General features: G+C 35.0%; 5 protein-coding genes across 8 annotated transcripts; 1 reads left to right on the forward strand and 4 right to left on the reverse strand.

The window, feature by feature from the left end:
* Positions 1–24,999: 24,999 nt before the first annotated feature.
* On the forward strand, positions 25,000–26,760 carry LOC131804411 (venom allergen 5-like). Of its 2 annotated transcripts, XM_059127255.1 has the most exons (5): positions 25,000–25,118; positions 25,196–25,244; positions 25,315–25,847; positions 26,362–26,519; positions 26,581–26,760. In XM_059127255.1, exons 2-5 carry the CDS (start codon positions 25,212–25,214, stop codon positions 26,676–26,678), a joined length of 822 nt encoding a protein of 273 aa, XP_058983238.1. In that variant the 5' UTR covers positions 25,000–25,118; positions 25,196–25,211; the 3' UTR covers positions 26,679–26,760. The 2 variants fall into 2 exon arrangements, with proteins under 2 accessions (XP_058983238.1, XP_058983237.1); XM_059127254.1 differs by having other exon boundaries at positions 25,000–25,244.
* A 26-nt stretch (positions 26,761–26,786) lies between these two features.
* Positions 26,787–40,841, reverse strand: LOC131804412 (uncharacterized). The gene is made up of 4 exons (XM_059127256.1): positions 40,708–40,841; positions 32,822–33,171; positions 27,002–27,112; positions 26,787–26,947 (listed from the first exon to the last, which is right to left on the reverse strand). The coding sequence occupies exons 1-4, from the start codon at positions 40,798–40,800 to the stop codon at positions 26,791–26,793; spliced, it is 711 nt and encodes a 236-aa protein (XP_058983239.1). The 5' UTR covers positions 40,801–40,841; the 3' UTR covers positions 26,787–26,790.
* Positions 40,842–48,185: 7,344 nt separating this feature from the next.
* LOC101894388 (uncharacterized) lies at positions 48,186–64,023 on the reverse strand. Of its 2 annotated transcripts, none has more exons than XM_005184930.4 (6): positions 63,722–64,018; positions 63,028–63,640; positions 54,215–54,647; positions 53,970–54,148; positions 48,607–48,761; positions 48,186–48,518 (listed from the first exon to the last, which is right to left on the reverse strand). In XM_005184930.4, the coding sequence occupies exons 1-6, from the start codon at positions 63,897–63,899 to the stop codon at positions 48,334–48,336; spliced, it is 1,743 nt and encodes a 580-aa protein (XP_005184987.2). In that variant the 5' UTR covers positions 63,900–64,018; the 3' UTR covers positions 48,186–48,333. The 2 variants fall into 2 exon arrangements, with proteins under 2 accessions (XP_005184987.2, XP_011293116.2); XM_011294814.3 differs by having other exon boundaries at positions 48,382–48,518; positions 48,577–48,761; positions 63,722–64,023.
* Positions 64,024–71,710: 7,687 nt separating this feature from the next.
* On the reverse strand, positions 71,711–105,907 carry LOC101897605 (coiled-coil domain-containing protein lobo). Of its 2 annotated transcripts, XM_059127246.1 has the most exons (8): positions 105,237–105,906; positions 105,047–105,172; positions 92,583–92,936; positions 87,107–87,785; positions 84,557–84,738; positions 72,198–72,410; positions 71,919–72,140; positions 71,711–71,864 (listed from the first exon to the last, which is right to left on the reverse strand). In XM_059127246.1, exons 1-8 carry the CDS (start codon positions 105,633–105,635, stop codon positions 71,808–71,810), a joined length of 2,232 nt encoding a protein of 743 aa, XP_058983229.1. In that variant the 5' UTR covers positions 105,636–105,906; the 3' UTR covers positions 71,711–71,807. The 2 variants fall into 2 exon arrangements, with proteins under 2 accessions (XP_058983229.1, XP_058983230.1); XM_059127247.1 differs by lacking the exon at positions 92,583–92,936 and having other exon boundaries at positions 105,237–105,907.
* A 3,471-nt stretch (positions 105,908–109,378) lies between these two features.
* On the reverse strand, positions 109,379–112,241 carry LOC101897435 (segment polarity protein dishevelled). Its single transcript, XM_005175488.4, has one exon. It carries the CDS (start codon positions 111,744–111,746, stop codon positions 109,989–109,991), a length of 1,758 nt encoding a protein of 585 aa, XP_005175545.1. The 5' UTR covers positions 111,747–112,241; the 3' UTR covers positions 109,379–109,988.
* Between the last annotated feature and the right edge of the window lie 6,806 nt (positions 112,242–119,047).

Genomic DNA, 119,047 nt, shown 5'->3' on the forward strand with positions numbered 1-119,047 from the left:
AAAAGTTTAGATTTTATATGCACATATCTATTGATTGGTTGAAGATACAGTCTCCAAATTTGGAATACGTAACGGAATTTGGAACAAAAATAGGTTTGCCAAATTATATTGTAATCGGTTCAGATTTGGATATAGCTCCCATATATATTTTCGACCGATTTCGTTCACTTGATGGCTCAAACACAATATGAATATTCGATTTCAATGAAATTTAGAATGTGTGAAGGAATTTGATCCGAAAATAAATTTGTCAAATTATATTGAAATCGGTTCAAATTTGGATATAGCTCCCATATATATTTTCGGCCGATTTCAAGCATTTGATGCACCAAACACGCTATGTATCCCCAATTTCAATGAAATTTGAAACGTGTGCTAGATTTTATCTAAAAAATTGATTTCCCAAATTATATTGAAATCGGTTCAGATTTGGATATAGCTCCCATATACATTTTCGGCCGATTTCATGTATTTGGTGGACCAAACACGACATGTAATGACATTTAAAATAAGTAACGGAATTGGGAGCCAAAATGAATTTGTCAAATTTAATTGAAATCGGTTCAGATTTGGATGTAGCTCCCATATATTTTTTCGACCGATTTCATGTATTTGATGCACCAAACATACTAAGTACCTCTAATTTCAATGAAATTTGGAATGTGTAGCGGAAATTAAAACAAATATACATTTGTCAAATTAAATTAAAATCGGTTCAGATTTGGATATAGCTCTCATATATATTTTCGGCCGATTTCATGTATTTTATGCACCATACACGACATATATGTTCGATTTCAAAAAAATTTGGAATATGTAACGGGATTTTGATTAGAAAATAAATTAGTCAAATTTTATTTAAATCGGTTCAGATTTGGATATAGTTCCCATATATATTTTCCGCCGATTTCACATATTTGATGCACAAAACACAATACGTATTTCCGATTCCACCGAAATTCGGCATGAGTGGCTAAATTTGGTACAAAAATAAATTTGACAAATTATATTCAAATACGCTCAGATGTGATTATATATATACTCAGCCGATTTCACATATTTGATGCACCCAAAGCGAGAGAGACAAAATCTGGCACCAGAAAAAATTGCCAAATTATATTGAAATCAGTTGAGGTTTGGATATAGCAAACATATATATTTCGGCCGATTTCATACATATTATGCACCAAACACGATATATATGACCGATTCCAATGAAATTCAGAATGTGTGGCGGAATTTGGTTATAATAATAAATGTGATAAATTAATTGGAAATTAGTGAAGATTTGGATATAGCTCCCATATCTCAGCCGATTTCACATATTTGACGCACCAATTTCAATGAAATATGAAAGGTGTGGCGGAGTTTGGTGTAAAAGTAATTTTTTTAAAATTATATTTAAATCGGATCAGATTGGGATATGATTTTAATAAGAACCATTAACCCACAACGCCTTAGGTTAACACTAAAAAACAATACAACAATTTATTTGAAATATGCTTATTACGGCGAAGTATGTTGCTATTTCGAATTCACTAATTGCAATAGAAATGCCACTCTACTTAAAAAAACTGCAGTTTCCTGCACGCTTGGTATTTGCTATGAAATAAATAAATCCAAAGGACAAACCCTTCGTGTATGCATGTCATGTTACTGCTTTTGTAATGATTTTGTTTATTAACGCATTAAATTAGTGCAATATATTTTTTTTAATTTTTAAATTTGTTTTTCTTTATCCAACATATATTCGTAAATAAAATTTTGAATGCATATAAAATCAAAAGGGGTAGCGAAGCGCACCGGGTTCAGCTAGTTTTAATATAAATATCGATCCGACTAAATAGAAATAAATACCTATGGAAGGAGAGAAAAATAATTTCTGAATAGTCAAAGTTTATTAGGCTTTTACACCCATTACCATAGCACCTCAAATTGCGCATTAGAGTCCCCAAAAAGTCTATGTTCTTGTTCATAGTAAAATTCATTGACGATTAAACAATGCCCGTGTTGTTGTCCGCCAATCGGTAAAAACACTATAGATCGGCGGCCCTGGGGACTATATGGTACGAAAATATTTACCTATGTTGACATTTTTCTGTAAGATGGTTCTCTATCCACAAAGTAGCCTAAATACAGAAAAAACGATTGAAAAATGTGGTCAAGACCCTCGAAATAGAAAAACCAAGATGCCAAATAAAGGCCAAATCAGTTGAAAACGTGGCCAAGACCACGGTCTTAGCTGAAATCAGGGATACATTCATATGAGGGTTATACCAAAACGTAGCCCAACCAATATTCTCTTGGGGGTTACACATTCAATAAAATACAAAATGTTCTTTACTGACCACACATTAGATGTGAAAGTGGACTTGGGGATACTCCAATGTGGAGACTTTACTTAAATAAATTCGTATGTGGCAATTATCTGTATAATGGTTCCCTACCCCAGGGTAGCAGGCCCCAAAATGGGCCCTACTCTGAAAATTTCAAATTTTATGCGAAGAGGTTCTCTACCCCCTTAGAAACAAAGATGCCAAATAAGGGCCAAAATAAGAAAAAAGTGACCAAAGCCCCATAAATAGCTTAAATCATACGATGGTTATATAAATATGAAATCGGTTTGTACCCTTATCCGTGAGTTATGATCGATACCATGACCTGCAAAACCGTTTTAAGATATCTTGAATGTTTGGGAAGAATTTCTGGAAGGATAGAAAAACCTTTTCTTACTAAAAGTCCCATTCGATCTACTATTTGCAGTCTTTAAATTTGTTATTTTACTGATTGTACTCCCAAAGAATTTTGCATTTTGAGCTCTCATTGGACGGATTATTGTCACATGAAAGAAGGAGGTCCACGCTTTAAAATGAGCCCCATTAGGCTTCTTCATTTTTGTTTGTATAAATGGCCCTGGAGCTGAAAGGTAGATGTCAGTTAACATCCTATTTCGCACTTATTTCATTTTTTTGCTGAAAAATTATTCTTTATTTTGTGCACAAAAAATTCACTGAATTCAATATGATATATCAAATTGAAAAAATTGGCAAAAGAAGAATAACAAATTGAAAAAATCGTCAACTTGTTCGCTGATTTTTTACAACAACCGTTTAAAGATCCTTACAAAGTTTGTCAATAGAATGTACTATTATTTTAAAATTCGATTCCATTGAAAATTTTTTTCGATTTTTTCCCGATTTGAGAATTTTTGCAATGAGATCTCTTTTTCGTGATTTTTTAGCGATTTTGAAAAAGTAATTATCTTTTATCTTTGGTGTTACCGCGTTAAATTACTTCGATATCATATATTCCGTTTCGCCACCACATAATTCGGTACTACACTTCCATGTAATCCGCCCTCAATTTCAGTTCTCAAGAAATCAAGTCAATTAAATAAATTGGTATTAATATTCGAATTCAAAAATAAAATATAAAAAAACACTACAAATGTACATTAGAAAAAAGTAAGTCAAAATGGAAAAAAAATCATGCAAAATAATACATTACTATTGTACATTTCAAAAGTCGAAATGAAAATGTTAATATATCACATTTTTACGCGATTTTTTTGTATATTACCCTTTTCCGACAGAAGACAATTATGAGTCTTTAAAATCAGTCCATCGGTTCTTAAGTTATAAGCGTAGTAACTAACACAACTTTATTTTATATATATATAGATTGTTAATTAAATGCAATGCCGAAAAAAGTAACCAAATCGGATGCAACTCATATAGGAGCTATTTCTACAGGGTGAGATGTAACAAGTAAAAAAAACATTAAGTTCGGCCGGGCCGAACTTTTAATACACTCCACCTTAGGGTAATGGATACATTAGAACCAATTGTGACCCACAAATACCAACTTTTAGACATATTCGTAGGAAAATGTGGCAAAAATCATCAAAATACCGAATATCGGGATGTACCGCTATATAGGGCTATACAAAAACGGGGACCTGTACATACAATGTTTCGCCAACGGAGCTAGAACCTATTATGACCAACTAATTCCAATTTTTAGACAAATCCGTGACAAAATATGGCAAAAACCATAAAAATACCGAATATCGGGAGATACATACAATGTTTCTCCACACGATCTAGGACCCATTGTGGCCTACAAATACCAATTCTCAGACAAATCCGTGAAAAAGTGTGGCAAAAATCATTAAAATACCGAACATCGGGAGGTACCGCTATATGGGGGCTATACCAAAACGTGGGCCAATATATCTCATTTTCAATACCAACCATCCTAGACACAATACAAATTATTCTGCTAAATTTTGACGCTCTACGTCAAATAATGTGGCCTGTATCGTGATTTCAACAGACAGACAGACGGACATCGTTAAATCGACTTAGAATTTTATGCTGATTATGAATATATATACATTATGGGGTCTACGACGAATATTTAGACATGTTGCAAATGGAATGACAAAGTTAATATACCCTCGTTTCCAAGGTGAAGGGTATAAAAACTGCAACCAACTTCAGACTGCTGTCATTTAGAAGCCACTCGTCCGACAGCTGTTAATATTATTCCAATACTATGACAGCTCATCATATTGTTTACAAGCGTACAAAAGCATTTTGGTGAGATTTTCAAGAAAAATAGTTATTCCTGATGGAATTCAAGCGTGATGGTGTGATTTCTTTATATTTGGCTGGAAAACCACAAGTGGCTATCGTTAGAGCACTTCAGCATTTGAATATGAATAAATCTTTCTACCGTGATACTGGTAGCGTAACCCGTCAAGGAAGAAAACAGCAACATCAGGAGAAATGGTTGGAAAAGTAAAGAAGCGACTTGATCGAAACCCGCGTCGCAGTGGCCGAAAATGACTTGTGAGCTGAACATATTGCAACACTCCAATCGGCAAACATTGAAAAATGAGCTCGGGGTAAAGCCATTGAAATGCCAAAAAGTGCAAGAACTTACACCACAACAGAAAAAAATAGACTCAAAAGAGCTAAAGAGTTGCTTCTCTTGGCCGAAAGTGGTGAACTGCCGAATTTGAGTTTCTCCGATGAGAAAACATTCGTTGTCCAGCAGTTTGTAAACAAACAAAATGATCGTGTTTACTTGCCAAAGAGATCAGCTGAAAGTGTGCACCTTCGGTTGGCCACCAGAACTCAAGCGCGGGCCATGGTAATGGTGTGGGCAATCATAACAGCCGATGGTTGCTCTCCGCTCGTATTAATCGACCGTGGCACAGAATAAATGCCGAATATTATCGCGAAAATATTCTGGAGCCTTGGGCACGCAAACATTTTGTCCGCAGCAGGACTCAGCACCATCGCACTCAGCACGCGCCACCCAAGAATGGTTTCAATCCCTTGGACTATTGTGTCTGGAGTATTTTGGAAAGCAAGGTTGGCACTAAAAAGTCCCAGAGTGTCGATCACCTCAACCAAGCGTTTCGCCGGGAATGGACCAAAATACCGCAGAGCAACATTCGAGCAGGGTGTGACGGTTTCATTGGCCGTTTGAAGGCTATAATTCGTACCAAAGGTGACCAATTCGAACAAATCTAAACTTATTCTAAAATTTGATGGTATTTCCGACATTTTTTGCTTTCATTAAATAAAATTTAAAAAAAAAATGTAGAAATGATGGCGATGGAATAGGCATTGCCCAAGAGTTTTTTATTACTTTTTTTCATGAATATCATTTTTATTAACGGCTATTAAATGCTGCACCACAGTTAAATAATTTTTTGCCGAATGTATCCATATATGTACATGTATAATAACTTCCTTGGTACAGACGCGTCGGGTATCAACTCCTCGTTTGCCATGCAAAAAAAAGCATGTTTACAAAAAAGTAACAATTAAGATTAAAAAGGCAAGATTATGATACTTCGCACATCCTGTACCAACTTACCGCAGTATTATGGCCTCTAGGGATCCGCTTGCAATGCTTTTGCATTCCTTTCGTTTTGCTTGTGTTTTCGTAAGGAGCTGTTTTGTGATGCAAATACAATATTTTTGAAAACATATTTATCATAACTTATTTTTTACACTATATATCATATTTGGAATAGCACAGCAATTACACTATATACAATCAAGACTAGTTTTGGGAAAGACAACATTTTCTATATTTTAATCCAAGGGGTTAACCTACAAATGCATCCCAACGTGTTACCATCGAACCCATGTTTTTAACAAAATTCAAAAAAAACATCATTCGAATGTTAAAATTATAAACATCACAAATATGTACCAAAAACTTCTAAGGTTTATAGCCAGATGTCGGTGATATAGAAAACTTATAAAGGAATCTATATTTTAAAACATTGTCTTGAATTCCAATTAGTACTACCGATAGCGAAAATATAGCGCAATTGCATGACTATATTGCATTATTTTATGTGTAAAATGATTAGAGAGGAGAAAATTCTATTTAAATTCGTTTGCAGGTCTGAATTGCGCTGAAATGTGGAAAAAGATACGTGCTGGCGGTTGTTTGGGCGAGGATTCAGATTCTATTGAGAATACGTTTGATGTTAATCTTCTCAACGAATTTTTTGTCCAGCCTCCCTCCTCCTTGGGACCGAGACCCGTGGATCTCACTGGGTATCTTGGCCAAGACCATTCTTTTTCATTTAACTGTGTGTTTGATAGTGACGTTATTCGTGCCTTAGGTGCTATTAAGTCCGAAGCTGTTGGATCAGATGGCATACCTGTAAAGTTTCTAAAGCTTGTCTATCCATATTTATCTGCCTATTTTGTGCGATTTTTTAATACTATTTTAATGACGTCTAAATTTCCTTCTTGTTGGAAAAGTGCACGTGTGGTCCCTATTCCCAAGAACAAAGGATGTAATAGTATGGAAAGTTTACGTCCTATAAGTATTCTCCCTGCAATTTCTAAAGTATTAGGGCATCTTATGAAGTTTCAAATTTTGGATCAGAGATGGGCATAATGCACTGTATTTTTAGTGCACTAATAATTTCACTATCACTGTTCATTTAGTGGTAGTGCAATTTTTAATTCCACTACCACTAAAGGGTTAGTGGTAGTGAAAAATAAATTGCACTACCACTAACCCTTTAGTGATATTTAAAAAAAAACCGCACTACCACTAAATTTTAGTGGTAGTGAAATTTCAATAGCACTACCACTAAATTTAGTGGTATTTAAAAAAACTTGCACTAAATTAGTGGTATTTCATAAAAAATAGCACTAAATTAGTGCTATTTAGAAAAGTAATCAAATTTTATGAATATGTACTATATATTCTGGATTGTTGTTCCCTACTCACTTCAATAAAATTCATTATAGCTGGTATAATATTTATATACATAGTGCTTTTTTTGGCTTCGCCAAATTTTAGTGGTAGTGCAAATTTTTTTTTTTTGATAAATCACTAAATTTAGTGGTAGTGCTATTAAAATTTCACTACCACTAAAATTTAGTGGTAGTGCAATTTTTTTTAAATATCACTAAAGGGTTAGTGGTAGTGCAATTTATTTTTCACTACCACTAACCCTTTAGTGGTAGTGGAGTTAAAAATTGCACTACCACTAATTATTTGATTCTTAGTGCACTAAAAATTTAGTGCAATATGCCCAACCCTGTTTTGGATTACATTGAAGATAAAAAGTTACTGAGCGATTTTCAGTTCGGTTTCAGGCGTGGTTATAGCACTGTCACTCACTTGCTTCACCTCACGAATACGATAAGGGAGGCTATTGATTCAGGCAATTTTGGTGTACTTATAGCTCTTGATTTATCGAAAGCTTTTGACAGGGTCGATAATGTATTGCTGATACAAAAGTTGAAGAATAACTTTCAGTTTAGTAGCACTGCTTGTAAATTAATATATTCGTATCTGCATGACCGATCACAGTTTGGAACATCATCCAGGGAACTAGTTATTAATAGTGGTGTCCCACAGGGATCTGTTTTGGGGCCACTTCTTTTTATATTGTATATAAATGATATCGCAGACGAGATCAGTAGTCACCCTTGTGCACCGTTCATTTATGCTGACGACATGCATTTGTTTTTTAAGAATAGTTTGATTTCTAATTTGGAAGTAGATATTAACTCCACTTTAGAGTCAATTAATCATTGGCTTATAGTTAACAACTTCTCTGTTAATGTGGAAAAATCTAAATATATGTTTTTTAAATCAACGAGATGTATATTAAGTCCTAGGCTTCAAATTAATATGAATGGTTCTAGCATAGTATGTGTTGATGAGATGACATGTTTGGGCTGTATTCTTGATAATAAACTCAATTTTGATAGCCATATTCAGTCTCTGTTTGCAGTTGTTATGTCTACATTACGTCAATTGTATTGTAATAATATGTATTTGCCTCAATTTGTTCGAAAGCAGTTAGGTTATGCTTTACTTATGTCCAGAATTAGTTATTGCATTGAGGTTGTTTCTGGAACTTGCCAAGAGAACATTAAAAAGATTGAGAAACTCTATAATATGGTATTACGTTTCGTTTATCGGCTAAAACGTTATGATCACGTCTCAAATTATTCAATACTATTTTTAGGTTCGACTTTCAATACATATGTTAAGCAACGTTTATTAATGATATTCTATAAAATTATTCAGTCTAGCTCTCCTGTAGTATTGCGTACCAGTTTTGTTTTTTCTCACTCAACCCGTCATACACAGATTGTTATTCCACGTTTTTCCTCCTTAGTGTTTGAACGATCATTTATTGTTAGGGTTGCTCGGACATGGAATGTACTTCCTGTCCAGCTTCGTACTTTTGTCTATCCATCCAGTGTATTTAAAAATAAATACATATCATTCACTGCAACTTGAATTAGACTGTAACCTCTTCTTATGTAGCAGTTCTTTAAAAATAATGATCATTATTGAATTAAATTAAATTATATTATTTATTTTTGGGGAACCAATTGTTTTACTGATATATGTTTAGATATTCACACTTTTTGATACAGTAATTTTATATCACAAAATTGAAATGAATTTTTGTATGCTGCCATATTGTATGTATTTGTAATGTATATTTTCGGCTAAATACAGCTTCTTGCATTACTTGTATGAAATAAACTAAACTAAACTAAAAGCCATAAGAACACTGATTTCTGCAAAGTATTGCTGAAACCAATAAGGATTATTCGATCGAAGGAACTTAATAGTTACAAGAATTGACCTTCAAATTAAGAATTATTAAATAATTTCTAACCACTAACAATCAAAAATAAGCAAAAGATTCTTGATATTTGGAATGATTTAATAAGTGGTGTAAATGGTGCACTAAAACTTTGCAGTAAATATAGTGGTGTAGGGTTTCACATGGTCGGCGCCGCCCATTTGTAACATTTGATTACTTGTTTTCATTAAGTTTCCTAAAAAATGCTTCTTTACTTTCTTACGTCGTGTTGCTCTTGAATTTATTAGCTAACAAAACTTCTTATTCTGCCCCAATGAAAATGATAAACTCTTCACTATTGGAAAATTCGTTTGTGTTTTCTTCGGTTGTTTACCGCCGATCAAATGAATAGAAAAGCTGGAGATGTGTAATAAAACCAAAAACATGGGTATATCATCAAAAATTCAAGGCTTAAACTGTAAAATGTATGGGAACGATGGAACATTTCGGAGACAACGATGAGACAAATTTCGCATAAAGTCTCTGTAAAGTCCAACTGGTTTGGGAGTTGAAGCCTACTAATGCGTTTTTGCTTTGCTTAGTGGACCTCATACCCACTTAAAAAGATGCCGATTTCGCAAAAAATAGTATTTTTTCAAGAAGCAAAATTGTCGTATTTGAGGCATAGAAAACCCCCACGCACATATTGTAATTCCGATATACCTAAATGAGTCACTTTTTGTTGCGGATTTTGGTTCAGAGAGGCCGCCATTAAACTTTTTTTACTGAAATTTTTTAACCTTAACTGCTAGACAAGTACAATCCATAATATGTCGCCTTTAATCTCGCAGTTTACTAGGTGTCCAATATCCCCTTTTTGACCTGATTCTCTAGGGTCTTTAAGTGATCTTTATGCAGTTTGTCGGACCAACAACTGGCGCCGATTGCATTATAGCACAACTTGTCCCTATTGAACTTCGTTGCAACTATAGAAAACGATGGTAGCACCTTTTCATGATCCGCGGCCCTCTTACTATTCTGCGTTGACTGAGTCTCTTTTGTTAGGACTTTAGATTTCGCGTCCGAGCCTGCGGCCACCCTCGGCCTTTTATTGACACGGCTTTCTTAGACATTTCCTGTCATTGGTTCCTTATCACCACCATTTCTGGGTTCCTAATCAGGTTTGCCCGCAGCACTGTTTATACCCTACACCACAAGGTGGTCAGGGTATTATGACTTTGTGCATTTGTTTGTAACAGGCAGAAGGAAACGAGATAGACCCATAGTTCCTTTTTATGATCTGCATAGAATCACATTCTCAGTCGATTAAGGCATGTCCGTCCGTCCGTCTGTCCGTCCGTCTGTCCGTCTGTCCATGTATTTTTGTAAACAAAGTACAGGTCGCATTTATTGCACGATCCAGATGAAATTTTGCAAAGATCTTTTGTTTGGCCCAAGTATTGAAATTGGAGATAATCGGACAACATTTAGATATAGCTCCCATATATATCTTCGTCCGATTTGCCTTTTATTGGGCACCAAACGTGTAATATCAGCCCGAATAGTATGGAATTTTGCACATACATTAGGCCTGAAAATAAGTATGCCAAATTTGATCGAAATCGGTTCAGATATAGCTATAGCTCCCATATATATTGTTCATCCGATTTGTTATTTTTGTCCACCGCAGCCGTAATATGCATGATGCAACAACAATATTTGGGGAAATATATCAAATACAGCTCAGAAATACATTTGCTAAATTTTATCGAGATCGGTTTAGATTTGGATATAGCTCCCATATATAACTTCGTCCGATTTACCTTTTATTGTGCACCGAACGTCAATATTTGTCCAAATGGGATGGAATTTGCCACTTACGACCGAATTGAGTCTAGAAGCTAGTATGTCAAATTTGGTGAAGATCGGTTCAGATACAGCTTCAGGTCCCATATATATTATTCATCCGATTTGTTATATTTGTTACCCACAACCGTAATATGCACCCCGTAACAACGATATTCAGGGAAATATATCAAATACAGCTCAGAAATATCTTTGCCAAATTTTATCCAGATCGGTTCAGATAGCTCCCATATATATATTTATCTGACTTCAAATTAATTGTGCACCAAATGGGCAATACAATTCCGAATTTAAAAGATACAAATGCTTCGGCATGTTTAGTCCTTTGAACTTTAAATTATAATTATAATCATAGCGTGTATGATTGAATTCTCCCATAAAAACTTTTAATTGTTATGTGGAGCTCTACTTAATTAGCAAAGTGGTGTAGGGTCGGCCCCGCCCGACTTTAAGACTTTCTTTACTGGTTTTTGAGCTGTTTTTATACCCTACAACACTTTGTGTTGGGGGTATTATAAGTTTGATTGGGCCAAAAATTATGTAACACCTCGAAATATTGGTTTCCCACATAGGAAAGTATATATGGATCATCCTATCTCGCCGAGCTGAGTCGATCTAGCTATGTATGTCCGTCCGTCCGTCTGTCCATGTTAATTTGTAATCACTCTACAGGTCGCAATTATGGTCCGATCTTCACGAAATTTAGAATGGAGGTGGGGATAAGGTCAGAATAGAACCCTATTTCTTTTGGAGATTAAATTTTGGATTATGGACCAATCGCCGCGGAAATTAGCATGGGGCTAAAGCTTCGGGCTGGGCAGAAGCCTTCCATTTTGATGGTCATCGGTTAATATTTAGTGGGTGAAAAAGACTATAACATTTGTGTTAAATAAAAGTCAAATTTCCATTATACCGCGAATATTTGTAGTCCCGGCGAAATCATAAATAGACTAACAGGTCAATTCTGACCGTTACGTAGATGCCGATAGTAAATATATCGAATATATATAGCGAAATATATACAATGTGTATATACAATAATTTAATTTTAATATTTTAAAACAAAAAGATCAGTGCTTTACAAAAAGGCGGGATTGGGTCTATGTAGCCAATGAGATGTCAAATTGACAATACATAAGCAAAACCAGTAAAGAAAATATTAAAGTCGGGTGAGCCGACTTTATTATACCGTACACCACCTTGCTTATTTAGTAGAGCTCCACATAACAATTAAAAGTTTTTGTGGAGAATTCAATCATACACGCTATGATTATAATCATAATTTAAAGTTTAAAAGACTAAATATGCCGAAGCATTTGTATCTTTTAAATTCGAACTTGTACTGCCCATTTGATATATATGGGAGCTATATCCAAATCGGAACCGATCTTGATAAAATTTGGCAAAGGTATTTCTGAGTTGTATTTCATATATTTCCCTAAATATCGTTGTTACGGAGTGCATATTACGGCTCAGGGTAGCAAATATAACAAATCGGATGAAAAATATATATGGGACCTATAGCTATATCTGAACCGATCTTCACCAAATTTGACATACTAGCTTCTAGACTCAATTCGGTCGTAAGTGCCAAATTACATCCCATTTGGGCAAATATTAGACGTTTGGTGCACAATAAAAGGTAAATCGGACGAAGTTATATATGGGAGCTATATCCAAATCTAAACCGATCTCGATAAAATTTAGCAAATGTATTTCTGAGCTGTATTTGATATATTTCCCCAATTATTGTTGTTACAGAGTGCATATAACGGCTGCGGAGGACTAAAATAACAAATCGGATGAACAATATATATTGGAGCTATAGCTATATCTGAACCGATTTCGATCAAATTTGGCATACTTATTTTCAGGCCTAATTTGGTTGTATGCGCAAAATTCCATACTATTCGGGCTGATATTACACATTTGGTGCACAATGGCACATTACACATTTGGTGCACAATGGTATCTAAATTTTGACCGATTATCTCCAATAGGGTTCGTCCTTGGGCCAAACAAATGATTTTTGCAAAATTTCATTTGGATCGGGTAATAAATACGAACTGTACTTTGTTCACAAAATTACATGGACAGACGGACGGTCGGACGGACATGCATAAATCGACTCAGAATGTGATTCTATGCAGATCATCAAAAGGAACTATGGGTCTATCTCGTTTCCTTTTGCCTGTTACAAACAAATGCACAAAGACATAATGCCCTGACCACCTTGTGGTGTAGGGTACAAAAAAACATTAAGGTCGGACGGGCAGAACTTTTAATACCCTCCACCATTGGGTAAGAAAATTATTTATATAAAAGTATCAATAAGACTGTTTGGATAATCCTGTTAAACTTTTCAAAAAACTGTAAGGTGGGTGAAGCTGTTATTTGGAGCACATACCAAAACAGGAATCGATATAGACAATTTTATACTACAAAGATTGTTATCTATTGGGAGTCTTAAATCTATATATATAACCAGTAAAGAAAGTCCTAAAGTCGGGCGGGGCCGATTTTATGATACCCTACACCACTTTGCTAATTTAGTTGAGCTCCACATAACAAGTAAAAGTTTTTATGGGAGAATTCAATCATACACCCTATGATTATAATTATAATTTAAAATTTAAAGGACTAAATACGTCGAAGCATTTGTATCTTTTAAATTCGGACTTGTATTGCCCATTTGGTGCAAAATTAATTCTAAATCAGATAAAGATATATATGGGAGCTAAATCCAAATCTGAACCGATCTCGATAAAATTTAGCATAGGTATTTCTGAGCTGTATTTGATATATTTCCCTGAATATCGTTGTTACGGAGTGCACATTACGGCTGCCGAGGACAAAAATAACAAATCGGATGAACAATATATATAGGAGCTATAGCTATATCTGAACCGATCTTCACCAAATTTTGCATACTACCTTCTAAACTCAATTTGGTCGTATGTGCCAAATTCCATCCCAATTGGGCAAATATTAGACGTTTGGTGCACAATAAAAGGTAAATCGGACGAAGTTATATATCCAAATCTGAACCGATCTCGATCAAATTTAGCAAAGGTATTTCTGAGCTGCATTTAATATATTTCCCCAAATATTGTTGTTACAGAGTGCATATTACGGCTGCGGAGGACAAAAATAACAAATCGGATGAACAATATATATAGGAGCTATAGCTATATCTGAACCGATTTCCATCAAATTTTATACTACTTATTTTTAGGCCTAATTTGGTTGCATGTGCAAAATTCCATACTATTCGGGCTGATATTACACGTTTGGTGCACAATAAAAGGCAAATCGGACGAAGATATATATATGAGCTATATCTAAATTTCTACCGATAATCTCCAATTTCAAGAGGGTTCGTCCTCGGACCAAACAAATGTTGTTTGGAAAATTTAATTTCAATCGGATAATAAATGCGACCTGCATTTTGTTCAAAAAATACATGGACAGACGGACGGACGGACGGACGGACAGACGGACTGACATGCATAAATCAACTCAGAAAGTGATTCTATGCAGATCATCAGAAGGAACTATGGATCTATCTCGTTTCCTTTTGCCTGTTACAAACAAATGCACAAAGACATAATACCCTGACCACCTTGTGGTGTAGGGTATAAAAATCAATTGTTGTTCGTTGGTAATGGAATCAGTTGAGAACGGCTGGATCGATTTGCATAATTTTTTGTACAAACGTTCGTCATACCCCCAATTAGGTTTTTTTTTAAGAAAAAGGTATTGACGACGCCTAATTTTACTCCCACTATTTCGATTTATTTAAGATCCTTATATTTGATATCGGTTTAAAAATGATTATTCGAGATACTGTTGACTTTCCATCCAACCCTAAGTACTTATTCGGCGACTGAGGAACTAACCACGCCTACTTTTTAATGATTTTTAATGATTGATTTTAACGATTCATACAAATTCAGAATTGTCTCTTGACCAAAAAGGATAAAATCTAAAAATCGCATCAAAATTTGAAATTTGAACATTTTCATTTTGACTTTTAAAATGTACAATCGTAATGTTTTATTTAGCATGATTTGTTTCCATTTTGACTTACTTTTTTCGAATGTACATTTGTAGTGTTTTTATACCCTACAACACTATGTGTTGGGGGTATTAAAAGTTTGATTGGGTCAAAAATTATGTTACACCTCGAAATATTGGTTTCCCACATAGGAAAGTGTATATGGATCTTACTATCTCGCTGAGCTGAGTCGATCTAGCTATGTATGTCCGTCCGTCCATCTGTCTGTCTGTCCATGTTAATTTGTAATCACTCTACAGGTCGCAATTATGGTCCGATCTTAACGAAATTGAAAATGGAGATGGGGTTATGGTCAGAATAGAACCCTATTGCTTTTGGAGATGATCGCATAATATGTAGAGGTAGAAATGGACCATAAACTGAAAAATATTCTAATTTTGCAGTTGCTCTACAGGTCGCAATTATGGACCAATCGAGTTAGCATGGGGCTAGAGCTTAGGACTGGGCAGAAGTCCTCCAATTTTGATGGTCATCGGATAATATTTAGTGGGTGAAATGGACCATAACATTTGTGTTAAATAAAAGTCAAATTTTCCATTAAACCGCGAATATTTTTAATCCCGGAGAAATCGCAAATAGACGAACAGGTCAATTCTGACCATTACGTCGATGCCAATAGTAAATATATAGGATGTGTTTAGGTTGGCCTTCAACTTCCCGAGTCCAGTCAATCACGGATGCTGATTGACACAACGGGCATCTCCTCGGTATACTTCCCTCGGCGGAGACCGTAGAGCTCAGATGCCACCGGGCGGTGGTTGTTGTTGGTTAGCTCACTTTGATACATACGAGACTCTGCTCTCATTGGAAATAATTGTAGATGTAGTAGTAGTAATCGACAATTGTCCTCGGCGATCACTGCGATCCTCTGCGATTGCAAGAACCTCAGCGTTCACTTGTCGTTTAGTTGTTGAAGTGTACACTTCTCGCGCGCTAACCCATTCGTAACTCGGTTATACTGACGTCACCCCAAATTACTAAGGTAATTTTGTTGTATTAGAAAAGAGAAATACATCAATAAAGAATGAAATCTTTATAGAATTATTACTAATAATCTCTTGTGTTTCATTTCTTTGCAATTTCATCTTTTCACCATCACCACACGCGCGAATCACCCGCACCTCTCAAATTTAAATTATTGCACTACTTTAATGCGTAAATAACCAAAACCATTAGAAAAGCAGTAACATGACATACATACACGAAGGGTTTGTCCTTCGGATTTCTTTATTTCATAGCAAATACCAAGCGTGCAGTAAACTGTAATCTTTTGAAGTTGAGTGGCATTTCTATTGCAATTAGTAAATTCGAGATAGCAACATACTTCGCCGTAATAAGCGTATTTCAAATTAATTGTTGTGTTGTTTTTTAGTGTTAGCCTAAGCCGGTGTGGGTCAATGGTTCTTATTAAAATCATATCCCAATCTGATCCGATTTAAATATATATATATATATATATATGGGAGCTATATCCAAATCTTAACTAATTTCCAATTAATTTGTCACATTTATTATTGTAATCAAATTCCGCCACACATTCTGAATTTCATTGGCATCGGTCATATATATCATGTTTGGTGCATAACATATATGAAATCGGCCGAAATATATATGTTAGCTATATCCAAACCTCAACTGATTTCAATATAATTTGGCAATTTTTTCTGGTGCCAGATTTTGTCTCTCTCGCTTTGGGTGCATCAAATATGTGAAATCGGCTGAGTATATATATGGGAGCTATAATCAAATCTGAGCGTATTTGAATATAATTTGTCAAATTTATTGTTGTACCAAATTTAGCCACTCATGCCGAATTTCATTGCAATCGGAAATACGTATCGTGTATGGTGCATAAAATACATGAAATCGGTCGAGAATATATATGAGAGCTATATCCAAATCTGAACCGATTTTAATATAATTTGACAAATGTATATTTGTTTTAATTTCCGCTACACATTCCAAATTTCATTGAAATTAGAGATGCATAGCGTGTTTGGTGTATCAAATACATGAAATCGGTCGAAAATATATATGGGAGCTATATCCAAATCTGAACCGATTTCAATATAATTTGACAAATTTATTTCCGGATTAAATCCCGTCACACATTCCAAATTTCATTGGAATCGAACATTCATATTGTGTTTGAGGCATCAAATGAACGAAATCGGTCGAAAATATATATGGGAGCTATATCCAAATCTGAACCGATTACAATATAATTTGGCAAACTTAGTTTTGTTCCAAATTCCGTTACGTATTCCAAATTTGGAGACTGTATCTTCAACCAATCAATAGATATGTGCATATAAAATCTAAATTTTTGGGAGGTACCTCCGATTCTGATGCTATATCTCCAGTTCCAAGTGGAAATTCAAAAATGTATATATATATGATTATCTATTATAATTTTTGCATTAATATTTATTTTTATTTAGAAACTAGCTGGCCCGGTCCGCGTTGCAGGCCCGTAATTTTAGTCTTTAATGCTTATTATATCATCTACCTTGGAAAGGAGGGTATATTAACTTTTCATTCCATTTGTAACATCCCGAAATGTTCGTCATAGACCCCATAAAATATACATACATATTCATAATCAGCATAAAATTCTAAGTTGAAAATCAATTGAAATATTGAAAATGATCTATCGGTCCACGTTTTGGTATAGTCCCCATATAAGGGTATCTCTCCAAAATCCGGTATTTTGATGATTTTTGCACAATTGTTTCAAATTTGGTATTTTAATAGGTTTGATAGATGACAATCCTTGAAGTATAAAATTGTCCACAGAGGTTCCCGCTTTGGTATGGCCCCATATAACGGCCACATTCACTTTATGTTTTTTGATAAGTTAACTGCACTATCCAAACAGTCTTACTGGTATATGAAGTTTAAAGTGAATCACGCTTGTATTCAGATACTTTTATATAAAAATGTTTCCTTTACCCTAAGGTGGATGATAATAAATAGTTCTGCCCGGCTGAACTTAATATTTTAACTTGTTTTTAAAGTAATATGTAATATTTGTCATTGAAATTGCGCGTTGCAGACCCCATAATTTCCATATCCTTTATCAGAGTATAATTCAAAGACGATTAAACATATGTCCGGTTCTTTAAATCATATGATGGTTATACAAAATGTGATCAGTGTTTGCATGGATGGTTTCTTCCCAAATTACCAACATTTGCCGAAATTAGTATGAAACTATGGTTAAAATGTAAGATATACTTGAAATCGAGTTGTATCCTTATCCGGGGGTTATGGTTCATATCATGAACTGCAAAAGTGATTTAAGGTATCGTGAAAGTTTAGGAAGAATTTCTGAAAGAATATAAATCCTCTTCCCTCTTATTTTTTGCGCCCTTTATATTCGGTATTTCACTGATTGCAGTCCCAATGAATTTTGCATATTGAGTTCTCATTGGACGGATTATTGTCTAGTGAAAGAAGTAGGTAGGTCCACGTTTTGAAATGAGCCCCATAACGTTTTATCGGTTATTTTTATACCCACCACCATACATATATTAAGTTCGTCATTCCGTTTGTAACTCATCGAAATAATCATTTTAGACCCAACAAAGTATATATATATATATATATATATATATATATATATATATATATATATATATATATATATATATATATATATATATATATATATGTATATAGGTAGATCGATCTAGCTATGTATGTCCGTCCGTCCGTCTGTCCATGTTAATTTGTAATCACTCTACAGGTCGCAATTATGGTCCGATCTTCACGAAATTTAGAATGGAGGTGGGGATAAGGTCAGAATTGAACCCTATTTCTTTTTGGAGATGATCGCACAATATTTGGGGGTCGAAATGGACCAAAAACTGAAAAATTTCCTGATTTTGCAGTTGCTCTACAGGTCGCAATTATGGACCAATCGACGCGGAAATTAGCATGGGGCTAAAGCTTCGGGCAGGGCAGAAGCCTTCCAGCCGAAATGGACCAAAAACTGAAAAATTTCCTGATTTTGCAGTTGCTCTACAGGTTGCAATTATGGACCAATCGACGCGGAAATTAGCATGGGGCTAAAGCTTCGGGCTGGGCAGAAGCCTTCCAATTTTGATGGTCATCGGTTAATATTTAGTGGGTGAAAAAGACTATAACATTTGTGTTAAATAAAAGTCAAATTTCCATTATACCGCGAATATTTTTAGTCCCGGCGAAATCATAAATAGACTAACAGGTCAATTCTGACCGTTACGTAGATGCCGATAGTAAATATATCGAATATATATAGCGAAATATATACAATGTGTATATACAAAGGAAAGGAATGTTAGATGGAATGCCTATATCTCAAGAATGGCTGGACCTATTTTGACAAATTTTGTCAATTCAGAATACCCTCTTGACATAGAAGTATGAAATCTAAAAAAATCGCCTAAAAATAAGTCAAAAATGATGCTAATATAGATTTTGTAGTATTTTGTGACATTTTTTTATTTTTTCATATTTTTTATCGCATGCGATTTTTTCAATTTGACTTATAATATTAAGGTGTACATTTTGTAATATTTTTCCACCTTACAACACAGGTTTGGGATATTATATACAGATTTCAATTATCGTCCGATCCTAACGAAAAGGGTGGGGTTAAGCTCAGAAGGGCTAGGCCTATTGTTTTCAAAGATGTTCGCAATATTTTTAGGGGTTGAAATGGACCAACAACTAAAAATGTTCCTGATTTTGCAGCCGTTATAAAGGTCATAAATAGAAACCAAAGGACACGAAATCTCACATGAAGTTAGAGTTTAGGACAGCGGGTAGAATGGACCACTACCTTTGTCTGAAAAATACCAACATTACTTACAGAGGATAGCCGAAATACACAAAATGCGAACTTCTGCCTTTTTTGCTGATTTCGTTGACGAATATAGCCAAATATCGTAGACAAGAAGATAGTATAGAAGAGTCTAAATTTGGAGATACAGAGCGGCCTCTTGCTTTTGGAGATGATCGCAAAATACGACGGAGTGTGCAAATATTGGGCAAATGTCTTGGTCAAAATGCTAAGGGTAATATCTGGACAGTGCTCCGTCGCATAATTTCAAAAGCGAAATCTTCCAAAATGGATTTGGACATAACGGGGCTTGTAACATATTGTAGTGTTGTAGGGTATCAGATGGTCGGCCCCGCACGACAATAGCCTTTGCTTACTTGTTGATTTTTATATATATAGACTATGGAGTTATTTTACTTATAATAAAAATTGTGCCGCTTACATAATTCAGATCTGTGTTCTATTATGCTTTAAAAAATATGCTAGATAGATATGCTAGATAGACTAAAAGTACGGGCCGGCAACGCGGACCGGACCAGCTAGTACTAAATAAATTTGACTAGGATTATTAAAATACCGAATATATATTCAAAGTTCTGCCACTGGAACTAGAACCCATTACATACTACAAACGCCCATTTTTGGACAAGTCCGTAAAAAATCATCGACATACGGAATATTAAGAACCGTTATATGGGGGCTATTCTAAAACGTGGACATATCTAAACAATGTACGGTATGCCAAGTTTTGAAGCTCTACCTAAAATAGTGTGTGCTGTATCGTAATTTCAGCGGACAGACAGACGGGATATATGTACTTTATGGGGTCAACGTATGGGACAACGTATTAATTGGGCTTATTACATTCCTTTTTTCCAAATGTGGTGGTGTAGGGTATCAAATAATCGACTCCGCCTGGATATAGCCTTTTTGCATGTACATATTTAGTATTACTCATGGTAAAAATACCAGGTAGCAACATAGGTGAAAATTACAACAAAGCTACTTTTTTGGAAACTTGATATGTCAAAGTTGTAAACAGGGCGAATTGATTTGAAGTACAATATTTGGGGCAAATCTATATATATAAAAATCAATTGTTGTTCGTTGGTAATGGAATCAGTTGAAAACGGCTGGACCGATTTGCATAATTTTTGGTACAAACGTTCGTCATACCCCCAATTAGGTTTTTAAAGAAAAAAGTATTGACGACGCCTAATTTTACTCCCACTATTTCGATTTATTTAAAATCCTTATATTTGCCAAAATAATGAAGATATCGGTTTAAAAATGATTACACGAGATACTGTTGACTTTCTCACTAACCTTAGGGATTTATTTGGGGGCTAGGGAACTGAGCACGCATACTTCTAATCTATCTATATAAGGAAGTTGTGTTAGTTACTACGCTTATAACTCAAGAACCGCTGATCTGATTTTAACGATTCACACAAATTCGGAATTGTCTCTTGACAGAAAAGGATAAAATCCAAAAAAATCGCGTAAAAATGTGAAATTTTAAAATTTTCATTTTGACTTTTGAAGTGTACAATAGTAATGTTTTATTTTGATTTTTGATTTTTTTTCCATTTTGACTTACTATTTCGGAATGTACATTTGTAGTGTTTTTTTTTTTTTTGTTTTTGAATTCTAATATGATGTGTAATCTTTTTGGGTAGTAAAAAGCGACGAAAATTATAGAGTGGCGGACCTGAATAGATGATGTCAAAATAATTTAACGTGGTCAAACCAAAGTTAAAAGATAATTACTTTTTCAAAATTGCTAAAAAATCAAAAAAGAGCATATTGCATTGCAAAAACTCTAAAATCGGGAAAAATAGAGAATATTTTTTCAAAGGAATCAAATTTCAAAATAATAGTAAGGACCAAACTTCGTAAGGACCTTTAAATATTCGCTGTAAAAAAACCAGCTAACAAGTTGAAGACTTTTTTTATTGGTTTATTAGTTGCTATGCTTATAACTCAAGAACGTTTTGACGGATTTTCACAATTCATACAATTTCTGAATGGAATCTTGGCAAAAAAATTGCGTAAAATATGTCAATAAAAATATAAAAGAAAAAATCCTTTTGGCGTGAAATTTTTTCAATATAAAAACTTTATAGAAGTGTAAAATTTTTATTGTTTTGAATTCTGAATGAATAATATCAAAAAAGAAATAGTACGCAATACGATGTTAAATGGCGATCTTTCATGTCTGAAATTGGCATTTAGCTTTTAACTCCAGGATCTACATCGTGCTTCAGCTGGAAGATGCGAAAGTTCGGCCGGGCCGAACTTTGAATACCCTCCAACATTTGGAACGCATTAGAACATTTAAAAAAAATATAACCCATTAAAAATTCTGTTAAAACATTTAAAATACCTGCAATCTAAAGTTGCCGATATATGGGGGGATATACGATATTATGGACCTATATAGACACATGTATGTCTGGGGGTAAAGTACTCACAAAGAACTCATTGAAAAATTGGGTTAAATCATCAAAATACCGAATATGGGTGGTACCGTTATAGGGGGGCTACATGATATCGTGGACCTATATAGATAATTATCTTTTAAGGGATAAAGTACTCACAAGGAACTCCTTGTGTGGATTTTCAGATAATTCCATTGGAAACTGTGGCTAAAATCATCAATATCATGAATATCGTGGGGTACCGTTATATGGGGGACATGCGAAATTGTGGATCTATATAGACAATTCCCTTTCAGGGGGTAAAGTGCACACAAAGAACTCCTTGTGTTGAATTTCAGACAATTCCGTCGAAAAATGTGGCTAAAATCATCAAAATAACGAATATCGGGGGGTACCGTGAACCAAAATAGACAATTCTCTTGCAAGGGATAAAGTATCCACAAGGATCTCCTTGCGTGGATTTTTAGACAATTACATTGAAAAATGTTGCTAAAATCATCAAAATACCGAATATCGGGGGTACCGTTATATGAGGGCTATACGATATCGTGGACCTATATAGATAATTCGCTTCCAAGGGATAAAGTGCTCACAAAGAACTACTTGTGTGGCAATTCCATTGAAAAATTTGGCTAAATTCATGGGGGCTATACGATATCGTGGACCGATATAGCCCATCTTCGAACTTGACTTGCCTTCAGACAAAAGAGAGATCTGTGCAAAATTTTCCTATCTTTATTCGTTTTGAATTTTACGCTGATCAAGGATATATATACTTTGTTGGCTCTAAAATGATTATTTCGATGAGTTACAAACGGAATGACGAACTTAATATACCCTCCACACTATGTATGGTGAAGGGTATAAAAATAACCGACAAAACGTTATGGGGCTCATTTTAAAACGTGGACTTACTTCTTTCACATGACAATAATCCGTCCAATGAGAACTCAATATGCAAAATTCATTGGGACTGCAATCAGTGAAATACCGAATATAAAGGGCGCAAAAAATAAGAGGGAAAAGGATTTCTATTCTTTCAGAAATTGTTCCTAAACTTTCACGATACCTTAAATCACTTTTGCAGTTCATGATATGAGCCATAACCCCCGGATAAGGATACAACCCGATTTCAAGTATATCTTACATTTTAACCATATTTTCATACTAATTTCTGCAAATGTTGGTAATTTGGGAAGAAACCATCCATGATTTAAAGAACCGGACATTTGTTTAATCGTCTTTGAATTATAATATGATAAAAGATATGGAAGTTATGGGGTCTGCAAAGCGCAATTTCATTGACAAATAATTCATATTACTTTAATTATTTTATTATTATTATCATCCACCTTAGGGTAAAGGAAACATTTTTATATAAAAGTATCTGAATACAAGCGTGATTCACTTTAAACTTCATATACCAGTAAGACTGTTTGGATAGTGCAGTTAACTTATCAAAAAAACATAAAGTGAATGTGGCCGTTATATGGGGCCATACCAAAGCGGGAACCTCTGTGGACAATTTTATACTTCAAGGATTGTCATCTATCGAACCTTCTAAAATACCAAATTTGAAACAATTGTGCGTATATGTGTGGATTATCAACATACCCAATATAGGTAGGTATTGTTATATGTGTTGGACAAATCCGAGGAGAAATGTGCAAAAATCATCAAAATACCGGATTTTGGAGAGATACCGTTATATGGGGACTATACCAAAACGTGAACCGATAGATCATTTTCAATATTTCAATTGATTTTCAACTTAGAATTTTATGCTGATTATGAATGTGTATGTATATTTTATGGGGTCTATGACGAACATTTAGGGATGTTACAAATGGAATGAAAAGTTAATATACCCTCCTTTCCAAGGTAGATGATATAATAAGCATTAAAGACTAAAATTACGGGCCTGCAACGCGGACCGGGCCAGCTAGTTGTTTTATAAATTCAAAAAAAAAAAAATCTTTTAAGAATGAAAACATTCGAAACTTGATTTTTACACGTTTAATACAACATTATTGAAAATCGTAGAGACTGGAAATGGAGTGGTCGCCCACAGTACGTAGTATCAAGCGTGCCAACGAGGGACATTTGCGATAATAGATGTCCAATCGTTGTTATCTCTTCATCATCCTTACACAGTATGCAGTCTTGATAACGTTGATTTCATATTCAACAGCTAAAAAATGTATTACAATAACATATCCGACCAAATTAGTTTTGATGCTTTAAAATTTGGTTTGTGGTGGTTCTGTGGTGTGCCATTTTTTTCTTTTGCTAAATCGTCAGCATTCTCGTTTTTTCAGTAATATAGTGACCTGCTACCTAAAAGGTACTCTATGGTATTTACCGCACAGGACAGGACATTTGGACATTGAGGTCAGTACGGGATGAATGTTTTTTCCCCAAACCAATCCAATGCGCTTTGGATATGCCTACCATATGTTGAATATACACTCTTCCCTCATACTCTATAAAAACGCAACATCTCGATTTTCTATTAATTGAATTGTTAGAGTTTGAATTCATGCAACAATTTTGTGTAAATGAAAGGCGAATTCAAATTACAACAATTTTTGGCATATCAAATTAATACCGCTGGCCTGAAAGGGTTACCTTGTTATTCTACCATGGTATTACTGTTCTATGATATGACTGTCAGTCGATATGACATTTTCAAAATATGTAAACATATGGATGTAATTGTTCCGAAATAAACAGTTAATAGTGAATTTAGAAAATTTTTCTACAACGCTGCTTACCGTGAAACCGAAGACAAATCCAACTTATCATTCGGTATTTTTTGTACGGACAATGTTGAATGCAATAATTTTGATCGATCTTCTTAATCTTTCAATCGGCTCAATATTCAGTGTGAATTACTGCGAAATGGACTGTCGTGGAGAACCCCATACACTCTGCGTATTTATCAAGATCCAAAATGTATTTTATCCATCTACCAATCTGAAGATATCTCTTTTTTACTCTGCAGAGTACAAACCATTCACATGCAAGCTGTTTACCAACGTCACCAGCTGTTTCCGAAGCACAACGCAGAGAAATGAAAAATATGCTGATAATGGGACACAATGGTATACGAAATCGCATTGCGGATCGTATGATGGTTGCTAATATGGTCGAAATGGTTTGGCACGAGGAATTGGCTGCAATGGCACAAATATATTTGGCAATGTGTAAACCATTCACCACAGACCCATGTGCTAATCTCACCCACCATTACGACCACAATGATGACCATGCTCATCATACCCATTTTTCTGGATCCACTAGAACAACCTATCGTGACGTGGCCCAAAGTCGTTATCTGCAGAGAAGTATTCACTATCCCAATTTACTTATTGAAAATGCTCTTCGCGCCTGGTATTTGGAAAGGGATTCAATGATGGCTCCCACTTTTAACTTTAACTCTTTGTTGCAAAGTGAAGTGGGTCATATCGTGGGTGAAAACAACTTCACTCATTTGGCTTCGCCTTTAACCAGTCATTTTGGATGTGCTTTCGACAAGTAAGATACATCATATTATATATTCCCCCAGTATTAGGCTCTTCAGACGAAACCCAGGACACACCGTCTGATACTTCCCTTCCATTCGAGTCGCTCATGACTAAATAGTCGTTATATGGTCTAACACATGTTGGAATTATATATATGATTGGATTTTAGAGTGTTTGGGGTCGTCCTAAGAATGTCATGCAGTTCGTCCCACAATCTGGATGGTACTCACCACTGGCGTACCCAGGTGGTGGTCCGGCCCCCTCCGAAATAATACAACTTTATATATTTTATAGCATTTGGCTTGAACATCTCAGTTCTTGTTGGCTGGGCCGCTAATCCGAAATGGTTTCAAAATGTATTCCTCGCTACGTCGTTGTTACGCAAGATAACTATAGAAGGGGAGGCCTTGATTCATACAAGAATTGTAACAATTTTAACTTGATATAGTTATTGAAATCATTTTGGAAATACCGACTGATTTGTAGGCTGCGGATTTTAACTTGAATATCATGTTTTATTGCAGATTGTTTGAAGGTTATCTATTAATCTGTAACTATCACCCATACCGCCGTCGTGTCAACTCCCGAGTGGATTTCTTTCATGGCAAACCCGGAAGTCTATGCCCAATTTCAAGCCCCCTACGTAACACCCGTGGCAGCCTGACTAGCCTGTGCATAGGAAGTATGTTTGGCGTTAAGGATAACTTTTCAATTGCTAATCACCTCAACTTTTTGACTTACAGTTGAAAGAAATACAGGTTCCACCACACCCTGTGGTCTGTTTGCTGCGATGGTTCGGTTATTCCTATCTTTTCTCCTTGTAATTTTCCAACTTTATTAAAACCTTACATATTTCTGATTAGCAATTTATAATTAATCTGTACAATTTATTTTATCTACATAAATAAATATTAGCATTTAAATTCGTATTTTCAAACAATTCTAGGTCAACTTTAATTTCTTAATATTGCCGATATGAACTCCATTGGAGGCTTGGAGCATTCTCCGTATAAAATCGAGCAATCTTCACCAGATTTTCCCTGGGATTCCGCTTCCGAATATACTTTATTTGCTGAGGAATTTGTAGAATCATCTTCCGAAGTCGAGGGACTATAAAGAAACTATTAACAACGTGTTTGGGGATGCTAACTGTCAATAGCTTACGTTAAAATAATATGCAAAATCTCTCCCAGCAGCCCACTTCGATAATCGAACGGCACGGCAGCATGTTCACAAATGCTGCGCAATAAACAGATTTGGCCAGGCAGGGCGGAACTGAAACAAAAAAGTAATAACGCCATTAAATATTCAAATAATAACTTTGATCGACATAGTAGGTGGACAAACAGAAATGAGTAAAAAATGCAGGAATTTTGGTATGAAAATGTGTCATGTAGGACCACGTTTTGGTATAGCCCCCATATAACGGCACCTCCCGAAATTCGGTATTTTGATGATTTTAGCGACATTATTCACCGGAATTGTTTTAAATTTAGTATTTGAAGTTCGTAGTGGATACTACAGCCTAAGATAGACAATTGTCTGTGCAGGTCCACGTCTTCGTATATCCCCAAAATAACTGTACCTCCCGATTTTCAGTATTTTGATGATTTTAGCGACTTTATTTACCCGAATTGTTTCAAATTTGGTATTTGAAGTTCATAGTGGATACTACAGCCTAAGACAGAAAATTGTATAGCCCCCATATAATGGTACCTCACTATATTCGGTATTTTGATGATTTTAGCTACATCATTCACAGATTTTTTTTTTTCAAGTTTCGCATTTGAATATTGTAATGGCTTATGACAAAAGTTACCTATGCAGGTTACCACGTCGTTGTATATACCCTAATATAACGGCTATATTCGGTATTTTTAAGATTTTAACAGAATTTTAAAGGATTTTATTGTTTTTGAGAGTTGCCAAATTCGTTCCAAATGGTGGAGGACATTCAAAGTTCGGCCCGCCAGTTTACAGCTTTTTACTTGCTGAGTATTTTACTTTAACAACTAAATTATAAGCATTGCTATTTTAAAAGAGTTTTATCAAGAAGATATATATGGGAGCTATACCTAAATCTGAACCAATTCCCACCAATTTCAATAGGGTTCGTCCTCGATCCAAACAAATATTGTTTGGAAAATGCCATCTCAATCGGATAATAAATGCGACCAGCACTTTATTCACAAAATACATGGACAGGCGGGCAGACTGACTGACATGCATTAATAGATTTAGAAAGTGTTTTAAAGAAGATGCTCCAAAACAAAACAATTTCGTTGAATAATGTCACGAAAATAAACGTGATGTTCCATGACTACCTTTATCGAGATTTAAATTGCGGAGCGGAGTGGCACATCCACAGTATTTTACTTTGATCAAGTATATATCTCTATCGAACTTTTGAGGTGTTACAAACTGAATGCAAAAGTAGAAACAAACAAAGCAAAAAAACCCTAAAGTTCGCCCGGACCTAACTTTTATGTGGATAAAATCGCCAAAAGTTTTACTAAATTGCAGAATATATTCAAGAATCCAAAACACAAGTCCTTCGGACACTAAATGACTTTCGTTCAAATGGCAGGCAAAATAAACGGTCCATTTTACCAGTCCTAAATTTACTAGATAATGAAGTAATGGAATGGAATCCCTATGTTGAGCATGTACAAAAATACGAAAACCACCTTTTTCTGAAAGGCCAACATTTCTTTTTAAAATCATGTTCTATATTTTTCTAAACATTTATTTCGCAACAAAAAGTGTAAATTGTATACCCTATACCTCACTGTGGTCAGGGTATTTTGTATTTGGCATTTGTTTGTAACATAGAGAAGGAAGCGAGGTAGAACCACAGTTCCTTTTGATGATCTACATAGAATCACATTTTTAGCCGATTTATGCATGTCCGTCCGTTTACCCGTCTTTCCATCCGTCCGTCTGTACACGACCAAATTGAGCTTAGAAACAAGTATATAAAAGTTGGTGAAAATCGGTGCAGATATTGCTATATCTCCCATATATATTGTTCATCCGATTTGTTATTTTTGCCCTTCACAGTTGCAATATGCACTTCTTAACAACGATAAATCAAATACGACTCAGAAATACCTTTGCTAAATTTTATCAAGATCGGTTTAGATTTGGATATAACTCCCATATAAATATATTTACTCGATATCAAGCTCATTGTACACCAAATGGTTAATATACACCCGAAATGAATGGATTAAGGCACATACAAACGAATTCAGCATAGAAAAAAGTGTATCGAATTTGGTGAAAATCGGTAAAGATATAGCTATATGTCACAGAATGTAACGAAGGAAGAATTTGAATATTTTTTTTAACAATTTTCACATAATTGAAAAGAGCACACACACATAAAACTTCATTTGAAATTCAAGCCAGGCAAATAAAAACAAGTAAAAAAGCAGCAAAAACACAGTAAAAAATCCCGGCCGAACTTTGAATACCCTCCACCATTTGGAACCAATTAGAAAATAAAAAAATATATATATATATATATATATATATATATATATATATATATATATATATATATATATATATACTAGCTGGCCCGGTCCGCGTTGCCGGCCCGTATTTTTGTCTATTATGCATACTTATTCACAGATATGACTGTTATAAGTCTTCACGTACTGGTCGATTAATTTTTAATTTTTAGTCAAATGAGCAGTAATTTGGAATTTACTGTATTTTGTACACCTCATAATTGAGGGCTGAATGATTTAAGAATAGCCAAAGTTAATTACTTTTTTTAAACCCATTAGCACCTCAGATTGTGCATTAAGGTGGACTTGAGGGGGTACTATTACATGGAAAAAATTCTAAAATTTGTAGATATGTTGAAATTTTTGTGTAAGATTTTCACCCCCCAAATACACATTTTTAGCCAAATCCTTTGAAATATGGTAAAATCAGGTGGTACCTTTATATGGGCACTACTCTGAAACATCGACCTACATTGAAAACTTTCTTCTACCCCTTATAATCAAAGATGACAAATAAAGGCCAAATCAAAAATGTAGCAGAACAGCATAGCATGTCAAACTGAAAAAAATTCACGTGATTTAAATAAGTAAAAATAGTTTTATCCTCCTCATAATTGAAGGCAGACTGATTTCAGAATAGTCAAATATAATTACCCATTACCGTAAGATGGGAACTAATTTTATTTGTCATTTAAATTGTAAATTGGAGACTCCATAAAGTCCATATCTTTCGTCATAGTTTAATTCAATGACGATTCAACAAATATTCGGTCATTTTTGTTTGTTTAAATGTGTGCACATCTTCCAGCTGAAGCACGATGTAGACCCTGGAGTTGAAAGGTAGATGTCAGTTAACATCGTATTTCGGACTAATTTAATTTTTTGGTGAAAAATTGTATATAGTGAAAAATTATTCTTTATTTTGTTCACAAAAAATCCACTGAATTCAATATAATAATACAAATTGAAAAAAAAAAATTGACAAAAGAAGAATAACAAATTGAAAAAATCTTCAACTTGGTCGCTGATTTTTTACAACAACCGTTTAAAGATCCTTACAAAGTTTGTCAATAGAATGTACTATTATTTTAAAATTCGATTCCATTGAAACTTTTTTTCGACATTTTCCCGATTTGAGAATTTTTGCAATAAGATCTCTATTTCGTGATTTTTTAGCGATTTTGAAAAAGTAATTATCTTTTATCTTTGGTGTTACCGCGTTAAATTACTTCGATATCATATATTCCGTTTCGCCACCACATAATTCGGTACTACACTTCCATGTAAAAAAAAACACTACAAATGTACATTAGAAAAAAGTAAGTCAAAATGAAAAAAAATCATGCAAAATAAAACATTACTATTGTACATTTCAAAAGTCAAAATGAAAATGTTAATGTATCACATTTTTACGCGATTTTTTTGGATATTATCCTTTTCGGATAGGAGACAATTCCGAATTTGTATGAATCATTAACAACAGATTAGCGGTTCTTAAGTTATAAGCGTAGTAACTAACACAACTTTCTTTTATATATAAAGATATATATATATATATATATATATATATATATATATATATATATATATATATATATATCTATAATCCATTAAAAATTCTGTAAAAACCCTTAAAATAACTGAAATCTGAAGTTGCCGATATATGGGGGGATATACGATATTGTGGTCCTATATAGACACATGTATGTCTGTGGGTAAAGTACTCGCAAAGAAATCATTGTGTAGAATTCCCTTGAAAAATGTGGTTAAAATCATCAAAATACCGAATATGGGGGGTACCGTTATAGGGGGGTTACATGATATCGTGGACCTATATAGATAATTATCTTTCAGGGGGTAAAGTACTCACAAGGGACTCTATGTGTGGCATGGTGGTGGATCTATATATACAATTCCCATTCAGGGGGTAAAGTGCTTACAAGAAACTCCTTGTGTAGGGGGGTACCTTTATATGGGGGATATACGATATCGTGGACCTATATAGACAATTCTCTTTCAGGGGGTAAAGTACTCACAAGGGACTCTATGTGTGACATTTCATTGGGGGAGGGTGGGGGGTAACTCTATATGGGGGGCTATAAGATATCGTGGACCGATATAGCTTATCTTCGAACTTGACCTGCTTGCAGACAAAAGAGAGATCTGTGCAAAATTTTAGCTTCCTATCTTTATTCGTTTTGACTGTAGCATGATTACAACAAACGGACAGACGGAAGGAAAGGGCTAAATCGTCTTAGAATTTTACGCTGATCAAAAATATATACTCTTTGTTGGGTCTAAAATGATTATTTCGATGAGTTACAAACGGAATGACGAACTTAATATACCCTCCATACTATGTATGGTGGAGGGTATAAAAATCGATTGGTAGCATATCCCTACGTTGATTTCACTGTACTAAGGATTCCTGTATTCCTTTTTATACCCTCCACCATAGTATGGAGGGTATATAAAGTTTGTCATTCTGTTTGTAACACCCCGAAATATACATTTTAGGCCTCGCAAAGTATATATATTCTTGATCAGCATAAAATTCTATGTCGATTTAGCGATGACCGCCCGTCTGTCTCTCTGTGGAAATCACTCTAGCTTCCGAACGAATTAAAGTAGATTTATAAAATGTTACTCAAATGTATATTATGTCTGCAGGACTTTTGGTATTGAAAATGGGCCATGTAGGTCCTCGTTTTGGTATAGCCCCATATAACGGTACCTCCCGATATTCCGTATTTTGATGATTTTAGGTACATTAATCACTGTTTTTCCAATATTCTCAACAGTATGGAGGGTATATAAAGTTTGTCATTCTGTTTGTAACACCCCGAAATATACATTTTAGGCCTCGCAAAGTATATATATTCTTGATCAGCATAAAATTCTATGTCGATTTAGCGATGACCGCCCGTCTGTCTCTCTGTGGAAATCACTCTAGCTTCCGAACGAATTAAAGTAGATTTATAAAATGTTACTCAAATGTATATTATGTCTGCAGGACTTTTGGTATTGAAAATGGGCCATGTAGGTCCTCGTTTTGGTATAGCCCCATATAACGGTACCTCCCGATATTCCGAATTTTGATGATTTTAGGTACATTAATCACTGTTTTTTTTTTTTAAGTTTCGCATTTGAATATTGTAATGGCTTATGACAAAAGTTACCTATGCAGGTCCATGTCGTCGTATAGACCCTAATGTAACAGCTACTATCGGTATTTTTAAGATTTTAACAGAATTTTTAACGGATTTTATTGTTTTTGAGAATTGCCAAATTCGTTCCACTTGTTTAAGGTTGGAGAGAAGTGACATTCAACATCAGAAATATTACTATATATTGCAAACTTTTCGACTTTTGGCACCCTTTTTACCGAACGTGTAATAATGTTGTCATGTATAAGAATTAAACAAATTATATTTAGCTGTTTTTCATACATAGTTTAATAGATACTTACTTATTTAATGCAATTTCAATAGCTCTGTAAATAATCCATCGATAAACTCCGGTAGTTTTCATCAAACTTAAGGTTTCTCGAGAACCATTGGAATCGGCACCAATCCTGTTTTTATATTCCTTTCGATTCGTGTGTCCTTGCACAGTTTCGTTTATATATTTCGATCTGTGTTTAGGTGAGTAATTGAACTCTGTGTGAGAATTTTCACGTCTGCGACGATGTATTGTCTGTGGTCTCAATTTCATTGGCCCAAACTCCTCTGGTAAATAATATTGGGCTTTCAAAATGTATCCAGATATATAGGATTCAAATCCAGAATCGTCAAGAGGTATGCCAATGCCTCCAATGAACTGCAAGAATGTAAACAAAGTTTATTAGCGTACAATTTAAAAAAAAAATACACGAAATCTTGTAACTATCCGTCCAATTACCTGCTCCACAAAGCATTATTTTTTTTAATATAATTTAAGTGTAAATGTGGGATTATAGAATTAATGTCAAATGTGAATACGAATACAATTCATAGTGGAAAACATGGTACAATGAAGACAAGTTAGGCTAACTTTGAAAAATTTTCAAGTATTGGCTTGTAATGTCAGAATTACTATCAAAACAATCAAAAAACCATACAACTGTTTCATTGATGTTGAATAAATAATTGAAAACCGCGAATATTCAATGAAAGGTCAACATTTAAATCAGTACTGTCCATTTCATATCGGACCTAAATAAATACGATATAAATATTGCGACGTGCAAGGTTTGGACTATATTGAGAACTTCATCATAAAATCCACATTCATCCCAAGTTACTGGTTGATAGAAATGTCTAGAAATAGCAAATTGTAAAGAATCGCTGACTTGTGTCGTAAGTTATGACAGATAAAAGTATTGAAAATTGTGACCCTTTGTGGATGACCCCAGAAAGGGTTTGCAGCAGTTTGCAGTGTTAACAAAAATGTTTGTATGTGTAAAATTTGAAGATAATTGAATGCTTAGTTGGCTTACTTTGAGCGCTTGGTTTCTCAAAAATCTTGAACCCTTATGTGGGGCAGGTACCAGAAGAAATGGTGCAATCTCTACCATCTTTATAGCAGATTTTGATGGAATTATTGAAATGTGCCAAGTTTGATTGGAATCGGATGTTAATTTCGCATTTTATGAGCTCCATGGCTATTTAAAATTTTAACCCATTGTGGGGAAGGTACCAGAAGGAGAGGACCGATATATCCCATCTTCAAAATAGATCTTTTGTTATTATAAATAATGGAATGTGTGAAATATAAAGGGAACCTGATGCTTATTTCGGATTTTATAAACGTTTTGGTTAGTCAAAACTTTGACCCTTTGTGGGGAACTTACCAGAAGGAATGGTCTGATCTCTACAGCCTTTATAACAGATCCTATGTTAATAAAAAATATTCAGATGTGCGAGGTCTAAATGGAATCGGATATTTATTTGGCGTTTTATGAGCTTAATGAATATTCAAAATTTCGACCTTTTGTTGGGGAGGTACAAGAAGGAGTGGACCGATATATTTATCCTTACACCAGAACATGGGTTAATAAAATTATTAGGATGTTTGAAATTTGAAGAAAATCGGACTCTTAAATCACATTTTATAAGAGTTGTAATTCAAAATTTTGGCCATTTGTGGGAGAGGCACTCGATAGAGTAAGCCGATATTGTCCATTTTCGCACCTGACCTTGCACTGACGCAAATATTTGGATGTGCAAAGTTGGAGCAAAATCGGATTATCTATTCTTTTTCTGTGCAGAAAATATATTTTTTGAAAATTTCGACCTGTTGTGGTGGAGGTACCAGAAAAAGTGAACCGATGAATTTCATCTTAACACAAGACTTTCGGTTTATAAAATTATTGGGATGTGTGAAATTTGAAGACAATCGGACTTTTACATCACATTTTATAAGAGTTGTAATTATTCAAAATTTTGACCCTTTGTGGGGGAGGTACTTGATGAAGTGGACCGATATTGTCCATATCGACCTAGAACTGAAGCAAATATAAGGATTTGCAAAGTTGGAGCAAAATCGGATTATAGTCTCTCTTTCGAACATTTGTGGGGAATGTACCAGAAGGAGTGGACCGATATTGCCCATCTCCGAATTCGATCTAAGTTCAACAAAAATATTACGATGTACCATGTTTGGACCAAATCGGATGCTCCCTTCGAGAGTTATAGTTATAGTGCGCACCAGCCTGACAGACAGACGGTCGGACGCACGGACAGACATCGCTAGATCGACTCCAAATGTCCTGAAACGGATTTGGTCCAAAGAGACTTAGGGTCTAAACCGTTATTTTGACTAGGCACGTTTTGACCATATCAAATTATATATACCCTCTTTAGCCATATGGCTAGACAGACATCGGAATGTCTGTCGAGTACATATGCAAGTACAAGGTGGAGCAAAAGTAAACTTCCGAAGTTTTTCGGCTGTAATTAAGACATTAGGGGCCTTTCGTAAAATGTTTAGCATTTTCTGATAGGAGGATTTGTTTGTAACATGGGAAGGAAACGAGATAGACCCATAGTTCCTTTTGGTGATCAGCATAGAATCACATTTTGAGTCGATTTATGCATGTGCGTCCGTCCGTCCATGTATTTTTGTTAACAAAATTATTCGATTGAGATGAAATTTTCCAAATAACATTTATATGGCTCAAGGACAAACCCTATTGAAATTTGTGAAGTCAGTCCAAATTTAGATAAAGCTCCCATATATATCTACGACCGATTTCATGTTTATTGTGGCCCAAATCATCATTGGTGTTTAAGTCCCTCAAATTCGTAAAATGCACGATGCAAGAATAATATTTGGTACCAGACATCAGATACAGCCAAGAAATAGCCGTTTTCAATTTTATAAAGATCGGTTCAAATTTGGATATAGCTCCCATATATATCATCCGATTTCAAGATTATTGTGCATATAATGGCTAATATCAGACCAAATGGAATGAATTTCGGGATGTACGTTTCCATTTTGCGGAACTCGTCTCCGATATATATTTTGTTAATATAATCTTTCTCGAATTGATATTATGCACTCTATAGCAATGTTATTTGGTATAAAAGATTAAAATGTCTCAGTCAAATTTAGTGAAAATCGGTTCAGAATTGGATATGCCTCCCATATATTAGTTCCCTCTGAAGCCAAACTATACACTCAAACTATAGCTCAAAAGTCGGGCGGGCCCGACTGTAGGATACCCTAAACCACTATGCATATTTAGTAGAGCTCCCATAACAAAAGAATTTATTTGAAGTAGATCATACCACCTATCAACATTTGGCTTTAGAACAGTTATAGTTTGGTTTCAGAGAGAACTAATATATGGGAGGCATATGCAATTCTGAATTGATTTTCGCTAAATTTGTCGGAGAAATTTTAATCTTTTATACCAAATAACATTGCTATCGAGTGCATGATATAACTTCGAGAGGGATTTTATTTAAAAAAAAATATATATCGGAGCCGAGTTCCAAAAAATGGAAACGTACGTCCTGAATTTCACTTAATTTAGGCTGATATTAGCCATTATATGCACTATAAACTTTAAATCGGATTAAGGATATATATGGGAGCTATTTCCAAATCTTAGCCGCTCTCGGTAAAATTTGGCAAATGTATTTTGGAGCTCTACAAGATATCTGGTACCAAATATCGTTGTTGTCGAATGCATATTACGAATGTGAGGGAGTTAAAGACCAAATCGAATGAAACATATGTATGGGATAGCTATATCGGAACCAATTTTCACCAAATTTAATATACTTGCTTCTAAACTGAATTCGGTCGGATGTACCAACAGTTAGGAATTTTTGACAGATATTGGCCATTTGGTGCACACACAAATATTGTTTTGAAAATTTCATCTCAATCGGATAATAAATGTGATCTGCATTTTGTTCACAAGAATACATGGACGGACGGACTGACATGCATAAATCGACTCAAAAAACTCTTGCGTAACTAAACGAGTGAAACCAATGCAGATAATAAGAGTGAATAATGTCAACGAAAAATGTATATAGTCCTTATAATATAGTAAACATAGGCATCACTCTACGCCTGACTGCTTCGCATTTGACTCATTGGAGTGGTGTACACCTACTTTCGGCAATTTGATATCTTAAACTTACAGCTTTTCTTTTTTATTATGAACAAATTTACAAAACCCACAAAACAAATCACATTTTCAGGTATTTTAATATATTGCAGGTAATATCAAAGAACAAATGAAACATGTGGACCAACATTATCCGCTTCTTATCTGAACTGACTCTGATACAAATTCATTATACCCTCAGCCATATGGCCACAGAGGAGATATATAATTTGATACGGCCAGAACGTGCCTCATCGAATCAATGGTTTTAGACCACAGGTCTTTTGGAACCGAATCCGTTTCAGGACATCCGTCCGTCTGTCTGTCTGACTGATTGGCTGTAGTACATCGTATTATTATCAAACTTAGATCCAGTTTGAAGATGGGCAAAATAGGACCACTCCTTGTTGTACCTCTCTCACAAAAGGTCAAAATTCTCTAACAAAATAATGTATCTTATAGAAAGAGAATGGATTCGATTTCCACTCCTTCTAGTACCCGCCCTGAAACGGGTCAAAGTTTGGAGTACCAGTCACACTCATAAAATGCAACATAAACATCGGTTTCTTTTAAATTTTGACACATCCAAACATTTTTACAAACACAATATCTGTTGTGAATATTGGATTTTTCGACCCACTCCTTCTAAAAACTCCAAAAAAAATGTTAATAATTATATGTCCTACATTCAATTTTCGATTTTCTTCAAACTTCGCTTATCTCAATATTTCTACTAATCCAATGAAAATATGTTATCTTTAGCTCAGAGGGGCTCCGCCGATGGGTGTAAAATGCCGAATGCGTCGAGCAGTGGACCGTAGGTTACTTGAAAATGTATTTTGTATGTATTTTGGTAGTTGTTGTAAGGCTGTTTTACCTCCTTATTGTACCATGGAATAAACTGTAAATTCAAGTTTAACAGTTTTTTAGAAATTTACATTAGAAATTTGTATATTACAAATGAATATTATGTGTTTTACTGCTTATTAAAAGATGACAATACATAAAACGCGTTTTCGGCTGGCTTCTTCGTAGAGGAACAAAGGAGTTTCAGATTGACTTAATTCGATTTTGGCCTAAGCCTCCTTTGTTCTTCAGTCAAAAAAAAACGTTTTATGTATTCTCAACTTAAAGGTGGAACTACATAAAAAGCTTTTTGGACTGGTATAAGACGTCGGCTGGCTTCTTCGTAAAAGAACAAAGGAGCCTAGGGCCAAAATCGAACTAAGTCAACCTAAAACTCCTTTGTTTCTCTACGAAGAATCCCACCGATAACTTGTGTCAGTCAAAAATGCCTTAAAATATTTTTCTTTTTTTTTATGAGAAATAATCTAGATTTAATTTTAATTCGAGTTTCCGACCAAAAAAATTGTATATGGCCTAAGAACCCGAAACTCTTTTGGGGGTTTGATCTACAAACCAAATCCACTTGAAATTTTCCACAGCCCAGACTTGATATTGAAACAAACATTTATGTTATTTTTAATGGTACATATTAAGTATACAAATTTGTGATATAGATTATGTCCTCCTTTGACAATTTCCCCAAAGAATTAAAATGTAAAAAAATTCAAGAAATCTGAATGCGGAAATTTCAAAAAATGTTAATGAAGGCAATGGAAAGGGGCAACAATTTAGGTTACACTCCGATATAAACTTTTAAAACTCCGATACACTTGTCTTCTATTTTTATACCCTCCACCTTGGAAAGGAGGGTATATTAACTTTCTCATTCCGTTAGTAACATCCCTAAATATTCATCGTAGACACCATAAAGTATATACGTATGTTCATAATCAGCATAAAATTCTAAGTCGATTTAACGATGTCCGTCTGTCTTTCTGTTGAAATCACGATACAGTCCATATTATTCGGTGGCGAAACATTGTATGTATAGGTCCACGTTTTGGTATTGCCCCCATATAACGGTACCTCCCGGTATTCGGTATTTTGAAGATTTCTGCCACATTTTTCACGGATTTGTCTAAAAATTGCCATTTGCTGGTCATGATGGGTTCTAGCTCCGGTGGCGAAATACTGTATGTATAGGTCCAAGTTTTAGTATATCCCCCATATAACGGTACCTCCCGATATTCGGTTTTTGATGATTTTTGCCGCATTTTTTCACGGATTTATCTGAAAATTGGTTTTTGTAGGGTATAATGGTTTCTAGCTAGTGTGGCGAAACATTGTATATTTAGGTCCACGTTTTGGTAAACCGCCATACGACAGTACCTCCAAATATTCGTTGTTTTGGTGATATTTGCCGCATTTTTTTACGGATTTGTCTACAAATTGGTATTTGTGTTTTATAATGGGTTCTAGCTCATACGGCGAAACATTGTATGTACAGGTCCACGTTTTTGTATAGCCCTCATATAACGGTACCTCCGTATATTCGGTGTTTGATGATTTTTGTCATATTTTTCCAGTGATTTGTCCAACAATTGGTATTTGTAGTTCTTGCTCCGGTGACATAACATTTAATATTTAGTTTCACGTTTTCCTATAGCGCACATATAACGATACCCACCGATATTCAGTATTTTGATAATCCTAGTCAGATTTACCTACATAATAGTTTAAAATTTTTTAAAAGATTTGATAGATGACAATCCTTGAAGTGTAAAATTGTCTATAGAGGTTCCCGTTTTGTTATGGCCCCATATAACGGCCTCACACACTTTATGGGTTTTTGATAAGTTTAACTGCATTATCCAAACGGTCTTACTGGTTTATGAAGTTTAAAGTGAAACAAGCTTGAATCCAGATACTTTTATATTAAAAAATATTATTTACCCTAAGATGGCGGGTATTAAAAATTCGGTCCGGTCGAAATTAATGGTCTTTTACTTGTTAGCTCTACATAATATGCTGAATTTTTCCTGTAACATTGAGATATGCTTGGTGTCATTGTCATGCATAAATATGAATTTTCTATAAAACTCAAGCTATTTAATGCTTAAGACGAAATTAGTTGTTAATACGTCAAGATACATGAGCCCTTCCTTTGGGCGAATATTATTTAGGTGAACGGCAGTTTTTGCTCTTTTCAACAACCGTGTGGTTCCATATCTACCAAAAACGTTGAATTTACATTCGTCTATGAAAATAATAAGATTTCAAAAGCTTCTGCTCGCGGTTTACTTTAGAAATAAGGGGTATTTTTCAGGCTATTTGCGAATACATTCCGACCCTGTTCAAAGCACGACGGATGCGTAGTGGATGGAAATCAACACCATTTACACTTTTTATAAAGTTTGCCAATTTAACGACATTGTCCCTTCTAACTATATGTAGAGCGATCGTTCTTTCCATCCGTTCATCAATTTTGCGAGGTCATTCCATTCCGGCATTACTTTCGTAGAAACCCTTTTGTATAATTTTAGATACATTTAATTAATAAGTTTCTAAAGAAAATTCCTTCTCGCAAAGAAAAAAACGTATATATACTTTCATTGTGAGGTGTACACATTTGGTGAAATTTGCGATTAGCATGATTATTTTTTAATGTCTAACTTTTTAAAGACCCACTTTTGAACATTTGTCATCCTTTTCACTTTTTTAACTTTTGTTGTACACTTGTGTAAAACTTAACCACATTTCCGATGATTAAGCATTCTACACTTTGAAAAACTGTTTTGCATTAAATTTATTCAATTGAGAGAACTTAATTATTGAAATCTAATAGTCACGTCGTGAAAAATATATTCTTTTTTTTGTAAATTTATCTACAGACATTAGCATACATTTATAACTCGATATGTTTCGATTTCATGATGGCAATAAATAAATGCAGCCAACCACAATATTGCCCGAATACCACACATCGATGGGCGCATAGATTTTGAACCGTTTTATTAGTTTCAAAAAAAAAAAAAAAAAAAAAAAAAAACTTTAATGTCGATCCGACGCTTCTGAGACCCGAAAATAACTAAACAATTTTTCATGGTTCATCTTCAACGATGTACAAATGTGTTGTTGTTTGTATTGATATGGAACCATCATTATGAATAAGCAATTCTAGTCAGCCCAGTCTAAAAAGTGTTCTAAAGAGTATTTATCAATTAACAACATTGCGTTAAATGAACTTAATGGGAAATGTCACGTTGGCATACGCATGCGCACGTTACGGTTCATAACCAATATCCATTTACATACATATTTAAAACAAATAGAAAACACAAAAGTGGAATTTAAATTTAAAATATGGGAATATTAATTAAAATGTGGGTCGACTGCTTTTTCAAAATAATTAGTAAAACAATCACGGCTTCTTTCATGCCAAAATATGTAATCCGGAATCATATTGTATTATAATTCCACCACATCTTTGGCATCAATCGTATTTGGCTGGGTTTAATTCGTTACATTCCATTTTAAAATGACATTAATTAATTTGTAATTCGAATAATTCCATTGAAAATTCGAAACAAAAAGTATAGATTTTTTTGCATTGGTTTCGTATCTGCTTTTTTGAATTACAAATTACAAAAGGAATATTAGATATTCGAAATAAAAAAAACTCAAATAATAAATTAAATAATTCTAATTTTAAATAAAATTATACGAAATTACAAGTAAAACAAGTAAAAAAGCAGCTAAGTTCGACCGGGCCGGAATTTTAATTCCCTCTACCATTTCGAAGGACATTGAAAAATTTCAAAAAAAAACGAAAACTACCACTTAAATGAAAACCGTTCATGGGGGCTATACAAAGACTTGGTACTGCATACGAAATTTTTTTGGCATAGGCTCTAGTTCCCATTACGAACTTCTAATACGAAATTTGTTACAATTACGGCGAATAATGTCGGAGGTACCGTCACATAGAGGCTATACGAATACGTGGACCTACATACGATTTTTTTGCCATAAGTTATTGTACCTATTAAGATCTTTCAATACGAAATTTGAAACGATTCCGGTGAATTATGTTGCTGAAATCGTCAAAATACCGACTATCGGGAGGTACCGTTATATGGGGGCTATACGAAGACCTGGACCTTCATATAAAAATTGTTGTCATAGGCTGTAGTACCCGTTACGAAATTCGAAATAATTCCGGTAAATAATGGCGCTAAAATCATGAAAATATCGAATATCGGAAGGTACTGTTATATGAGGGCTTTACGAAGATCTGAACCTGAACCAGTACGAAATTTGGAACGATGCCGGTGAATATGTTGCTGAAATCATCAAAATACCGAAAAAAGGGAGGTACCGTTATATGGGGGCTATACGAAAACGTGTTCCGACATAGCCCATTTACGAACTTAACTTGCCTGTTGGAAAAATTCACACGTGCCTTCTATCTCAATTCGTTCGCAAGGTAGCATGACTACAACAGACAGACGGATGGCTAAAGCGACTTAGAATTTTACCCCGATACAGTGATGGAGGGTATAAAAATAGAATTCTCAAATTACAATTGAAACGTTAAAGCTACAAAGGAATTCTCGAATTACAGATGAAAATGTTTTGAATTGTTATCAAAGTGGCAGCGAGACACCATTTCTAACTGTTGTTTAATATTGCTGTTTTGGAATCGATGAACTTGTTCCATTTGCTGACCATTTTGCTGGCGTCTATTTCTTTTTGCAAAAATTATAAAAGAATCTAAATTTTTGTTTTTGTGGGTTTCCCACTCACAAAGTGGTTGTTGCCATATGTTATTAAAGAATACGATATATTTTTCTAAAAATTAGTGCAACATAAAAACGAAAGCGTAGAAAAAAGGAATTCCTTTTTTGTTGTATTTCGTGAAGACCTGATTAGTTTTCTAAAGACTGGTTCAAATATTTCCGAAAAGATCATACGATTACGACTCCCATAGAACTCATGCAAACAAACTAGTCAAAAATAACACACATTTAATCACTTTAGTTCTTTAGCGATTTCAAAAAACTTTATATTTGAGCATTTAAATGAGTACAACTTCAAAACAATCTGCGGTTTCATAAATGCAGAACTGTCGTCAAGCATATCCAGATGATAGTTTTTTTCTGTTATTTGAGATGTAAGTTTTTATACCCTCCACCATAGTATGGAGGGTATATTAAGTTTGTCATTCCGTTTGTAACACCTCGAAATATACATTTTAGACCCCACAAAGTATATATATATTCTTGATCAGTATAAAATTCTATGTCGATTTATCAATGTCCGTCCGTCTGTGGAAATCACTCTAGCTTCCGAACGAAATGAAGTAGGTTGATAAAATTTTACTCAAATGTGTACTATGTCTGCAGGACTTTTGATATTGAAAATGGGCCATGTAGGTCCACGTCTTCGTATAGCCCACATATAACGGTACCTCCCGATATGCGGTATTTTGATGATTCTAGCGACATTTGTTACTGGAATTCTTTCATAACTAATATTCAAAGTTCATAATAGATACTACGGCTTAAGACAGCTATGTAGGTCTATGTCTTCGTATAGCCCCCATATAACGGTACCTCCCGATATTCGGTATTTTGATGATTTTTGCGACATTATTTACCGGAATTGTTTCAAATTTGGTATTTGATGTTTTTAATAGATACTACATCCTAAGACAAAAAATGAGCCATGTAGGTCCACGTCTTCATATAGCCCCCATATAACGGTACCTCCCGATATTCGGTATTTTGATGATTTTAGCGGCATTATTTACCGGAATGGTTTCACATTTTGCATTTGAAGTTCGTAATGGATACTACATCCTAAGTCAAAAAATTAACCATGTAGGTCCACGTCTTCATATAGCCCCCATATAACGGTACCTCCCGATATTCGGTAATTTTTATGATTTTAGCGACATTATTTACCGGAATCGTTTCAATTTTGGTATTTGAAGTTCGTAATGGATACTACATCCTAAGTCAAAAAATTAACCATGTAGGTCCACGTCTTCATATAGCCCCCATATAACGGTACCTCCCGATATTCGGTATTTTGATGATTTTAGCGGCATTATTTACCGGAATGGTTTCACATTTTGCATTTGAAGTTCATAATGGATGCTACAGCCTATCACAGATAGTTGTCTGTGCAGGTCCACGCCTTCGTATAGCCCCCATATAACTGTACCCCCCGATCTTCGGTATTTTCATGATTTTAGTGACAATGTTTCAAATTTCGCATTTGAAGTTCGTGAAGTTCGATATTATAGCCTATGACAGAAAATTGCCTGTGCATTATAAACAGATTTTTTTTCAAGTTTCGCATTTGAATATTGTAATAGCTTGTGACAAAAGTTGCCTATGCAGGTCCACATCGTCGTATAGACTCTAATATACGTCTACATTAGGTATTTTCAAGATTTTAACAGATTTTTAAAGGGATTTTATTTTTTTTTTTTTTTTTGAAAATTGTTAAATTTGTACCAAATGGTGGAGGGTATTCAACGTTCGGCCCGGCCGAACTTACAGCTTTTTTACTTGTTATATTTCACGACATATTTGGATAGTGATAACGTAAAATAAGTCATTGCACTGTTTTCAAATTATGAATCATAAAAATATTTGAGATTTAGTGTATTGAGAAAATAAAGTGAATTAAATAAAGTGGATATGATATATTTCACACAAACTCCAAATATAAATGTTTAGTTATTACAAGTAGCTCCACTAAATATGCATAGTTGTGTAGGGCCTCGGGCCTCGCCGATTCGATTTTTTTGTTTATCGCTTCATAACTTTTCATTTCCACATAAAAACTATATATTTCCAAATTTTAAATATATTTTTAAGGAGCTAATGTGGTTTTATCCTCCGACCATTAAGACCATTTGAGATTTCCTTCAATAGCCCTAAGAAAAACAAGTAAAAAAGCAGTAAGTTCGGCCGGGCCGAACGTTGAATACCCTCCACCATTTAGAACGAAATAGAAAATTTTCAAAAAAAAAAAATTAAATCCATTAACATTTCTTTAAAAATCTTTAAAATATCTAATATAGGAAGGTGCCGATATGGGAGGACATACGATATTGTGGACCTATAAAGACAAATCTATGTCTGCGTGTAAAGTACTCACAAGGAACTCCTTGTGTGGATTTTCAGATAATTCCATTGGAAAAGGTGGGTAAAATCATCAAAATACCGAATATAGGGGAGTACCGTTTTATGGGGGATATACGATATTGTGGACCTATATAGACAATTCCGTTTCAGGGTAAAGTGCTCACAAAGAACTCCGTGTTTGGATTTTCAGACAACACGTTTGGAAAATGTGGCTAAAATCATCAAAATACCGAATATCGCGGGGTACCGTTATATGGGAGCTATACGTTATCGTTAACCTATATAGAGAATTCTCTGCCGAGGTATAAAGTACCCACAAGAAACTACTTGTGTGGATTTTAAGACAATTCCATTGAAAAGTGTGGCTAACATCATCAAAATACCGAATATCGGGGGTACAGTTATATGGGGGATATACGATATCGTGGACATATATAGACAATTCTTTTTGAGGAGGTAAAATGTCCACAAGAGACTCCTTTTGTGGAATTTCAGACAATTCCATTGAAAAATGTGGCTAAAATCATCAAAATACCGAATACCGTGGGGGTACCGTTATATGGGGGCTATACGATATTGTGGACCTATATAGATAATTCTCTGCCGAGGTATAAAGTACCCACAAGGAACTACTTGTGTGGATTTTCAGACTATTCCATTGAAAAATGTGGCTAAAATCATCAAAATACCGAATATCGGGGGTACCGTTATACGGGGGCTATACGATATCGTGGACCGATATAGCCCATCTTCGAACTTGACCTGCCTACAGACAAAAGAGAGATTTGTGCAAAATTTTAGCTTTCTATCTTAATTCGTTTAGACTGTAGCGTGATTACAACAGACGGACGGACAGGGCTAAGTCGTCTTAGAATTTTACGCTGATCAAGAATATATATACTTTGTTGGGTCTAAAATGATTATTTCGATGAGTTACAAACGGTGGAGGGTATAAAAACGATCTAGAACAATGCGGCAAAATGTATTACATCAATTTAATAATAATGACGGTATAGCCCTATATATATATATATATGTCGTTTATTAAATCAGTGGTGTTATGGATGTACAACATTAAACACCCATCCCCCCACCGGAATCTCTTAAAAATACATTGCCTACACTAAAGTAGCATGCTGGTTTTGTGGGGAACTACCATTACGCGTGCACTAATGTTGGTAAAACATCATCACAATGATCCACATTATGTAGTCTTAAATCTAATGTTTTTCAGTTGCGTATTCAAATCGGTTGAAATATTGTAAATGTCTCTAACTACCATATGTATTTTTCAGATAATAAAATTGGAAAAGGTGCGAGCTCTGTGGTGTAATGACCTGAGATCGATTTATATCATGTGCTCATCGAAATTTGAGCTACTGCACAGACAATTTTCTGTCATAGGCTGTATCATCCATTACGAACTTCAAATACCAAATTTGAAACAATTCCGGTGAATAATTTCGCTTTAATCACCAAAATAGGGAGGTGCCTTTATAATAGAGAGGTATACCAAAACGAGGACTTACATGGCCCATTTTCAATGGCAAAAGTCCTGCAGACTATTATACATTTGAGTAAAATTTTATCAACCTTAAATTCGTTCGGAAACTAGAGTGATTTCCACAGACTGGCGAACATCGGCATAGATTTTTATACTGATCAAGAATATATATACTGATGACAAACTTAATATACCCTATAAAAATGGTGTCCATATGGTTTTCTGAATTGTACATATAGAACACCTTGGTAAAAAATTATTGCGAACGTATTTATGTTATATTTTAGTGCCCAAAAGGAATTTTTTAAATTTAGATTCAACACCACCGCACAAAACTATATTTCACAATTATGGCCCCAAGACTACAATATTTAGTCACTCTTAATGGTGCATTTAAAAAACTCCACTTTATTTAGTGTTTTGCACCCATAGTGCAAAAGTTCATAATTCTGATCCCAAAAGTACAGATCTTTGACCACATTGTTAGTATTTTTAGTATTGTATACTATTTAGCACTATTTAGTAAAAATTAACAAGTAAAAAAACATTAAGTACGGCCGGGCCGAATTTTTAATAACCTCCACCTTAAGGTAATGGAAACACTAGAACCAATTATGACCCACAAATACAAATTTTTATACATATTCGTGAGCAAATGTGGCAAAAATCATCAAAATACCGAATATCAGGAGGTTCCGCTATATATGGCTATACAAAAATGTGGACCATACGTACAATATTTCGCCAACGGAGCTAGAACTTATTATGGCCAACTAATTCCAATTTTTAGACAAATCCGTGATAAAATGTGACAAAAGCCATCAAAATACCGAATATCGGGAGGTACCGTTATATGGGGGCTAAACCAAAGAGTGGATCTATACATACAATGTTTCGCCGCACGAACTAGGACCCATTATGACCAACAAATCCGTGAAAAAGTATGACAAAAATCATCAAAATACCGAATATCGGGATGTAACGTTATATAGGGTCTATACCAAAACGTGGGCCAATATATCTCATTTTCAATACCAACCATCCTAGACATAATACAAATTATTCTGCTAAATTTTGACGCTCTACGTCAAATAATGTGGGATGTATCGTGATTTCAACAGACAGACAGACAGACGGACATCGTTAAATCGACTTAGAATTTTATGCTGATTATGAATATATATATACTTTATGGGGTCTACGACGAATATTTAGGGATGTTACAAACGGAATGACAAAATTAATATACCCTCCTTTCCAAGGTGGAGGAAATAATAACTGACAAGATTTAAGAATTTTTAAAACCGATCCGATCCGATAAAGGGGGAGGGAAAATAATAGAAATAAAACACGATCGTTTTAGTTTCTCATTCAAATAAATATATGAATTCTTTATTGATATTTAAATCAATAGGTAACCAAATTAACCTTAGTAATTACACACGAATGTGTAATGTTGAGCACGAGCACTCAACCAGTTGCAAAGACGGAATTCGTTGAAATCTGACATTGACATATCAATGTTGCAATAAGAAGTAGTGAACAGATTTCAACGAATGTACAATACGATATGTGTTGCACCAATCTGCACCATGATTCCATTTCAAATAAATGGATACAATTCTTACTTAAACATTATCTCGTATCAAAAGTGACCTACATGTGATATTTCAAAGATCGAAGGCATAGTTTTTTATCCCATAAACACAGATATTAGTAACTTTACATATGTATTTCATGGCAAATTTTTAGCCGTAGCCAATTTTTCGGGATGTCTTCTACATTGTATTTTAAACAATTTAATATTTTATAATAACAAGAGATCGTATTGAACACATGGGTATGACTTAAAAAGTGTTCCATATTCAGCTGGTCTCATGCGAAATGGAGGATGGGCCGGCAAGTTCCAATGGATCTGTCGATGCTAGATTATGGCGCGCACTTAAGTTGCGTCGGCGATATATAAACGTTCCTATAACTACACCCACAACAAGTATTAACACAACTGTTAAACCAATAGCTAAGCCGACGGATGTGGCATGGGCAGTATCTGAAAGGCAAAGAGAAATTGTCAGCATTGAAATAATCAGTTCTGGGGAACATTAAACCTTAAAGTTTTCTTTTGAAACGGAGCCTACCCAATTCCTTGAGTTCCATTGTAAATGAAGACTTCAAATTGCCAGACCGAATAATAAACTGGCATTTCCATTGACCGTAATCGTCTCGATTGATATCAGTTATCTTAATGCCGCAATCGCCTTTAGTTATCCCCCGTCCATAATATTGTATTCGTCTGAAAAAAATATTATCATTAAAATATGATATGAAATAATACAAAGTAGGCTTTAGCAACATTTATGGTAGAATAATACATGTAACAGCAAATGTTGTACAACAATCATAACAACAACCACATACACATTTATTTTTGTACGTAAACAAGTGGCAGTAAAAGTCTATTAACTATTTTAATTTAAAAATTTTTCCTTTTTTTTGGAATATGTATTATTGTATTAAATCCAAAAGAATAGTTCTGAAAATATTTGATTTTATTGCATTCATATCATTCCCTTCAATGCATAGTTGTAAGCTCTAGGTCCAAATTTCGCAATGTCTCTCATTCAATCGCTAATAAATCGTGGAAAAAGCAACATCCCTTTAAAATTGGAACTAAACTGCATACAGGGTGAGATAAAACAAGTTAAAAAGCAGTAAGTTCGGCCGGGCCGAGCTTTTAATACCCTCCACCATTTGCAACGAATTTGGAAATTTTCAAAAAATAAAATCCTTAAAAAATTCTGTTAAAATTTTAAAAATACCGAATATAGCCGTTATATTGGGGTCTATACGACGTGGACATACATATGCATTGTTTGTCATAAGCCATTACCATATTCAAATCCGAAACTGGACCCGCACCGACAATTTTCTGTCACAGACTGTAGTTCCCATAACGAACTTCAAATACCAAATTTTAAACAATTCCGGTTAATAATGTCGCTAAAATCACCAAAATACCGAACATAGCGAGGGGGCTATACGAAGACGTGGACCTGCACAGACAATTTTCAGTCTTAGGGTGTAGTATCCATTTGGAACTTCAAATAGCAAATTTGAAACAATTCCGGTGAATAACGTCGCTAAAATCATCAAAATACCGAATATAGGGAGGTACCGTTATATTGGGGCTATACGAAGACGTGGACCTGCAAAGACAATTTTCTGTCTTAGGGTGTAGTATCCATTTGGAACTTCAAATACCAGATTTGAAACAATTCCCGTGAATAATGTCGCTAAAATCATCAAAATACCGAATATCGGGAGGTACCGTTATATGGGGGCTATACGAAGACATAGACTTGCACAGACAATTTTCTATCTTAGGGTGTAGTATCCATTTGGAACTTCAAATACCAAATTTGAAACAATTCCGGTGAATAACGTCGCTAAAATCATCAAAATACCGAATATAGGGGGGTTACCGTTATATGGGAGCTATATGAAAACGTGGACCTACATGGCCCATTTACGAACTTAACCTGCCTACTGGAAAAATAAACATGTGTGCAAAATTTTAGCCATCTATCTTAATTCATTCGAAAGATAGCGTGATTACAACAGACACACAGACAGACGGACAGACAGACAGACAGACAGACGGACATCGCTAAATCGACTTAGAATTTTACGCTTATCAAGAATATATATATACTTTGTTGGGTCTGACATGAGTATTTCGAGGAGTTACAAACGGAATGACAAAGTTAATATACCCTCCATAGCATGGTGGAGGGTATAAAAACTGCAATAAAGTGAAACGCCATATTTTTTACATTTTTTAAATTTTAATTGAATGAAAGCAAAAAATGTCGGAAATAGCATCCAATTTTAGATTAAGTTTACATTTGTTCGAATTGGTCACCTTTGGCACAAATTATGGCCTTCAAACGGCCAATGGAACCGTCACTTCCTGCCCGAATGTTGCTCTGCGGTATTCTGGTCCATTCCCGGCGAAGCGCCTGATCGATCGACACTTTGGTATTTTTTAGTGCCAACCTTGCTTTCCAAAATACTACAGGCACAATAGTCCAAAGGATTGGTATCCGGAGATTTTGGTGGCCATTGCGCGTTGGAAATGAAGCGAGGAACATCATTTTGTAACCATTCTTGGGTGGCGCGTGCTGAGTCCTGTTGGAATGTCCAAGGTCTGTGGCCAAAATGTTTGAGTGCCCAAGGCTTTAATACCCCCTCCAGAATATTTTCGCGAAAATATTCGGCATTTACTCTGATGCCACGGTCGATTAATACGAGCGGAGAACGACCATCGGCTGTTATGGCGACCCACACTATCACCATGGCCGGCGCTTGAGTTCTGGTGACCAACCGAAGGTGTACATTTTAAGCTGACCTCTTTGCAAGTAAACACGATAATTTTGTTTGTTTACAAACTGCTGGACAACAAATGTTTTCTCATCGGAGACATCCAAATTCGGCAGTTCACCACTTTCGGCTAAGCGAAGCAACTCCTTAGTTCTTTTGAGTCTATTTTCTTTCCGTTGCGGTGTAAGTTCTTGCACTTTTTGGAATTTCAATGGCTTTACCCCGAGCTCACTTTTCAATATTTCCCGAATAGAATATTGCAATATGTTCAGCTCACAAGCCATTTTTCGGCCACTGCGACGCGGGTTTCGATCAAGTCGCTTCTTTACTATTCGAACCATTTCTGCTGATGTTGCTGTTTTCTTCCGTCCACTTCCTTGACGTCGGACTACGCTACCAGTATCACGGTAATGAGCGATGGTACGAGGCCCAAAAGATTTATTCACATTTAAATGCTGGAGTGCTCTAACGATAGCCACTTAGGGTTTTCCAGCCAAATATAAAGAAATCACGCTATCACGCTTGAATTCCATCACGAATAATTTTTTTCCAGAAAATTCTCACCAAAATGCTTTTGTACGCTTTTAAACAATATTTTGAGCTGTCACTGCAACAATTTTAACAGCTGTCGGATGAGTGGCTTAGAAATGAAGTTGGTTGCAGTTTTTTCATTTCACCCTGTACACTGAAAATATCCTGAGAGTTGACCACAAATATGAGGTTTTCTTTTGGTGTTTATATAGTCCTTCTATAAATAGAACATTCCCTAAAGACCCCCATATATATCTCTTCGCTGCTAAATATGAACAATGATGCCGATAACAGCTGCATTCTGTGTGAGGATGTTGAACATAAAAATCTGTATATTTTTAAGCAGCATTAAATTCTTATTCTCAATGTCCAACTGTGCTATGACTCTAAATTTTGCTCATAATCATATTTTTATGCAATTGGCCATGTTTACGCAGAGCCCAGATACAACAACACCAACCAGGTTTTTGAGGGAATCCAACCCAACAAAAAATTTGGTATTTAGGATTTTTTGGGCAAGAAACTCGTTTTTGTATAACCCCGATTTGATAAACAAAAAATGGCACAGTAAAAAAGATACGGAATGGTTGTATTACGACTTATTTTCAAATCTTTTTTATATCTAAATATGATTCTCATAACCCTAAATACTTGGATGGAAATGCGATAATTTCAAAAAAATATATTTATCAAAACTTCCAAATTTGGAACGAAAGAATAAGGATATAAGATAAAAATATAATCCCCGAAATATCTACCTTAGATGTATTTTTTTTGTGAACTGATAAAGGGAACCCACTCCAGTTCGGTTATTGCCAATCTTTGCACATTTCTCGATGAGGGTCCTAAAAAATGTACTTTAAGCTTCCCATTTTTCAAATACAAAAACATCAGCATTCTTTCAAGACAGACTTTGTCTCTAAAGCAAACTAATAAATCCCTTCTTTGAGTTGCAAGCATGGATAGATCAACACTTGGAAATGAAAAAATTCGAGATTTAGTACACATTTTTTCTCACTTCTTACATTAATAAAACCACAGAATCGGGGAGAATTGTTCTTTAAGACTAACCATTTTATAAACAAGTAAAAAAGTAGTAAGTTCGGCCGGGCCGAACTTTGAACACCCTCCACCATTTGGAACGAATTAGAAAATTTTCAAAAAAATAAAATCCATTAAAAATTCTTTTAAACGATATTGTGGTCCTATAAAGACAAATCTATTTCTGGGTGTAAAGTACTCACAGGAACTCCTTGTGTGGATTTTCTGATAATTCATTGGAAAAAGTGGCTAAAATCATCAAAATGCCGAATATCGGGGAGTACCGTTATATGGGGGATATACGATATTGTGGACCTATAAAGATAATTCCGTTTCAGAGGGTAGAGTGCTCATAAGGAACTCCTTGTGTGGATTTTCAGACAATTCGATTGGAAAATGTGGCTAAAATCATCAAAATACCGAAAATCGCGGGGTACCGTTATATGGTAGCTATACGTTATCGTTAACCTATATAGAGAAATCTCTGTCGGGGGTAAAGTGCTCACAAAGAACCCCTTGTGTACAAAGAACCCCTTGTAACCATTCCGTTGAAAAATGTGGCTAAAAATATCAAAATACCGAATATGGAGGGTACCGATATATGGTGGCTTTACGACATCGTGGGCCTATATAGATAATTCTCTGCCGAGGTATAAATTATCCATAAGGTACTCCTTGTGTGGATTTTCAGACAATTTCGTTGAAAAATGTGGGTAAAATCATCAAAATACCGAATATCGGGAGTACCGTTATATGGGGGATATACGATATCGTGGACCTGTATAGACAATTCTCTCTCAGGGGGTAAAGTACTCACAAGGAACTACTTGTGTGGATTTTAAGACAATTCCATTGAAAAGTGTGGCTAACATAATCAAAATACCGAATATCGGGGGGTACAGTTATATGGGGGATATACGATGTCGTGGACCTATATAGACAATTCTTTTTGAGTGGGTAAAATGCCCACAAGGGACTCCTTTTGTGGAATTTCAGACAATTCCATTGAAAAATGTGGCTAAAATCATTAAAATACCGAATATCGGGGGTACCGTTATATGGGGGATATACGATATCGTGGACCTATATAGATAATTCTCTGCCGAGGTATAAAGTACCCACAAGGAACTCCTTGTGTGGATTTTCAGACAATTCGGTTGAAAAATGTGGGTAAAATCATCAAAATACCGAATATCGGGGGGTACCGTTATATGGGGCCTATACGATATCGTGGACCGATATAGCCCATCTTCGAACTTGACCTGCCTGCAGACAAAAGAAAGATCTGCGCAAAATTTTAGCTTCCTATCTTAATTCGTTTAGACTGTAGCGTGATTACAACAGACGGACAGACGGATGGACAGGGCTAAATCGTCTTAGAATTTTACGCTGATTAAGAATATATACTTTGTTGAGTCTAAAATGATTGTTTCGATGAGTTACAAACGGAATGACGAACTTAATATACCCTCCATTTTTTTTTTTGGTGGAGGGTATAAAAAAGCATAAAAGTTTGAGGACAAATTAGCACGCAAGCGTTGATACTTACCCTTTGGATTTTATACTATTCACCGTCCCCACTAAAAATACACCACCATTTGGATCGATAAAAGCACAATGGGATATGGGTTCATCAAATGGACTTTTGCACATCAACTCGGCTGCATCGCCACGCTTTACTTTCACGACTTCTGTCAGTGTCTCGCCATATTTCGACTTTGTTATAACCTAAAAGCAATGGAATTGAAAAAAGTATTTGCACACATGTACATACAAGTATATTTTAGAACTCACCTCGATATTTTGTACTACTTCCTTGTCGTAATCGCGACCTCGAGCTCCACATAACCAGATGCCCTGAATGATAGGCATGTTATAAAATGCGCATTTTCCATACAGACGTTGGCTGTCAAAGCGTATACTTTCAGGTATATAAATTGTTTTGTTCGGATCCCTAAGGTAACAGTCGTGGATTTCAAATGGCACATTGCAGGAAAGTTCCTCAATCACATTTTTGGCCCCATCCTCTGGTTTATAGACTTTCACGGTAGTTAGCTGTGGCATATTGGACAATTCCGAGAGTATAATGTCGGATTTGGATTTGCCAACATAAAATAGACAGCCCTTCGGTATGCCAGAGGTGCTGTAACTCATAATTCTCCAAAGGCCACTGTCAGAATCTTTAAGAGGTTTTGGAATTTCCAACTCACACTTGGATTTTGAAGTTCTAGAAAGAAATATGAAATATTTATGATATCTTAAAGGCACGGACTATTCAATGTTTCGATAAAGACCCCATGTGGCAATGCTCCCACAACGTAAAGCGAAACTCACTCATTTAGGGCTATCCAAAATGAAATCGTGTCTTACAAATATGTTAATTCAATTAAAGAAAACAAATCGTTATGACCTGTTTTTCTAAGGCAATCGAAAGAATTATTTTGTTGAGAAATATTCTAGATAATTTTTATATATTTTGGAATTTCATACTCATTAATCGATCAAATACAATCTCAATTTAGTAGAAAATCGTTAAAGAGACCCAATTTAACTCGACTTAGAGTGGCTGTCTTCGTTTAGTTTTCGATCGACTTATTCAATTTCAAAATTCTAGCTCTTTTCAATCACTCAATGATGTTTTTTATGTATTTCCGGTCCTTATTGTATCCTTTAGGACTTTTTATACCTTATATCCCCCCTTTAACCTAAAAAAGATCGCCATTCTAAACTTAGCACTTTTAGCTTTAACGGATGCCGCATCATGTTGCCCCTATTTAGTGTTTTTTGTACCCTTCTAGTTCGATTAGGTGAAAAGCCAGTCTGATCGCACACAAAGAGTAACACTCGTGCAAAATATTAAAATTCTAGTTTAGCCGATACGTCGGGGTGCCTATTATGAGTCATACATTTACAGGGTTGCCCATATTCGACGGACCCATCTGGCAACGCAATAACTTTTGACAGAGATGTCATATCGCTTAATGACATACCGCGTTTGAAGCGTCAGTCCAAGCAGATTTTTACCATGAACCAATACACGCCACGCGAGCGCTCTGAAATAGTTGAAATTTACAAGAAGTCAATTGTGAAAACTCAACGTGCTTTTAAAACATTAAAAAATGTGAGAAGTGCGCCTTCTAAAAACACCATTAAGCGTTTATACGAAAAATGTTCGACTGGTAAGGCTCTTTCTAATCCGAAGAGGCCATATAAAAGTCGAACAAGGCGATCGGCCGAGAATATCGCTGCCGTACGAGCCAGTGTTGAGAGGTCCACAAGAACATCCCTTAAACGCCGTTCTCAGCAGTTGGGCATGGCTCGGTCCACTTTACAATGGATTATTCGCATTGATTTGCATTTGTTCCCGTATATAATTCAATTGACGCAAAGAATGTTGCCTGCGGACAAGCCTCGTCGATTGGAATGGGCCCAAAGGTCCGTCGAATATGGGCAACCCTGTATATTGTTAGAAATGTTAAGATCTACTTCTTCTCTATCTTTCAATACCAATCGTACGGTATTTATTACTTACCTTCTTTTCCAATTTTTGAAAACCCAACAGTTTAGATCTCCAAATCTTTCAGAGCGCTCAATATTAATGGTACTACATTTACGTCTTAGAACTTATAGGTTATTGTATTTCGAATTTCCTAATTATTTTCGTCACAAATTCAAAAGCCTAGATTTCTTTCTCTTCTGGATTACTCATTGGCAATGGTATCATATTAAGTAACTTTCATTACTTTTATAGCTTTTGCCCGACTTTTGAAATTCACATTTTTGTAACCATTTTTTTAATCATTGCTAAGCCACAAATAAAGCTCAAGTTCTGATCGCTTAAGTGCCACATTTTATCACGCACTTTTCGAAGTTTAGATACAAATTTTTACGTGCCACATACAGTGGCGCTACTTTGTTTTACCACCAAGCTTAGGGGTGCACTTTTTCTTCAGGGCGGTTCCAACCCTTACACCGTAGCCTTAGGGGACGAACAATTAACATTAACACTCAGTACACCAATAATAAAGGGGTTTGACTCTCAGATCCTAACGACAAAAAAAATTATAAGGGCCCACTTTCTACGATCACTCACATAAAGACGACGCTACCCTACTTTCTCTCTTGAACAAACTTAGCATTCCATATTTAATAAATATTAAAATATAAAAAATTAAGATTTTTTATGGACATCTCGATACTTAAAACTTAACTCTAACACGGTTATAAAAGACAAAAAAATTAAAACACTGAAACATTAACACCAGAATAGTTATTTAATTTGGTGAGTCAATGTCGCTCACAAAAAAACTACTTAAAAATTTACAGTTAATGACACCACTTAAACGACACAACTTAACCTAGAACATAAACAGAACAATCTATAGCTTAATCTTATTTTAAATTGGTTAAAATTATTCATTTTCTGTTTGTAATCAGCTATTTCTAATTTCTTTTCATTTCTTGGGCTATATTAATTTATTCCGGGTCTTCATTGACGGACATCAAAAACAGAAATTCTGCAGGTTGAAGTTGGCTAGTGTATATTAAGTCGGCTTTCTTGGAGCTTCCACATAACGACAAACTAAGGCCGTTTCAAAGTTGCCTCCACAAAATATGGGCAATATTCACCGCAAAATAAATAAATGCAGACCTCCTCTTTGATAACGGCTGAGGAGATCGGTAACAATCTGATTTTTATATTATTAGACGCACAAATTTGTAAGAACGACAAATTCATGAATAACAAGTAAAAAAGCAGTTAAGTTCGGCCGGACCGAACTTATAATACCCTTCTACCATGTTATGAAAATTTCGTCGAAAAATACTGTTTATATGAAACCCGTTATATCGGGGCTATACGAAGACGAGGACCTACATACGCATTTCTTGTCACAGGTTGTAGTACCAATAACGATCTTCAAATACGAAATTTGAAACAATTCCGGTGAATAATGTCGCTAAAATCATCAAAATATTGAATATAGTGAGGTACCGTTATATGGGGTCCACGGTATTTTGATAATTACCCACGAAACTGTTTCAAATTTAGTATTTCAAAAGATTTGGTAGATAACAATCCTTGAAGTATAAAATTGTCTATATAGCTTCCCGTTTTGGTATAGCCCCATAGAACGGCCTCGCCCACTTTTTGATTTTTTCGAAAAGTTTAACAGCATTATCCAAACGGTCCTTACGGTACTTGTAGTTTAAAATGGAACACTTTTGAATTCAGATACTTTTATACAAAAATGATTTTTTTACCCAATGGTGAAGGCGGCTGCAGTCAGCAGGAGCAAAAATGTTGTCGGGTTTTTTGTTACAAAAGCATTTTCGGTTGCACGCAACAAATTTTCCAAAAACTCTTCAGACTGCTGTCATTTCTAAGCCACTCGTCCGACAGCTGTTAAAATTATTCCAGTGACAGCTCATTATACTGTTAACAAGCGTACTAAAGCATTTAATTGAGAATTTTCAAGAAAAAAAGTTATTCGTGATAGAATAAAAGCGTGATGGTGTGATTTCACCATCGCTCGTTACCGTGATACTGGCAGCGTAGCCCGACGTCAAGGAAGTGGATGGAAGAAAACAGCAACATCAGCAGAAATGGTTCGAAAAGTTAACAAGCGACTTCATCGAAACCCGCGTCGCAGTGGCCGAAAAATGGCTCGTGAGCTGAACATATCACAATATCTCATTCGGCAAATATTGAAAAATGAGCTCGGGGTAAAGCCATTGAAATTCCAAGTGCAAGAACATACACTTCAAAAGAAAGAAAATAGACTCAAAAGAGCTAAAAGTTGCTTCTCTTGGCCGAAAGTGGTGGATTGCCGAATTTAGTTTTCTCCTATGAGAAAACATTCGTAGTAGTTCGTCCAGTAGTTTGTAAACAAGCAAAATGATCGTGATTACCTTCCAAAGACTTCAGCGGAAAATGTGCACCTTCAGTTGGCCTCCAGAACTCAAGTGCCGGCCATGGGGGTGGTGTGGGTCGCCATCGCTCTTCGCTCGTATTAATCGACCGTGGCATCAGAATAAATGCCGAATATTATCGCGAAAATATTCTGGAGGGTGTATTAAAGCCTTGGGCACGCAAACTTTTTGGCCGCAGGCCTTGGACATTCCAACAGGACTCAGCACCATCGCACTCAGCACGCGCCACCCAAGAATGGTTACAAAACAAGATTCCTCGCTTCATTTCCAGCGCACAATGGCCACCAAAATCTCCGGATACCAATCCCTTGGACTATTGTGCAACAATTGGGGCAGCGTGTGAAGGTTTCATTGACCGTTTGAAGGCCATAATTCGTGCCAAAGGTGACCAATTCTAAACTTATTCTAAAATTTGATGCTATTTCCAACATTTTTTTGTTTGCATGGCGTTTGACTTTGTTGCAGTTTTTTTATCTCACCCTGTACATAATTCAAAATAATACAAATATCCTGTCGTCCTATCAGTACATCTTCGAAATCTTCGAAATACATAAAATATGACGATACGTGAATCCATATCGATATCTAAAAGATGTGGTCTTTAGTGCGATTCTCTAATAAATTAACGACAATTATTTGATAATTGTTGTTATTTCATAACTTATTAGAGAATCGCACTACAGACCACATCTTTCAGATGTCGACATGGATTCACGTATCGTCCTACTTTATGTATTTCGAAAATAATAATATATTTTTCAGAGACACGGCCGTAATTTAATGTATGATGTACCGAGCAATTTTTCTATTGCCGGTAAGCTAGGAGCGAAAATAAAATAGTCGCTAATTCCTACCGACAGAAACAATGTTCTTCACTTTTATTTTATTTTTTAACCGAAAATGTTCCGTTTAAAGATACCAAAATTGGTCGGTAACTGGGCTTGTAGCTAGAGAATCTCACTACAGGCTTACATTTGACATTGACAAGTACCTCAAAACTTGGCTTATATCAAAAAGTGCACAGACAGTACGAAATGTTCGAAAGTCTTACATTTTGGGAAGGAAACAGATAGGCAAGCCTTCATTTCTCCCTATTATTGTTGAATGTAAATCAAATTTTGTAGACTCCAACGGAAGCTGTGTTGGTTCGAAGTTCGATATTAAAAAGCTACACAAAGTTATAGGTCTATCTATCATCTATCTGACAAATGCGGAAAATGTATCGTATTCTAATTACCGTATACAATGAATACATTCGCTTTATATTTGTACTTTGTATTTTTCGATTTTAGGTCGTGTCATTTGTTTTGACACTATTATACTAATCGGCAAATTGTCATTTCTTTGTGTAAACATTTATCAAAGAAATTGACAGTTCCCAAAAATAGAACTGATCTCTCGATCTGTTAGGGAGTTGTTGTCACCTTATAATGTGTAATGTTTGCAGTTTGCTGTGAAAATATGAATATTCAACACAAACAATAAGCTTTTACCTTATCGATATTTTGACATGAAGCATATCTTTATTAATGGGTGTAATACAAAAGATACAAGCATTTCATTTTTCAACACATAAAAATTAGAAATTGACCTTTTATTACCGATATATTTTTTCCAATAAAAAATTCTAACTATTACAAGCACAAAATGTCAAATGTGTATGTATTAAACTTCAACACAAGTGCGAAAATTACAGTTACATGGAGAATACCTGAATGTGAACCGGCTAAACCCCCTTCCGATCCCAATTGTACAAGATATAACATCATATATACATAATTTTTACAAAACAACACTAAGATCCGACCAAACCATTTGAAACAAGTAAAAAACCTTAAGTTCTGCCGGGCCGAACTTTGAATACCCTCCACCATTTGGAACGAATTTGGCAATTTTCAAAAAAAAAATCCGTTAAAAATTCTGTTAAAATCTTAAAAATATCAAATGCAGCCGTCATATTAGTGTCTAAACTACAACGTTGACCTGCATAGGCAATTTTTGTCATAAGCCATTAAAATGTTCAAATGCGAATCTTGCTAGCTAAGGTACTATAGCCCCCATATACCAAAATGTGGATCTGCACAGACAATCTCCTGTCATAGGCTGTAATATCCATTAAAACTTCAACTACTAAATTTGAAACAATTCCGGTAAATAATGTCGCTAAAATCATCAAAATACCGAATACCGAGAGGTACCGTTATAAGGGGGCTATATGAAGACGTGGACCTGCAGATCAAAAATATTTATACTTTGTGGGGTCTAAAATGTACATTTCGAGGTGTTACAAACAGAATGACAAACTTAATATACCCTCCATACTATGGTGGAGGGTATAACAAGAAAAGAATACTACGGCATTAAAACAAATAAACACCAACACTCTTCTAATGAAGGCAAAGCAACAGTTTCGCCCCATTATTTCGCACCATAACAGTGGGCAATGTACAAAGTAGTACTTTTTTACGAAAAATATTTAATTGTTCATAAAATACATTTGAAATTTCTCTTTAAGTGTGTTAATCTTTTGGCGATACTGTCCATATACTTATTAGTTTTTTGGTGATGCTCCCATCACCTTACGATCGCCCATTTGGTTAGAAAAGGAGGCTCTTTAAATAACTTTTGAGGAAAATATTCCAAAACAATAAACTAAGGTAACCTCTAGAACTACAAGAACGACCATAAATTATATTTTTAATGTAAAACCGAAATTATTCGTCAACAAATTTCGACGATTTTGTGTCTAACTTTTTACAACATTGATCACATTACAAAATGTTGTTGTTAGTTTAATTCGTTAAACATACGTCAAAAGTGAGAAAAGTAAATATTCTGCAATGTCATTAACACTGAATACTAGTAAAGCCCAAAGAGGCATGTGTACGAGTTTGAAATTGTTGCAATGCAATCTTTTCCAAACATAATTTCAGGGCTGAAACGCAGTGACGACTACATTAACACCTGAAATAAACATATCTGAAAATGAAATAATAATCTCGTCGGCGCCCTTATTGTGTGTTAATTAGGAAACTTTATTAAATCTATGTTGCAGTTTTACCTTAACAATGAAAACGTAAAATGAATTGGGCAATCAATATTACAAACAATAGATCTAAACAACGTAGACAATTCCCAAATAAACTTGAAGTGCAGACTTTACTGAAATGGACTTGGTACACGAATCTCAATAACTCATGTTTGGATCTGTAAACAATTAATAATAAATTATGCGATAAGACAACAAATGAGAATGTTATTAAAGATTAATTAAAAAAAACCCCACCATTTGGAGGGATCTTGAACAATGTCAACAAAAACCAGTAAAGAAAGTCCTAAAGTTGGGCGGGGCCGATTTTATGATACCCTACACCACTTTGCTAATTTAGTTGAGCTCCACTTAATAATTAAAAGTTTTTATGGGAGAATTCAATCATACACGATATGATTATAATTATAATTTAAAATTCAAAGGACTAAATATGCCGAAGCATTTGTATCTTTTAAATTCGGACTTGTATTGCCAATTTGGTGCGAAATTAATTTGAAATCGGATAAAAATATATATGGGAACTATATCCAAATCTGAACCGATCTCGATAAAATTTGGCAAAGATATTTCTGAGCTGTATTTGATATATTTCCCTGAATATCGTTGTTACGGAGTGCATATTACGGCTGTGGGTAACAAATACAATAAATCGGATGAACAATATATATGGGAGCTATAACTATATCTGAACCGATCTTCACCAAATTTGGCATACTACCTTCTAGGCTGAATTCGGTCGTATGTGCCAAATTCAATCCCATTTGGACAAATATTAGACGTTTGGTGCACAATAAATGGTAAATCGGACGAAGTTATATGTGGGAGCTATATCCAAATCTGAACCGATCTCGATAAAATTTAGCATAGGTATTTCTGAGCTGCATTTGATATATTTCCCCAAATATTGTTGTTACAGAGTGCATATTACGGCTGCGGAGGACAAAAATAACAAATCGGATGAACAATATATATGGGAGCTATAGCTATATCTGAACCGATTTCGATAAAATTTGGCATACTTATTTTCAGGCCTAATTTGGTTGTATGTGCAAAATTCCATACAATTCGGGCTGATATTACACGTTTGGTGCACAATAAAAGGCAAATCGGACGAAGATATATATGGGAGCTATATCTAAATTTTTACCGATTATCTCCAATTTCAATAGGGTTCGTCCTTGGGCCAAAGAAATGATCTATGCAAAATTTCATCTCAACCGGATAATAAATGCGACCTGCATTTTGTTCACAAGAATACATGGACAGACGGACGGACAGACGGACTGACATGCATAAATCAACTCAGAAAGTGATTCTATGCAGATCATCAAAAGGAACTATGGGTCTATCTCGTTTCCTTTTGCCTGTTACAAACAAATGCACAAAGACATAATACCCTGACCACCTTGTGGTGTAGGGTATAAAAATACTACATCGCCAACTTATCGTATTTTTGACTCTTTTTTCGTTTGATGACCATGTTGCCCAATTTAAATGGATATTTCACGTAGTCAGTCCAGAAGTAAGTATGCTTATGTATACACCTTGGGTAGGCATTTGATTTTTTACAGGCAGGCTGTTGTGTGAACCAAGTTTTGGAAATTTAATTTCAATATTAACTTACATCGTTTGAGCAGCGGAATAGTAGCCGTTATATACACCATCCATAATCAACAGTTCGGTTTTACGATCTGGCTTTTCAGCCTGACACGAATATACAGTGCTTTGAAAATCACAGCTTATAGTTATGGCTTTGTTGTTCTCGTTTAACGTCGCATTTGTACTCGGAAGTGTCCCATTAAGAGTGTCGACAAAAATGCGTTCGTAACTCTCTTCCATGCGACCCCAATTATAAACATAACACTCGAACGAACTACCCGGATGTATAGTTGTATAGAGTTGACAATCACGGTACGTCTCTCCATAATAAAGATCCACAATTTTGCAGTGCTTAGCTGAGTCAGGTTTGGAACATTTTATCGTCCCCTTGCCGAATTCCATTTGGACCCGAGTATCGAACTTTGTTTTCTGAAACGGTAGTATCTGAATGGTTGCGGAACCTTGTTCATAATCGCCAAAATAGTTTTCCATTTCAAGGGTCCAAATGGCCGCAGAAGCTGCAGTCACGCCCATTACTCGTATACCGCATACATCATTTTCGTACGGTAGTATATGCTCTCCGCGAGAAGTATCAATAGGTTCGGTGGCATTCAAATCGATCCTCTCCTTGTCATTTCCTACATATATATAAACGTCAATGTATTTTTATTTGGTAAAAATCACAAAAATCAATATCGGAATTGGTATCAATTATGTACCTCTGAATTTGAACCAACAGTTCTTGATCGCACCAAAATTCTTTGGAACATCTAAATAAATCACAAAGCCTTCGCCCTCCATCAGATGCAGTGAAGTTGAAGGCCGAATAGTCGCATAACATGTCACTATTATACCCAATCCGATCGCACAAATAAAGACACCGCTTTGCGTCGTCATATCGAAACGATTACCGTCTTTATCGCCCGTGAATACCAAACTGAGCAATTGTTCAGCGCATCAACGCAACACCAACAAAGACATTGGCTAGCCTGTTCTTCAAATCACAGGTGATAATCACCAACAACCGGCGTTACACGAACAACTTCACGAAGCGTTAAATTGTTTGTGTCCAACAATGACATCAAATAGAGCTGTGTGAATAAAATGTCCCACAGTGTTTCAAGCCATTTATAGTAGAAAATTAGAATGCGATTATTTTAGTACTAGAATCCGACATTAGGCGGTATGAAAATGGGATTTTTTTTTAATTTTTTTGTAAGTGTATAACTCTGTATCTGAAGGTATAAGGATGCTTTGTTCGAATAAAAATTCGACAGTTAAAAGAAATTCAAGGTCAATGTTCAACTTTTGATTTTTATACCCTCCACCACAGTATGGGGGGTATATTATGTTTGTCATTTCTATGTCGATTTAGCGATATCTGTTCGTCTGTCCGTCTGTGGAAATCATTCTAACTTCTAAACAAAATGAAGTAGATAAAAATTTACTCAAATGTATATTATGTCTGCAGGACTCTTGGCATTGAAAATAGGTCATGGTATTAAAAATAAGCAACGTGGAACTAGTTTTAGTATAGCCCTATATAACGGCATCTCCCGATATTCGGTATTTTGATGATTTTAGCGACATTATTACCGGAATTATTTCAAATTTGGTATTTGAAGTTCGCAATAGATACTACAGCCACTGACAGAAAATTGTCCGTACAGCTCCATGCTTTCGTTTAGCCCTTATATAACGTCACCTCCCGACGTCTTCGTATAGCCCCCATATAACGGTATCTCCCGATATTCGGTATTTTTATGAATTTTTACCAAAATTCTTTCAAATTTGGTTTGAAGTTCGTAATAGATACTACAGCCTATTATTTGTGTAGGTCCACGTTTTGGTATAGCTCCATATAATAGTACCTCTCTATATTCGGAATTTTAAAGATTTTAGCTACATTGTTCACCTATCTTCTTTTCAAGTTTCGCATTTGAATATTGTAATGGCTTATAATAGCACGTTGTCGTATAGACCCTAATAGAACGGCTACATTCGGTATTTTTCAAGTTTTTAACAGAATTTGTAACGGATTTTATTTTTTGAAAATTGCCAAATTCGTACCAAGTGGTGGAGGGTATTCAAAGTTCAGCCCGGCCGAACTTACAGCTTTTTTACTTGTTGGTCATGAGAGAAAACTTTGCGAGTTTTATTTTTTTCATTTTTTTCAATATTGAAATAAATAGCAATTTCCTGCTACAGAAGTATTTATCTATTGAAAGATGCAAATACCAAATATTAAATATGTTTGCTAAAAAATGTGGCTAAAGTATCATATATTCGGAGGTATCGCTATAAGGGGATAAAAGGAGGTGATAGAAACCATTACAAGCTCTACGTAGCGAACTTTGGAAATGTGGATAAAATCTTCAAAATACAGAACATCAGGAGGTGCAGTTATATGGGGGCTACTTGAAAATGTTTCCTACCTCAGTTAGTCCGAAAGATATAGTGCAGTGATATATCAACTTACGCCGATCAAGAATATATACACATTGTAAGGTCTAAACTAAGTATTTGGAAGAGTTACAGAGTTTCTTTACAATCACTAGTATAGTGAAGGGTATAAGAAAATCCAAACGATTGGAAATTTTTCAATACGATTTTTGTTATTGTAACAAAAATATAATGAAATTATTTTTTTGTGAGACAAATAACGAGTAAAATTGTTAAAAATTTAAAGGATAGGCACACAGATAATAAAAAAAAATGTGGATTACATCTTGGTAAAATTAGGTAAGTAAAGTCATGAAATCATGTGCTTACATCAACACCCAGAACACTTCTCAGTAAACTTTTATATACCTACTGCATTTCGCTCGGAAGCTAGAGTGATTTCCACAGACGAATAGGCAGACAGATCGAAGGACATGACTAAATCAAAATTGAATGTAATGCTGATAAAGAATACAGGTATAAATAAAATGCTTAATTTGAAAAGTTACAAGCAGAATGGCAAACATTATATACCAAATATAGTATGGTAGTGACCTTTTATACTATTTTTTGCTGCCAATTCGAACAAAACTTTTGATAACAAACGACTGTCAAGGCCCGAAATCGCCTACTGAGTGATCTTAATAAGAAGACCTATTGTTGTCTCTTATAACTGAATACTCGATGGGAGCTAAAAAGAAAAATGAGCCAGTAAGGAATGACAAAAGACGGGCTGTGCCGACTTTATGATACCCAACACCACTTTGAATACCTAGTATAGTCAGCTGTAAAAGTCAAACGTTCATATTAAGGCTTTGGAGCTGTTTAAATATGAATTCGGTTGGAACGAGCCTATGAAAGCTATATCTTAATCGATTTCCAATAAACCGATTTCACAAATTTGACATATTTGATTTTAGGCGAAAATTAATCTCATTAATCCCATTTGGCGAACAATATACGGGAAATCGAACGAAGATATATGTGGGAGCTATATCCAAATTATAACAGATTTCACCAAAAATTGTATATATGTCCCCCAAATCCATATTGTACCCTGCGTTAAAAAAGTTTTCCGGCCAAGTTTGTCGAGATTGATTCAGATTTGGATATATTTCCGACTATGGAAGCTGTTGTTTTCTAAATAGTTAGACTTAATCCTATTATTGTTGTTTTTATAAAAACAACGTTTGTTTATTAGTGCAAAAAGATTGTAATGCCCACCAGGGGGTAAGGCAGGGAATACCTTGGTTTCGGAAAGAGCCACTAATCCTCATCAGTTCCCTTGCTGCCTGCCTTATCCCCCGGTAAACGTTACCATCATGGGATTAAGCCTAATTATTTTGCAACAATAACAAAATACTACCCGAGCAAACATGGTTCTATATATGGAAGCTATAGCTATAACATTCATAAATTTATTTCCAGGTTGAAATCGGTCGCATTTGCCGAATTTCATCTTATTTGGGCAATGTTGCACATATAAATCCAAATCTGAACCGATCTGCTTAAAATTCGGTTAGCGTGTTTCTATGCTGATACCGTATAAATCTAGTATCTGATACCGTGTTCTGAATATTATTGTTATGAAGTGAAAATTACGTCTTTAGGGGACTTAAATATCACATCGGATGAAAGATGTATATAGAAGCTATAACTATATCTAAACCGATTTCCACGAAAATTAATATGCATATTTATAGGTTAAATTCGATAGTATTTCCTAAAATTGTCCAAATTTTAGCATACATTACCCATTTGGTGCACATTAAACCCGAAATCGGGCGAATACGTGTATGGAAGCTGCATCTAAATCTTTATCTATTATCACCGATTTCAATAGCATTCGCCCTTGGGCCAAACAAATTATGTGTGCAAAATTTCATCACACTACAACAATAAATACGACAAAGATGCATAAATCGATTCACAATGTTATTCTATGAAGATCATCAAAAATAACTATGGGTCTATATCGTTTCGTTTTGGATGTTACAAACAAATGCACATAGATATAATACCCTGTACCACAGTGTGGTTGTACGATCCTTATATATTTCATTTATTATATACTGAGTTCAGCTACTTTGAATAGTTGACTAGAGCAAGCATTTTAAAAGTGCATCATTTCCCCTATTTTGATTGTTTTCTCTTTATTATGATTCCCAATTTTACTAGATTGGAAAAATAGTAGATTCGTGCAGATTCAAAAATATTCCTGATTAAAAATCTATCACGGGCTATGAATAATACCTCTCATAAAGTTAACAGGAATTTAGTACCAGAGTTGTTCTTCAATATGTTGCTATAATCCACAATTCTTCTGCGCTCGACATATTTTCAAACACTGTGCAAAGAAGATCGGACGTCTATCGAATGACAGTATCGGCTGCAAAGCATTCGAGATTCTTTGTTTGTCAAAACAATTTCAATTGAAGCGCTAATTACTATTGATAACAACATTTCACAGTAGAAATATTGTTATCGTTAATCGGGAAAGACGAAGATTTTTCAAACACTAAAACGAATAATCAACTCGAATCGAATATTCAACTTCTGATCAGTATCCAGTTATAACAATTGTTAATGTAGAACGGTTCACAAAGAGTAAGAAACCTACATAGAGAAGAGCGTTTAATGTCATCTAAGTAAAATTGAATTTGTTTAAAAAGAAGTAAAAGTGCTAAAGTAGGGCGGAGCTGACCATGTCATACCCTACAGCACTACATCAACGTGAGAAAAGACTCCATGGTTTCGCCAGAACATGGGGGGATATAAACACTAGTAAGATACAAATCTATGAAATGAACGAAGTGGAATAACAAAAGTATTCAAGGCCAAAGTATAACATGTCCTTGATTAAACGGTACCTCCCGATATTCGGTATTTAAATGATTTCAGCAACATTTTTCAATGGAATTGTTCCAAAGTTGATACGAAGAATTTGTAACGGATTCTACCTCTTGTGGCAGAACAAGAACCTTTATAGACATGGATTATTATCCATTGCAAGTCTTAAATACCAAATTTGAAACAATTTCGTGAGCAAATGTGTTGTTGAACTCATTGTGAACTCCAAATACTAAATTTTACAAAAATCCGCTAGAAACTATGGTTTAAATCGTCGAAATACTGAATATTCGCTATAGGAAAACGTGGACCTATATTTACAATGTTCTGCCACCGGAGCTAGAACCAATTACGAAGTACAAATGCCGATTATCAAACTACCAATGGTACTTCGAGATTATAGTAAGCCGGTCAATGTTCTGCCACAAAAGGTAGAATCCGTTACAAATTCTTCGTGTTAGCTTTGGAACAATTCCTTTGAAAAATGTTGCAAAAACCATCAAAATACCGAATGTCGGGAGGTACCGTGTTATCAAGGACATTTTATTCATTAGCCTTGAATGCATTTGTTTTCTCACTTCGTTCATTCCATAGATTTGTTTCTTAATAATTTTTGTATGCAATATCCCCCTATGGAGTCTTTTCCAACGATGACACGATGACGATATATATATACTTATATCTAAGCAACCCAAATCCACCAGCTAAACCCGGTGCGCCTCGCTACAAGACAAATTCAGAAATTAAAAAAAACACTAATTATTGTAATTTTTTAAAGTGTACCAAAGTTGCCAAGTTGAGTGCCAAATGCAACATACTTCCCCGTAATAATCGTATCCTTAATTAAATTGTGGTGTTTTTTTTTTACTGTTAGCTTAATACCATTGCAAATGCGTTGTGGGTCAATGCTTCTTAATAAAATCATGTCCCCATCTGAACCGATTGCAATATAATTTGACAAAATGTACTTTTACACCAAATTCCGTCACACCTTCCATATTTCGTGTTTGCTGCATCAAATATGAGAAATCGGCAGAGAATATATATGGGAACTATGTCCAAATCTTAACCAATTTCTAATTAATTTGACAAATATCGTATCGTGCTTGGTGCTTCACATATGTGAAATCGGCCGAAAAATCTAAACCGATTTCAATATAATTTGACAAATTTATTTTCTGATTAAATCCGGTCACACATTCCAAATTTCATTGGAATCGAACATACATATCGTATTTGGTGCACCAAATGAACGAAATCGGTCATAAATATATATGGGAGCTATATCCAAATCTGTACCGATTTCAATATAATTTGGCAAATGTATGTTTGCTTTAAATTCGTCACTCATTTCAAATTACTTGGAATCGAAGAAACATATCGGGTTTGGATAACAACTAAACGAAATCGACCGAAAATATATATGGAAGCTCTATCCAAATCTGAACCGATTTCAATATAATTTGGAAAATGTATGTTCGTCTCAAAATCCGTAATACATTTTAAATTTAATTGGAATCGAATATACATATCGTGTTTGGTGCATCAAATATGGGAATGTGGCCGAAAATATATATGGGAGCTATATTCAAATCTAAACCCATTTCAATATAATTTGGAAAATTTGTTTTTGTTTCAAATTCCGTTACGCATTCCAAATTTGGACACTGTATCTGCAATCGATCAATTGATATGTGCATATGAAATCTAAATTTTTGGGAGGTACCTCCGAGTCTGATGCTATATTTCCAGTTCCAAGTGGAATTTAAACCTTTTCCAAGTTTGGTCGAGATCGGTTCAGATTTGTATATATCTCCCATATATTTTTACCCCTAATTTGATGTAACATTGCACTCCATATCAACGATATTTGGTTCGAGAGGTCACATACAACATGAATTTACCTCTGTCAAGTTTAGTGGAAATCGACTAAGATATAGCATTTGTAGGTTAGTTTTAACCGATTTCAAATGTAAGCAGCTCTAAAGCCTTAACACCAAATTAATGCTAAATTACGTTTATTTGTGGTGGTGTTGGGTATCGTAAAGTCAGCCCCGCCCCTCTTTTGACCCTTGCTTTCAGTTTTTCTTTTTGCTGACCTTAAGTCGCTAACTCGCAAACCTCTGGTTTTGTAGTCGGATTCGCACACACCGTGCCCACATTGATCATTAGTTGTTAAGGAAAAATAAGTTATTTTGCTATGTATTTTTTAAGAAATGATCCATTCCTATCAACCTACTGCTAAGACAGAAGGTATTTTGTTTACATAACATTTTAATCGATTATTGGTCTCATGTGCGAATAAAAGGACAGAATATACAAGAATAAAATGATTTTTACTATTTTTATACCCTCCACCATAATTTTATCATTCCGTTTGTAACTCCTCGAAATACTCATGTCAGCCCCAACAAAGTATATATATTCTTGATCAGCGTAAAATTCTAAGATGATTTAGCCATGTCCGTATGTCTGTGTGTCTGTCTGTCTGTCCGTCTGTCCGTCGGTCTGTTGTAATCACGCTATCTTTCGAACAAATTAAGAGAGAAGGCTAAAATTTTGCACACATGTATAGTTTACCAGTAGGCAGGTTAAGTTCGTAAATGGGCCACGTAGGTCCAAGTTATCATATAGCCCCCATATAACTGTACCTCCCGATATTCAGTATTTTGATGATTTTAGCGACATTATTCACCGGAATTGTTTCAAATTTGGCATTTGAAGTTCGTAATGAATACTACAGCCTAAGACAGAAAATTATCTGTGCAGGTCCACGTCTTCGTGTAGCCCCCATATAACGGTACCCCCCGATATTCGGTATTTTGATGATTTTAGCGACATTATTTACCGGGATTGTTTCAAATTTGACATGTGAAGTTCGTAGTGTATACTTCAGCCCATGCCAGAAAATTGTCTGCGCAGGTCCACTTCTTCGTATAGCCCCCATATAACAGTACCCCCCATATTCGGTATTTTAATGATTTTAGCTACATTATAAACTGATTTTTCTTCAAGTTTCGCATTTAAATATTGTAATAACTTATGACGACAGTTGCATATGCAGGCCCACGTCGTCGTAGAAGAATTCGGTATTCTTAAGATTTTAACAGAATTTTTAACGGATTTTATTTTTTGGAAATTGCCAAATTTGTACCAAATGGTGGAGGGTGTTAAAAGTTCGTCCCGGCCGAACTTACAGCTTTTTTACTTGTTTTTTTTTTTTTTTAATATTGCAAAAAGAATTAACAATATTTGTCAAACTTCTATTGTGCTCTATTAAAAATGGCGGGAAAGCGGACATGTGTAGTGCTTTCTGCAGTATGTTTTCGGTCCGGGTGGAACACATAGTAGCGTAACCACCTCCAGGTGACGGAGGTGCAATGGGTAAACGAAATATATTTATTTATTACAATAAATTTATTAGATATAATATATATTGCAAAAATAAACTGTGTGAAATACACTATGAAGTGCCACATAATACCAGCCAATGTTTTCCCAATTTGATTTTATTCAACAGATGTCATTTTTATGCTGAGAATGATCCTGTTCGTTTCCTTCCTCCAAAACCTAGAGAAATTAAAAAATAATTGTACAGATCGCAGATAAGCCTGACATTTGTACCTCTTTCAAACATTTGGATCTAGCAGCACCGTTTCGCATTGAATCAAATAGTCGAAATTGTAGTATTGGATGTTCCATTTCATTACGACGGTTATCCAAAATTGCGATTATTTCATCCGATAGCTTCTTAAAACTCTTTTTGGCCATGTCTTCACTTTGCAGCTGATCCATAATAAGGCGATACATTTCCAGTTGTAAGGGTTCTGGCACTTCATTATTTGCCTAAAATATAGAAGTTTTAGTTGCATTGAAAAATGGTTATTATTTGATTATGAATGCCTTAAATGTCCTTGTCAATGCCTTGTCATAGATGATTTCTTGGCCATAATCTGGTTTAGGTGGCTTGCTTATTTCACATGTTGACGCTGTCAAAGCACCTGGAGAGTAATGAAATTTCAGATGTATTCGTTGCTGCATCAACTGGAACGTGCGCTCTGCAATATCCTTCCATGACGGTATAGAATAGTTACGTTTGAACCTCTGCGTAATTTTCTACGATACGATTGATATGATAAGAAATTAGTAAAAATGTGAACAGGCATTTTTTTGTCAAAACGCTTTGGCATCACGTTTGCTATGAAGAAGCATGGTACAGTGAAATGAAGGTAGGGCCCAGCCAATAATCAATTATCATTTTTTATACCCTCCACCATACTATGGAGGGTATATTAATTTTGTCATTCCGTTTGTAACTCCTCGAAATACTCATGTCAGACGCAACAAAGAATATATATTCTTGATCAGCGTAAAATTCTAAGACGATTTAGCCATGTCCGTCTGTCTGTCTATGTGTCTGTCTGTCCGTCTGTCTGTTGTAATCACGCTATCTTTCGAACGAATTGAGATAGAAGGCTAAAAACATGTATATTTTGGTCCACCATATAATGGTACCTCCCGATATTCGGTATTTTGGTGACTTTAGCGACATTATTCACCGGAATTGTTTTGAATTTGCTATTTGAAATTCGTAATGGATACTACAGCCTAAGACGGAAAACTGTCTGTGCAGGTCCTCGTCTCAGTATGGCCCCCATATAAAGGTACCTCCCGATATTCGGTATTTTGATGATTTTAGCGACATTATTAGCCGGAATTGTGTCAAATTTGGTATTTAAAGTTCGCAATGAATACTAAATCCTAAGATAGAAAATTGTTTGTGCAGGTTCAGGTCTCCGTATAGCCGGTACCTCCCGATAATCCTTATTTTGATGACTGAAGATACATTATTCACCGATTTTTTTAAGTTTCGCATTTGAATATTGTAATGGCTTATGAAAAAAATTACCTATGCAGGTCCATGTCGTCGTATTGATCCTAATATAACGGCTACATTCGGTATTTCTAAGATTTTAACGGATTTTATCATTTTTGAGAAATGCCAAATTCGTTCCAAATGGTGGAGGGTATTCAGCTTTTTTATATAGCTTAACACGGCAAAGTATAGGTGTAATTTTAAAGAATAAAAGAAAACTGCTTACAAAATACTCAAATTCAGTTGTAAGAAAAATAATAGTTCAGTTGTAACAACTTATGTATGGACCTCATGAATTACTAATCAATTTTTAAGAAATAAATCTTTAAAGAATTTTACAATTTCAAATGAACCAAACCAAACCAAACAACTTGTTGCATTTGTTTTGATATTTTTTACATAAAAGAGTGTTGTTGTAATTGTTTACCCTATAACACTATCTAATTTAGGTTTGATTGCACATAGGATGTTATCAGAACGCAATTATGGTCCCATCCTCACGAAATTTAGACCAATCAACCCGGAATTTAGCATGGGGCTAGAGTTTGGGATTAATCGACAATATTTAGCAGCTGTAGTAGACCGAAACGTTTATGTAATCCAGTAAGGAAAAGTCAAAAGCCGGGCATGGCCGACTATATGATACCCTACACCACTATACGTATCTAGTAGAACTCTTGTAACAAAAAAAACTAATATTGGGTTTATGTGAAGTAGTAGATGAACCTTAGTTGAGTAGTCACAATTAGGGAACTATATCCAACTCAGAATCGATTTTTTTTTTTCGTTCCCACGCCTCTCACTCCCACCCCTGCCGACCGAGGGGGCGACCTCCCCATACGTAGGGAGCGCGTACACACCAAAGACCGGGAATGGTGGGTTAGTTGTGAGTTAGTGGTGCCAGCTACAGTCTAGTACATCAGCCGGCAAAGTAATAGCTAAAAATACACTATAGAGAAAGGAATTAGAGCAAAACATATAACATTTATAACAAACTAGCTGGCCCGGTCCGCGTTGCCGGCCTGTACTTTTAGTCTTTAAAGCATAATAAATCACAGATCTGACTTATGTAGGCGGCACAATTTTGATTATAAGTAATGACTCCATTATAATTACTCCAATTTTGATCATAAGTAATGACTTGATTATGAGTAATGACTCCATGACTAAATATAAATTAATATTCATGGCAAAAATTATAATTACCGTCGGTTTTAGATATTTTGAATAGCTTGATCTTATTTTTCAGATATAGGCTTTAATTTGAGTGTTAAATACATATATGATAAAGAACATCTATAATAGCCCCATGTCAAAATTCAGATCAATTTTTGATATTGTAAAAAGCATTCAAATCAGCTATAATTTGAAATTTGTATTTCCAACGTTTAAAATCCCGTACTGCGTGGTATTCAGTTTTGTCCACCTCATACTTGAACGCAGAATGTTGTCAGAATAGCCAAAAAAATTACTCTTTTGCTCCGATTACCGTAAGATGGGCATTAATTATTTATCATTTAAATTGTGCGGTGGAGATCCAATAAAGTTACTTTATAATTTCGTATTTTTTTCATGTTTCTGCCACAATTTACGTTATATAGACGTACATCCCAAATCTACGTTCCCAACCAATATTCTCTTGGGGGTTACGAATTCAATAGATTACAAAATTTTCTTTTCTGACCACACATTGGTTGGGAAAGTGGACTTGGGGGTATACTAATGTGGGGACTATACTTAAATAAATTCCTATGAGGATAATTATCTGTAAGATGATTTTCTACCCCAGGGTTTTTTACCCCAGGTAGCCTCAAGACTAAGACTACTACTCTTTATAGTCGGTATTTGACTGATTTTGCATTTTGTGTTCTCATTTGACAATTTATTGTCATATGAAAGGGGCAGGTCCACTTTTTTAAATTAACCCCATAACGTATGTATGTATTTATTTATTGGGTATTACGAATAAATACATAAAAACTATAAATAACAGTTTTATCCGATATGGCTTTATACTACCCAAAAAAACCTACACATCATATTAGAATTAAAAAAAAAACAGTAAAGAAAGTCCTAAAGTCGGGCGGGGCCGATTTTATGATACCCTACACCACTTTGCTAATTTAGATGAGCTCGACTTAATAATTAAAAGTTTTTTATGGGAGAATTCAATCATACACGCTATGATTATAATTATAATTTAAAATTCAAAGGACTAAATATGCCGAAGCATTTTATCTTTTAAATTCGGACTTATATTGCCCATTTGGTGCAAAATTAATTTGAAATGAGATAAAGATATATATGGGAACTATATCTAAATCTGAACCGATCTCGATCAAATTTGGCAAAGATATTTCTGAGCTGTATTTGATATATTTCCCTGAATATCGTTGTTACGGAGTGCATATTACGGCTGTAGGTAACAAATACAACAAATCGGATGAACAATATATATGGGAGCTATAGCTATATCTGAACCGATCATCACCAAATTTGGCATACTACCTTCTAGGCTGAATTCGGTCGTATGTGCCAAATTCAATCCCATTTGGACAAATATTAGACGTTTGGTGCACAATAAAAGGTAAATCGGACGAAGTTATATATGGGAGCTATATCCAAATCTGAACCGATCTGGAAAAAATTTAGCAAAGTTATTTCTGAGCTGCATTTGATATATTTCCCGAAATATTGTTGTTACAGAGTGCATATTACGGCGGCAGTGGACAAAAATAGCAAATCGGATGAACAATATATATGGGAGCTATATCTATATCTGAACCGATTTCGATCAAATTTGGCATACATATTTTCAGGCCTAATTTAGGTGTATGTGCAAAATTCCATACTATTCGATATTACACGTTTGGTGCACAATAAAAGGCAAATCGGACGAAGATATATATGGGAGCTATATCTAAATTTTTACCGATTATCTCCAATTTCAATAGGGTTCGTCCTTGGGCCAAAGAAATGATCTATGCAAAATTTCATCTCAACCGGATAATAAATGCGACCTGCATTTTGTTCACAAGAATACATGGACAGACGGACGGACAGACGGACTGACATGCATAAATCAACTCAGAAAGTGATTCTATGCAGATCATCAAAAGGAACTATGGGTCTATCTCGTTTCCTTCTGCCTGTTACAAACAAATGCACAAAGACATAATACCCTGACCACCTTGTGGTGTAGGGTATAAAAACACTACAAATGTACATTCGAAAATAGTAAGTCAAAATGGAAAAAAAATATGCAATATAAAACATTACTATTGTACATTTTAAAAGTCAAAATAAAAATGTTCAAATTTCACATTTTTACGCGATTTTTTTGGATTTTATTCTTTTCTGCCAAGAGGCAATTCCGAATTTGTCTAAATCGTTAAAATCAGACTGGCGGTCTTTATGTTATAAGAGTAGTAACTAACACAACTTTCTTTTACATATAGAGAGATAGATTTAAAAGTAGGCGAGTTCCTCAGCCCCTAAATAAGTACTTAGGGTTGGATGGAAAGCCAACAGCATCTCGTGTAATAATTATCAAACCGATATCTTCACTATTTTGGCAAATATAAAGATTTTACATAAATCGTAATAGTGGGCGTAAAAGGAGGCATGGTTAATATTTTTTTCTTTAAAAACCTAACTCGGGGTATGACGAACGTTTGTACAAAAAATTATGCAAATCGGTCCAGCCGTTTTCAACTGATTCCGTTACCAACAAACAACAATTGATTTTTATATATATAGATATAACAAATATAAACAAATAAGAGTGAAAATAATGTGTTAAGCAAAGACTACTGTTGAAAGGCTGGTGTCTATTGTTTCCGCAGAGGGAATTGAAGACTAGGTGCCGTTAAAATGAACTTAAAGATTTTGACAACTAGTGCTCAAAGGCTGGGTCTACTGGTTCCGCAAAGGGAGATGTAGATCAGGTGCCGCAAAAATGATCTTTTCAAAATAAAAAAAAATAGGTTTGGTGCACAATAAAAGGTAAATCGGACGAAGTTATATATGGGAGCTATATCCAAATCTGAACCGATCTGGAAAAAATTTAGCAAAGTTATTTCTGAGCTGCATTTGATATATTTCCCGAAATATTGTTGTTACAGAGTGCATATTACGGCGGCAGTGGACAAAAATAGCAAATCGGATGAACAATATATATGGGAGCTATATCTATATCTGAACCGATTTCGATCAAATTTGGCATACATATTTTCAGGCCTAATTTAGGTGTATGTGCAAAATTCCATACTATTCGATATTACACGTTTGGTGCACAATAAAAGGCAAATCGGACGAAGATATATATGGGAGCTATATCTAAATTTTTACCGATTATCTCCAATTTCAATAGGGTTCGTCCTTGGGCCAAAGAAATGATCTATGCAAAATTTCATCTCAACCGGATAATAAATGCGACCTGCATTTTGTTCACAAGAATACATGGACAGACGGACGGACAGACGGACTGACATGCATAAATCAACTCAGAAAGTGATTCTATGCAGATCATCAAAAGGAACTATGGGTCTATCTCGTTTCCTTCTGCCTGTTACAAACAAATGCACAAAGACATAATACCCTGACCACCTTGTGGTGTAGGGTATAAAAACACTACAAATGTACATTCGAAAATAGTAAGTCAAAATGGAAAAAAAATATGCAATATAAAACATTACTATTGTACATTTTAAAAGTCAAAATAAAAATGTTCAAATTTCACATTTTTACGCGATTTTTTTGGATTTTATTCTTTTCTGCCAAGAGGCAATTCCGAATTTGTCTAAATCGTTAAAATCAGACTGGCGGTCTTTATGTTATAAGAGTAGTAACTAACACAACTTTCTTTTACATATAGAGAGATAGATTTAAAAGTAGGCGAGTTCCTCAGCCCCTAAATAAGTACTTAGGGTTGGATGGAAAGCCAACAGCATCTCGTGTAATAATTATCAAACCGATATCTTCACTATTTTGGCAAATATAAAGATTTTACATAAATCGTAATAGTGGGCGTAAAAGGAGGCATGGTTAATATTTTTTTCTTTAAAAACCTAACTCGGGGTATGACGAACGTTTGTACAAAAAATTATGCAAATCGGTCCAGCCGTTTTCAACTGATTCCGTTACCAACAAACAACAATTGATTTTTATATATATAGATATAACAAATATAAACAAATAAGAGTGAAAATAATGTGTTAAGCAAAGACTACTGTTGAAAGGCTGGTGTCTATTGTTTCCGCAGAGGGAATTGAAGACTAGGTGCCGTTAAAATGAACTTAAAGATTTTGACAACTAGTGCTCAAAGGCTGGGTCTACTGGTTCCGCAAAGGGAGATGTAGATCAGGTGCCGCAAAAATGATCTTTTCAAAATAAAAAAAAAATAGGTAAGTGAACATATACAATCACATGTGGAGAATAGATCTTTTAATAGAGTTCAACGAATTACTTAAACAAATACTATTACATAGACTATTGTAAATTACACATAAGGATCTCAATGGGTTACTGATTGCGAAATTAGTTCTTGCGAGAGATAACTTTAAAGGTTCGAAATGACGAGTTCTACGAGAAGGAATATTATAAGTAACTTCCCCAGTTAAAAAATGAGAATCAATCAAACCGCGTGTTAATTTGATAATAAATAACGCTCTTAGCATAAACCGCCTCCTTTCAAGTGTTGGGAGATCAATTAACAGTGAACGATTTTCATAAGGTGGAAGTAATTCTGTCGGGTTCCAGTTAAGGCCCCGTAGAGCAAAAATCAGGAATTGAACTTGAACTGATTCGATTTTATCTGAGTAGCATTTATAAAAAGGACTCCACAGAATACATCCGTACTCTAATATTGGGCGAACTAAACTTATAAATAATCTTTTGGTGACATATGGATCATCGAACTCTTTAGACCAGCGTTTTATGAAACCTAGTACAGACTTGGCTTTATTAACACATGAGTCAATATGTAAATGAAAACGTAGTTTAGGATCTAGAATAACACCGAGGTCAGTAAAGGAATCAACATTTTCTAATTTGTATGAACCAATAAAGTAGTTAGAATGTATTGGCTGAGATCGTGACAATTTGACGGAGGCTTTTGTACCTCTAGTACAAAATAACATTAATGTATAGTCCATGATGTGACTTAGATGAGAATTATATTAAAAAATATTTATTGGAGCAATAGTCATACCGGACTGAGTTTAAATAAAAGAAAAATACGGTTAAATATGAAAAAATCTATCCAATTTCGGGCTGATATTATACATATGGTGGACTATAACCGTAAAATCGGATTAGGATGTATATCGAAGGTATATAAAAATCTGAACCGATCTCGATAAAATTTGGCAGTCAAAAGGTCCAAATCGGATGAAGCCGGAGCTATAGCTATAGCTGAACTGATTTTCTCCGAATTTGAAGTCCTTTTTTCTAGGATGAATTCAGTTGGAATTGCCAAGATTCAGTTCATTAGCCGTTTGGTGCACAATAAACCTTAAATCGAATAAAGATATATATGGGAGCTATATTCAAATCTGAACCGATCTTAATAATTTTTTTCAAATCTATCAGAGGTATTTCTGGGCTGTATCTGATATCTGGTACAAAATATCATTCTTGGGGAGTCCATATTACGAGGGTTGGACACCAAATCGAATGAAACGTATATATGTACTTGCTTCGAGACTGAATTCGGTCGGATATGCCATCATTCAGGTCAATAGGACTGGTATTGGTCATTTGGTGCATAATCATCGGTTGAAGACATATATGGGAGCTATATCTAAATTTGAAATGATTCTCACCAATTTCAATAGGGTTCATCCTTAAGCCAAACAATTATTGTTTTGAAAATGTCATCTCAATCGGATAATAAATGCGACCAGCATTTTGTTCACGAAAAGACATGAACAGACGGACTGACTGACATGCATAAATGGACCCAGAAAGGGATTATATGAAGATCCTTAAAAGTAACTTGGGTTCTATCTCGATTCCTTCTCCATGTTACAAACAAATGCACAAAGATAGTCAAGATATCGGATATATATCAAAATAGGTATATGTTGAAAATTTTCAAGTTCCTTCCAAATGGTGGAGTGTATCAAACTTAGTTGCTTTTTATAGCCTCCACCATACATAGTATGGAGGGTATATTAAAAAATCGATAAAATCATTTTTGACCCAACAAAGTATATATATTCTTGATCAGCGTAAAATTCTAAGACGATTTAGCCCTGTCCGTCCGTCTGTCCGTCCGTCCGTCTGTACGTCAGTTTTAATCACGCTACAGTCTAAACGAATTAAGATAAGAAGCTAACATTTTGCACAGATCTCTCTTTTGTCTGCAGGCAGGTCAAGTTCGGAGATGGGCTATATCGGTCCACGATATCGTATAGCCCCCATATAACGGTACCCTCCGATATTCGGTATTTTGAAGATGTTAGCCACATTTTTCAATGGAATTGTCTGAAAATTCACACAAGTAGTTCCTTGTGAATACTTTACCCCCTGAGAGAGAATTGTCTATATAGGTCTACGATATCGTATGTCCCCCATATAACGGTACCCCCGATATTCGGTATTTTGATAACTTTACCCACATTTTTCAACGGAATTGCCTGAAAATCCACAGAAGGAGTTCCTTGTGGGTACTTTTCCCCCCGAGAGAGAATTGTCTATATAGGTCTACGATATCGTATATCCCCCATATAACCGTACCCCCGATATTCGGTATTTTGATAACTTTACCCACATTTTTCAACGGAATTGTCTGAAAATCCACACAAGGAGTTCCTTGTTATACATCGGCAGAGAATTATCTATATAGGTCCAAGATATCGTATAGCCCCCATATAACGGTAACCCCCGGTATTCGGTATTTTGACGAATTAAGCCACATTTTTCAATGGAAGTGACTGAAAATCCACACAAGGAGTTCCTTGTGGGTACTTTATACCTCGGCAGAGAATCATCTATATAGTTCTACGATATCGTATAGCCCCCATATAACGGTACCCTCCATATTCGGTATTTTGATGATTTTAGCCACATTTTTCAACGGAAATTGTACACAAGGGGTTTCTTGTGAGCACTTTACCCCCCGACAGAGAATTCTTATATAGGTTAATGATATTGTATAGCACCCATATAACGATACACCCGATATTTGGTATTTTGATGATTTTAGCCACATGAAAATATTGTCTGAAAATCCACACAAGGAGTTCTTTGTGAGCACTCTACCCCCTGAAAGGGTATTGTCTATATAGGTCCGCAATGTCGTATATCCCCCATATAACGGTACCCCCCGATATTCAGTAGTTTGATGATTTTAGCCACTTTTTCCAATGGAATTATCTGAAAATCCACACAAGGAGTTCCTTGTGAGTACTTTACACCCAGACATAGATTTGTCTTAATAGGTCCACAATATCATATATACCCCCATATATCGGCACCTCTTTATATTAGATATTGTAAAGAAAAAAATCCATAAAATCCATAAAACAAAATTAATGGATTTTATTTTTTTGAAAATTTTCTAATTCGTTCCAAATGGTGGAGGGTATTCAAAGTTCGGCCCGGCCGAACTTACTGCTTTTTTACTTGTTACTTGTTTAGCTTACAATACTTTGTGTTGGGGGAGGGTAAGAATTAAAGCATATTGTTTTTAAAAATGATGATCAAAAAATTAAAAATTTCCTGATTTTGTCGTCGCTCTACAGGTCACAATTAACAATCATTAGAAATGGAATTTTGCCTGAGGTTAGAGTATAGGACAGGGAAGAAGTCGAGTAAAATGGACTAAAACTTTTGTGTGAAATTGTTGTAAATGCCAATCAGCACGACGGAGAGCGTAAATATAGTGCAGGACTGTATGACATTATTTCAAAAACGAAATGTACCAAAATGAATTTGAACCTAAACCGGCTTTTCAATACGTAATAGGATTGTAGACTATCATATGGTCGGGCCCGCACGAGTATCGCCTTTGCCTACTTGTTTTATTATACCGAAGTAATTTTGTTCTTGCATAATCACATTGTTTGTTATTTTTATAAAAACAACATTTATCAATTAGTAAAGAAAGGTGGTAATGCTTTCCATGGGGAACGTTGGCTAATCTGCAGCAACAAAATAACTATGATATCCCAACAAATGACAACACTGTTATTTTTATACACAAGGTACGAATAGAGGTTTTTTTTTTTTTTTGTAAGAGACCTAACAAACTAACGTGGTTATGCTGATTTCATTAACGCATAATAGCGGACAAATATGAAGATGTTTATAAGTGCGGTTGTAAGATTTAGAACAAATTTGGGGTTTCTTCGTATCATTGTTCTCTCTTCTATTTCGGCAGAGATTGTAATTTGTTTATAATAAAAAGGAGAATATTCCCCGGGAGAACCAAAGAAACTGATGAGGTTTGGTGCCTCTATCCAAAACCATGGTATTCCCTATCATTTTTCTCTATTAACAAATAAACGTTGATTTTATAATAACAACAATAATTGGATTAAGCCTAACTATTTAATGTATCCTGACATTTCTTACAATATTTTCAAGCATACCCTATCTTGCTTTAATTGTATAATGTGAAGATGTAACTGCTTCATATATCAGAGTTTTAACGACTGTAAAAAATTAGCATGTAAAAACGACTTGCTGTGTGGCCGGGCTAAAAATGTATATCCTCCACCATAAAAAATGACTTAAAGTACGTTTACATACAAAATCTTATCCGATAGGCCTCATAACTGATCAATTACTTCAAATGTGTCTGTGGAAAATATATTTAAATATTATTGTGATTGTATCAGTCGGTTTTGATGACAAATGTACCCCCTCAGCCAATGTCCATTTATTTAAATATATTTTGACTTCTGTTTGGAGGTACCAGAAGGCGTCCCTTCTCTCATCTGATCTTGCACTGATAAAATATTAGGTCTTTCAAAGTTGGAACAAAATTTTACAATTCTTTTTCTTTTTATGAGCTAAATTATATTTCATTAAAACGTTGACCTTTAGTGTGGGAGGTACCAGAGGGAATGAACCCGTCACCGAACTCGATCTTCGTTTCGCAATCCGAATCATATTTGTTGTTAAATTTATTCACACAATAAATTCAGAGGATAAATGTATGATGTAGAAAAAGATGAGATGAGTTTAAATTTTCGTGTCTGCTGCTTTTTTTACCCATACACCATATGGCCACAGAGGGTATATATCATTTAATACGGCCAAAACGTGTCTCATCGAAATAACGGTTTTAGACCCTAGGTCTCATTGGACCAAATCCGTTTCAGGACATTTGGAGTCGATCTAGTGATGTCCGTCCGTTCGTCTGTCTGGCTGGTGCGCATGATAACTTTCGAAGGGAGTATCCGGTTTGATCCAAACTTGATACATCGTAATATTATTGTCAAACTTAGATCGAGTTCGGAGATGGGCAATATCGGTCCATTCCTTCTGGTAACTCCCCCACAAAATGTCAATATTTTCAAAGAAAATAATTTACTGCACAGAAAGAGAAAGGATACTCCGATTTTTTTCCAACTTTGCATATTCTAATATTTGCATCAATGCTAGGTCAGTTCCGAAAATGGACCATATCGGTCCACTCCATCAACTACCTCCCCCACAAAGGGTCAAAATTTTGAATAATTACAACCCTTATAAAATTTGATGTAATAGTCCGATTGTCTTCAAATTCAATATATTCATGAAGCTCATAAAATGCGAAATTAACATCGGATTCCATTAAGACTTGGCACATTCTAATATTTCCATAAACATAAGATCTGTTATAAATATGGTAGAGATCGGACCATTCCTTCTGGTACCACTCCCACAAAGGTTTAAGATTTTTGAAAAACAAAGCGCTCAAAGAAAGCGAAATAAGCATCCGACTCTCTTCAAATTTTACACATTCAAATATTTTTGCTAACGTTAGAGAGATATCTGCCAACACCTTCTGGTACCTCACCTACAAAGGGTCACAATTTCCAACACTTATATATGTCATAACTTGCGACTCGTTGTAATATTTATATCAATCCTAGATCTGATACTAATTGTTCAATATAGGCCAACTGCTTCAGAACCTCCTCCATAAAGGGCCAACAGTTTAAATAATCATAACTCAAGGCTGGGGATATACATCTGTTGGCAAAATCGACTAATACTATTTTACTTGTTTAGTTACATGCTAGGCTGTGGGCATAGTAGCCGATGTTCGATACAAGATACAGATGTTTCTTTCTTACTGTGAAAAAAAATCATCGTTTTAAGAAAGTACCAATAGTTAAAAGCGGTTTCAGGAAGTTATTGTTTAGTTTTTGCCGCCAATAATAATCCTTACCTTTAGCTCGTCTCCTCCCATCTTAAATTCGAATTCCTGGTAGAAACACATATCCCTTCGATCTTTACTTTTTACAATAATCCGACCCGTTTCAACTCTTAGATATTCCATCGAATCTCGTCGAACATTCGCCGAAAAGTATAATTCCTTTGGTCTATTTGGGTCCATACTCCGCACAATTTCTAAAAAAATCAAAACCAATAGAGGTCGATAAGAGTATCCAAGAGTACGGAGAATTTTACTGTATTTAGTATACCTATATGATAAAGGTATTTCAAATAATTCGCTATAGTAATATTTTCATACGCCCTTCACACAGAGTTGCAAAGTCCTAGTTTCTGTAGTCCAACAAAAAAAAAACATACCAAACAATACCAGTAAAGAAAGACTTTATGATACACCACCCTCTACACATACTTAGTGGAGCTAAGTTGTAACAAATAACAATCAATTTATGTGAAATAGGTAAGATATATATGAAAGCTATGTCACAATCTGAACCGATCTCGATAAAATTTAGAAGAAGTACTTCTGAGTCGGTTCTGGGGGTTTAAATATCAAATCGGATGAAACAATATGTGGGATTTATAGAGTTATATAAGAACCGGTTCTAACCAAATTTTCAATACTTCTAGGCTTAAAAAAGTAGTCGAATGTTCCAACATCAGTTAAAATCACACGAAGATATTTATGGAAGCTACATCTAAATCGCTTCCGATTAACTACAATTTTTGTAGCGTTCATCCTTGGGCCGAACAAATGATCTGTCCAAAATGTCAGCGACGCTGAACATTTGGACGGTTAAGAAGTTGCGCTTTGGCTTCCGAAAGGGTTCGAGTGCTGACGTATATATATATTCTAGATCAGCGTTCAATTCTAAGACGATCTAGCGATGTCCGTCTGTCAGTCTGTTGTAATCACGCTATCTTTCGATCGAATTAAGATAGAGGGCTAAAATTTTGCATTCACGTATAGTTTGCCAGTAGGCAGGTTAAGTTCGTAAATGGGCCATGTCGGTCCACGTTTTCGTATAGCCCCTATACAATGGTACTTCCAGATAGTCGGTATTTTGATGATTTCAGCAACATTATTTACCGGAATCGTTTCAAATTTCGTATTGGAAGATCTTAATGGTAAGTGGGTCATATAGGTCCACGTTTTCATATAGCCCCCCTATGACGGTACCTCCCGATAGTCGGTATTTTCATGATTTTAGCGACATTATTTACCGGAATTGAACCAAATTTCGTATTTAAAGTTCGTAATGGATACTACAGCATATGACAAAAAGGTTGACGTCTTCGTATAGTCCCCCAATTAAGTGGTAATTTTCATATATTTTTTTTTTTCTTTTTGAAAGTTTTCAATTTCCTTAAAAGTTCGAACTTAGCTGCTTTTTTACTTTTTATTCATTTGTTTGACCATCATACAGTGTAAACAAGTAAAAAACAAGTTAAAAAGCAGTAAAATCGGCCGGGACGAACTTTGAATACCCTCCACCATTTGGAACAAATTTGGAAATTTTCAAAAAATAGAATCCGTTAAAAATTCTTTTAAAATCTTAAAAATACCGAATGTAGCCGTTATATTGGGGTCTCTACGACGTGAACCTACATAGACTTTGTTTGTCATAAGCCATTAGCATATTCAAATTCCAAACTTGAAATAAACTGTGAATAATGTAGCTAAAATCATCAAAATAAAACGTGACCAACATGGCCTATTTACGAACATGTGTGCAAAATTGTACCCTTTTATCTCAATTCGTTCGAAAGATAGCGTGATTACAACAGACAGACGGACAGACAGACAGACATCGCTAAATCGACTTAGAATTTTAAGCTGATCAAGAATATATATACTTTGTTGGATCTGACATGAGTATTTCGAGGAGGAGGAGTTACTAGCGGAATGGCAAAGTCAATATACCCTTAATAGTATGGTGGAGGGTATAAACAAAACAATATTAAGAATAACAACTCTTAATGTACCAGTCATCATTTCGCACAGCAAACGTTTCCAAACGTTTCCCGGCGATTCGTTCGCAAATGATACAGCTCGACAACTCACAGCCGAAGTACATTAAGTCAATCTCGTATTGTTTGTGTACTTCTGGCATTGAAATGTTTGTAGTTTTGTTTCGATTGAAAAAATTTTAAAAGTTTGTGTCTTCGTGAGAGGGGTAATCGTTAATCGTTTCGTTTGTTTTCGTTAGCTGTATATGAGGGCTATACCAAATCATAAATCTTTAATCTCATAAATTTTGCAGTCGAAATATGGCTACGAGTAAAATCTTAGTCATTTAAATTGATCCGCTCAACAACACAAAGTGATTTTTCGATAAGATAGAAATGAAATAACAAACTTGATACAATCCCTGCTATATATTGGAAGGTATAACAAGCCTCCCTTATCTTATGTTTATGTTATCTATTGTTTTATTTATACCTCTGAAAAACGCAAAATATAGCAATTTTAAACAGTTCGTTTATTCTATATCCCTATTCAGTTTTGGAGTGAATGTCAAAGGAGCAATGAATTCATACTTACTTAATAAATTATCTTTACGGCTCTTCCCAAAGATTTCCTTTATACTTAACATTTTATAATTCTTTTCAATCCGCAGCAGCATATCCGCACGATTTTCAAAATGAATGCAATCGAAAATCGGAACGGTGTATTCATCATCTGCAAAGAGAGTCAATTGCATCATCTTCCCATCTTTGTTGAAGTATGGCGAGAACCTCAGATGTTTCACCCTTTTGTAGAACACTGTTTTCTGGAGATTTGGAAATCGTTCCTCGTATTCTTTTTCGTTGAGATGTAGCTTGGATACCCACGATGGAATGGTGTTCAAATATTTTTCATTCATAATTTCCGATGCATTGTCGATTGATGTTCCCGCTTCATTTTCTCCCGGAAGAAGGTGCTCCCAATCGTCCGTATTTTGTAAGTTCCAACGTATTTCTCCCACTCGAACGTATACCTGTTTGTTCACATAGTATTGCTTCTGATTCCATGCACTATTAATCAGTGTGTAATCCATGCAACTGCTACTTAGAAAGAAGCCAGTAGAGGGCTCAACAAAGTCCACCTCAATAGTACGGTCCGTACCATCTTCGACATCATTCTGTTCAATCGATTGATCCTTTGCCCCACTCCTAAACAGGGCCACCCATGCATGTGGTTTACGGTAGAGAAATCTGTCTGCGTCACGTTGTTTCAGTTCCTACAAGAATATATACTTTATGTTAAATTTAAGGCAAATTCACGCCGACACCTATTACTAAAATACGTCATTTATTTAATAAGGACTGATCAATTAATTGTTTTAGAGCGTATCCTATAACGATACTTAATGATTTTTATACCCTACACACATAGTGGTAAGGGTATTATGTCTCTGTGCATTTGTTTGTAACATGGAGAAGGAAACGAGATAGACCCAGAGTTCACCAAATGTACCAAATGGCTAATATCAGTCCAAATGGCGTGAATTTTGCTACATCCGACCGAATTCAGCCTACAAGCATGTGCTTCAAGTTTGGAGAAAATCGGTTCAGATATTGGTATAGCTGCCATATATATGGTGTTTAAGTCCCGATTTGGTGTTTAAGTCCCTCATATTCGTAATATGCATTCGTCAACAATGATATTTGGTACAAGATATCTTATCTCATATCTCAGAAACACTTTTGCCAAATTTCATCGAGAACGACTACGATTTGGATATAGCTCTCATATATATCCTTAATCCTATTTCAGGTTTATTGTGCAAATAATGTCTAATATCTGCCAAAATGGGGTGAATTTCGGAACGTACGTTTCCATTTTGTGGAACTCGGCTCCTATATATTTTTTTTACCCTTCACCTTGGAAAGGAGGGTATATTAACTTTGTCATTCCGTTTGTAACATCCTTAAATATTCGTCGTAGACCCCATAGAGTATATATATTCATAATCAGCATAAAATTCTAAGTCGATTTAACGATGTCCGTCTGTCTGTCCGTCTGTTGAAATCACGATACAGCCCACATTATTTGACGTAGAGCGCCAAAATTTAGCAGAGCAATTTGTGTTTGTCTAGGATGGTTGGTATTGAAAATGAGATATATAGCCCCCATATAACGGTACCTTCCGATATTCGGTATTTTAATTTTTTCCCACAATTTTTCACGGATTTGTCTAAAAATTGGTATTTTTTGTCATAATGGGTTCCAGCTTCGGTGGCGAAACATTGTATGTATGGGTTCATGATTTGGTATAGCCCGATTACTCCCGATATTCGGTATTTTGATGGTTTTTGCCACATTTTTTCACTGATTTGTCTAAAAATTGGTATTTGTGGGTCATAATGGGTCCTAGTCAGTGTGGCGAAACATTGTATGTATAGGCCCACGTTTTGATATAGTCCCCATATAACGGTACCTCCCAATATTCGGTATTTTGATGATTTTTGACACATTTGTTCAAGAATTTCTCTGAAAATTGGTAGTTGTAGATCATAATGGGTCCCAGTTCGTGTGGCGAGTCATTGTAATTATAGGTCCACGTTTTGGTATAGCCCCCATATAACGGTACCTCCCGATATTCGGTAATTTGATGATTTTTGCCACATTTCTTCACGGATTTGCCTGAAAATTGGTATTTGTAGGTCATAATGGGTTCTAGCTCCTTTGGCCAAACATTGCATGTGTAGGTCTACGATTTGGTATAGCCCCCATATAACGGTACCTCCCGATATTCGGCATTTTAATGGTTTTTGCCACATTTCTTCTAATGTTTCCTTTACCCTAAGGTGGAGGGTATTAAAAGTTTGGCCCGGTATTTTGATTATTTTAACTACATTATTCACCGATTTTTTAAGTTTCGCATTTGAATGTTGTAATGACTTATCATCGTTTAGTCCCTAATACAACAGCTGCATTCGGTATTTTTAAGAATTTAGAAGAATTTTTAACGGATTTTGTTGTTTTTGAGAATTGCCAAATTCGTTCCATATGGTGGAGGGTATTCAAAGTTCGGCCCGACCAAACTTATAGCTTTTTTGCTTGTTATGTTTTGGGGCAATTGTTGGTTTCTCTTCATATGGAGTTTGACCCCAAAATACTATTCAGAAATGCTTAAAAGAGTGAAAATTATCTATACTTGGCGTTTTTTTGTAGTCCATACATTTGTTTTGGGTTGATTCAGCATATTAGTTTTAGAGAGATTTTGTTTTGGTGTCACAAGTCGCATAGCCATAGTGGTCCAATTTTGATATTTTTCTTTTCATGAAGACATTATACGGTACCTCATAATTTTCAGAAAATATGCCACTCGTCTTTAGCAAACAGCTATGGAATAATTATTACTATGTTATTACTATGGATGGCAAACTTACTTCCGACAATTTTTCTCGTTCTCTTTTTATACCCTACACCACATAAGGGTAAGGGTATTATGTCTTTGTGCATTTGTTTGTAACATGGAGAAGGAAGCGAGATAGACCCATGGTTACTTTAGAGAATCTTTATAGAATCACTTTCTGAGTCAATTTATTCATGTCAGTCCGTCCGTCCGTCGGTCCATATATGCTTGTGAACAAAATGCAGATCGCATTTATTATCCGGCCAAACTTATAGCTTTTTTGCTTGTTATGTTTTGGGGCAATTGTTGGTTTCTCTTCATATGGAGTTTGACCCCAAAATACTATTCAGAAATGCTTAAAAGAGTGAAAATTATCTATACTTGGCGTTTTTTTGTAGTCCATACATTTGTTTTGGGTTGATTCAGCATATTAGTTTTAGAGAGATTTTGTTTTGGTGTCACAAGTCGCATAGCCATAGTGGTCCAATTTTGATATTTTTCTTTTCATGAAGACATTATACGGTACCTCATAATTTTCAGAAAATATGCAACTCGTCTTTAGCAAACAGCTATGGAATAATTATTACTATGTTATTACTATGGATGGCAAACTTACTTCCGACAATTTTTCTCGTTCTCTTTTTATACCCTACACCACATAAGGGTAAGGGTATTATGTCTTTGTGCATTTGTCCATGTTACAAGGAGAAGGAAGCGAGATAGACCCATGGTTACTTTAGAGAATCTTCATAGAATCACTTTCTGAGTCAATTTATGCATGTCAGTCCGTCCGTCCGTCGGTCCATATATGCTTGTGAACAAAATGCAGATCGCATTTATTATCCGATTGATATGAAACATTCCAAACAATATTTGTTTGGACCAAGGACGTACCCTATAGAAATTGGTAATAATCGGATAAAATTTAGATAAAGAAGCTTCCACATATATTCAACCAATTTCGCGTTAATTGAGCATCAAATAGCCAATATAAGAGCAAATGACCTGAATTTTGGCACATCCAACGGAATTCCTTTTAGAAGCAAGTTCATCAAATTTCGAAAATCGGTTCAGATAAAGCTATAACTCCTATATATATGTTTCTTCCGATTTGGGGTTAAAGTCCCTCCCATTCGTAATATACATTCGACAACATTTGGTTCCATATATCTTATAAAGCTCGGAAATATCTTTGCTAAATTTTTATCGAGATCGGCTAAGATTTGGATGTGTCTCCCAAAAACTGTTGATACGATTTCATGCTTATTGCGCAAATAATGGCCTAAATGTGGTGAATTTCGGGACGAAAGTCTCCATTTTGTGGAACTATATATATATATATATATGGTGTGTGTGCAAACCATAACTGATCTGAAGCCAAATGTTGATAGGTGGTCTACTCTACAAGAGCTCTACTAAATATGCATAGTGGTGTAGGGTATCACATAGTCGGCCCCGACTTTTGACTTTTCCTTATTTATTTATTTTTTTTTTGTCTTTACCTTTTCTATCATATTTGTTCCTATTTTTGCGTAAAAACAAAAATACAATAAAGAAATTGCCAGTACCCCTATCCTACCAGCGGAGACTTGTCACAAGTAAACTTGCCTACAATAAATTCGGACTAATTTTTAAATAATTAGAAAATTATAGATTATATTCCAATACAAAACAATGCCATTACCCATTTGGTAAATGAGGTGACCACTTTAATTCCTTTGTTTTGGAACTCAACCATTATTTTATAATAATTTAAAAATGAATTCCAACAACATCTCATCGCCAAAATTAATATTTACAAATCCTTTATATGCACACACATCAGAGATTGAAACCTGTTTTCTTTGCAGTGAAATTTTACAAAGTAAATTGCAGAAAATGCAGAGGTGGATATGCTTATTTGAAATCACGTTACCTTCTTAATTTTGCCACGAATTACTCAAGACAAGTGGTATATTTTTGTAACATGAGAAACTAAGTCGAAAAGAAATTATTGTTTTGTAACATGAGAAATTGACCCTACTTTGAAGAGTCAAAAATTTGAATAATCATAACGGAAGTCGAATTATTGGCTAGGGATATGCAACTGTCGACAACACCGACTGATTCTTTTTGACTTGCTTAATTCCTCTTTCATAATCGGTGTTTTCTCCTGTAATTATTTGTATGTACGCATTGTTGTGTTCAAATTATTTCTTTATGTTTTTATTATTAATGTCATTATGCAGCTCCAAAGCCGCAATGTTGATTGAAAATCCCAAGTCCATATGTAAAAGATGCAGTTACTGTTTGAAATCCGGATATCCTTCCAAATTTCTATAGAAATTATAGGGTTCTGCTCCCCTTTGAAAAAAATCAAAAATTAGGTTGATTCTCCACCAAGCTGATATTACATTGTTACCGTCTCAATGGCACTCAATCACTTGCAGGCAGTAAAGTTAATTATTTTTATAGATCAATAGTTAGATCCGAAGGGCAATAGTACCACCCTTTTACCTTTCCCCGATTTTTCTCAGTGTTTCGAAAAAAATCGTATAAGCGTGCGAAAGGACCTATGTTTTTATGACTTATTTTTTTTTTTTCTTAATTTATAGTGAAATATTGACTGAACTTCAAAACATTTTAGAGGGTTGGGGCTATTATATTTTTGGCAGCAGCATTTACACACATACGTACCTCCTCTTCACGCTTTAATGCTTCCTGGCGTTGTTTTTCATTCTCCTTCTCTTTGACAATTTCAGCTATATTCGTTTCCAGATGACTCTGTAAATCAGGCATTCCACCAAGACAAAATTGGGTTTCGCTCAAAGGTTTGTCTTGCACATGTTCGTCGTTCTCAAATTTGTAAATGTCGCCGGGAAATGGTACACGACGTTGATCATTTTCAACGACATCCGTCCGCGCTATTCCCGAAACGACCAAAGCGTTGAAACCAGCTCCGATAAGCATACTGCATAGCAAGGTAGCCATTTCAAAGCTATTGCCCCGACGTTTGCATAGCAATGTTGCTGGTGATATTAATCGATTCGGCTGCAACGGTAGCAATCAAAAGATAATGTCTTTAGTTATTGCTACAGTTTATCACGAACGCTCAAAATAATTATAAAAGTAGTAAAAACATTTCGGCCGGAGCAAACATAAATTATCGTAAACACAGTTGGCTAAAAATACCTAAAATTTGTAAAGTAATTTGCCAATACTCTTACAAAACTGAAACTGAAAGTTGAAAATGTATTCAAACTGGCTCAGTGGTGCTATTACAAAACATCGACCTACATTCAGCATTTTGGGAGAATATGGTTTCTATACTTTAAAATTTCAAATTAGATACACTTCGGCTTAAAAATACATAAAATCTGCCAGTGCCCTGGTTTAAAACATTTGTCAAAGGTTAGGTCATTAACATACCCAAATTGTCGAGGCGCTGCCTATTGCGGCTGCAATTCTCAAAACGTCAGATGTCAGGATGTACCGGAAAATGATGGCTACAGCTATTACAGGATGAGATGAAAAAACTGCAACCAATTTCAGACTGCTGTCCTTTCTAAGACACTCGTCCGACAGCTGTTAAAATTATTCCATTGATAGCTCTTTATATTGTTTACAAGCGTACAAAAGCATTTTGGTGAGAATTTTCCAGAAAAAAAGTTATTCGTGATGGAATTCAAGCGTGAATATGTGATTTCTTTACATGTGTCTGGAAAACCACAAGTGGCTGTTGTTATAGCACTCCAGCATTTAAATGTGAATAAATCTTTTGTGTCTCTTACCATCGCTCGTTACCGTGGTACTGGTAGTGTAGCCCGACGTCAAGAAAGTGGACGGAAGAAAACAGCAACATCAGCAGAAATGGTTCGAAAAGTAAAAAAGCGACTTGATCGAAACCCCCGTCGCAGTGGCCGAAAAATGGCTCGTGAGCTGAATATATCGCAATTTTGCAATCGGCAAATAATAAAAAATGAGCTCGGGGTAAAGCCATTGAAATTCTTAAAAGTGCAAGAACTTACACCGCAACAGAATGAAAATAGACTCAAGAGCTAAAGAGATGCTTCGCTTGACCGAAAGTGTTGAACTGCCGAATATGGTTTACTCCGATGAGAAAACATTCGTTGTCCAGGTGTTTGTAAACAAACAAAATGATCGTGTTTACTTGTCAAAGAGATCAGCTGAAAATGTGCACCTTCGGTTGACCACCAGAACTCAAGCGCCGGCCATGGTGATGGTGTTGGCCGCCATAACAGCCGATGGTCGCTCTTCCCTCGTATTAATCGACAGTGGCAGACCTTAGACATTCCAACAGGACTCAGCACCATTACACTCAGCACGCGCCACCCAAGAATGGTTACAAAATGAGGTTTCTCGCTTCATTTCCAGCGCAAAATGGCCACCAAAATCTCCGGATACCAATCCGTTGGGTTATTGTGTCCGGAGTATTTTGGAGAGCAAGGTTGGCACTTAAAAGTACCAAAGTGTCGATCACCTCAGGCAAGCGCTTCGCCGGGAATGAGCCAAAATACCGCAGAGCACCATTTTGAAGGCCATAATTCGTGCCAAAGATGACCAATTCGAATAAATTTTAACTTATTCTAAAATTTGATGCTATTTCTGGCTTTTTTCATTCAATAAAATTTAAAAATAAATGTAAAAATTATGACTTTGTTGCAGTTTTTTTTCTCACCCTGTAGTGTCCTCTAAGAACTAAAAACGCCAATTCACAACTTACTTGGTGGGATTATGCATCTTCCAACCACTACTGGCTAATTTCGCTAAAAACATGGTTGTATGGGAAACTATACTTAGCCTACATATAGACTATTTTAAATTCCAACAAGTTAAAAAGTAGCAGTTGGTATTGCGACAGTTGTATACCCTCAGCTTTGAATTATGGTTGTCCATATTGTGGACAATATTGTCCATTTCGTATCTGACCAAAGTCTGATATTGTCTGAAAGTCTGACATATATAAATGTCAGATTTGGAATATATCGTCTGATACATATATTTTTACTAAATGTTGAAATATGTTTGAGGTACCATACATAGGACCGTAGTATTATACTTCATCTAATACTGATAAAAATATTGGTATGTGCAAAATTTAGAGAAAATTGAGCATTTATTTCCAATTTTTTGCGAATGATTGTAATCAAAATTATAACCTTTAGTGGGGGAGATACGAGAAGGGCTTGGTCGGTAGATTCTGTATTAACATCAGATCTCTGGACGATAGAGTTATTTAGATATACCATGTTTAGAAAAAGTGGTGGAGTTTTGATAAGAGATATTAATATTGAAAATCGTGACCGTTTGCGGGATGTACCTTGGTATAAGATGTGCCAAATTTAGAGACAATCGGATACTTATTTGGCATTTTATGAGAGTTATAATTGTTAGTCAAAATTTTAACAAGAAGGAGTAGTCCCATATATTTCATCTTCATACCAGATATTGTGATGGTAAAATATTGAGATGAGCAAAACTTGAAGACAGTCGAACCCTTATTTCACAGTTTATAAAAGCTATAATTATTCAAAATGTTCACCCTTTGTGAGGAGGTATCTTATTTAATATGCCGATACTGTCCATTTTCGCACCTGACTTAGCACTGAAACGAATATTGAGATTTGCAGAGTTTGAAAAAAAATGGATGATCCTTCCTGGTTTTATTAGGCAAATTATTTTCTTTGAAAATTTTGACCTTTTGTGGGGGAAGTAGTGGACCGCTTTTGCCCATCTCTGAACTCGATCTAAGTTTTATAATTATATTACGATGTACCATGTTCGTGCGATAAACGTAGTACATGCGCACCAACCAGCCAGACAGACAAATGTCCTGGAATGGATTTGGTCCAAAGAGACCTAGGGTCGAACACCGTTATTTCGATGAGGGATATTTTGGTCGTATCAAATTATAAATACCATCTGTAACCATATGGCTGAGGGTATAAAAATCGTAGAAGCCACACTATTTTAAATAATGTGGTTGTATCTTGAGCACCTGGGCGAACGTCGATAAATCGATAAAATTGTATAGTATAGTATAGCATAGTATAGTATAGTATACTATAGTATAGTATAGTATAGTATAGTATATTATAGTATAGTATAGTATACTATAGTATAGTATAGAATAGTAAAAAAAGGTGGTGGGGTTCTGATAGCAGTCCACCACTCGATTCCTTCGGAAGCTGTAGATATTTTTGTCGACCCAAGTAATAAATTCGTTTGTGCAAAATTAACATTCTTTTGTAATACAATATATATAACTTGCTCATATATTACACCCAATTCAGGGGCTGAAATTTACTTAAATCACCCTGATTTTATTGAAAAAGTGTCCTCTTTGCTTACAGATAACTCTACTTTGATTTGCATGTGATTTTAATCTTCCTAGTGTTTCTTGGGTCTTGGGCGATAATAACTAGATTATGTACCCTCCACTTACCTAGTTGTACTCGACGCTTTTTGGGATAACATTTATGAAGTTTGTTTATACCAAGTAAATTTTATAGATTTAATTTTCTCATCTTCCCTAAATATTAGATTTAATTTTCTCATCTTCCCTAAATATTTCGCTTTGTAGAAGTCCTCCATTTGTAATTCCTGAGGATACATATCATCCAACGCTCCTTTTAAACCTTGAATTAAGGAACACTCTGTCCAATATTAATGTTATTAAAACTTTATCTAGTAGGCAAAATTTTGCGAAGGCCAATATACCGCTACTACGCTCTCTCTTATCAGGTTCTATGTGGTGCATCAATGGCGACATTGATTCACGTGTTTCTAAATTTTATGAACAGCTCAATTTAGCTCTAGCTAGCTCCGTACCAATGGCAAAACCATTAGCTGACCAAGGCCCTGCTTGGTTTACACCTACACTAAGACGTCTACGCAATAATAAAAATAGACTTTTAAAAAATTTCAAAAAATCTAACACTGCCGTAAATTATTCAAAATTTTCCATGGAAAGAATAGATATAATTCGGAAAACTCCAAATGTTATTCTCAGCATTTAGCCCAAATGCGGCAGAATTTATTAAACAATCCTAAGAATTTCTTTAAATTTGTAAACTCCAAAAGAAGAGCTCAGAAATTTTCCTCCAGCATGAAACTTGGTAGTAAAGAGTCTTCAGCCAACTTGGAAATTGCAAATTTATTTGCTGACTTTTTTCAGTCTTCCTATACCCAGGCATATCTATAGACCCTTCCGAAATTCATACCACTACATTAAATCAATTTCCCTGCATTATCTTAACCGAAGACGAAGTCTTAAAGGGTTTAAAGACATTACGCTCCTCATTTTCCCCTGGATTTGACGGTGTACTAACCCATATTTAACAAGTAAAAATGCTGTAAGTTCGGCCGGGCCGAACTTTTAATACCCTCCACCATTTGGTACAAATTTGCCAATTTCCAAAAAATAAAACCCGTTAAAAATTCTGTTAAAATCTTAAAAATACCGAATGCTTATACGACGACGTGGGCCTGCATAGGCAACTTTTGTCATAAATTATTACAATATTTAAATGCGAAACTTGAAGAAAAATCTGTTTATAATGTAGCTAAAATCGTCAAAATACCGAATATGGGGGGTACCGTTATATGGGGGCTATACGAAGACGTGGACCTGCACAGACAATTTTCTGGCATGGGCTGAAGTATCCATTACGAACTTCACATGCGAAATTTGAAATAATTCCGGTGAATAATGTCGCTAAAATCATCAAAATACCGAATATCGGGGGGTACCGTTATATGGGGGCTATATGAAGACGTGAACCTACATGGCTCATTTTTTGACTTTGGATGAAGTATCCATTACGAACTTCAAATACCAAATTTGAAACGATTCCGGTAAACAATGTCGCTAAAGTCATCAAAATACCGAATATCGGGGGGTACCGTAATATGGGGGCTATATGAAGACGTGGACCTACATGGCTCATTTTTTGATTTAGGATGTAGTATCCATTACGAACTTCAAATACCAAATTTGAAACGATTCCGGTGAATAATGTCGCTAAAATCATCAAAATACCGAATATCGCGAGGTATCGTTATATGGGGGCTATACGAAGACGTGGTCCTACATGGCTCATTTTTTGACTTTGGATGAAGTATCCATTACGAACTTCAAATACCAAATTTGAAAAATTTCCGGTGAATAATGTCGCTAAAATCATCAAAATACCGAATATCGGGAGGTACCGTTATATGGGGGCTATACGAAGACGTGAACCTGCACAGACAATTTTCTGTCTTGGGCTGTAGTATCCATTACGAACTTCAAATACCAAATTTGAAACGATTCCGGTGAATAATGTCGCTAAAATCATAAAAATACCGATTATCGCGAGGTATCGTTATATGGGGGCTATACGAAGACGTGGACCTACATGGCTCATTTTTTGACTTTGGATGAAGTATCCATTACGAACTTCAAATACCAAATTTGAAAAATTTCCGGTGAATAATGTCGCTAAAATCATCAAAATACCGAATATCGGGAGGTACCGTTATATGGGGGCTATATGATAACTTGGACCTACATGGCCCATTTACGAACTTAACCTGCCTACTGGGAAAATATACATGTGTGCAAAATTTTAGCCTTCTATCTCAATTTGTTCGAAAGATGGCGTGATTACAACAGACAGACAGACAGACGGACATGGCTAAATCGTCTTAGAATTTTACGCTGATAAAGAATATATATACTTTATTGGGTCTGACTTGAGTATTTCGAGGAGTTACAAACGGAATGACAAAATTAATATACCCTCCATAGTATGATGGAGGGTATAAAAATCTTGTGCTAGAGAATTATACTTACCTTTGACTAAAATCTTTAATTACTCCTTGAAAATAGGTTATTTTGCAAGCTTCTGGAGATCGAGTTTCGTTATTCCACTTCATAAATCAGGCAATTGACGTTTCATAGGTAACTATAGATGTATTGCTAAGTTAAGCGCCATTCCTAAACTTTTTGAACTCACACGTCGGATGTCAAATTTTATAAAAAGCTCCTTTTCAGCATGGTTTTTGAAAGGCAGATCTACTACTTCTAATCTTATAGAATTCGTCTGCCATGTTCACAACGGATTTGTTACCTTTGACTAAAATATTTAATTACTCCTTGAAAATAGGTTATTTTGCAAGCTTCTGGAGATCGAGTTTCGTTATTCCACTTCATAAATCAGGCAATTGACGTTTCATAGGTAACTATAGATGTATTGCTAAGTTAAGCGCCATTCCTAAACTTTTTGAACTCACACGTCGGATGTCAAATTTTATAAAAAGCACCTTTTCAGCATGGTTTTTGAAAGGCAGATCTACTACTTCTAATCTTATAGAATTCGTGCGCCATGTTCACAACGGATTTGTAAATAATCAACAAACTCACGCTATTTATACAGACTTCTGTAAAGCCTTTGCATAGCTTTGTTATATAAACTCGATGATTTGGGTTTTCCGACTGCTCTATTAAGCTGGATTTCATCATACTTGAAGGGTCGTACCCAAAAAGTTATTTTCAATGATTCGTATTCCAAAAATATTGTTGTTTCTTCTGGCGTACCGCAGGGTAGTCTTTTTGGGTCCTTTACTTTTTGTTCTGTACCTTAATGATCTCCCTGATCAGATTCGATTCTCTAAAATACTAATGTATGCTGGTGATGTGAAGCTATACATGCATACAAATTCCCTTGACGATTCGACTTTCTTACAGTACGATTTACATTCCCTTGTGAACTGGTGCAATGCCAACGGAATGTCCCTTAATCTTAAGAAATGCAAAAAATGTTCCTTCTATAGATCGCAGCCAATACATTCTAACTACTTTATCGGTTCAAACAAATTAGAAAATGTTGATTCCTTTTTTGACCTCGGTGTTATCTTAGATCCTAAACTACGTTTTCATTTACATACTCATGTGTTTATAAAGCCAAGTCTTTATTAGGTTTCATAAAACGCTGGTGTAAAGAATTTGATGATCCATATGTCACCAAAAGATTGTTTGTAAGCTTAGTTCGCCCAGTATTAGAATACGGATGTATTCTGTGGAGTCCTTTTTATAAATGCTATTCAGATAAAATCGAATCAGTTCATCCCTACGTATGGGAAGGTCGCCCTCTCGGTCGGCAGGGGTGGCAGTGAGAGGAGTGGGGACGAACAAAAAAAATAGTGTAGTATAGTATAGTTTATTTTTTTAAGTTTTTATATTCTAGAAAGTTGTTATTTTAGGTACGTTTTTAATTTTATTTTTTCCTTGAATGAATGGGTATTTTGATCTAAGAAGAAGAAAATGATTAAGAATTGAAATGTTTAAAGCTTTCTAAGATTCAGGATCGTTTCGGGGAATCTCACATAATCTAGGACGTCATTTATTGAGATCCTTGGGGTCTTAAGAACTCAACGCCGAAGTTTAGATAGACCTAGTTTTTAAAGTACAGCTTGTGTTCTGATTTTAAGGCTCCACTGTTTTGAATTAAACTATAGATATTTCACAATAATAGAGCATTTCACACATTTTTAAGAAATGTTAGACATAATTGGAACTACATTTCGAGAGTTTCTACCATTCACAATCATTGCAATTGTAATTCCAGAATTTCCTTTGTAATTGGAACTATTCCGTTTATTATTCCAATAAAATTTATAAATTCCAACCCGGCTTTACTACGCAAATAACTTGTACGCAAGTTTGCGTATTTGTATAACCATTTTTATTATACCCTCCACCTTTCTATGGAGGGTATGATAGCTTTGTCATTCCGTTTCTAATTCCTCGAAATATTCAGAATAGACCCTACAAAGTATACATATTTTGGATCGGCGTAAAATTCTAAGACGATCTAGCAATGTCCGTCTGTCTGTTGTAATCACGCTATCTTTCGAATGAATTGAGATAGAAGGCAAATATGTTGAATACATGCATAGCTTACCATTAGGCAGGTTAAGTTCGTAAATGGGTCATGTCGGTCCACGTTTTCGTATAGCCCTCATATAACGGTACCTCCCGATATTCGGTATTTTCCTAATTGTAGCGACATTATTTACCGGAGTTATTTCAAATTTCATATTTAAAGTTCGTAAAGGGCACTACAACCTATGGCAAAAAAATCGTATGCAAGTCCACGTCTTCGTATAACCCCCATATGACGGTACCTCCCGATATTCGATATTTTAATGATTTTAGCGACATTATTCACTGGAACTGTTTCAAATTTCGTATTTGAAGTTCGTAATGGATACTACAGCATATTACAAAAAATTTCGTAAGCAGGTCCACGTCTTCATATGGTCCCCATATAACGGTTTTCAATTAATTGGTAGTTTTCGGATTTCTTTTTTTTTTTGAAAATTTTCAAGTTTTTTTTCGAATGGTGTATTAAATGTTCGGCCCGGCCGAACTTAACTTCCTTTTTAATTGTTATTATTTTTTTTTTTTTTTTTTGGAAACGAGATACACTTAAAGTAACTTTTGTTGATCTGCATAGAATCCCATTCCATGTATTTTCGTACACAAAGTATAGGTCGCATTTTTCCGACCTAGATAAACTTTTGAACAAATCATTTGTTTGTCCCAAGGAAGAAACGTATTGAAATTAGTGATAATCGGTCCAAATTAAGATATAACTCCAACATATAATTGAAAATTAGCCCAAATAGGATGGAACTTGGCCAGATACAACTCGGAGATGCCTTAGCCATTTTTTTTCGAGATTGTTCCTGATTTTGTACACAGAACTCACATATATCTGCATCCGCCGTTTATTGTGATATCAACATTAGATATTGGCACATTTAGCTGAATTTAGCGTATAAGCACGTACTTCGAAAATGGTGAAAATTAGTTCAGATATAGCTATAGGTCTCATATATATGTTGCAACCGCTTTGATATTTAAGCCGCCCAAACCCCTTATATTCACTTCCTTACAAAAATCATAATGTAGCTCCAATATATATTCAGCTTCGATTTTATGTTCATTGTGTACAAATGTGTAATATATGCCACAATAAGATGGATTTTGCACAGTTGACCGGATTTAGCCTCATCAACTTTGGTGAAAATCGGTTTAGATATTGCTATATATCCGATATACATGCTGCACCCGTCGTTTTTATAAAAACAACGGTATCGGTACGGGGCGATATCCTGAACAAAAATGCCAACATTGTTCTGGAAGTCGAAAAAAATTAGAATATGCCTATGATCAACTTCACATAAATTCGCGATTAAACCGTTTATTAGTTACATGAAGCTCTACTAATTATAAATAGAGGTGAATAGTCGTCCCCAGCCAACTTTTATCCTTTCTCTACAGGCTTAACAGTGTTAAATATATGGTTTTCTTGTGTTAATTTGTTTTTGTTTCCCTTACATAATTGATTTATCTAATTCTTCAGTGAATTGTGATTTTTGCTCTTTTTTTTTTGTTAATTTTGTTTTAATGTTAATTTTTTAATAAGATTTTTAAGATTAAGGATGTTATGAATAGTTTAGAGTAGTCATGTATAGGAGTTCTTGGAGCCGTCAATCAATTGTTAATTTGTTTTAGTGTTTAATTTTAAGTAAGTCGTTTCGGATTAAGGATTTTATAATTAATTTAGAGTAGTCACGTATAGAAGTTTTTGGAACCGTCCATGTAAAGTTTTTGGAACCGTCCAAATAAATAAAAAAAAAAATAAGGCAAAAATATATAAATGTTTTAGCAACTGCCCGGCTGGGATTATAACCTACGTCCTCGCCATCCAGCGGAGAGTATTCCTGGCGTCCTAGCGTTCTAATCTACAACACACTGGTAAAAGTTCCGAACTAAAATACAAACGCAATTGAAGTTTGGAAAAAAAACTTACATTATACGCTGAGCACGAAACAAGTAGAAAAGCAGTAAGTTCGGCCGGGCCGAACATTGAATACCCTCCACCATTTGAAACGAATTTGGAAATTTTCAAAAAATAAAATCCGTTAAAAACTCTTTTAAAATCTTAACAAGTAAAAAAGTTGTAAGTTCGGCCTTGCCGAACTTTTAATACCCTCCACCATTTGGTACAAATTTGGCAATTTCCAAAAAAAAAATAAAATCCGTTAAAAATTCTGCTAAAATAATAAAAATACCGAATGCCTATACAACGACGTGGACCTGCACAGACAATTTTCTGGCATGGGCTGAAGTATCCATTACGAACTTCACACGCAAAATTTGAAACAATCCCGGTAAATAATGTCGCTAAAATCATCAAAATACCAAATATCGTACCGTTATATGGGGGCTATATGATAACTTGGACCTACATGGCCGATTTACGAACTTAACCTCCCCACTGGCAAAATAAACATGTCTGCAAAAATTTAGACTTCTATCTCTATTTGTTCGAAAAATAACGTGATTACAACAGACAGACAGACGGACATGGCTAAATCGTCTTAGAATTTTACGCTGATCAAGAATATATGTATTTTGTTGGGTCTGGAATGAGTATTTCGAGGAGTTACAAACGGAATGACAAAATTAATATACCCTCCATAGTATGGTGGAGGGTATAAAAATAATATTGGGAGGTACTGCTATATGGGGCCTATACGAAAACATCAGACAATTTTCTGTCATAGGCTGCAGAATCCATTACGAACTTCAAATACCAAATTTAAAACAATTCCGGAGAATAATGTCGCTAAAATCATCAAAATACCGAATATAGGGAGGTACCGTTATATGGGGACTATACCAAACCTGAACCTACATGGACCATTTACGAACTTAACCTGCCTACTGGCAAAATAAACATGCGTGCAAAATCTTAGCTGTCTATCTCAATTCCTTCGAAAGATAGCGTGATTACAACAGACAGACAGACCTACGGACGTCGCTAAATCGACTTAGAATTTTTCGTTGATCAAGAATATATATACTTTGTTGGGTCTGACATGACTATTTCGAGGAGTTACAAACGGAATGACAAAGTTAATATGCTATGGTGGAGGGTATACAAATTATTCACATTACTTCGCGTTTGTGTTTATGTAATGATGTACGCATAAATGGAATTTTCCCAAATTGGTCTTCGTCTACCCACAAAAATAGTATCTAATATGCCTGGTGAGCCGCTTGACCAACAGTGAAACGAGTCGAATACTGGTTGTCCAGCGTTGGACCTCGCAAAGTTTTCAATACCATAGTATTATGAAAGTATAGTAAATTTGTTATTGAAGTCATAGACAAATGAAGATATAGACAACGAAAAGTTAGTTTTGTCTTTTTATCCAGGTGGCTCTCTTCATGTTTTGCATAGTCAACATGCTGATTTACGCGTTCAACCCACTCGACTCCGAAAATACATTTTATCGTTTTTCAAGAATTTCACTTGGTTATTCCGGAATTTTTTGATGTCATCACATAATTTTCACATTTCTTTTATTATGGAACAATTTCCAACTGACAAACATCCTACAGTTTTTGTTATTTTTAACGTTTTAGAATTAAACCCAGAAACGATATAGACGACATCTGCTGATTCGATTTTTTTCGAAGATAAGCGGTGAGAGCATTTCGTTGCCTATATTTTCATTTGTCTATGTTGAAGTCTTTCTAAAATTATTTTCTCTTATACCATATCTCCAATTGTAGTAAAAGATATCTAAGCTAAATTCCGACAGTTTTTCATAGTATAGCATATTATGTTAAAAAGAATTATCCATATAATCGACACAGGTCCTAAAGTTCGCATACCAAAATCGGGTCTTAAAATTGCCTTCATGAACTTCACAAAAACAAATTTAATGTTTTTTTGGTTTAAATGACTTTCTCACTTTGTTTACAACGTTTACTTTAAAGCCAAATGCAATTTTGAGGAATGAACATAACTACTGTTGATAGTGCAGAAAACTCTCAGAGTAAAATGTAAAACAAACATAATTCTACGAATATTAAAGGATATCTTAAGTTTATGAATGCCGTCCGATTTCATGTTGTCACAATTACACAATTACAAGTCAATTAAATAAAATTATTCAGCTGTACAGCGTTCGCTTGGATTCACTGTATAGCCAAACCACAAATGTTGTGCAACAGATTCTTGAATGTGTGTGATGCAACAAAAAACTACAGAAACACGTACTCTCTGCATACTTACAAATCTTATGTTATCGTCGAAAGGTTCATATATAACATAGTCAGCCACAAAGCTTGCAATTCCTGCCGCATTTCTTAGCGATTTATACAGAAATGAAGTGGGACGAAGAGTCGTACAAACGAATTTCTACATGGAAAATCGTAAGCGTATGAGATGAGAAAACAGATTTTCATAAATGTGATCAGCTTACCTGGATATTACACTCATTGGGCAAAGCGAGAACCAAAGGTCGAGTTTTTAAATTAGATGTAAAAAATTGATGCCGAAAATTCTCCGCGTACAAAAGCAATAATCGCTCTTTCGGCGACAAAATGTAATAAGACAAGGGATAACACAGTCGAGAATGGCAGTGGTCGGAAAATGCTTCAGGAAATGATATATCAATTCGGCCTATATCGCTGTGGGTGTCTGAACTTACAATATCCATTTCCTCCTCTGAGGAGCCCTCCGTTTCTACGGCTTGTCCTTCTACAGTGACCACTTCATCAGTTTCGTAATGCTTAGCTTCCAACTCTCTGATTTGATCATCGTGTTTATGGGGATCAATTTGAATTTTCGCTTTCGAGGTGTAATCTCTTTTTCTTTTCATTTCAAAACGTCGATGTTCCAAATAAGTTCACACAATGTCAAACAAACCGTTGCTAAGTAATATACCAATATGTGGGGGAATGTTTGTGTAACTATTGAAACTTTATTACTATAGGTGTAAAAGAATTCAAGACAGAATATTCAGAGTTAATACACAGTTTGGCCACCTCAAGGCCAACTGTAGTAAAACAAGTAAAAAAGTAGTTAAGTTCGGTCGGGCAAAACATAAATATGTATAGAAAATTATTTGCCAAAGAAGGTGGCAGCGAACTCCATATTCCAACTTTTTCGAAATGCCGAATATCGGAAGGTAACGTCACATGCGATTTATATTTGGGTTTATATATGTTTTCTGACAACCTACAGCAAATTCGATTACAAATATGATTAAAACCCTAGAAATACCTTAAATCGGGCGGTACCGTTATTATTCGACGTAGACCATAAACAGTCGGTTAAAATTAAAATACTGCCCATATTATTTACAAGAAGTTTGAAATTTAGCACAAATTTTGCATTGTATATAGGATTGTTGGTATTCAAAATATAACTATACCCCCCAATATTCGGTATTTCGATTATTTTAGCCACATTTCCTCCCTCAATTGTCACAATTTTGTGGTTAAGATTTTGAAATGGTATTTATCTCCTGGGTTTTTGTCCATATTGGTCAACGGATTCTATACAACGGTACCGATCGATATTCGACATTTTTTATGATTAGCCACATTTTTCCACGGAATTGTTTGATGTATGGTATTTACCACTCGCATTAGGTAACATTTTTTATAGTAGTTTCCCGTTTTGTTGTTGCGCCCATGTAACGGTTCTACCCACTTTCTGGTATTTTAAAAGCTTTAGCTGTATTCTCCAATCGATCTAACTGGTTTTGAATGGTTTTTTGCTTGACAATATTGCATCTTTTAAATGTCAAATCTTTGGAATACATGAATTCTGCACAAATATAAAACAAATATTCATTTTTGGACACAAATAACATTTTCATCGTTAAAATGAAAATTTTGTGAAATATTTTTTGTGTGTTTCCTTCTTCTTTATGGATTCCTCACAGAAAAACTTTTAACAGCTCGAGAAGACAAAGGCCTTAATTCGCCTTCTACGTAACCGTAATTAATTGACATTGCTTAACTAAGACTTTTGCGTTGCTTTATCTTCAATTCGTTCTCTTGCCCTCGTTGTTGGAACCTCAATAAACGAAAAGACATTCATTGTTTTCCTTTGTTTTTGTTACTAATTTGTAGTTTTTGTTTATTTTTGTTCAGATAATTTTTTAATTGGATGATACTCAATTATTATACCCTTTGCTGCTCTGTGGGAAGTGTTTATGTCCATTTTATCAATAATCATCAAATATCTGATATATAACTAATTATATATACGAGCGTCAATATTCTTCAATGTTATCTAACGATATCATGCAACATATCGATTGAAATTTAAATTCCCGTCCTAAATGGATCAATGGATAAAAAGTTATAGAACACACACAATTCTTTGTAAAGGAGTCACCAGTGGTAACTCACCACATATCAGCGTAAGATCAAGAGTGGTTTGAAGCATTTATGTCAAACTCCAAGTACCTCCTTGAGTTTTAAAGATATCAACATGAAATTTTGATTGAAAGATAAAGTAAGATTCGTAGAAACTATTTAAATTGTTTGAGTAAATGAGCGATATGATACCACACACCACTACAAGAATATTGTACGGCTATACGTTACAAAATATTGTTTAGATTGGAAATGTATGTAATGTTAATGAAATCATTTGTAATCGGTAGTGAGTGCATATTATAGCTTTAGAGCGGATTGAATATTAAATCGGATGGATGTAACATATGGAAACTGTATCTCAATCTTATTCGATTTCAGTAAATTTGATGGAAGTATGTTGATCTGATTATAACTAACTTCAATAGGATTCGTCCTTGGATCAACAAACGGTCTGTGCAAATTTCTATCTCAAGTAAATTTTGCGGACATGCATAAATGTGAAAAAATCAATCGATTCAATTCATCAATTAAATTTTAATTTTTGAGTTTTTTATTCCTAATAATATGCCAATTAAAAAAGGGATGCGAATTTAGGCTTTTTTTGGGAGGAATCCAGCGAAGTGGTCTTGATTCAGCAGCAGTTTCGGAAATTTTACATTGCAATGTTTATTTATGAGAACTAATTATATTTCCAAACTTTTTTAGAATCAGAAATTACTATTAAGAGCAATAACCATATTTTTGTATATTTTGCATACATTGTGTACTTTTTGCATATCTTTCACATATTTTGCATATGCATTATATATTTATATTTGGTCATATCAGATTTTAGTTGGAGCATTTAAAAGTATGCAGAAATCCGATGCATACATATCAATTTTCACAATAGTTTATTAGTCTATCTATATCCTTCTGTTTGCGATTTATGTACCAGCATATGTCTCATATCTGGAGCCGACAGAAGTAATCGCATAAGTCTAGTTTGAGGAATATAGGGGATTATTATTGGGAGGTACAGTTATATGGGGGTTATACGAAAACATGGACCTGTATACGCAATTTCTTGTCATAGGCTGTAATGTCTCTAGAATAATTAAAATTCCGAATATTTGGAGGTACCGTTTTATGAGGACTATACGAAAGTGTAGACCGAAATGGCATTTACGAAATTAACCTGCCTGACTTCTATGGAAAGATAGCGTGATTACAACAGACAGACGCTCAGACAGGCGGACAGCGCTAAATCGACTTGTGGGGTCTAACATGAGTATTACGAGGAATTACACATGGAATGACAATATTAATATATACTCCACAGAATGGTGGAGTGTATAAATAAATTTTACAATGTGTGAAGGAAACCGGAAACCCAAATTTTTTTGTGAGATACTTAAATGCTATTATTTTGCTAATATTTACAATTTTTGGAAATCGATTTACAAACATTGACCAACGTTTATTCTTTTTTACTTTGGAATACTTAAATAATGTGTTATTCCTCGGATAAAAATGTTCTGCAAAACATTTTGGGAACTCAGTATAATATCGATATACATATATTAATTAAAAAGTGTGCTGAAATAAAGGCATAAATGTCTATCAACGAAGAATAACATTGAGAAGACATTGTTGATAGAGTAAGATGACGAATTTTATTCCTTTATTCATATACCTAAATACGAGTCTGAAATCAAACAGAACAGTGCTGTCCAGAAATGTCAAGATAGAATTCCGAGCGTGATCGAAAATATAAAGATTTTTTGCACACCGTGCAAACGAATCTCATCTTCGAAATTTTTTGAAGAAAGTCTAACTTTAAAGATGTCAGAAGACAATATAGATGTTTGGTTATATCAACAATATAAATGTATGATTATATCAACAGTAAACCGATCAACATTTCGCTTGTATACATAAATTACAGAAGAGAATTTAATCTGTGGGTTTATGGGTCCTTCATAACTAAAGTCTTCGCCCACCTTACAACCTGTTTCGAAAACACAATTGAGACTTCGATCGTCTACTTTAAAGGATCAATATTCAGGATTAAAATAAATGTTATTAAATATGTTTATATATATATATGTTTTGTTTTATTATAAATCATGGTTACTAAATTCATTTTTTATATTTTTATTAATATAAAGTTATATTTGCTTATTTATTTTTTAATTATTATATTTAATAATTATGTATGTAATTATAATCAGAGATAAAAAATTCTTGGTTATATGCAATTACATTTTTTAAATGATAATTTCCATTATGCTGTTTTTTTTTCTTTTTTTGCAAGAATGTTTGTTCTACAAAATGTAAGTGGTTGATCCTGGCGTCATATTTAAGTGTTCTTCTGTATCATCTGGCTGTCCTTGGTCGGTCAGTTTTTATGACACGGTATGTTGGGTCTCATTTTTGGAAAGTGGTTTCTATTTTGAAATCGTAACTTTTGTTTTATGAAATACATATTACAATAATTGTGGGCGTTAGACATATTTTAAGTTGAAATCTAATCGTGTAATTTATAATGTTCATTAATAATAAACTATTTGTTTCTTTTGTTTTTCATACGATGTGTATTTGAATATATCAAGAATGTACTTACTATTCTATAAATAATAATAATTACTAGAATTATAAAGATTTTGTATCGGTATACTGGTTTTAATCCTTTCAGCTTTCATTATTCTTTGTTGACACGTTTCGAAAAATTTAAAGGCAAAATATAAAAGACAATTATTAAAGGTTATACACGAATAATAAACATAATTTCATTGCAGTTCCTGCCTTATGTTCCGCCCTCTCTTGCGCCGTCTGGCTGAGAGGAAGTCCTCCTCGTCCTACAATACATAATTAAAGACCGAAGAATCCTGTTCGTTGTTTAGATTGCCACCACCCCGATTGGATGAGCCGGATGATTTGTTCGAACCGTGGTGTCCGATGGTCATTTGGTTTGTTTGGTGTATTACTGATGTTATGTCGCTTTGAGATGCAGAAATGTCTTTGCTTGTGAGAACATCCGAACTGCTGGATCCTGATGAAAGGCCATGACGCTCAGTGAGCCCATACTGAATGGGCTGGTAGCCATGGCTGGGGTTGTATGTGGCTGAGTATGGCATGTAAATTGGAGGATTTGGCAGGGGGCCTATATCACTGGTGATACTTTCTGTGTCGGCATGGCTTAAATTCGACCGGCACTGCAGTGGATTCCGATCGTCGTTGACAACATAGTAGCATTGTTCAGAAAATGTCAGCTTGTTAACGGTATGTTTAATATAATTATTTCTCAGCATAGCTGAAACGATACGACGCGCTTCTCGCCTATCCTGGACATCTTCAACATTCTCCAGCACCCAGTTAACGGCATCGGCCCCGATGAATGCATTTGGTATAGTGATTTTAAGCCACATACGGTCACGAATTTCCAAGCCACTGTCTGGTTTAATCATTGCTTTGACAATTTCCTCCAAATTGCTTTGATCAAGTCGTTCCTTAATGGGCTCGGGTATGTCTGGATGAATAATACTATCCTGTGAAGTGAGTGCTTGTGTGTGTGCGACCCACGCTCCTGGATCAATAGGTCGAACTGGTTCTGTGCGAGGAATGGTAAAGTATCCTTTGGGATTCGGATCCCAACATTTGGCCACAACTAGCTTAATGGGACCAGGCTTTTGAACAACTTCTCGCAGGACTCTCACCGCTTCGTCATTAGTCATATTTTCGAAATTCACATCATTCACTTGCAAAATCATATCACCCGGTTCTATACGACCGTCTAAAGCAACAGCGCCACCCTTCATAATACTGCCCACATAGATGCCCCCATCACCGCCACGATTTGACTGACCCACTATTGATATGCCAAGGAAATTTACCGCTTCCATGTTGATATTAACTGTAATAATATTCAATGACATCGTTGAATCTGTTATTGATGAGTAACTAGAAGTTCTTGATATACTAGGTGCCCGTTTTTTACGACGCTGAGGCTTCTTGCGCACCTGCAGGCGCTGTACGCTACTGTAGTCTGTTAGATCTCGGTCAAACGTTACTTCGGACTCCGTCCCAAATAAACTAGTGGAGTCTAAATCACTTGACAACACCGATGCTGATTGATATGTTAGCGGTGGAGGAGGCTGCATCATAGGGTTTGCAATTATCCCGGGTGTTCCCATATTACCAACACCAATTGGAGCTCCGACACTCATTTTCTGCGGTGGTGGTGGGGGTTGGGCAGGCCGAGTAGTCTGTCTCAAATCACCGCATTCACTGTTGGGCATGTCGGAACAATTGTCCGATTGATTTGTGCCATCTGCAGACACCAACCATGACACTACACGACCATTGAAACACGGCAGTATAGTGGAATCGTCTGCGATTTCTTCTTTCACTACACCAAAGTCGGCATCCATGGATTTAAAAAAGTATTTGTAGTTGTTATTCTGTTTATTTAGCACCATCTTGAAATCCCTCAGAGTCACCTGAGAGGACGGTATTGGAATCTTTACTAAATACGGAGTAGTCTCATCGTCAATGTGATAAATCACTTTTGTCTCTTGGCCTCCACCGCCACCACCACTGTTCTTATCGGCATCCATTTTTGATGATTTTTGCGTTTGTATTTGTTTTAATTCAACCCGAGGCCTCTTTTAGATCTGTCTCCCAGCTATTATTTTCTCGATATCCTATCTTTACTAATGCTCCAACACCAAATTGAAGAATATTCCTTATATTAAAGCAATATCCACAGAAAATTCAAGAATACTTTGTGCTGTGTGTTTTGTTTTTGCTTTAGGGTTGGGTTTCAGTGGGGGCTCCTTCATTTATATCTACTCAACAACTCTTGTTCATTCAAGGCGTTGTTGCTTTGCGCTGTATTAAAAACATATTTTTCGATTATTTTCTTTTCTATCCCAGCTACAAACAGATTTTCAACTTTCCAGATTAAGCAGGGGCTCTTAAGTGAACAAATATGCACAAAATTATAATTATTAAATTGCTTATAAATGTTTACAACTATTTTTTCACTAATTAATAGCTGCAAATTTGCGACAATGGAGCAGAAAATAAAGCCGATATAATGTAACCGACGGGGCGGCGAATGTTAGGTATAACTGGACGACGGTATTTTCTCCAAAGTCATTTCAATATATTAAATACGGCGTTAATGCGCTGATTGCTGGATTTATACGATTTATGGTACAACATTTACAAAATAAAATTCCCCTAGTTTTGCAATTTTTTCGATATTATAAGGGGAAAATCAGTCATCAAACTAAAAACTGTTACATTCCTGCAGTTCTGGAACAGACCAGCAAAAAATGAGGTTTTAAAATAGGAAACAGAGAAAATTATTTTTTGAAATTTTTAATCACATGCGAGTCTTTTTTGATCCGCTTGCGCGATTAAAAAGCTGGAATAAGAGCGCATTTTCTGATCATAAAAGACTCATTTGTCGGGAGAAAAACGTGACCTCCCGCGAGTCTTCTAAATAAATCACATATGAGTCTTCCTCTAGATTAGTTAAGAGTCTTTTACGACCATTTTCTGATCGTTCTACAAGTCTTTATGAGTGTTTACAATTCTACGAATCACGTTATTGATTTCTAAGTATGCGGATGTACCGTGAAAAAAGAATTTGTTCATATATGTTTATATAAAAAATTATTTAAAATAAAAATAATTCAGTTTTTATAATTATAATTTGTATTCTAATTTCAATAAATGCCATTGTAAAAAATATCGTAAAAAATGAAAAATCAAAAAATTAAAACTGCAATCGGGCCGTTTTCTTTTTTAACCCGGTCTCTAGCGTGAACAAAATGTTTCTGTAGGATTGTGTCCATATCCCTGTCGTTGATTGTTTATTTGAGCTGGCAAATATCTGAAATAAAATATGTACAAGTCTGCCCATTTTACTAATTCTTTATATACGTGTAAAAAAGACAAACTTACTTTTGATTACTGTCACTAAATAGTACTTTTATGCACTCGACTTTAGACTGGTCCCCTTCCAGTTGTATAGGCAGGCTAAATTGTCGGAAAAACCTTTCGAATGGTAGCCCGAAAGAATTGTGGGGCTCCTTCACCGCCGGTTTTTACAATAAACTCTTTCTGCAAATAGGTTATCAAAAAATTATATGAGTATTAATAGTTTTTAAAGTAGTAAATAAATCAATTAGAGGCCCTATTTTCTATACTTACGTAAAACCCCTCATTTTCAGCACTTTCTTCAGTAAAATTTTGATTTGGCTCGACGTTCTCTTCTAATTCTTTCACGTTCCTGGACATTCTCTTCATTATTCACATCTTCAGCTTTACTTCTTTTTTGCAAAATTAAATTTTTAACCTCTTTTTTGCCATCCTTTTTATTTTTGCCTTTTCTATTTTTTTTAATTTGGCTGGCTGACATTATTATTATAAAAAATAATAAGTAAACAAACAAACTGATAAACGTACAATTTTTAAAATATATATTTTTGACTTATTTTACACTTTCACTATTTACGCCTCGACGCTCTTTTAATAAATGAACAATAAGTCAACTTTTTATAGCCACTCCAGAAACGCAAAAAAAATGAGCCGTTGCGCATAGCAAAACAAGCAGCATTTAAGCACTTGGCTGTGCAAAATATGATCAAAAAATACATAATTATGATCATTTTTCAAACAGCTGCATGATCTTTTCTGCATATTCTGTACGTGATCGCAATATGATAATAAATAATGGAAGAAACATTCACATTTTGATTCCCATACATTTTGTTATTGTATAAAATTAAATGAACTTTTTTTACTCATTAGGGGGAGTCAATTTCGAGTCGCTTTCTGATCGTACATGTGTGTTAATCATTTTTTGAACACTAAATGGACTCGAAGAAGACTCTGCGAAGTGATTTTTTCAAAAACAATATTCAAGTGAATGCTGGGTATAATCACTTTTCAAACAACTGCATGATCTTTTTAAGACTAATCATTTTTCAATCTCTAGATGGTCGCAATACGGTAATAAATAACGGAAAAATTAGTAACATTTTGCACATATCAATGATTGATTTGCGGTTCCCCTACATTTTGTTGTTGTATATTAAATTGATCTCTTTTTACTCATTTGAGAGAGTCATTTTCGAGTCGCTTTTCGATCATACAAGTGAGTTAATCATTTTTTGATCACCAAAAAGAATCGAAGAAGACTCTGCGAAGTGATTTTTTAAAAAACAATATTCAAGTGAATGCCGGGTATAATCACTTTTCAAACAACTGCATGATCTTTTTAAGACTAATCATTTTTCAATCTCTAGATGATCGCAATACGGTAATAAATAACGGAAAAATTAGTCACATTTTGCACATCTCAATGATTGATTTGCGGTTTCCCTACATTTTGTTGTTGTATATTATATTGATCTCTTTTTACTCATTTAATAGTGTCATTTTCGATTCGCTTTTCGATCATACAAGTGTGTTAATCAAAGTGATGTTTTCAAAAACAATCTTCCAAATGCTAGCTGGGTACAATCTGGATTAAGTTAACACCATCGTACAACAAGGAGTTAGAACAACTTCGTTAAGCTACAGAAATGCAGCGCTGAAGCTATGCCCGCTTGTCAGAATTATTCAAAATTATAGGCAACAAGTTGTTTTCATTTATTTGATATTTTTCTGTTCATTTCTAAAATGAGTTAAATAGAGCGAAAAATGAATGAAATGCCTGGATGTTCTCTCAAAAATATATATAAATATATGTTCAATCTTTCAATTCCATGGCAAATCTGGTTAATATTATTAATGCGCATCCCGTAATTTAAGTTTCTTCCAATCATTGATTTTATTTTTATTTTTCAAACCAACAAATACATTCACAAAAATGGCAGAGGTCGGGCAAACTTAGAAAAAACTACAGAAATACAGTACTAAAGGTGTGGGTACATAACATCTTGGAATCATGAACAAGCATAGACTTTAAGCTGCTTATGCGCCCACACCTTAAGGCCATGCTCGCTTCATGTCAGAATTATTAAAAATTATAATATGCAACAAGTTCTTCCAATTATTTTCTTTTTTAAGTACGAAAAATTAATGAAACGCTCAATATTTCAATCTCATGGCAAGAATGATAAATATCTTAAATGCGCGTCCAGCAATGTACTTTTCTTCCATAATTGATTTTGAAAATATTTGCTCTGTTCAAGAATCTACAAATTTTGCAATTTCTGTCCGATATCATAAAGAAAAAAATGGTTGCAAGAATCTACTAGTTTTGCCATTTTTTTCGATATCATAAAGGGAACATTCTTGCGGTTCTGGAACATAGCATATCATAGTAGAAACGTTAACATTGTTGCAGTTCTGAAACACAGCAATTTCGTTTTTATTTTTCAAAACAATTGGTCTGTTCCAGAACCTGCAAGAATCTACTAGTTTTGCAAATTTCTCCGATATCATAAAGGGAAAACCAGTTACAACAACGCTGTCATATAGGAAAAATTCAGTTATAGCATGTTTCCATTGGAAACCGAACAACGCTCTCAGAATTAGGTACACGGATTAACCCGTTCATACGACACGATTCGTAATTCATAGTAAAATAATTCCTTTTTTCAAAAATTTTGTTTGTTTATTTTTAATGGGAATTTATACTAAAATACATTAAATTCTCACTAATATGAATAGAAGAAATGATTGTTTTTCTCCCAAATATTTATCATATCATTAATATTATAATTTTCATTCACGTTTTCAACTTTTTGTGTAAATGTTGACATTTTGAACATATTTTTGTATTTTTCTATTTTCAAAACCTGCTGGAGAGACACTTGTCAAACATTTTTTCTGCCGATACAAACATTTTGAAAATATTGCCTCTTTTGTTTCCAGTTTTCAACTTGTGGACAAAATGCGTACCTTGAATGGGAGAGGAAACAAAATGTACTTTCGTTTGAATGTGCATAGGCCATTCAACATTGTAGTTTTCATTCATAATTTTCAGTCTACCCAAAAAAAATTTAAAATTTCATTAGATTTTTCTAGTTTTAATTTTTAAATGTCATAATTTATTTTTTCGATAAATGCTCTCTTTTGCTAGGGATGGGACATATTTTTTCGTTGTTCTGAGAGTGATTTGATTTGAACAATGTACAAATGTGAGTGTTCGGTCAGAAAATTTTGTGTGAAGAATTAAGTAGTTTTTTCATAGTTAAGGGTCAAACAACGAATAGAGAGCGAATCAAGTGTAGTGGAAACGCCACATTATCGTAGTAAAAACTGTATATTTGGTCTGTTCCAAAGCTGCAAGAATGTAAAATTTGTACTATGATAACCGATTTTTCCTTAATGATATCGAAAAACCAGTAAAGAAAGCCTTAAAGTCGGGCGGGGCCGACTTTATGATACCCTACACCACTTTGCTAATTTAGTAGAGCTCCACATAACAAGTAAAAGTTTTTATGGGAGAATTCAATCATACAAGCTATGATTATAATTATAATTTAAAGTTCAAAAGACTAAATATGCCGAAGCATTTGTATCTTTTAAATTCGGACTTGTGTTGGCCATTTGGTGCACAAATAATTTAAAACCGGATAAAAATATAAATGGGAGCTATATCCAAATCTGAACCAATCTCGATAAAATTTGACAAAGATATTTCTGAGCTGTATTTGATATATTTCCCTGAATATCGTTGTTACGGAGTGCATATTACGGTTGTGGGTAACAAATATAACAAATCGGATGAACAATATACATGGAAGTTATAGCTATATCTGAGCCGATCTTCACCAAATTTGACATACTAGCTTCTAGACACAATTCGGTCGTAAGTGCTGAATTCCATCCCATTTAGACAAATACTAGACGTTTGGTGCACAATAAAAAGTAAATCGGACGAAGTTATATATGGGAGCTATATCCAAATCTGAACCGACTCCGATAAAATTTAGCAAATGCATTTCTGAGCTGTATTTGATATATTCCCCCAAATATTGTTGTTGCAAAGAGCATATTACGGCTGCGGAGGACAAAAATAACAAATCGGATGAACAATATACATGGGAGCTATATCTAAATTTTTACCGATTATCTCCAATTTCAATAGGGTTCGTCCTTGGGACAAACAAATGATCTGTGCAAAATTTCATCTGGATCGGGCAATAAATGCTTTCTATGCAGATCATCAAAAGGAACTATGGGTCTATCTCGTTTCCTTTTGCCTGTTACAAACAAATGTACAAGGACATAATACCCTGACCACCTTGTGGTGTAGGGTATAAACACTAATAGATTCTTGCAGATACTGGAACAAAGCAGTTGTCTCTGTTTGAATTGAGAATTCAGAAATGTTTCAACATGTTACCAAAACCAAAATATAGTCACTAGATTCTACCCATATCAATAATGCAGTCAATTTTAATTTAAATTTTTCATTTATAATCGGCCCAATTACGGTTGTCGTTTCTATAGTCGTCGACTTTATGTGCAAGTCGCCATCGCCGTCGCTTCGTTTCAAAAATGGTATAACGGTAATGCATAGAAGCGACATCGACAGTTTAAAAAGCAAAAGCAAATGTATTTCTGATTTGTATTTGATATATTTCCCCAAATATTGTTGTTGCAAAGTGCATATTACGGCTGCGTAGGACAAAAATAACAAATCGGATGAACAATATATATGGGAGCTATATCTAAATTTTGACCGATTATCTCCAATTTCAATAGGGTTCGCCTTGGGCCAAACAAATGATCTGTGCAAAATTTCATCTGGATCGGGCAATAAATGCGATCTATGCAGATCATCAAAAGTAACTATGGGTCTATTTTGTTTCCTTTTGCCTGTTACAAACAAATGCACAAAGACATAATACCCTGACCACCTTGTGGTGTAGGGTATAAACACTAATAGACTAATAATAAACTAATAAACACTAACTAATAAACACTAATAGATTCTTGCTAAGAGCCGACACATTTTGTTAATTACCGAATTATAGCAATTAAGAAACTGCTATATCGATAAATGTCGTTGACTAGTTTGAAAAACGTACAACTGTTTAATGTAAACGTAACCTTAAGTGCCCCGTACACGATCAAAATGCATGACATGCAATTATGTAGTGTTAGTGAAAATTTGTATGCATGCGTCACACTTACAATGCATGAATGTGAAAAATATAACAATCGGGTTATTAAAGAAAATTAATATGAAGTACTAATGCCGAAAGACCGAAAATTAATTGGTGACACAACCAGGCTTAGTAGTTCCTCGTAAGTGGAACTCTCCATTCTTAAACAATTTTCAAAATCGTTTGCCTATAACACTCTTAGTTCAACTAATAAATGTTCATGAGTGAATTCATGTTTATACCACTCTTTCATGCAGATTCTTTTATTTCTCTTACTGTTTTCATATTCTTTATTTTTTAAGCACACGGCCAAAACCGAAAAAAAAGCACGAACTCAAAAGCAAAATTAATGCATGAACTATGGGTCTATCTCGTTTCCTTTTGCCTGTTACAAACAAATGCACAAAGACATAATACCCTGACCACCTTATGGTGTAGGGTATAAACACTAATAGATTCTTGCAGATACTGGAACAAAGCAGTTGTTGAGAATTCAGAAATGTTTCAACATGTTACCAAAACCAAAATATAGTCACTAGATTCTACCCATATCAATAATGCCGTCAATTTTAATTTAAATTTTTCATTCATAATCGGCCCAATTACGGTTTCGTTTCTATAGTCGTCGTCTTTATGTGCAAGTCGCCATCGCCGTCGCTTCGTTTCAAAAATGGTATAACGGTAATGCATAGAAGCGACATCGACAGATTAAAAAAATGTTGGCAACAATTAAAAACGTTGGCAACACTCCTTGTTATTGAAAAAAATGTTGAAAATTT

This window comes from Musca domestica, unplaced genomic scaffold (assembly GCF_030504385.1).
Source record: "Musca domestica strain aabys unplaced genomic scaffold, Musca_domestica.polishedcontigs.V.1.1 43, whole genome shotgun sequence".
NCBI classification, from domain to species: Eukaryota; Metazoa; Arthropoda; class Insecta; order Diptera; family Muscidae; genus Musca; species Musca domestica.

Coding starts and splice junctions, on each gene's coding strand:
- LOC131804411 (XM_059127254.1), top strand. CDS start 25,137: ATGTTGAATGCAATAATTTTGATCGATCTTCTTAATCTTTCAATCGGC. Junction 25,848..26,361: donor TTTGGATGTGCTTTCGACAA/GTAAGATACATC, acceptor GTTTTATTGCAG/ATTGTTTGAAGGTTATCTAT. Junction 26,520..26,580: donor GACTAGCCTGTGCATAGGAA/GTATGTTTGGCG, acceptor TTTGACTTACAG/TTGAAAGAAATACAGGTTCC.
- LOC131804412 (XM_059127256.1), bottom strand. CDS start 40,800: ATGCGCCCATCGATGTGTGGTATTCGGGCAATATTGTGGTTGGCTGCA. Junction 27,113..32,821: donor ATTGAAATTGCATTAAATAA/GTAAGTATCTAT, acceptor TTTTTGTTTCAG/TTCCGCCCTGCCTGGCCAAA. Junction 26,948..27,001: donor ATTTTGCATATTATTTTAAC/GTAAGCTATTGA, acceptor GTTTCTTTATAG/TCCCTCGACTTCGGAAGATG.
- LOC101894388 (XM_005184930.4), bottom strand. CDS start 63,899: ATGACGACGCAAAGCGGTGTCTTTATTTGTGCGATCGGATTGGGTATA. Junction 54,648..63,027: donor TATTCCGCTGCTCAAACGAT/GTAAGTTAATAT, acceptor ATTTCTTTCTAG/AACTTCAAAATCCAAGTGTG. Junction 54,149..54,214: donor AAGTAGTACAAAATATCGAG/GTGAGTTCTAAA, acceptor CATTGCTTTTAG/GTTATAACAAAGTCGAAATA.
- LOC101897605 (XM_059127246.1), bottom strand. CDS start 105,635: ATGAAAAGAAAAAGAGATTACACCTCGAAAGCGAAAATTCAAATTGAT. Junction 72,411..84,556: donor TGGGAGGAGACGAGCTAAAG/GTAAGGATTATT, acceptor ATCGTATCGTAG/AAAATTACGCAGAGGTTCAA. Junction 71,865..71,918: donor GATCCAAATGTTTGAAAGAG/GTACAAATGTCA, acceptor TAATTTCTCTAG/GTTTTGGAGGAAGGAAACGA.
- LOC101897435 (XM_005175488.4), bottom strand. CDS start 111,746: ATGGATGCCGATAAGAACAGTGGTGGTGGCGGTGGAGGCCAAGAGACA.